Source organism: Chrysemys picta, chromosome 22 (assembly GCF_011386835.1).
Source record: "Chrysemys picta bellii isolate R12L10 chromosome 22, ASM1138683v2, whole genome shotgun sequence".
Taxonomy (NCBI): domain Eukaryota; kingdom Metazoa; phylum Chordata; order Testudines; family Emydidae; genus Chrysemys; species Chrysemys picta.
This window is the reverse complement of record NC_088812.1, coordinates 3,909,546-4,046,106: the sequence shown is the minus strand read 5'-3', so window position 1 is coordinate 4,046,106 and position 136,561 is coordinate 3,909,546. Positions and strand designations below refer to the sequence as shown.

Here is a 136,561-nt window from a genome sequence, read left to right as displayed (position 1 = left end):
AAACCGATGCAATTGACATGAGTTCCCTCTTGGGGATATATCCAGGGTGGAAAGAGTCCTGATACCTCCCGCTCGGCCCAAGATAAACAGCGGCCACGGGGACTGACCCAATTCTGGCAGATGCAGTGAAGGGGAGGGAGCTTTGCACCAGCCAACAGCTGGGGAACAGAGAGGATTGTTGGGGGGGGGGAAGGCCCGCGGTTCCAGCTGTCCTTAACGAGGTCCAGCTGTTAGCGTGGGGCTCATCAGCTGGGAGAAAAGGGAAGGGGGGAAGCTCCCATGGTGCGGAGGTCGGGGATGTGCCCAGCCACGCGCTGCCGTGTGGTTGTGCCAGGTGTTTTCAAGCTAACGTTTGAGGAGCGAGGGAACAGGTACAAAGCAGGGCTGGGTGATTGGATTGATTCCCTCGGCAGGGCACAGCCCCTCACCCTCAAGCCTGGCCGGGGGCACCCCAGGCCCTCGGAAAGGGGCACGTTAATAGACCAGGGTGGCTCGGTACCAAATACCACCTGAGGCATAGGGCAAAGGCCTGCGAGGAAGGCACTGGACTAGGAGTCAGGCTGCCTGGGTTTTAGCGCCAGCTCTGGGAGGGGAGTGGGGTTTAGCGGGTGGAGCAGGGAGGGGCTGGGAGCCAGGACTCCTGGGTTCTAGCCCCGGCTCTGGGAGGAGCGTGGGGTCTAGTGGTTAAAGCAGGGACGGGCTGAATGGTGTTGTGACCATCAATCCCATCACTCACCTGACTTGTGCCTTTAGGGCCCTGGGTTATGACCTCCCCCAACCCCCCTAGTTTACCAGCTCCTGGCCTGACTCCCACATGCAGTAGATGGCTGGGTTGGCCCAGCCCTCCCTGCTCTACCAGAATCCTGTCGGGGCTTGTCCTGGGAGAAAGGAACCAACCTGCAAACGGCTGAGGGCGGAGGTTTGAGACTGGAGCCCTGGCAGTAGCCCCCGGTGGGGCTCAGTGCGGGGAGAGGGCGGGTAAAAGTCCTGCAATGGGATTGGAGCTGGGGGCAGAGGTTGTGTCTCCGCTGTCCCCTGCTGGCTAGGGTATGGGGGGGCACATGTCTGCCTGCAGTTTTGTGTGTGTGCGCCCCCCCGTGCTGGTGTGTGCGTGCGTTCACCATATGCGGCCGTCCCTGGCGTACTTGTGCACCCAGCCCCAGGGCAGCTGCTGCGATGCGCTGGATATTAATTTCCTGCTTGTTTTTCTCATTGTGTAACTCACTGGCTCTGAACAGAAACAGTCACTTCCCAGCCTGGCGGGCGGCCAGGCCTGGAGGGAGGCTACAGCGCCGGGCGGGGGCAAAGGGGACACTTCAGCCTTGTCCCCGGGACATATCTCGCGGCCCGGGGAGCCCAAACCCTACCTGCGCGGCCCTGCTGGAATGCGCCCGCCTCTGGGGTGGGGTAGGCCAGTTGTTTCACAGCCGCACCGCAACGCTGCACGGGGATGGCTCACCCAGCACTGAAATGCAGCCACCTCTGGGGTGGGGCCCGGCAGCTGGTATCAGAGCACAGCGACGCTGCACAGGGGAATAAGCTGGGGTATTTCCCCACCACTCTGTAGGAATGGGAGTTCAAATTGTGCCAGCCGCGTCACAGGGCGACCCCTCGTGATGATCTGCTGAGCCCCCCAGCAGCATGGGGGTCGGGCCTTGTGCCCAGGGGCCTCAACAGAATCTGGCCAACCAGCGGCTCTGGCGGGGAGCGGAGGGGCTGCAGGATGTGTCCTGCCTGGGATGAACTCCCCTGGTAATCTGGATTGTTTGGATCCAGGGAGAGGGTCAGCCCAGGCCGGCCTTCCTGTCTCCCGGGAGAGGGCCTGGGGAGTTGGATTGGTTTACTGCATTTCTGGGTGGTGGAGTCTGTTCCGAGAGGCAGGGCCCCCCTCGCCGGCCCTTTGCATTAACATCGCATGCAAAGTTGTGTCTCGGGGTCACCGGGCGGGGGGGGCGGTGCCAAGAGCCCGGGGCTGCATCTCGGGGTGATCGGGGGTGGGGCAGTGTTCTCACTAGGGGGGCCCACGGTGGAGGGCCAGCAGGGGGCGCTCTCACCGGACAAGTACGGACAGCCCAGAGTGGGGGGGCGGGGTCCCAAGAGGGGGTCGCTCTCACTGGGTGTGGGGGGGAAACGGGCAGCAGACGGGGAAGGGGCCGGTTTGCTTCCCACCTTGCACGGGGCTGTCTTCCTGGCAGGTGGTGGGCACCTGGGTGGGTGGGGGTGGGGCTGTGTGGTGGAATGAAGGGGGATTTGGGCAGGCGTGTTTAGGAGCTGGGGCGGGGGAGCTGTGCCTGGAGGAGGATGGGGTGATTTGCACCTTACCCCCGGCGTGCCCTCACTCAGAGCAGGGCACCCCTGCCGACCACTCAAGGATGGGCCCTTTGCCGCAGCCTGTGGCTATAAATAGGGGTTTTCCCCAGAAGCTGGGAGGCTTCCCAGAACTGAGGCCAGAGCCAGTGATAGGGGGAGGGGCTGATAACACCCCAGCTGCCACATGGGGGGGGGATTGCCCCACCCAGACACTGGTGATGGAGATCCAGTAGGGGGCGCTCTCTCCATGCAGGCAGCGCTCCCCCTAGTGCAACACTAGGGGGCGCTGTGATGCAGGGAGCAAGGTGGGGGCTCAGTAGGGGACGCTTGGCCCACACAGTCAGTACTGACCCCAATGCCCCACTCTGTGCATGTGCGTGCTCCTCACGGCCCTCTGCTGGATGGGCTCAGCATTGCCTGACTGTGTGTCATAGCCCCTGTAGTGCTAGTGTCTAACGGAGATCCTCCCCTACATTCCTCTTCATAGTCAGCATTGGCCAGACCGGGCTGCTGCTCTCCCGGATTGGTGCCCTATGGCTAGGAGCCCCTGCCAGCCTCTTCAACTCCCAACCCCCCTGCGCCCCCCCCAACACCCACATGTAGCTGGGCGACTCCCCTCCCCGCAGGGCCGGACCCGGGTCCCTGAGGTGGCAAGAGCTGGCCGAACCAAATAAGAAGGGAGAGAACTGCGGGGGGGGGGCAGGAAGAGGTCGGGGGGAGGGGCGGTTTACTCTGCAGGCTTTCTGCTAGTGGGAGAGATTAGCAAGGCCTAGAGCACCACCTCCTGGCAGCAAGTGGTATTGCAGAGAGAGAGAGTGTGTGTGTGTGTGTCCCCCCTCCATCTCTGAAAGCCTCTTAACAGCTGAGACTCTCCATATATGAATATCTCCTCCCTCCTCGGCAGCCGAACCCAGCCTCTCCCCCCCGCCCCCTCCCCCAGGAGCCCACCTCACAGCTCCTGCCATCACCCCACTCCCTGGGGCCCTGCTCCCTCCTTCCCCTCCCTCTGGGGGAATCTGGTACCTGCTCTGGAGGTGACGGGGGACAGATCACTGGGCGGGGTGGGGGGGGGGGGTCCTTGGCTCATACCTGTCCTTTGAAAGGCCAGACGGAGATTTGGGCAGGATGGCTCAGCCCTAAAAATACCCCAAAGGGGGCTCAAGTTACCCAGAGAGGGGGGCGGGATATCACCGCTGGCCTTCCTGTGTCAGGGGACAGGGCTGCTGCTTCCTGGTGGAGAACAGACCTACTGTGGCAGTGAGGGGACCCAGGCAGGCACTGCAGTGGTGGGAGCTGGGAGCTGCTGGAGCTGAGGGTCAGGGGTTCTGGACCCCGCCGCTCCCCAGGCAGCTCTGGGGCTTTGGTTTAGATGCTGGGTTCATCCCCCTTGCCAGCTGGGATCTGTTCTGGGCTGGATATAGTCAGTGGGTGACAGGGCATGGGGCAGCCCTGACTGATCGGGGAGAGCCCCCCACTCCCTGCGGCACCGTGCCGGGGTGAGCACAACGCTGGCTGAGAGGGGACAGCACCCCCAGCCTGCGTCGCTCACACCCGTTCAGCAGAAGCCCAGCGGGGGCTGTAAGTGGTTGTGACCCCCATACAACAACAGCTGCCCCTCCCTCCTTGTGGGAATCACACACACACACACACCCCTCGTGGTGTCGGGCCTCCACTTGATACTGCTTCACAAATGCTCTGGGGTCAGACGCATTGAAGAAAGTAGAACCGTCCCCGCCACTAGAGGACCCCATAACACAGCAAATGCAGCTGGCTCCCTGCCCAGAGCTACATGGATAGACAATCATAAAATCACAGGACTGGAAGGGACTGCGAGAAGTCATCTTGTCCAGTCCCCGGCACTCCTGGCAGGACTAAGTATTATCTAGGACCATCCCTGGCAGGTGTCTGTCTAACCTGCTCTTAAAAATCCCCAATGATGGAGATTCCACAACCTCCCTAGGCGATTTATCCCAGTGCTTAACCACCCTGACAGATAGGAAGTTTTTCCTAATGTCCAACCTAAACCCCCCTTGCTGCAATTTAACCCATTGCTTCTTGTCCTATCCTCAGAGGTTAAGAAGAACAATTTTCTCCCTCCTCCTTGTAACAACCTTTTATCTATTTGAAAACTGTTATCCTGTCCCCTCTCAGTCTTCTCTTCTCCAGACTAAACAAACCCAATTTTTTCAATCTTCCCTCATAGCTCATGTTTTCTAGTCCTTTAATCATTTTTGTTGCTCTTCTCTGGACTCTCTCCAATTTGTCCACATCCTTCCTGAAATGTGGCACCCAGAACTGGACCCAATACTCCAGTTGAGGCCAGGGCCGGCCCACAACATGTTGGCACCTGAGGTGGGGAGCTCAAATGACACCCCCATGCCCCCTCGCTTGGGCCAAAACTTTGAAAGGTCTCAATTATGCCTTCTTCCTGTTCTACTCCTCCCATGGTCCCGCTCTGCTACCTACCCCAAGAAAGGAGAACTAACAACTTAAAATGCCTTGTTCAAAAATTTTAAGTGACACTTAACTTTCAAACGCCTGAACAGCAAATGTAACTTTGCTTGTCTGCATAGTAAACACTGGCATTTTTATCTGTTTGAATAAGTGGTGCTTTCCGTGCCTTCTTGGTTGCAAAGATTTGAACTATTTCCTGAAGGTCCAAAGTCTGGGCCAGCTCATGCTCTGTTGCAGGGGTGGGCAAACTTTTTGGCCCGAGGGTCACCTTGGGGTTGCAAAACTGTATGGAGGGCCGGGTAGGGAAAGCTGTGCCTCCCCAAACAGCCTGGCCCCCACCCCCATCCGCCCCCTGACTGACCCCCCTCAGAACTCCTGACCCATCCAACCCCCTCTGCTCCTTGTCCCCTGGCCACCCCTTCCCGGGACCAACCGCTCCTGGGACCCCACCCCTTATCTAACCCCCCTGCTCCCAGTCCCCTGATTGCCCCCTGACACCTACCCACATCCCCTGACAGCCCCCCTGGGATTCCCGTGTCTATCCAACCCCCTGCTCCCTGTCCCCTGACTGGCCCCTATCCACACCCCCACCCCCTGACAGGGACCCTATGCCTATTCAACCCCCCTGTTCCCCATCCCCTGACCCCTATCCACACCCCAGCCCCCTGACAGGCCCCCTGGGACTCCCATGCTTATCCAATCCCCCCCCGTTCCCTGTCCCCTGACTGCCCCCCCGCAACCTCCGCCCCTTATCCAACCCCCCAGCACCGGCCCCCTTACCATGCCGCTCAGAGCAGCACATCTGGCAGCTGCGCCGCCCGACGGGAGCCAGACACACTGCCACGCAGCTTGGCAGAAGCACGCAACCCTGCCGCCCAGAGCGCTGCCCACGCGGTGGCGTGGCTGTGGGGGAGGGGCCGGGGGCTAGCTTCCCTGGCCGGGAGCTCAGGGGCTGGGCAGGATGGGCCCGTGGGTCGTATGTGGCCCACAGACTGTAGTTTGCCCACCTCTGCTCTATTGAGATGGTTGCAAGAGCGACCGGCCTCTCCTGTGTCATTGTGGAGCGTAGATGTGTTTTTAGTAACTTCAGCTTGGAGAAGCTGCATTCTCCACTGGAAACTGTTACAGGAAGTGTTAGAAGTATGCGCCGAGCAACAAAAGCATTTGGAAAGAGGGTGGTCATCTTATTTGTGCACAGATATTCCAGAACAGCCTTTGGAGTTGAGCCTGCTGAAATGTATCTTGAAAGGGTTTCGGTTCATCACCTAAATCACTCGCATCAATATCGCGCACGTCATCATGTGTCAACACTGTCTCCAGTGCCCTGCATTCCTGGCGTAGGTCTTCTTCAGGTATCGTGAGGAGTTTGGGAATATCCTACAACATCCCAAATATACTGCGGTGTTCCTTGAGCTGCATGAAACGTTCTTCAGCTGACTGTATTGCACAATCTCGCACCTCGTTAAAGAATTCAACTTTGAATTGTTGATTGGGGTCTCTTATGGGATTATCCCGTGCCTCGTCATCAAAATGTCTTCTTCTTTGGTGACTCTTGTATTCTTGAATGGGTGGGGAAATAGCTTCAGTGTGAAGTTCCTCTGCCAACTTCTGTGCGCTCTTCAGAACGGTCTGAAATCCCTCATCTGACCAGTAAGACTGTAGGTATGACTTTGCTTTGTCCAGTTGTTCCATTGCTCCAGATAGATCAAGGTCAACACCTTGGAGTCTCTTGCTTACAACATTTATTTCAAACAGCATGTCATGCCACAACACTAAGCCCCACAGAAATGTGAAGTTATGTATGTTTCTGGTAATTCCATTTCCCTCTGCCACTGTTCTCCCACAAACAGTTCCCGTCATACCATTATCCTCCATAATGGCAACTATGGGATCATGTATCTTCCCAATTTGGTGTTTGATAGGCTTTATCGCCTCCACTCGACTTTCCCATCATGTGGCACTCAGTGGTTTCAGTGTCAGAGAGGATGTTCCCAGATCTTGCTTCAAAATTTGCCATCGATGAGTTGATGCAGAGAAAAATACATAGATGCTTTGAATTACATTAAAAAATTCGGCAGCCTCACTAGAAGCTGATGCTGCATCACTGACCACCAAGTTCAATGAAGGAGAACCACAGGGGACAAAAAAAACCCCTCTCGGATCCGTGTCTGCACTCCTCTGTTCTTTCCTCTCATGTTGGCACCATTATCATAGCCCTGACCTCTCATGGCAGCTATCGCAATTCCCATATCTTCCAGCTTTTTAAGAAGCACATTTGTCACACCAGCTCCTGTAGTATCATCAATGGCAAGAAATTCTAGAAAATGCTCTTGTGACATTGCACTCTATATGATTTTATGAAAGTATACTGATGAGCGTGAATATCATGTCACTGGAACATGCTTCATGCAAAAGGTCTCTTGGAAGGTATCATTACAAAGCTTGTAATCTACGTGTGGTCATCCTATTTGTATGAAAAGAAAAGAAAGAAAAGAAAATTAATGGAGATATCCCATCTCCTAGAACTGGAAGGGACCTTGAAAGGTCATCGAGGCCAGCCCCCTGCCTTCACTAGCAGGACCAAGTACTGATTTTGCCCCAGATCCCCAAGTGGCCCCCTCAAGGATTGAACTCACAACCCTGGGTTTAGCAGGCCAATGCTCAAACCACTGAGCTATCCCTCCCCCCTATGTACCACTCTTGTATCTGAAACTAGAAATATGAAATATCACTCTGAGGCCTATTGTAATTATGCAAAGTGTGGGCCATTAATGGTGGTTTGGAATCTTGAGGGCTCCCATCAACCAGGACGATTGAGTGTGGTCGGCTCTGTTTGCAGGCAGGCCTTCCTGTGAGTCAGGCTGGGAGGAATGGAGGCTTGGGGTCTTACAGTGACATGTGATCATGTCACCTGAACTGGAATCCATCTTTAACCTGGTGCTTTTCCATTGAGAAGGAGGGGTGGGAACCCAGAGGGACAAAGGATTCCGGAAAAGATATATAAGTGGGTGGAACAGAACAAAGGGGGGACAGCCATCATGAAAAATCCCCTAGCTACCACCTGAGCTGGAACAAGGGCTGTACCAGGGGAAAGCATTGTGCCCAGACTAGGAAAGCGTCCAGTCTGTTAATAAGTTGTTGTTTAAAAAAAAAAAAAATCTCTGAGGGTGAGATTTTATCTGTATTCAGTTTTATTACTGTACTAGGCTAAAACTTGCGTGTTCTATTTTATTTTGCTTGGCAATTCACTTTGTTCTGTCTGCTACTACTTGGAACCACTTAAATCCTACCTTATGTATTTAATAAAAACACTTTTTACTTATTAATTAATCCAAAGTGTGTATTAATACCTGGGGGACAAACAGCTGTGCATCTCTCTCTCTATCAGTGTTATAAACGGCAAACAATATATGAATTTACCCTGTATAAGCTTTATACAGGGTAAAACAAATTTATTTGGGGCTTCGACCCCATTGGGAGTTAAGCATCTGAGTGTTAAAAACAGAAACACTTCTTAAGTTGCTTTCAGTTAAGTCTGCAGCTCTGGGGCACATGATTCAGACCCTGGGTCAGTGTAGAAGCAGACTGACATGTCTGACTCAACAAAACAGGGTGCTGGAGTCCCAAGCTGGCAAAAAAAGCGGGGGCAAAAGTAATCTTGGCACATCAGTTGGCAGCCCCAAGGGGGTTTCTGTGATCCAACCCGTCACAGCTCTCTGACAGGCACCATTGCAGGGACATTTTCACTAGGTTCTGTTGTTGTTACAAAACGCACCATAAAGTAATTTGTTCCGTATGGCTGATGTCAGGTGTGCAGTCCAGAATAACAGAGTCATATCTTGCTGACTTCAGATCCGCCACAATCCTCTGTTTGACTTTTATGGCCAGTAACTGTATGATCTCATTTTGAGTTGTTTTTCCAAGGTAGTGCTGCGTGTACATTTCTTGGGTGGTGACTCTTCTTAGCTGCTCCTGGAGTACAGCATCAAACTCGGCCATCAGCTCCACAATTTTAAGGAAGTTTCCATTGTTTGGCACGTACGGCTGATCTGAAGTGCCACGCAGTGCTAGGTTTTGGGTAGCAAGCATTCTCACAATGGTAATGAGCCTTTTCAGAACATTTTGCCAGTAAAGAGACTCTGATGCAATCTTCTCTTGATGCTGATCATCTATGGTGGCCTTTAACCTTAGTCTCATCTCAAGCTCTTTCCACCTGTGGAATGCTCTCTGGTGATTTGCTGCCTTCTCATGGCATGCCAGATTTCTAGCCAGATTTTTCCAGTCCTTTGTTCCCGTAGAACCCAATGTGGCTGGAACATTAGACTGGAAGAGTTTGCAACAAAAACAGTATGCAGCATTCTGGGTTTTTGAGTACATAACCCATGGCCTCTCCACTTTGTCACCATTGGGGATTTCACGCCAGTAATGTGTTGGATGGAAACTTCTATTTTCATTGTCTTTGGGGAACATGACGTTTTTCACTTGCTGTGGCCCATGCAGTGCAAGGAAGTCCCTCGGGCTACTGCTCAAATGGGTCCACAGTCTTGGATCATCTAGACTTAAAGAACTAAACTCAGCAGCAGCTGTTTCTTGTGCCTCCACCACACTCTTCTCTGAGCGACGCTTTTCTTCAGGAATGTGCCTGGTTCCATCCATTTGAGATGGAGATATGGATGCTGCAGTAGCTGCCAGGTCACCTGCACTCTGACTAACGGGAAGATCAGGCATCTCCTCACCACTCACATCCTCACTGGGGCCGGAAGGTTCACCGTGAACATTTGTGTCTATGTAGCTCAGGAGAGCTCCTTCCTGCTTAGATAGAAAAGCGTCCTTTGCTTGCTTGCTTCTTCTGAATGCTGCCCCAGAGGGGCGTTTTCTTCTTTCACTCATGACTGCTGTTCAGTGCCAGCTAGAGTGGCTCTCAACACTCAGTTGAAGGGGACAAATAAGCAGGCTGGTAGCAGAGTCTAAGTGAGGGAAGATATCAGCGTCTTAAGGGCCTAACTGGCTCCTACTACTTCAGTTGTCTGCCTGTTCTTCTCAAGTGGGTTCAGGGAAGCAGCAGGAAACAGGAAGCTCCCTGAGAAGCTGGTGTTAATCAGTCCAGGCTCCTGGGGGTGCTGGAGAGGTACATAAGAGGCTTCTCCTCCTCTCTCTCCCCGCAGCTCCTGCTGCTTTCTGTTCTTCCCTCTTATCTTTTCTCCTGCCCACCTGTTGTCTCTTGTGCCCTCCTTCCTCCAGCACAGCACTCCACTCCACCATCTCTGTGCATCGAGAGCAGAGAGAATACATATCACCAGCAGCAGACACGATTTTCTACGCTCTGGGTCCTAGTGGTGCCCCTCCACAGTCTGGCACCTGAGGGTAAGGCCAGCCCTGGTTGAGGCCTAATGAGCGCAGAGTAGAGCGGAAGAATGACTTCTCGTGTCGTGCTCACAACACTCCTGCTAATACAGCCCAGAATGATGTTTGCTTTTTTTGCAACAGCCGTTACACTGTTGACTCATATTTAGCTTGTGATCCACTATGACCCCAGATCCATTTCTGCCGTACTCCTTCCTAGGCAGTCATTGCCCAGTTTGTGCGTGTGCAACTGATTATTCCTTCCTAAGTGGAGTTCTTTGCATTTGTCCGTATTGAATTTCATCCTATTTACTTCAGACCATTTCTCCAGTTTGTCCAGATCATTTTGAACTTTAATCCGATCCTCCAAAGCAGTTGTAGCCCCTCCCAGCTTGGTATCGTCTGCAAACTTTATAAGTGTCCTCTCTATGCCACTAACTAAATCATTGATGAAGATATTGAACAGAACCGGACCCAGAACCGATCTCTGCGAGACCCCACTCGTTATGTCCTTCCGGCATGACTGTGAACCACTGATAACTACTCTCTGGGAACGGTTTTCCAACCAGTTTTGCACCCACCATATTGTAGCTCTATCTCGGTTGTATTTCCCTGGTTTGTTTAGGAGAAGGTCATGCGAGATAGTGTCAAAAGCTTTACTAAAGTCAAGATATACCACGTCTACCGCTTCCCCCATCTACAAGGCTTGTTACCGGGGTGAAAGTAACTTACAGGACTTACCGGTACTGCCAGAGTCCTGAGGGGGCGTGGCCTCATCCGGAAGAGGCGGGGCCTCAGAAGATTTAAAGGCCCTGGGGCACCGGGTGTGGCTGGGAGCCCCAGGGCCTTTAAATCAACCCGGGGCTCCCAGCTGCAGAGGTAGCCGGGAGCCCCCCGGGGCTTGGGGCAAATTTAAGAGCCTGGGGCTCCAGCCGCCGCGGAGCTCCGGGCCCCTTAAATCCTGGCTCCAGCTTGGCTGCCGGAGCTGCAGGGGGGATTTAAAGGGCTCTGGGCTCCCCGGCGGGGAGCCCAGAGCCCTTTAAATCCCTGTCATGGAAGCTGGTGCAGTCCGGCACGGCATACTAGCTCTTGCCGGTACGCCGGACTGGACCAGACCGTCTTACTTTCACCTCTGCTTGTTACACTATCTATCTATCCCTATACATCTTCATCCATCCATCTCTATACACACCCATCTATCTACCTACGTATCCCTATATACACGTATATATATATACGTATCCCTAGCTAGTAGATATCCTCATAGACTTCTACCTATCCATCATGCTGTTTGTAGTGCCTGGGGAGAGGGGGCCTCGCTAATTACTATTAATACTCCATTCATCAACGGGAATTAATACTAATTAATCGTGAATTATCCCAGAGAATCTCCCATCTTAATAAGTGACCCAGGCCTTGAAAAAGTCCTGGCTCACCCCGGGGTGTCGCAACAGCTCGATGCCCACTAGGCGGCGCGAGGTCCCTAGCCAAAGTTAACCCCTGAGCCAGAGGTGGAACCGTGGCTCTTAGAGCAGGTGCTAAGGGCTGAGCAAGGGGCCCATTGGACGCAAAGCAACCGGACAGTGCTGTGCATCGGTCACTGGCACCAGGGAGACACCGGCACGCCCCGGGCAGGGATGGGCTGTCACTGTGTCTGGGCAGCGCCCGGTGCAACAGGCGGGGGCGCCTTACCCCAGCTGGCATCTATAGTTCCCTGGCTGGACCTGTTGAGGTGGGAGGAGAGAGGCCAGGATGTCCCCTCCGTGCCTGGGGAGGCCTCAAGGACAGCCCGTCAAAACGTACTATCTGGGAGCAGAACGCCACCTCCAGGCCCAAGCAGAGAGCAAAGGTAGATTGTGTCCCAGGCCCTGAGACAATTGGGGGCGGGGGAAATGCAGCCAACATCTTCCCCTGTGCCCCCTCCTCACAAAAAACCCCAGGGAGCCCCTCCCATCCCTGCCCATCCCTCTCCATGCCCCCAGCCTCATCATGGACGGCTCATCATGTAACCTGCAGCGTGAGCTCTTCGAGCCAGCTTTCCAGTTAGCATGACCAAGTGCAAAGGAGACTGGGGAGAGGGCCAAGGGATGGGGGGCAGGGGACGGGGGTGTAAAAGAGGGGGAGTGGAGGAAGGAGCAAGAAAGGTCAACAAGGAGGGTGAAGGCAGAATGGACAGGAACAAGAGAGGAGCACGTGACTAGGGGAGGGGCTGGAGAAAGCAGGGGATGGGGGGGAAAGGGGGTGGTAGGCGAGGGAACTGGGCTAAGCTCCTGGGCTCCCAGCCCCCTTCTGCCCTACCCCAGCGGCAGGGGGCATCTTGCCAGTCATGGCAGCCCCATGGAGAACCCGCACACAGCTGACGGGCGGGGTCCCAGGCAGGAGGCTGACCCTCTGCCGCTCAGCAAGGTCCCCTCTGGGAGGTGGGGTGTGTGAGCAGGAGCAGAGAGAACTGAGGGTGGGCTGGGGCAGAAGGGACCATTTGGGGCAGGGCTGTCCCGGTATTACCAGATTTGCCCGTTACTTTGGGGGACGCTCATTTATTCAGGTTACTGTTCTGGGGGGGGGGTCCTGTAATTCTATCAATGTGCTGCTTGTGTTTTCATGTGGAGCTCTACTTCTCGCTGCTGCAAGTCCCCTCCCAAGGGAGCTACCCTGCAGGACCTAGGCTGGGGTTTCTCCAGCCCCAGAACTGGACGAACACCTACACACCCACACGTACATTAACAGAGCAAGGCTGAGCAGACCGGGTCAATCAGCACTGTCAAGCTGACCCCTTATATGTCTTTGGACTGATAGGGCTGGAGGAAGCAGCGGCCTCTCCTTATATGCCCCTGGGCTCCATGGACTGGGTCAAGCAGCACTTTCAAGCTGTTACTCATCTGCAACCCAGATTCAGCACGTCCCTATCCCCCCCTCTCACCTCACAATTGTCCTGGCAGTAACCTACCTGATGAGCAAACCCCACAGGATTTTGGGCGCTGCAGGGATAAATTAATGGAGATATCCCATCTCCTAGAACTGGAAGGGACCCTGAAAGGGCATCGAGTCCAGCCCCCTGCCTTCACTAGCAGGACCAAGTACTGATTTTGCCCCCAGATCCCTCAGTGGCCCCCTCAAGGATTGACCTCACAACCCTGGGTTTAGCAGGCCAATGCTCAAACCACTGAGCGATCCCTCCCCTCCTCTTTTAGCGTAGGTAAAAGAAGCGTTGCTGTGGAGTGAATGGGGGAAGCTAAAAACACAAAAGAGTAAAGTTCAGCAAGAGAGAGAGAGATGCAATCAACTTAACCATAAAAGTTATTTATTGAATAATAGTGATAACTACACAAGGAGAGCTAAACCACCATAACATACATTATTAAAGGTTGATACCTAAGGTAGAAAGGAAAACAGAGAAGGGGGGAGGGGATCTCACTGCTCCCTGAAGCTTGAACTGGTCGGGGTTCCCAGGTGATGGTGGTCGCTCAGGGTCCTGAGGGCAGGAGACAGGCAGAGCCCCCAGCACGGTCAGTCAGGAGAAGATGGAGTCCCAGTGGAACTGATGCCTAGTTTGGATCTAAGCATCAGAACCCTGACTGGAGGGTAAGTAGGGATTTTTGTTGAGAAGATACAATGGTTCAAGGGAGAACACTAGATTTGTTTATAGGTAAACTGAGGACTCAAGGGTTTTCTTTAGGCTAGACAATAGGAGCTGAACACTCTTGGCTATGGGTGGTGTTTTCTTCCAGGGAGCTCACAATGCAACTAGGCAGCTTCAGTATTTTGGATATCAATCAAGGATTCCTTACTAGAATTGGTCTGATCACTGCTGAGCTGGGTGTGGGCAGGCGTACGGTCATTAACATCTGGAGCAGAGATTCCCAGGATGCAGTGCTTCCCTGCTTTTCTGGTCCCAGAGTTCAGTGTGGTTCTCTGTTCTCCATTCTGTGTGCAAATTGAGATGTCTCCCTGTCCCATCTTTCATGCAGATGAGGCAAGGGATGTGGTCTCTGCTCTCCATTCTGTATGCTAATGGAGATGTCTTCATCTTGTCACCCTTGTCAGGAGGGGTCTAGGTGTGTCTCCCAATGCCCTTCATTGCTCTCTGCAAGTCTTTTCTCCGATTGGTTTTGGTTCAAGCAGAGGTGGGGAGGGGGGTGTCCTTCATGAGTCAGGCTGGATACTGCGCCCTGGTTCCCCAAGAACACAGAGCTGACTGGTATCACCGGGTGGTTGGGGCAGGTGGGATAGTTTGGGGTGGGTCAGAGGCAGCTGCCCCAGGTGGTTGGGACAGATGTGGGGGAGGGGGGCTGTCCTGGGTGGTTGGGGCAGGAGGGATAGTTTGGGGCAGGTTTGGGGGGGGGGGCTCTCCCAGGTTGTTTGGATCAGGTGGGATAGTTTGGGGCAGGTCGGAGGCAGCTGTCCCGGGTGGTTGGGGCAGATGTGGGGGGCGGAGGGCTGGTTTGGGGTAGGTGAGGGGACTGTCCTGAGGGGCCTTAGTGCTAAGATTCCAATCCAGCTGCCTTTCTCCATCCAGCCCAAATAAGCCTAGAGGCCCTGGCCCCATGTACAGCAGCCAGGAGGGGCTGTGAGAAACCAAGGCCTGCAACACCTGCACTGCACATCCCCTCACAGCTGCCCTCGCCAGCCGGTCCAGTAGCCCCCACCCCACCCCAGAACACCGGCTGCCCCGTTGGTTTCAGCACCCTGGATACAGTGGGCTCTGTGCATTGTGGTATGAGAGATTCCCAGCATGCACTTGGAGTCCCAGAATGCACTGGAGTGAACAGGCTGTAAGGGTACCAGGCTCTATGGGGTGGGCAATTCCCAGCATGCACAGGGGTGAATGTGACTAGAGGGGGCACCATGCACTGTGGGGTGGCCAGTTCCCAGCATGTACTTGGGTGAATAGGACTAGAGGGGGCACCACGCACTGGGGGTGGCCAGTTCCCAGCATGCACTAGACTGGCAGCAGGGGGTGCTAACCTTGGAGATGCCCACAGGAGCCTGCCATGAACAGTCTCCTGGGCAGGGAACAGGCCCCAGGAGCAATGAAGGGACAGGCTACTTCATGGGGCAAGTTCTGCCTCCTCCATGACAGGGGCTTGGCCTGGGCAGGGGGGTAGCCTGGGGATCCTACAGGGATCAGAAGACCCCATTTCTGGTGAATCGGTGTCCCATTACCCAGGGTATGATTTGGATTGTTGGGTTCTCTCAATTCTCCAGTCTGGGGGGTCTTTTACACGGCTTCGCTGCCACTCCTGGTCTGCTCACACCCAGCCGCCAGCATGTAAATCACTCCCCGCGATTCTGTGTGAGTGCTCGAGCCAACCACTTGTGAGTTACACAGCAAGGCAACGCCAGCAAACTCCCAGGCCCAGCCTTTCCCCCAGAAATGTGTGTCTTGCACTGCCCAGCACCCTCCAGGACAACACGAGCTCATAGAAAATCCATCATTTATCAATAGAAAAAGACATGCCCAAATCCTGTTCTCCCAAATGGCCTTTCCCCAAACACTTCAATCCAAACGCACTGGTTTAGATAACACAGCAAAGCAAATGCATTGACTACAGAGAGAGAGAGAGATTTTAAGGGATTACAAGCAATGAGGCATGGAAGTCAGGATCGGTTACAAAGAAATTACAAATATCTTTTTGCGGATACAGACTAACACGGCTGCTACTCTGAAAGAAATAAAAGGTGCAATGCAGCTAATACCAAACTTAACCAAGCAAAGAACTCTCTCACGGTCCGTTACAACAGCTGTACTCAAACTGGCTGACTCTTTCGGGCAGGATCTCCCCCAGTCCAGTACCCCCTTTTCTACACCACTGGTAAACAGATCATTTGGGCAGATTGCTTTCTCCTCTTAACGTCCTCTCAAGAAACACCTTCAGCTGGGGTTGATGACACAGAAAGCCTGAGTGGAGGGGAACTCCCAGCTGTTTCTTTGTCCAGATGTAGATTTTGGTGCTCACACCCTCTTTCCTGCCAAAGAACGGCCACTTAACTAGGTGATGGTCCGCTGGATTTCATTGACACCAGGCTGAGGCCTGGGCCAGTTTTTGTCTCTAGGCAACTGCTTTGTCCTTGCTTGGAACCTGTCTTAGGCCACGTCTACACTAGCACTTATGTCGGCAAAACTTTTTTCGCTCAGGGTTGTGAAAAAACCACCCCCCTGAGTGACATAAATTTTGCCGGCATAAGGGCTCATGTGCACAGTGCTATGTCGGCGGGAGACGCTCTCCCACTCGTTGAGTTGTATTTATGATGTCAATGGGAGAGCTCTCTCCCATGGGCATAACACGGCTACACGATACAGCTGTGCCACCGGAAGCTTGTTAGTGTAGACATGGCCTCAGTAGTCTCCTACAGTGGAACTCTACATCTTTATACCCAATGCTGCCACACATATTTCATCAATACAATAATGTTCAGCAAATTATGAGTTTTCAGGTGATACCTCATGAGGCATACTTTGTACAAAATTCATCACCTGTCTATGAAAGGGGTGAACATAGGGGTACAGACTGTCACAACTAGTACCCTCAGAACTGAGAAGGCACAGAGCAATTCCAATGCTGCCATATTGGTCTGGTTTTTATACTGTCACTCAACTATGTTTTCTGAGGCTTCCACTTGGGGTGCGCAGGGTAATCAAGAGGGGAAACTCCCACAATTTAACACCCAGAGGCAAAGCAAGGGCTCGTTTGTAGCAACAAGGCCGAGGATGGCGCTGGAGTACAGCTGTAATCATTTGGAGCTGTGTGGTTTAGCCTTTAATTTCCATCCACATAAAGGCATGAGAGGCCTTCCCCTCTAGGGGGCACTGGCTCAGCTCCAGCCCCGGGTTGGGGGGATTGGCTGGTGGGGGATGGGATCTGGGGGTCTTTCCCCTGTAGGGGACACTGGCTCTGATCTAGATTCTGGGCAGGGGATTGGTTGACTCAGGGGGATTGGGAATGGAATCTGGGGCCTTTCCCCTACAGGGGGCACCAGCTCTGATCTAGATTCTGGGTGGGGGACTGGCTGGCTCAGGGGGGCTGGGAATGGGCTCTGGGGCCTTTCTCCTATAAGGTTTCAGAGTGGTAGCGTGTTAGTCTGTGTCAGCAAAAACAACGAGGAGTCCTTGTGGCACCTTAGAGACTAACACATTTATTTGGGCATAAGCTTTCATGGGCTAGAACCCACTTCATCGGATGCATGGGGTGGAAAATACAGTAGGAAGATATATACCACAGTATATGAAAAGATTCAGACCTGAATAAAGACTGGCAGTGGATGGGTCACTACAAGAACTTAAAAAAACCTAATTTCTCCATGCTAATTTGCCCCTACTGGTACTCACACCTTCTTGTTAACTGTTTGAAATGAGCCACCCTGATTACCACTTCAAAAGTGATTTTTTCCTCCTGTTGATAATCGCCCACTTTAATTAATTTGTCTCAACCCCCCACTGGGTAAGGCAACTCCCATCTTTTCATGTACTGCTATAGATACATCTTCCTACTGTATTTTCCACTCCATGCATCCGATGAAGTGGGTTCTAGCCCACAAAAGTTTATGCCCAAATAAATTTGTTAGTCTCTAAGGTGCCACAAAGACTCCTCGTTGTTTCTCCTCTAAGGGGCACCAGTTCCTCTCCCCCACACAGGTGAGGCTGATCTAAATGAACCTATCCCCTATTCTGGAGCAACAGGTGGCCAGGTACTGGCCTAGATGGGCCCCTTCCTGGTCTGATCTACCTGGCAACGCTAACGGTGAAGGAGCGAGGTCATCAGCACTCCCTAGCGGGCAGGATACATCCAGTCCCAGCACTTGGGCTGTTCCCCTGGGACGTATCACTTCCCTCCAGAGCGCAGTACTCAGGGAAACCTGGTACTTTTGGCCTACTTTCCCTGTGCTCCACCCTGGTCTGTTACTCTAGAGTACCCCATCTTTCCTGCTTGGCACCCCCTGCACCCTGTTTTCTATCTCAGCCTTATAGGAGCTCCCCCACTTTTTTCCACCTCTCTTCCCCCTCACACCGCAGACCCCCACCCCCCTCAGTAAATCCCAAGGAAAACTTAATAAACCCCACATTCATCTGGGGGGTAAGCAGAGCACAGCTTTCTTCCAGGATGGCTGGAGTCTTGGGTGAGCCCAGGCCAGGGATGCAGAGTGCATGGGGTTATTGGGTGTGGGGTGCAGGTGGTGCTGAAGTTGAGGGTATGGAGAATTTGGGGGGCAAGGTGCAGCAGGCTGGGAGAGTCTGCAGACCATGCATGGGGGTGCAGGTGAGAGTGCAGACGCTGAGTGCTGGGGCAGTTTGGGGTGCCGAAGACAGGGCCTGGGAACTCAGAAGCTATTAGGGACACAGGATGCATGGAGAGGAATGCAGGGCAAAGGAGTTGCAGGAGCACGGGGGGGGCCCGATGCACGCGTGGGTGCAGGGCGCATGAGGGACAGTCACAGGAGCAGGGGTACGCAGGCTGCATGGAGCGGGGCTGCGGGGCGCTTTTGGGGGGAGAAGTAACCGGGGTGCATCCGTGGGGGGCGCGCTGCATGGAGCGGGGCTGCAGGGCGCTTTTGGGGGGAGAAGTAACCGGGGTGCATCCGTGGGGGGCGCGCTGCATGGAGCGGGGCTGCAGGGCGCTTTTGGGGGGAGAAGTAACCGGGGTGCATCCGTGGGGGGCGCGCTGCATGGAGCGGGGCTGCGGGGCGCTTTTGGGGGGAGAAGTCGCCGGGGTGCATCCGTGGGGGGGCGCGCCGGATGGAGAGGGGCTCCGGGGCGCACTGGAGCCGGGGTGCAGCTCCGGGCGCGCACAGCGAGGTGTATCACGCGTGGGGGGAGCAGCCAGGCAGCTCCGGCCCATGCGCAAATTGCGCATCGGCTCCGGCTGTCCCGCCCCTCCCCGTCTCCCCCGGGCTCCATTTAAAGGCGCATGCGAGTCCGCTGAAGGATTAAGGGGAGAGCCGCAGACGGAGCGAGACCATGCGGGAGATCGTGCACCTACAGGCCGGGCAATGCGGCAACCAGATCGGGGCCAAGGTCAGGGCGGGGCCCTGGGGGTGGGGGCATGAAGGCCGCTGGGGATCGGGACCCCTAGGGGGGAGCTGGGGTAGTGGGTCCGCAGGATCTCAGCCCTGACCCTGCTGGGGCGGGTAGGGGCTCTGGGACACCCCCTTTGCCCCCTGGTTTGGATTTCCCTGCCAGGGTCCCAAGCCCAGTGCGACCCCCACCTCTGTCAGTGCCCTGCTGATTGGGGGGCCCCTTACTAGGCGCTTGAGTGTGGGGACTGGTAACCTGATCGGACAGCTTGTAATTCTGTGCTTAATCTGGAGGGGTGGGTCTGGCTGGGGTACCCCCCCTTGCCCACCCCGAGTCCTTTCTGTGCCCCGATCCCGCCTGCCTGGAGAAGGACACACCGAGCAGCTGTTTGCTGCAGTGTGGGGAGTGAGCAGAAGGGCTGGCTCCCAGCCCCCCAATTTCCCCCCCCCCTCCCTGAAATAGCCGCAGATCCACAGGGCGGGCAGCTTTTCCCCCCACTGCAGGCGAAGATCCGTGGGATGGGGGGCGTTGGGGGAGAAATCTGCCATTGCCGCATGACTGCGGCTGGGTGGAAAGGCTGCCCTGTATACATTCACAATGGCTCCCTTCAGGGGAAGCTGCCCTTGCAGGGAGCGCCTGTGGGGACGGGGGGGAGCCTTGACCTGTCTCTTCTTCCGTGGCATCAGTCCAGAGGCTCTCTAGCCTCTTAAAATAGCCCCTGGCTTCCCCCTCTGTTTGCCCCATGCAGGGGCGGCTGGGCAGGGTGGGTCTCTCTCCGTGGCATGAGACCAGCGATGAACATGGCTTCTCCGGCTGCTGGGCCCCGGATCTGTGCGGCTGGTTCTTCCTACACGCAGCCGGTGATTCACCAGAGAACAGGGTGAATTAGTCACCGCCGGGGCAGGAGTGGGGCGCAGGATCGGGTGGCAGTGAGATTCCAGGCCAGGCAGGCAGGGATGTGCCGGCCCATCTGCTCAGCTGCCAGGCAGGGGAAAGAGATCTGAGCAATGCGGGAGTAATGCCCAGCCTTTCCCTTGGGGAAGCTGCTCCTCTCAAATGCCTGAGCGACCCACCCATCCCAGAGGGGCTAGAAACAAGGATGCGGCTCCCTGCGGCTCTGGCCCCAGCCTCCCCTGCCAGACCTCGTAAAGGAAAGCCTGACAGGTACGGTTTGATGCTAGACAACATATGGCGGCTTCCCCCCCCTCCTCCCAGTCGCTGCACACGTTGGCAGAAAGGCCCATTTCTCTTTATTGGCCCGGTCGCCGCATGCTGGAGTGGCAAGGGGCTGGGATGGCAAAGCACCGAACCTGTACCAGGTCCCTCTCTCCGTGGAGAGGTGCCACCTGGGTATAAATGTGGAGTGAATCTGAAAGAATTGGTGTGGCTGTCTCTGATCAGGAGCGTGGCTGTATTGCCGGTTGCACCTGTTAAATGGGCTCCATTCCAGCCCATAGCCCCTGTCTAGGTTGGAGTCCTGGTCCACTTGTCTCTCTCAACATCCTCCAGGTGGGGTATTAAAACCCTGCGATCTTCCCACCATCGTCTCCGGCTGTCCGAATAGAAGCCAGGTCCCCTGGCGTGGCCAGCCCGGGGCACCTTGGATCAAAATGCCGAGCTCTGGTTGGAGCTTGTTGGCAGCCAGTGCCACCCTGGGGGAATCTTGCCAGTTCTGGCACAGTGCTGTCCCCGTGGCGTCTGGCATGTCAAGATGTGGCTGGTTTTGGGGTGGGAGCTGAGGGTATAAAGTTGTGAGCATTGGGGAGCAAACAGCCCAGCTGAGCCTCGAAGAGGAGGCAACGGGTCACCATGGGGGAGAGCCCCTCCCAGCCCTAGTCAGCAATGAATCTCCTCTCAAAGGCAGGACTGCTGGGAGCTGGTTCACTCCTTGCCTGATGCTGCATGACCGATCCAGAAGCGGCACTTTCACTTAAGGCGGGAGCCTTCCCAGCATGCACTTGGGGGGCCTTATCGGCCGAGCTGGTACCTCGCCTGCCTGGCATTGCATCAGCATCGTAAATCCTTTGTTACGGGGGCGGGGGGAAAAAATATATCTCAGAACCAGAGTAATTAACCTGCCATGGCCTAGCTCAAAGGGCGGCTTCCCGGGCCGGGTGGGGATTGCAGAGCGCTGAGTTCATGGGACAAAGGTCAAAAGTGGGACCCTGGAGCCCTGGTTGGAGAGGGCGGATCTGGCCCTACAAGGCAGCTGTGGGCTGGTGACGCCCTCGAACAGGGAGTTCTCCCAGGCGTTCAGAACAGTGGCTGGCCTCGGCCCTGAGTTTCTCTATCTGCCCTGCCAGGCCCTGTGCGGGGATGGCCTGGTGGCTAGGCCGGACGCTGGCCGGCGTTGGCTCATAGGTGGCGGGGGCCGGCCCAGAGCATCAGGCCAAGTCACCAGGTGGAGTGGACTTGTCCTGCTGCCAGTGGAAGTGGGGCGCGTCCTGATGCAGGCCATGTCACCTCTCCTTCAGGTGGGGACGTTGGCAATGGGGCACAGTGGCTGGGGCGTCTGGCTGCTCCATCTGCACTGGGGGGCAGGAAGGAGGTGTCCTAGGATCGCCCCTGTTCTCCTAATAGTTGATCTGCAGGGTCAACCTAAAAGCCCCTGGCAGCCCTGCTTGCCTGATGTCCCCCACACACACCACCCCCAGCTAAGGCTGCTGGCGGGTGTTGCTAGGATGGCTTTGGGGGTGCAGATCCAGCCCTCTCTGATTGCATTTTCCCCAAACATCTGTCCACCCCTGGGATCCGAAGGCTTTTAACCAAAACCGGGAAAGAGACACCCAGTGGTGGTGCTAGCCCTTTGGGGGGGGGGGCATAAGCAGGAATATTTTGGGGCCCCCCAACACTAAAACAGACATGTTCTTATGAAAATAATAATAGCAAATGGGGGCCCCCCCTTGAGCTGCTCGGGGCCCTAAGCAATCGCTTTGTCTGTTCACACGGTGACACCCCAATTCCAGCCTTCCCTGTAGGCTGGGGGTGGGGGGAGTTGCCTTGCCTGTTGTTGGCTCACCCATAGCAAGGCCATGGTGCAGGGGGGACAGCTGATGTGTATGGGGCGGGGGGGATTCTGCCCAGTGTGGCTATGGGAAGCCTGGCCCTGGGTGGTAATGCACACAGGGCTCGTGTTCCCACTGCCTCCTGCAGACTGACCAAAGCTCAGGCCCCTTGGGTTACAGGCCCCTCTGCAAAGGGGGCTGGCGCTGCCCCTCCCCTGCCTCTTTTCGGTTGCCTGTCCCTTTAAAAAGCCGAACCTGCCGGTGCAGGGTGGAGGAATCTGCATGGGGATGGGGGGGGGGGGGGGGGGGGTTGGTGGATTATTTTTGGATCCGTGCTGGTGGGGGGAGGGGTGTTCAGTGGAATCTGGATGGGAGGGGGGCTGTCCCCTGCAGGGAGGCTCAAACTAGCTGAATGGCTTGTTTCACCCCTTGTTTTTAGGGGTTCAGTTCCTCCCGTGCAACCCCCCTCCCCGCCCAAGATACCAATTCTCCTTCCCAGCCCTGTCCACCAGCAGGGAACGGAACCCCGGAAATTGAGGGGTGAAGCCAGGCACCAGAACAGCTCCCTCCCTTTTTGTTGCATCCTTGGCCCCCCCAAAATGCTCCCCAATTCTGGCCAGCTGGGATCCAACCCTCAATTCGAGGGAAGGGCCCTGCTGCCTCCTCACACCCCAATTTCAGCCAGCCAGGTTGTCAGACCCCGGAAATATAGGGGAGACTTGCAGTCTTCTCAAATCTGAAGCACGGAGGGGGGGAATTGTAGAGACCCCCAGATCTTCATCCCTATCCCTCCTGGGTTCTAGCCTCCGCTCCAGTGTGGGGTCTAGTGCCTGGGGGAGGGTAGGATGCCTGGGTTCTATTCCTGGATCTAGGGGTGCTGGCGGGGGGGGGGCACCCCTTCCTGTAGCATGTGGGGGCGGGGCAGAGGGGTAAGTGACAGCGCTGCGGCCAGGCAGAGGAAGGGAGGGGGTGCCTGCTGGCCTTGGGGTTTTTTAAGGGGTGTGTGTGGGGGGTCTGCTTCTTTGCTTTACTCTTCTCCCCCCCCCCCCCCCCCCGGGTTCTGCCTTTGCGGATTCCTTGCTGCCCACCCCCACTTCCTCCCATGTAGCCAGCCCCGGGTATAAATAGAACCTACTGCAGCCGCATCAGAGTGGCGAGATCGAAAGAGGCAGCTCCATTTTAGCGCCATGCTGCAGAATGACAGGGAGGGATTGCTGGGCGGGTGCCAGCCGGGGGGGGGGTGAATGTGCTGGACAATAGACGGGTGTTAAATCCATGCCGATTTCTCTTGACTTGAATGTTGCAATGTCTTCTCTCTCCCCCGCCACATACACAGACCTGATTGTCTGGGGGGGCAGCTGGGAGGCAGGACTCCTGGGTTCTAGCCCCCGCCCCCTCTGCGGAGAGGAGTGTGGGGTCTAGTGACTAGAAGGAGGGGGGAAAGTGTGGTCGGATGCCTGGGTTCTATTCCTGGCTCCGGGAGGGGAGCTGGAGAAGGGGGCGGGGCTGAGAATCCGGATTCCTGGGTTCTGCTCTCCTAACTGGGAGGAAACTGGGTTTCATGGCTAGAGACTGGGACTGGGAGTTGGACTCCTGGATTCTTGAGCGGGGACTATTCTAGTGGTGAGAGACGCGGGGCAGCCAGAACAGAGTCCTGGGTCCTCCACCCTCCCTCCAGTTCTGCCGGGGAGTGCAGGTGGGTTGATCCCTTTATTGTAGCGGGGGTGTCAGCCAATTGAAAACTGCTGTATTTTAAGCTGATGCCACAAAAGCGGGGCTTGTACCTTCCAGGAGGCCCCGGACAGCTGCGTGGTAATAGAGAGTGGCACCAATGCAATCTGTTGCCCTAGTCTGCGGGATGTCCCAGTACCCTGCAAATTCCCCTGGGTTCACAGGCGCTTAACCCAAGCACCCAACTGTACGTTAGACCAACACTTCCAGGGGCCCTGTTCCACGACTGACCACATCCCAAGAACCCAGGGGAGCGTGCTCGCAAACCATCTTCCAGAGATGGCCTGAAACCGACCAGCTCAGACAGTCTCGCATCCCTCCCTGGCAATGAAAAGGCAGAGATGGCTCCGTGGTGGGCTGGGATGAGAGAGAACTGGCTTCAGTTCCCGTCTGAGTTCTCAAAACCCAGCCGTGATGGGCGGTGAATTCTCCTGACAGTCTGGATTTTAAGCACCCTAAATGGGGGAGCAGAGCCCTTGGAAAATCTAGCTCTAAACTCCCTTGAAAACATGGCCCTTAATCTCGCTCTCTGCCTCAGTTTCCCCATCTGTATGTAAGGGAGATAACCCTTTCTCTGCAGTGTCTGTTCTAGCTTGTGTGTGTGTGTGCGCGCAGACCCTAGCCCAGTTGGAGCCCCGATTTCCTTGGGTTCGAGGTCGTTAGTACTTCTGGAATTTTAAAAAAGTCAGACGCTTGTCCTGGGGAGATGGGGTAAGCCAATTTCTCCACCCCATCCCCTTTCCCCCCCAGCAAGCCGGTTCTGAGTGAAGTACTAACCCAGCTTGTGGAAAGTGACAGATAAAACCACCTTGTAACTGGTGCAAATGCCACCTGTGGTTAGCCTAGCTAGGATGACAGCTTGATAAATAAATTACACTCTCCTCTCCCCGACTGAGGTGCAGAGCCCATTGAAAGCAAATACAATACGCTCCTTACAATGAAGGTGCCATAGACCCAGGCATTCGATCCGTTTTCCTAAAAGGATCTGAGGCAGGCAGATGCTAATAACTCTGCGGGCGGGGGAGGGGAGAAGGGGATGATCTGACCGGTATCTAGTTTCTCCCCCTCACAGAGGAGGGGGGCTGCTGCAGCAGCTATCCAGCTGAGGCAGACCTGGCTAGAGCAGGTTTAATGATCATGCTTCAGGGCACAATCCAGTCACCAGCTGGTGGTCAGGAAGGAATTCGTCTCTCTTGTGGCGGGTTAATGTTGCATAAGCTTGGGTGGGCTTCTCTGCAGCCAGCCCCGCTGCCAGGCTAGATCCAGGCTGCAACTGCTTGCGGAAGGGTTTGATTATGTAACTTTTTTAACCCCTTCCTCCCCACCCCTCCCCGCAGTTCTGGGAAGTCATCAGCGATGAGCATGGCATAGACCCCACTGGTACCTACCATGGAGACAGCGACCTGCAGCTGGAGAGGATCAACGTTTATTACAATGAGGCTTCAGGTACAGAGTCCAGAGGGGTGGGTGGAATTGCAGGGGTGGGGGTCTCTAAACGCAACCTGTCTGTGAATGGTGGGTCTAGAGGGATCTCCCCTATTAACATACTGCTTCCCGGTGGGTGCTTAAAGCTTCCTGACTAGTTCCTTTGTTAATGTCCCGCTGGGAGGGAGGTGGCCTGGTGGGAGTGCACCCTAGTGGGTGGAACATGGGACCAGGGAGTCAGGACTCCTGGGTCCTATCCCCAGCTCTGGGAGGGGAGTGGGGTCCAGTGGTCACAGCAGGGGGCTGGGAAGCTGGACTCCTGGGTTCTCTCCCCTGCTATGACCTGTCAGATCACTCGAGTGCTTCGTTTCCTCTCCTCGTCAAATAGCTGGTGCCCAGGTTTTGTGGGGGTGGATACGAGGCCAAATGATCTTTCCTCGTGTGCTTTGAGTCTCTGACACACAGCGATGTTTGCAAAGTGAGAAGCAAATCGCTGGCGGCACCCGCCCGCAGTGGAGAGTTTGGGGGGTTGGGGGGGTCTCAGCAGCTGCTCTGGCTGCATCTGTAGCAATCCATTGCTTGGGGAGGAGAGGAACCACCCCCCCAATACACACACCTTGGTCTCTGGCCTACTGAGGCAATCCCGGAACTCGGGGCTTGGCCCCACCCGCCAGCTAGAAGCTCCCAGGGCAGATGGGTGACACAACCCGGCCTCCTGAAAGCGTCTTCTCTCTCTCTCTCTCTCTCTCTCTTCCCCACCCTAGGTGGGAAGTACGTGCCCAGGGCAGTCCTGGTGGACCTGGAACCCGGGACCATGGACTCTGTCCGATCTGGTCCTTTTGGGCAGATCTTCAGGCCTGACAACTTCGTTTTCGGTAAGGTGGGCAGCACTGAGGAGCTGGGGTCTTGGGCGGGGGGGTGGGTGGTTAGGGTCCAGGGTCCCCATCAGTGCAGGAAGAGCTGAGGTCCCCTGCATGTTTCTTCCCAAAATAGCTCCATCTAGAATTGGCTAGTTCCTCCACCGCTTGGCAGGGGGGTCCCTCTCGGTGGGACCTGTGTTTCAGGGACAATGGGAGCCCCTAGAGGGTAGCTTAATGAACCTGACCCCACGAGCTGCCCATGGAGGAGACTGACTTCCCCCCATAAGGCGGGATGGGGCGGCCAGTCTATTCCCAGCTCAGCCTCTTTTTTTCCCAGGTGGTGGGTGATGGCTGCTGTCCCTGCGCTCCCTGTCCCCACCAAGAAGGGGCGACAATGAGATGGTTAGGAAAAGTGGGGCTTGGATTATAGGTGGGGCTTGGGGTACCACCCTCCTGTCCCTCTCCCGCTTGACCCCTTGAGTTCTTGTGCTGGTTCTGGACAGCAGCGTGGCCTAGTGGTGAGAGCAGTGGCTTGGGGCAGGGGGGAGCTAGGACTCCCGGGTTCTCAGAAAACCGACTTCCTCCCCAGAGAAGAAGACCATCTCTCTGAAGGGACCTGGGTGGGGTAGAACTTGCTGAAGAAGCTCAGAGCATGTGTGAATTGCTTTTAATTACTGGGCAAGGCACTTTAATTAAACAACCTCCACCTGCATCTTCAGGAAGGAATTGTAGAGCCCCAAGGCGTTGGCTGATTCATTCAACTATGGATTTTTGCCAGTGTCTGGATCCCATCCATGCGGGAGCAGATGGTGCAGGATCTGAAAGCTGTAGGGTTACCCCAGGCTCTCCAGTGACATGTCCAGGCTTCTGAGCAGGGGATGGGGCCCAGATGGGGCTAGCGAGAGGCTGGGCTACCCCGACCCAGCTAAGAAGCTGAAGTCCTGGGAAAGGGGCAGTATCTTAAACTTGGGTACTTTTTCGGCAGGCCCAACCTTTGTGGCACCCTGAAGGGGCTGGAGCTCCAGCGGGTGGGTGCTTGGTGCTGTCTGAATTGGGCCTCTTTGGGGTGCCCAAGTTGAAACACCAGAGCCAGTCTTGGCTGGAGAAGTTAGTGCGCAGTTGTGAGTGAATGTAACTAGACCCCCCCCCCCCCCCCACCTTCCTTGCTGCCTAGGTCAGAGCGGCGCTGGTAACAACTGGGCCAAGGGGCACTACACGGAGGGGGCCGAGCTGGTAGATTCGGTGCTGGACGTGGTGAGGAAGGAGGCAGAGAGCTGTGACTGCCTGCAGGGCTTCCAGTTGACCCACTCGCTGGGCGGCGGCACCGGCTCGGGTATGGGCACGCTGCTGATTAGCAAGATCCGGGAGGAGTACCCCGACCGCATCATGAACACCTTCAGCGTGGTGCCGTCGCCCAAGGTCTCGGACACGGTGGTGGAGCCCTACAACGCCACCCTGTCCGTCCACCAGTTGGTGGAGAACACGGACGAGACCTACTGCATCGACAACGAGGCCCTGTACGACATCTGCTTCCGCACCCTCAAGCTCACCACCCCCACCTACGGCGATCTCAACCACCTGGTCTCGGCCACCATGAGCGGCGTCACCACCTGCCTCCGTTTCCCCGGGCAGCTCAACGCTGACCTCCGCAAACTGGCCGTCAACATGGTGCCCTTCCCTCGCCTCCACTTCTTCATGCCCGGCTTTGCCCCCTTGACCAGCCGTGGCAGCCAGCAGTACCGGGCCTTGACCGTGCCGGAGCTGACCCAGCAGATGTTTGACGCCAAGAACATGATGGCCGCCTGCGACCCCCGCCACGGGCGCTACCTGACGGTGGCGGCCGTCTTCCGCGGCCGCATGTCCATGAAGGAGGTGGACGAGCAGATGCTGAACGTGCAGAACAAGAACAGCAGCTACTTCGTGGAGTGGATCCCCAACAACGTCAAGACGGCCGTGTGCGACATCCCGCCCCGCGGGCTCAAGATGGCCGCCACCTTCATTGGCAACAGCACGGCCATCCAGGAGCTCTTCAAGCGCATCTCGGAGCAGTTCACCGCCATGTTCCGCCGCAAGGCTTTCCTCCACTGGTACACGGGCGAGGGCATGGACGAGATGGAGTTCACCGAGGCGGAGAGCAACATGAACGACCTGGTTTCCGAGTACCAGCAGTACCAGGACGCCACGGCTGAGGAAGGCGAGTTCGAAGAGGAAGCAGAGGAAGAAGTGGCATAGACCTTCCCGTTCCCTCTGTCCCCCGACACGCGCACCTTGTGCCCACCAGTCCTACTGAACCAATGGACCACGTTGCCCCTGCTGGCATAGGCTTGAACGTTCTCCACCCAGCTAGAAACCGATAAGAGCTTGGTGCAAACCCTGCCCCCTACTGGTAGGTTGGGGAAGTTCAAGGTGTCGGTGTAGCGGTGGGAGGGTTTGTCGGCCTTGTTTGGGAATGGCAGCAAGTGGTAATAGGTCTAGGTAAAAACACTGTCGGTCTCTTCCCTTTTCATCCACCGCATCTCACCCTCCAGAAACACAGCTCTCCTGCAGTGAAGTCTGTCTTCATGTCATGTGATTTCTCTCTTTCTTTCCAGAGATGAGTATGCACTAACTCATCGCCTGCTCTGTTCTTTTTTTGTTTGTTGTTGTGCTGGGCTTAAAATAAAACTAGAGGATCATGGAACTCATGGGGAGGGGGGGGTTGTGGGAAGGGGCAGGGTGAGGAATTGATCTCCAGGGTGGGAATCCCCCCCCCCCAATCCTAATCCCCCGCCTGAGATCTTTCTGCTTTCGAAACAGTTTGTCTGTATGTTTCCACAATAAAATATTGAATAATATTAAAGTGCAAGCGTGCTGGCCTCTTTCTCGCAAAGATCACCCACAAATGGGCACATTACAGGATGCCTGGGGGCTGTGGGGGGCCTAGATTCTATTCAAGGATCACAGCACTTATGGATTGATAGAATGCAATTAATAAATACCCAGAGGTGGTGGGGAAGGTTTGGACTTCCATTTTTGGTTGGAATATGCTGATTTGTCCATATCAAGACCTTCAAGAGATCCTAGTGGGTAGTGCACTCCCCAGAGACGCGGGTGAGACAGGACCAAGCTATGGACTTTTCGGGGTGGGGGGTTCTTTGGGGAGGTTTTTTTGCAGAAAACATCAAAGGTCCTGATTTTTTCCTCCTGCCGTGCAATGGGAATCTTTTTAATCCCCAAAATTCCTATGGGGTGGGAAAGCCAATTTTCACCTCCCTCTATGCATAATGGTCATGTCTGGCCTTCTTGGCTTCAGTCAACAACATGTGCCCCCGTTCTGTAGGGTGGGAGGTGGATGGAAACAAGGCTGTGGACTCAAATCCACTTTCACTTGCCCAGAGTCTGGGTTGTTGTCCCTAATAGACTTACTCATGCTGCGGCACTAACCACGGGACCACGTTCTCTTAGGTGCTTCAATACCATCATAATGGGGGGCCAAATAGCACCCATGGGTGCTCTGAAGCTATCACTATGGTGTATATGGAGATACACCTAGAGCTGGAAGGGACCCTGAAAGATCATTGAGTCAAGTCCAGCCCCCTGCCTTATGACCAAGTACTGATTTTTGCCCCAGATCCCTAAATGGTCCCCTCAAGGATTGAACTCACAACCCTGGGTTTAGCAGGCCAATGCTCAAACCACTGAGCTATCCCTCTCCCCCTTGGTGGATGGAGGATGGTTCAAGATCACACGGAGTCTGGTAGAGCAGGCAACTGACCTGTCTTGCAGGCTCCAGGGGACCCCCCACCCCCTGTGGTCATGGTAGAGCCCCACTGGTATGGGGTGCAGAAGGCTGGGTTAGGGTAGCCCCAGGACTGCGGCACACCTGTTCCAGGCTCTGCAGCAGGCGGAGAGGGGCAGGGAGAACCATGGGGCTTAGGAGGGGAGGGACAGGTTCTGTCCCCTAGGGGATAGGCTATGGGGTCAGTGACACAGCCTAGATTGGGGAAAAGAACAAGGTGGCCCCAGCTGAGATCAGGGCCCCGTTGTGCCAGGCGCTGCACGGACAAGAGTTTACAGTCTAAATAAACTCAGGGTGCCGGGGGAAACTGATGCCCAGAAGGGTGAAGTAACTCGCCTCAGGTCAGTGGGGCTGGAACCCAGGTGACCTTAACACAGTTCAACCCCCTACCCACTGGACCATGTTGCCTTCCAGCCAAGCTGCGCATCGCAGCGGAAGGAGAAGAAAGGTGACAGTTTCTAGGAGTGAGCTAGCAGCTGTCCAGAACCAGGGCTGAATAGGGCCCTGCTCAAACAGTCAGGACACCTGGGTTCTGGGCCTGCCTTGTGACCTGGGGCACAGCACGTCCCTCCTCTGTCGTTCAGGCTCCCCTGGCAGCCTGAGTCTAGTTAGACTGTACATTGTTGGGGCAGGGATCGTGTAGCAACAAGGAACGGGGCGGTATCCCTTTAAATAGGCGGTGAGCTCTAGGGCACGGCTCACTGCGTCCTAAGTCATCAAAAGCCACCCAGAGCAGCGGGCTATAAGCACCTAGGCCGTGTGTGTGTGTGTTTAATGAACGCAAACAGACTCTCTCGCTGTGTCTGTACAGCACCTGGCACAACGAGGCCCTGATCTCACCTGGGGCAGGGACTGTCTCTCACTGTGTCTGCGCAGCACTTGGCAGAACGAGGCCCTGATCTCACCTGGGGCAGGGACTGTCTCTCGCTGTGTCTGTGCAGCGCTCGGCACAACAGGGCCCTGATCTCAGCGGAGGCAGGGACTCTCTCTCGCTGTGTGTCTGCTCAGCTGGGGCCTCGCCCTGGTTGAAAGTTTTCTGACGAGAAGAGCCATGAGAATGACGAAAGGATTGGAAAACAGACGGGAGCAGGATCTATTCAGTTTAACACCGAGAAGGTTAAGGGGCGACAATCTCAGACAAATCCCAACTGGAAATAAGGCCTCTATTTTAACAGGCAGGGAATTAACTATGGGAACAACCTAAAAGGGCCGGGGCAAAATCTCCATTCCTGGCAATTTTTGAATGAAGACTGGAGGTTTTTCTAAGAGCTCTGCTCCGGTTCACTCAGGAACGAATGCAGGCCTGCGTTTCGGATCTAGAAATGGTCCATTCCCAAAGGAAATTTGGCAGGAAACAGCCCATTCGGGAGGAAAGCTGCTGGAATTTCTCACCCAGCAGAAAACTCCCGAGTTTCCCCCAGCTCTAACGGGACCTTTCAACGCTGTTGTAATTCACCAGCCAAGGCTGGGTCTTAGCCCAGAAACGCCAGGCCACACGGTCTTCACCCAGATTCTCCTCCTTTCTAGCACCCGTTTGCTCTGCGCTGGTCCAGCACCTCATGCGATGGGCACCTTGATCTTTGCCTGAGGCCCCCAGGCGCCCCCACAATACCAATAAATAACAATAGTAATTGTTGGAGCCAGGAGAGGGGATTTTGGCTCAAAGCCTCAAATGTATTTAGGTGCCTAACTCCCAGTGAGACCCAGGGGACTTAGACACCTAACTAGTGTTGAGGATGAAGGCCTTTGTTCCTAGACGCATGTGAGAACGAAACGCCCAGCTTGGAGCGTGTTGCATGACTCTGTTTCCGCCTGCCACGTCGCTAATCAGGCGGGGATTGTGCAACCAGCCACAAACTCTCCCAGGTCCTGATGTTCAGCCAATGTTCCCATGACCTGCACTCCCCTTTGGAGCTCACACACACGTACCGAGTTTAGATGCTTTGTGCTGTTGCCGGGCATTGACTAGTGTCCACGGCCCCCCAATAGGTGTCCCCAGCCCCGTCACAGCTTTGTAGCCGCTGACTCTCTTTGAAGGCCGCCTCTGGAAAGTTAGCTGTGTAGTGATTAAACTAGTGGACGGGGAGTCAGGACTCCTGGGTTTTGTTCCCAACTCTGGGAGGGGAGTGGGGTCTAGTGGTTAGAGCAGGGGGGGCTGGGAGCCAGGACTCCTGGGTTCTATCCCCAGCTCTGGGAGGGGCATGAGGCCTAGAGCAATGGTTTTCAATCTTTTTTCATTTACAGACCCCTACAAAATGTTGGATGGAGGTGCAGACCCCTTTGGAAATCTTAGACATAGTCTGCGGACCCACAGGTTGATAGGGATTAGAGCAGGGGGGCTGGGAGTCAGGACTCCTGGGTTCTGTCCCCAACTCTGGCAGGGGAGTGGGGTCTAGTGGTTAGAGCGGGTGGGACGGGGCTGGGAATCGGGACTCCTCAGTTCCATTCCTAGCTCTGAGAGGGGAGTGATGTCTAGTGGTTAGAGCAAAGGGGCTGGGCGTCAGGTCTCCTGGGTTCTAACCCAGCTGAGGGGTGTGAAAGGGGTCTGGCAGTTGGTGGGAGGGATTGGGATTCCTGAACTGCTGTGTTCTAATCCCAGCTCTGGAAGGGAAGTGGCGTCTAGTGATTCGAGAAAGGGGGACACACATACCCCACCAACCTGCTCACACACACACACACACAGAAAGAGTCACACATATACACCACCGACACACACTCACACCCTACACCCATCACCAAAACAGCGCTCAGACACAACCCCCCTCTCAGGCCCCGGTACTAAACACACACCACATACAGGTACCATCTGGACACACAATGCCCATCACACACAAATGCGATGCACAAACACACCCGTCACACGCACAGAGAAAGCACATGCTCCGATCCCCCACACGGGCACAACAGCCGTACCCCACATGATACTGACATGTATGCCCCAGACACACCGCTCTGGCCCAAAACACGTCTCACACACACAGCGCCTGGGTGCCACGCACAGACACGGGTGCATGTCTCACACCGATCACCAGGCGAGGTACATCACACACAGGTGCAGCGTGGGCACCGGAGGCATCTCTCTCCAGGCAGCTGGCTCGGGCATGGAAGGGGCGGGGGTGTGAATGGCGCTGGTAGATCAATCTAGGTCAGTGTCATATTGAGGGGGGAGGGGAGTGCTGCAGGGAGCCAGCTCTCCCCCCCCCCACCCACGCCAGCCGCAGCGAATGAGGTCAGCGCCAGGCCTCGCCCAGCCGCAGAACAAAGTGGCATTTGTCTCCATGGCAGGGTCTCCATGCAATCAGCCATGCGCGCAGGATCTGGCTGATTGCAAAGGCACCCCCCTCATACCCTGGGGGGGGGGAGGGCACGTGACCCACCTGCAGCACAGATCCCCCCCTCCCCCACTGCTATGCGATTCAGTGCAAAGGGGCCCAGGCGCGGGTGGGCTGATCCTCAGGGGTCGTTTCAGGACAACCAGGAAGAGGGTGGTGGTGGAATGACTGGTTCTCTGCAGCTGGGAGACGGCCCATAGCTGGGGGTTTGGTGGGGGTGAGAATCAGGACTCCTGGGTTCAGTTCTCAGCTCGGAGAGAGGAGTGGGGGGTAGTGGGTTAGAGCAGGGTGGGCTGGGACTCCAAGTTCTAGTCCTGGCTTTGGGAGGGGAGTTGGGTTTAGTGGTTAGTGGATGATCAGGACTCCTGGGTTCTATTCCTGGTGCCGGGAGGGGTACGGGGGCAGCGCAGGGAGTCAGGACCCCTGGGTTCTATTCCCGGTGCCGGGAGGGGTACGGGGGCAGCGCAGGGAGTCAGGACCCCTGGGTTCTATTCCCGGTGCCGGGAGGGGTACGGGGGCAGCGCAGGGAGTCAGGACCCCTGGGTTCTATTCCCGGTGCCGGGAAGGGTACGGGGGCAGCGCAGGGAGTCAGGACCCCTGGGTTCTATTCCCGGTGCCGGGAGGGGTACGGGGGCAGCGCAGGGAGTCAGGACCCCTGGGTTCTATTCCCGGTGCTGGGAGGGGTACGGGGGCAGCGCAGGGAGTCAGGACCCCTGGGTTCTATTCCCGATGCCTTTTGTTTTATTTAGGTCATACTCAAGTGGCATTTGAAAACTTTTCTCAATGAGTGAGAGGGCTAGAAATGTACTTTTCCCCACATTCACATGACTCCTGGAGCTGGGGCTTTAAGAAAAAACAGCATTTCTTGCCAGAGTTCGCAACACTGGAAAAATCCCATTTCTGCATGTGTCAAATGATCTAATGTGGGGGTTCTTCTCCCAGATTTTGCAACCCACCCCCTAGATCCCAGCTAAAAGGGGCTAGGGTGTCCTTCAGAGAGGGATCCTGCATGCTATGGTGAAGGTTGAGGATCCCTCGTCTGCTGTCTTGTCAGCACTGGGAGTGCAGCCACTTGTGCCGACCCCTCTACACCACGACAGCCTGACTTCCCCATTGCAGCTCACCAGGTTTGACGCCCAGGACTCCTGGGTTCCAGTCTCGGCACAAGGGCTCCCGGCTAAGCTGCGTCAGCGCAAACTGCGATAGAGCATCGTAAACTGTGTCCGCATGAGGGGACTGTAACGGTCCAGCAACAGCTTTGGCTCAAGCCCAGGGTGCACCAGGCCTCAGGCCCCAGTGAACTCCACACAGGCCGGGGTCCCATTTAAGTCAATAGGGCCTGGGTGGACTGGGGCCTGCATATTGCCCTGTAAATGCCTCGAACCCCGGAGTCCTGATTCTCTTACCTCACCACTAGACCCTGTTCCTCACCCAGAGCTGGGGAGAGAACCCTGGAGTCCTGACTCCCAGCACCCCCGCCATGCTCTAACCACTAGACCCACCTCTCCTTCCAGAGCTGGAAATAAAACACAGGAGTCCTGATTCCCCGTCTCCCTGCTCTAACCATGAGACACCACCCCCAGCTCCTCTGCTCTAACCACCCTCTCCCCACCCAGAGCTGGGGAGAGAACCCAGGAGTCCTGACTCCCAGGCCCCCCGCTCTAACCACTAGGCGACAAATAATCCAGGAAATGAATTTGCTGTCTAGGCACAGAAAGTGAAACTGACCGGGCTAGTGTCCCAAGCAGAAGTAGGTATAAAAGGTAGTGTCCCTTTAAATTAACCCCGAGTTGCCTGCAGGATTGTTTGTGGGGGCCCTACCAGGGGCCTAGGGACTGAGCTGTGGGGGGCTAAGCTATGGTTGAGGGGAACTCCTCTGTTCCCACATGCTCTGAGCAGGATCGGGCTCCCATACACTGTATGGTCAGCTCGCCCCAGATGTCCGTCCAGACCTGCATGTCATACCAGCCGCCTGCTGACCTGCAGACGGGGAAGGGAGGGGTTCCTCCGGCTGTACGCCCGCCTCTGGGCGGAGAGACTGGCACAGTTCCATCCTGGAGTCAGTGCCGCTTTCAATGTGTTTCGAGGCCATACGGCCTAGTGGCTAGAGCATCCGACGGGGACTCAGGAGGCCTGGGTTGGATTCCTGTCTCTGCCCCTGGCCCGCTGGACGACCTTGGGCATCCACCACTTTGTGCCTCAGTTTCCCCACCTGTCAGACAGGTGTGATGATACTGACCTGACGTCCTTTGAGAGCTACGGAGGGAAAGAGCTAGGTGGTGTTATTCACCGGCACGACGAGCGACAGGACCCCCTGCGCCCCTTCCCACCCCACCTGGGGGCTGATCCCAGTGGAGACCCACTCGTTTTCACCTGGATGTAGCGGGGCGCAGTCAGCCTCGGAGGAGGGTGGAGTGTAGGGCTGACCCTGCCTCGCTACATGGAGGTAAAAATTACCTGCTCCCTTCTCTCCATGAGGATTTGACAGTGAGCGAGGGGTCATTGGGGTCATCATTGCTCGGAGGGGAGAGCGCCCCCTGCAGAGCCCCCCACTCCATTCCCTGCAGCACAGCGCCCCCTAGTGCCCCCCTGGCATTGCCGTCAGCACTGATTGAGAGGGGAGATCGCCTCCTATGGAGCCCCACACACTGTTTCCTGCAGCACAGCGCCCCCTAGTGCTGGGAACCGGAGTTGGCACTAAGGGGGAAAGAACCCCCTACTGAACCCCACCACCCTGCAGCACAGCGCCCCCTAGTGCTGGGAACCGGAGTCGGCACTAAGGGGGAAAGAACCCCCTACTGAACCCCACCACCCTGCAGCACAGCGCCCCCTAGTGCTGGGAACCGGAGTCGGCACTAAGGGGGAAAGAACCCCCTACTGAACCCCACCACCCTGCAGCACAGCGCCCCCTAGTGCTGGGACACCGGAGTCGGCACTAAGGGGGAAAGAACCCCCTACAGACCCCCCACACCCTGCAGCACAGCGCCCCCTAGTGCTGGGAACCGGAGTCGGCACTAAGGGGGAAAGAACCCCCTACTGACCCACCCCCACCCTGCAGCACAGCGCCCCCTAGTGCCACACTGGGGCATTGGGGTCTGCGCTGACTGCCAGAGGAGACAGCCCTCCACTGAGTTCCCCACCACACTCCCAGGAGCACAGCGCCCCCTAGTGCCAGCATTGACTAGAGCGGTGGCGAGTGCCCCCTGCAATGCCCCGGCCTGCTCAGCACGTGGGATCTGCTGCGATCTGCGGCCGGGCCTTCGGAGAGCAGGGCGACGTATCAGAGACCCCTCCTACAACGAGGGCAAACCCGGACCTCCCTGCCTCCCCATCAGGCGACACAATGCACCCTCCCCCCAGCCGCCCCAGCCTGCCGGGCCCCCATTGGGTGTCACGGCGCTTAGACTTCCTCTAATGAAAAGCCACACAGGAAACTCTGAAGCAACAGGAGAGCGATTTTTTCATATTTTTGTAGATGCACCGTAAAAAAAAAAAAAGGAGAGAGAGGTTTTTTCTTGTTTTTTTTTTTAATACCCAACCCGGCCTTGAAATCTACCCTCCAGAGGTGCCGCGGGCACCACCCCCGTGGGAGGCAGCCCGCCTGGGATGAGACCGTGACGGGGAATGAGCAGTGACAATCATGGGCTCGCGGATAAAGTAAGACCCCTTTGATTTTCTCTGGGCGCTGACCTCACGCGGGGCCTGGGCTTTAGCGGAAGGGATTTTCAGCCCCTCAGAGGAGCCCCCCCCACAGCCTCTCACCTGCTGGATTGTTACCTGATCAGTGGAGAAAGTGAAATTGACCTTTGATCCTGAGCGGACACCGAGGGGGGCAGACGGGACCCTTTAAGACACCCCGTCTTCGCTGGGTTCAATGCCTCAGGCCCCCACGAAGGGAGTGAGACTGAGGGGATGGAAGATTTCTCCCTTCGGTCGGGCGGGTGGACGCCATGGAGAACTGGCCGCTGCAAAGGGGTGGCAGGGTCAGGGATCCCTAGGCTGGCAGGGTGCTGGCCCCGCTGTAGGCTGGGCTGTGCCAGCTTTGGGGTCCATCTCTTTCCAGCGCTGTTCAGCAGCTGGGCAACCGTGCCCAGGTTTGAGCTAGCCAGGCAGGTGAGCAGCCCAGGGTTCTCCTGGGCAGGACTGCGGGAGCCAGGGGTGGGGGGCGTCCGCAGTTGGGAGGGGAGTTCTCCTCCATCCTCTAGGCAGGATTATGGGGCGCCTCAGGGGTGGTTTTTTAGCCCACTGGTGGAGCTGTGTCGGCTAATCCTGTTGCTGTCCTTTGGCATCTTCTAGCCAAAGATTCATCCTGGCTTACGGATGAATTCAGCCTAACCTCAGAGAGGCGGGTCAGCGTTAACGGCCCCCTCTTACGGGGGGGGGGGGGAAACTGAGGCACAGAGAAAGGGACAGTCGGGGCAGAGCAGGAGTGAATTAGAACACAAGAGTCCAGAATCCCAACCCCTCCCACCCTCACCCCCACCACTACACCCAACTCCCCTCCCAGAGCTGGGCCTAGAAGCCAGCGGTCCCAGCTCTCAGTAATGTGCCTTATCTCCATATGAGGGGTTCCCATTCCATGTGGAGTCTGGATCCGTCGCCGGGGTCCTTAGCCAGGTCCTCCTAAGAGGTGCCCAACCCCCAGCTGTGCCTGGCCTGTGCATTAAAAGTCGTGTGTGTCCCCCCCCAGGAGACAAGAAGTCTGAGCAGCCTAAATTGGGCCCTTCCTGAAAGGGTTTTCCCCCCAGCGCCTCAGGGCATACAGGCCTAAACTTGCTGAGCAAATGGGCACAGTCCTGTGACAGCCACCTGTGCACTGAGCTGTGTCCGTTCTCAGTCATTAGCCTGGCCAGTGGCTATAGGTTCCTTTCTTCTCCCCCCACCAGGGAAAATCCCCAGAAGACATTTGATTTGTTCTTCGAGGCAGCCTGCCCCACATCTGCAGATGACGGTAAGTCCCTGAGCCCAGAGGCCAGCGCCGGGGCGGGCGGGTTGTGTGCGGTTTATCTGTGTTCATGGGGGTGGGGATGCAAAGGGAAGGGCTGAGGCAAATGGACACCGGAGTCTTAACTTCAGGTTGTTGGTTCAAATCCAGCCTACCTTCCCTGGGGCTAAAAGTGGATCTCTGGTCTGGCAGTCAGGACTCCTGGGTTCTATCCCCAGGGGCTCATGGTTAGAGCAGGGGGGCTGGGAGTCAAAATTCCTGGGCTCTATCCCCAGCTCTGGGAGGGGAATTGAACGGGGTGGTGCTCAGAGCCAGGACTCCTGGGTTCTATTTCCAACTCCAGGAGGGGCGTGATGTCTAATGGTTAGAGCAGAGGGTGGCTGTGGGAGTCAGGACGCCAGGGGATTTCTAGCTCTGGGAGGGTTCTGGAGTGTAGCTGTCTAAGTGGGAGCAGGGGAGGGGACTGAGAGTCAGGACTCCTGGGTTCTTTCCTAGGAGTGGGGTCTAGTGGTTAGAGCAGTTGTGGCTGTGTGTCTCTTCCATTGCTCTGTGAGCCTAAAGACCCCTGGAAATAAGGGCCGTCCCATGGTGTTTATGGTGGGTTGTCTTCACGAAGGACAGCATTTGGGATGGGCTTGGCATCTGCAGTTCAGGGGAGACACAAAGAGCCTCCAGATGTCTGACCTCGGGTTGGGATTTCCTCCGAGCCAAGCAGAGTCCAGCAAAGCCCATGGTAGGATGAGAGTCCGGTGGGTGCTGCCTGGTGGCAGGGGAACAGTGGGGGGGGGCGTACGTCCCTTGGAGTCACTATGACCCCAATACCCCAGCATGGTGCTTGGGGGCAGGATGCTGCAGGAATTGGGTGGGGGGCTCAGTAGGGGGCACCCTCCCCTTGCAGTCCCTGTGGGCCCCGCTGCCCCAGCGTGGTGATAGAGTTGATAGTTTCCCTAGCACTGTGTGTGTGTGTGTGTGTTGTGGGTGCAAGAGCTGAGGTGTGTATCCCACATCCTGTCTGTAGATTATTCTGTTCTGCCTCCCTAAATACTCCTGCAGTTTTCTTGCCCTGGAAACTGCTATTCACTTCCTGTCCTAAACTGCTATCGCTGGCTGTTCAACAGCCCTTGCATCCTACCCCAGAAATGGCTGCCCCTCAGCCGGGCGAAGGATCCCTGTGTAAACAGCCCCCTGCGTCCCACCCCAGCGGCAGCTGCATCTCAGCGCCGGGTGAGAGATCCTTGTATAAACAGCCCCCTGCGTCCCACCCCCAAAGTGGCTGTATCTCAGCACCGGGCAGGGATCCCTGTATAAAAAGCCCCCGCACCCTCCCCCCCAGAGGTGACTGCATCTCAGCACCAGGCAAGGGTTCCCTAGGTAAACAGCTGCCACACGGTACCCCAGAGGTGGTTGCATCTTGGCACTGGGTGAAGAATTGCTGTATAAACCGCCTGTCAGGCATTACAGCCCGGCTCACAGTGGGGGTTCCTGTGAGGTCCTGGGAAATCAGAAACCCCTTCCCCATCCTCCTGCGGGGGGAGGGAGCCGGCTTCATGGCCAGGGCAAGGCCGGGGTTCAGAGGTGCGCCCCCCACCCCCACGCAGAGCCGAAGGGCCCTTCTGTCTGGGCCGCTCTCAGCAGCCGCAGGAAGTGGCGAGGCGGGAGGTGGAGGCAGCTAGCGTGTCTGGTGCGGAGCAGCTGAGGGGTGGGGGGGCATCCTGCCCTGCATGGGGGTAGTGGGAACCCACGGTCCCGAGCGCTAGCTGCGGGGGCGGGGGCGGGGGGGGCGGAGGTGTACCAGTGGGAGGCTGCCCTGGGGGTGGGGGATGATGGTCCACTAAAGAATCCAGGTGTAGAGACCGACGTCCCCCGAGTCCCCCGAGCCCACGGCTCCCCCAGGGACCTGTGTGCATCGTGCGCCTCCTTGGATCTTCACAACCAAACAGACCCCCAGCTGCTGGGGCGGCCGCTCCCAGCCTGAGTCCCCTCCAGTGTCCTACCCCCATGGCCCAAGCAGCTCCGAGCAGTGGGCCCCCCCAGCCTGGTATCCGGCCCCCCGTTAGCCCAGTCAGACCCATGGGCCCCCCCAGCCTGGTATCCGGCCCCCCGTTAGCCCAGTCAGACCCATGGGCCCACCCAGCCTGGTATCCGGCCCCCCGTTAGCCCAGTCAGACCCATGGGCCCCCCCAGCCTGGTATCCGGCCCCCCGTTAGCCCAGTCAGACCCATGGGCCCACCCAGCCTGGTACCCGGCCCCCCGTTAGCCCAGTCAGACCCATGGGCCCCCCCAGCCTGGTATCCCGCCCCCCGTTAGCCCAGTCAGACCCATGGCCCCCCCCAGCCTGGTATCCCTGACCTCCCTGGTACCCCAGTCAGACCCATGGGCCCATCCAGCCTGGTATCCGGCCCCCCGGTACCCCAGTCAGACCCATGGGCCCCCCCCAGCCTGGTATCCCGCCCCCCTGTTACCCCAGTCAGACCCATGGGCCCCCCCAGCCTGGTATCCCTGACCTCCCTGGTACCCCAGTCAGACCCATGGGCCCATCCAGCCTGGTATCCGGCCCCCCTGTTACCCCAGTCAGACCCATGGGCCCACCCAGCCTGGTACCCGGCCCCCCCATTAGCCCAGTCAGACCCATGGCCCCCCCCAGCCTGGTATCCGGCCCCCTGTTACCCCAGTCAGACCCATGGGCCCACCCAGCCTGGTATCCGGCCCCCTGTTACCCCAGTCAGACCCATGGGCCCACCCAGCCTGGTATCTGGCCCCCTGTTACCCCAGTCAGACCCATGGGCCCACCCAGCCTGGTATCCGGCCCCCTGTTACCCCAGTCAGACCCATGGGCCCACCCAGCCTGGTATCCGGCCCCCTGTTACCCCAGTCAGACCCATGGGCCCCCCCAGCCTGGTATCCCTGACCTCCCTGCTACCCAGGAGCGCCGCCAGCTTTTTTGCCGCCCTAGGCGGTGGAAGGTCCCGCCCCCGAAATACCGATGACAACCGGGGCAGCCGAAGATCCGGCCGCCGCGGTCGCCGCCCCCCAAATGTTAGCGCCCTAGGCGGCCGCATAGGTCGCCTAATGGGTTGCGCCGACCCTGCTGCTACCCCATGGGCCCACCCAGCCTGGTTTCCCACCCCCCTGATACCCCAGTCAGACCCATGGACCCACCTAGCCTGATATCCCGCCCCCCTGTTACTCCAGTCAGACCCATGGGCCCACCTAGCCTGGTATCCTGCCCCCCTGATACCCCAGTCAGACCCATGGGCCCATCTAGCCTGGTTTCCCACCCCCCTGTTGCACTAGATACAGGGCCTTTCTTCTCCAGGGTGCTGATTCTGGAGGCCTGGTTGGCTCCAGGAGGTTGGGGAATGGCATAGGGGACCTTTCCCCGCTCTTAGCTGGTGGGACTGGTTGGGTGCAGGGGCGGGATGAGATGTGGAGCTGCTCTCCTCTAGGGGGTGCCAGCTCTGCTCTGTTCCCTGGGCAGGGAGACTGGCAGGGAGACGGGGCATTTCCCCTCTGGGTTACAAGTTCAAATCCAGGCCACTCTAGTAGTATCCTAAAGTCATTACCATCCAGTGGTGCTGATTGGCGGCCTTTATGAAATGGTTGGGGGGTTGGGGGAGCTGAGAGCCAAGACTCCTGGGTTCTATTCCTGGCTCTGGGAGGGGAGTGGGATCTAGTGGTTAGAGTGGGGGAGCCAGGACTCCCTGGCTCTGGGAGGGGAGTGGGGTCTAGTGGTTAGAGTGGGGGAGCCAGGACTCCCTGGTTCTATTCCTGGCTCTGCCACTGTCTTTGGACAAGTCACTTCCTCTCCCTACTCCCCACTGGTGAGGGAGGTTGTGGGGCTCAGGGAGCGTTGGCAGGGGCTTGGGGGACTGGGGGGAAGGGGTGTCATTGTGGTTCTATCTCTGCTTTCCCCACAGACCCCCAGGTGCTGAGGCAGTTCCCGGAGGAGTTCGATGACCAGGTCTGTGCCTCGCTTCTGCTCCCCTCTGCCAAGCGCCATGTTTCCCCTGTGCCAGTGGAGGCCAGTTGAGCATCAGCCGCTCACCCCCACCGTGCGTTGGGGTCAGGCTGGTGTGTGGGCCCGGAGCCATGGATCTGGGCTTAATCTGCCCAATGTCCATCTAACCCAGGATCCCCCCTGCCCAGAGATCATAGCCTGCTCTCTCCCCCTCCCTGCCCCCTTGCTCAGACCCACGGGCCCATGTAGCCCTGCCATCCCAGATCATGGGCCTGTCTGCGGATTAAACCAGCAAGAACCGCAGGGGCTGTCTGCGTCCAGTAGCCTGGGTCAAAAGAATCCCCCTTAAATTTCTCGCAGCTCAGTCCTGGCTTCTCGTCTGTTGCAAGGGCTGGGGTGTTTGATGCGGCTTTTTGGCCCTAGGGGATTTTCCCTCCAGGCGGGGGCAAAGAGCAGACAGGAAATAAAGACCATCTGACCTTCACCCCCACCCTGGTGTGCTGGGTCTCTGTGATCTCTGCACTCAGGGGGGTATGTGTAATTTTCACCTTGCCTTCTCCAGGAATCCATCCAGATGCTGCCCAAATTCTGCTTCCCCTTCGACATAGAGAGGTACACGGCTGCGCGGGTGCACGTCGGTTTGTATGTGTGTGCACGGGGGGTGAGATCTGTCCTGGGGTCTCCTCCACCCAATAAATAAGGCATGGTCCCAGCTGAAAGCCATCCCACGAGGCCCAATTGCCCCTGTCCAATCTGGCTGTGGCCAGTGGCTCATGGCTCTCGGGGGAATGTAGCCAGGGGTCAGGTCATAGGCGTCCCTGGGCCGTGTCTAATGCAGGAAGCAGTGAGGGCTGGGGGCCAGCCTCCCCCCCTCTCCCCCTCGGGAGGAGGATGAAAGGGAGAGGAAGGTGCTGAGCACCTGGCAGGATCGGGTCCAGTGAGCCCAGTGCACCATGGTTGGGCCCAGCAGTGGTATTCGAACCACTAGACCCCCACTCCCCTCCCAGAGCTGGGGAGAGAACCCAGGAGTCCTGGCTCCCAGCCCCCCACCGCTCTGGGTGTTGTCCTGGGAAAGTTCCTGTCACCAATGCCCGATGCACTGGTCCTGCTCTGAGCAGGGGGTTGGACTAGATGATCTCCTGAGGTCCCTTCCAACCCTGATATTCTATGACTCTATGACTCTATGCTTCGGCCCAGGCCGGATGGCAGGGGGCTGGGGTCAGCCATTAGCTTCCTCCTCTCCCGTCGGTCTCACCGGGTGCCCCTCCTGCCCCCACAGGGTAAAGGAGAGCTCTGTGGTGCAGAACTTCACCTTCGCCCTGACCGACCTGGAGGGGAACCAGCGCTTTGGGTTCTGCCGCCTGGCCGGGGGCTTCCGGACCTGCCTCTGTATCCTCAGGTACCGCGCCGTGTGGCTGGGCGTGGGGTGGGGGCTCCGCCAGGGGGCGCGCTCCCCTCCCTGTTAGTGTAGGCGCACTAGGGGGCGCCAGGCTGCGTGTTTCAGAGCAGATATAAAACTACGATCCCGGCCAATGTATCAGCCCCCAAATTCCTGCTCCGTCAATTGCTTCTATTCCAGTGGAACCCTGGATTTAGGGTTCTTCTTCACTCAGCACCGGGCGAAGGATCCCTGTATAAACAGCCCCCGTGCCCCACCCCAGAGGCGGCCGCATCTCAGTACTGAGCAAAGGATCCCTGTATAAACAGCCCTCGCGCCCCACCCCAGAAGCAGCTGCATCTCAGTCACTTCATCGCTCTGTACCTCAGGGGGAACGGCCCTTCCTTTGTCTCTTCAGACCCTGAGCTCTTTGGGGCACAGACTCTCTCTCACTTGGGGTCTGTTCAGCGCCCGTCAGGATGAGTCCCCTAGTGGCTACCATAACACAGACAATAAACGGCCCCCCGGCTTCTCCTTTTTTTAGTTACCTGCCGTGGTTTGAAGTTTTCTACAAGATCCTCAACAACATTGCCGACCATTTAGCCAAGCAGCAGGTGAGCCTAGGACTCGTGGGTCCTTTTCGGTGGCTACCTCCACCCCCCAGTCTCGCTACGTCCTGATCATCTTGTCACTCCCTCGACCCCAGCTCCATTTGGACAGATCCGTTTCATCTTTCCTCTCTCCCCATCAGCTGAATGAACTGACCGAGCTCCTCTCCGCCCTCTATTGCCACCCGGTGCCCCAGCTGAACAGCCCCGTGAACCTAGAATTTGTAAGTATCAGCTCTGTCTCTCTCACTAGGGGCGCTGCCTTCCCTCCCGGTCCATGATCCATCTGGTAAATTCGCTACCAAATTCATGATCCATTTTGGTAAATTTCACGGTCGCAGGATTAAAAAAATCGTCAATGTCACGGTTTCCGATATGTAAATCTGAAATTTCGTGGTGTTAAAACCGTGGGGGTCCCGACCCAGAAGTGGTGGGGGTGGGGGTCGCAAGGCTATTGTAGGGGGTGGCCACCCTCACTTCTGAGCTGCTGCTGGGGGCAGCCGCGGAGCTTCCTACAGTCAGGGGCAGGGGAGGAGATCCCATAGGTGGATCTGAGCTGGCCCCGGGAGTGATCCATGCAGGGGAAGAGGAAGTCTGGTCCTTCCCCAGCCAGGCCAGGACTAGCAACTGGAGACTAGTGCACGGTAGGAGCCCTCACCTGGGGTACCCCCAACCCTGGCCCTCCCTGGCTCCGGGGCCAATGCTCAAGGGTTAAAGGGACCTTGGACTGGCTCTGTGTGTGTGTTGGGGGGGGTATAGTGCCCCTCCATCCCCAATCATGATGCCCTGGATGGTCACCCACTTGTAGACCAGCCCGTCCCCCTCAATTCTGTGCTGCTGATGGTGGGGCGCACCCAGCTCTGAAGGCAGCGCAGAAGCAAGGGTGGCAATACCGCGACCCCCCTACAATAGCCAGATTTCTTGGGGGAGACCAGATTTCACGGTCCGTGACGCATTTTTCACGGCTGTGAATTTGGGAGGGCCCTACGTCTGTGGTACTGAGGCGGTGCTGAGATGAGCTGTGAAGAGAGAGGCACCTACGGGGAGGATGGTGATTTTGAACCAGATCCCCTGGGGGAGAATATGGACTGGGGGGATGAGATCTGGCCCATGCCAAACTCTGGAGAGGTGGGAATTGAACACCCAGATTCTGGGATTCCCACCTTCTGTTTGGCTAAGCTTTGGAGCAGGGTAAAACTTGCAGCTACTTGGAAAGTAAGTTGCTGATTCCCCCCACCCCACCCCACCCCACCCCACCCTTAGCAAAATTTTACCAATCGAAAATTTTTAGCTTTTCCTCTAATGTTTTCTGCCGAAAATATTCCACTTTTTGGCCGAAAACCAAAATATTTCAATTCAAACTAGTGCTGAGGGGCCTCGTGGGAGTTGTAGTTCAAGTGCCTCATGCACCCATTCTCTATGGGCCAGCTCCCTGGTTGGACTACATCTCCCAGGAAGCACCACCTTCCCCCCTCGTAGTGAAGGGCAGGGGTGTGACCTAGGAGTCCCTGGCTGTGGTGCATCCTGGGAGATATAGTCAAACCATAGAGTCCTTCCTACAGTGGAGAACGGTAGCACGAGATACCCAAACTACAACTCCCACGAGACACCAAGGTGCCGTTTTGAGTTGACATATTTTGATTTGGGACCAAAATATTTCAGTTTGGGGTATTTTGACAAGATAGCGACACTTTCCAGGGGAAGCAGATGCTTTCTGGGGGGGGAGCGGGGAATCCATTTAGTCGAAAACCCACTTTTCCATTGAAAAATCATGGCTCTTCAATCTAGGGGCGAAAGGGCTAACAAGACCCAGTGCCCGTGAGTTGAGGCTAGCCCGGTTCAGCCTGGAAATCAGGCGTACATGTGTGGAAACAAGTGAATGGAGAACTGATATTTAGCTTTTCCCACAATACAAAAACCAGGGGTCACGCGATGAAATGAACAGGCAGCAGATTTAGTCCAAGCAAGAGGAAGTATTTTTTCCAGGCAACGCACAATTAACCAGTGGAACTCACTGCCTTGGGATGTTGTGGTGGCCACAAGCATAACTGGGTTTCAAAAAGAACTAGAGAAGTTCATGGAGGATAGGTCCATCAACGACTATTAGCCAAGGTCAGGGATGGGAGGGATAGCTTAGTGGTTTATGCCTTGGCCTGCTAAATTCAGGGTTGTGAGTTCAATCCTTGAGGGGGCCACTTAGGGATTGGGGGCAAAAATCTGTCTGGGGATTGGCCCTGCTTTGAGCAGTGGGTTAGACTAGATGACCTCCTGAGGTCCCTTCTAACCCTGATATTCTGACTCCCAGAAATCAGGAGGGGACAACAGGGGTGTATTTCTCCAAAATTGTCCTGTTTTGTACACCCCCCCTGAATCTCTGGCCACTGTCGGAGACAGGATACTGGGCTAGATGGACCATGGCTCATGTTCTTACTGGTTGTTTTTCTAAAAGGTCTGATCTGGGAATTATTTGGGGGAAGTTTTATGGCATTTTGGCATTAAAATCTCTTAATCCTCCGGACCCCACCAACCAAGCCCGCTCATCACGCTAAGGTGCACGGCTGTCCTGCTGGTGATGCGCACGCGCGTCTCTATATTTTTATCCCCTCGTTGTCCCGCAAGGACCAGAAGTTGAACAAACTGAGAATAAGCACCGGCAGCTTTCTGAATGGCCGACACAGAGACCGGAGCCGGGATCCGGCGGGCGGGACCGAGTCGGTGAGTCGGAAAACTCCGCCCGATTTTAACCAGCCGGAGTGTGCCGACTAACCGAGCGATCCCTGACAGTGCATGGTCCCCCCCCCCCCGCCGGGCGGTATGATCACCCCTAACTGGTGGCACCTGGGGAGGAGGGGCAAACTGTGCACCTGGAAGAAGAGGACCCCCGAATCTTCTCCCCTCTCTAACCAGGGGAGCAAACTCAGCCGCCAACTAATTACGAGCTTAACGATGATTAACCCTGTGTGGCTTGGGTGAACAGCACTAACTCCGCAGCACGGCCGCCCCGGTGGCGGGGGCCGTGCTAATGCCACCCCCCTTCTCCATTACAGCCCTCCTACTTCATTGCCCCGGACCTCGGCAGCCTGCCTACCATCCCGGAGAGCGTAAGTCCCTGCGCCCCCTCCCGGGATGGGCGGGTTTGGGGGCTGATTCAGGGGTGCGAAGAGCAGAGGCAGTGGAATGAGGAGGTGCCCTGGTACTGAGTGGGGTTGGGGGGAGAACACTGCAGGGAGACTGCATGTGAGCAGTGCAGGGAGAGGAGGGGGTGCACTATGCTGCGCGGCAGGGTGGGCTGGGCAGGGGGCCGAGGGGGAGAGCACAGTGTGCTGCAGAGTGGGGGAGGGGAGAGCACACTACACTGCAGGAGGGGGAGAGCTCACTGCACTGCAGAATGGTGGGAGTGGAAGAGCACACTACACTGCAGGAGGGGGAGAGCTCACTGCACTGCAGAATGGTGGGAGTGGAAGAGCACACTACACTGCAGGAGCGGGAGAGTGCACTGCGCTGCAGGAGGGGGAGCGGCTGCTCACTTCACTGCAGAGACGGGAGGGGGAAAGCGCAGTGCACTGCAGGAGGGAGAGAGCACACTTCACTGCAGAATGGCGGGAGTGGAAGAGCGCACTGCGCTGCAGGAGGGGGAGAGTGCACTGCACTGCAGAATGGGGGGAGTGGCAGAGCACACTACACTGCAGGAGGGGGAGAGTGCATTGTGCTGCAGGAGGGGGAGTGGCTGCTCAGTGCGCTGCAGGGGGGGAGGAAAGCACAGCACACTGCAGAGTGGGGGAGGGGAGAGCACACAGCACTGCAGGAGGGGGAGAGCTCACTGCACTGCAGAATGAGGGGAGTGGCAGAGCACACTACACTGCAGGAGGGGGAGCGGGTGCTCACTGCGCTGCAGAGGGGGGATGGGAAAGCGCAGCACACTGCAGAGTGGGTGAGGGGAGAGCACACGGCACTGCAGGAGGGGGAGAGCTCACTGCACTGCAGGAGCAGGAGAGTGCACTGCGCTGCAGGGGGGGTAAGCGTAGCACACTGCAGAGTGGGGGAGGGGAGAGCACACGGCACTGCAGGAGGGGGAGGGGCACGCATTGTGTTGAAGGGGGGAGTGCACTGTGGCGGGAAGGAGAGAGGGGGAGATGGGATGAAGGGGTAGCCGGGGAAGAGCGGGGAGCCTGGCATCTCTAACTTCTGCCCCGGCCTCCGCCCGCAGAGGAACCTGACGGAGTTCGTGGTGGCCGTGGATGTGCCCAACATGCTGCAGCTGTACGGGAGCATGTTGTACGAGCGGCGCATCCTGCTCACCTCCAGCAAGCTCAGCACGGTGAGGGGGACCGGGGGGGCACTCAGCTGTGCACGGGCACACGCCCACTGGGGGGGGCGCAGGGATGTGCCCTGGCACATGCATGCAGTGGGGGTGCGGGGACATGCCTTGGCAGGGGCCCTGGGGGTGTTGGTCAGGGGGAGGTGCCCTGGCCTACGCACACAGCCCGCTACGGCCCAGGGCCAGGACTTGTGACCCCCCCGCCCCAGCCACCAACACGGGGCATCTCTTCAGGCTCCTGCCTCCCCCAGATCTCTCCGTTCCCCCCCCCCGGCTCGGTGCCCCCTCTCCCCCCACTGGAGCAGAGTCTAAGGCTGTGTCTGTGTCTGTCCCCAGCTCACGGCCTGCGTCCAGGCCTCCTCCGCCATGCTCTACCCCATGTACTGGCAGCACATCTACATCCCCACGCTGCCCCCACACCTGCTCGACTACTGCTGGTAAGGGCACGGGCAGCCTCTGGTGGGCTGAGCAGGAGCGGGCCAGGTCGGCTCTTGGAGGGGGGACCACCAGCATGCTTCAGGGAGGTGGGAGGGGGCACTCTCCCCTTGTGGTCAGTGTTGGCCCCAGTACCCCAGACTGGCACTAGGGGGCGCTGTGCTGCAGGGAGCAGAGTGGGGACTCTGTAGGGGGCGCTCTCCCCTCATGGTCAGTGTTGGCCCCAGTACCCCAGAATGGCACTAGGGGGCGCTGTGCTGCAGGGAGCAGGGTGGGGGCTCAGCAGGGGGCGCTCTCCCCTGGCAGGCAGGGCTGGCCCCAGGGGGCACTAGGGGGCGCTGTGCTGCAGGGAGCAGAGTGGGGGCTCTGTAGGGGGCGCTCTCCCCTGGCGGTCAGTGCTGGCTCTAGTGCCCTAGACTGGCACTAGGGGGCGCTGTGCTGCAGGGAGCGGGGTGGGGGCTCTGTAGGGGGCGCTCTCCCCTGGCGGTCAGTGCTGGCTCCAGTACCCCAGACTGGCACTATGGGGCGCTGTGCTGCAGGGAGCAGAGTGGGGGCTCTGTAGGGGGCGCTCTCCCCTCATGGTCAGTGTTGGCCCCAGTACCCCAGAATGGCACTAGGGGGCGCTGTGCTGCAGGGAGCAGAGTGGGGACTCTGTAGGGGGCGCGCTCCCCTCATGGTCAGTGTTGGCCCCAGTACCCCAGACTGGCACTAGGGGGCGCTGTGCTGCAGGGAGCGGGGTGGGGGCTCTGTAGGGGGCGCTCTCCCCTGGCGGTCAGTGCTGGCTCCAGTACCCTAGACTGGCACTAGAGGGCGCTGTGCTGCAGGGAGCGGGGTGGGGGCTCTGTAGGGAGCGCTCTCCCCTCATGGTCTGTGCCGGCCCCAGTGTTCCGGGGTGGCGCTTGGGGGCACTGTGCTATAGGGAGCGCGTTTTGGGGGGCTGATCTCGTCCATTGATCCCTATAGTCTCTGCTTTGAGGCAAAGGTGCTACCGGGGCTGGGCAGTTTATGCTTCATTTGTCTGCGCCTCATCAGCCTCCCTCCCTTCCCGCAGCGCCCCTATGCCCTACCTCATCGGTGTCCACTCCAGCCTCATGGAGGTGAGTCCTGCCCCGCCCCGGCGCCCCCTGGGGAGGGCAGCCTGCACTGCAGGCTGGGAAGGGGGGTGAGTCCCAGTGCAAGCTGGGGCTGCGGGAGGCCTGAATGCGGGCGAACCCCCAGGATGCGGGGGGGGGCTCCATCCGTTCCCAGGAGGAGATCGGGGACTGGGGGAGGGGGGGCGGGGTTGTGTGGAGAAAGGGGTCCCACCGCTTCCTGGGGGGGATTTACTCAGCCTTTGCACAGGGGGTGGGTCCGATCCCCTGGATGTTTAATTTGGATCTCGTGTCAAAGCTGCCATCTGCAAGGAGCGGCTGGGGGTCCCGGAGCTGGAGCGAAGCCGGGTGCCCCTTGTGGGTTGCCTGCCGGAGCGGGTTTCCCTGGGGGAAGGGCCGTCCTGGTGGCCTGAGGTGGCCGGTGGACGGCGCGCCTGGCTGCCTGGTGGGGAGGTGCTGAGTGCCGAGGCCGGCTCCAGCTCCAGCCCCTTCCCCTCTGGATGTGTCCTCTCCTGGCAGAGGGTGCGGGACAAGGCCCTGGAGGACGTGGTGATCCTCAACATCGACACCAACACGCTGGAGTCACCCTTCCAGGACCTGGAGAATCTCCCGAGCGACGTGGTCAGTCCCCACCCGTCCCCTGCTCCGTCCCCTGTCTCCAGCACAAACAGCTGGGTGAAACCCTCCCCCTGCTCCCGCCCTGAAGGGAACCCCCACATTCAACCTCCATGATCCTTGGCAGGCCCCACGCTGGGCTGCATCCAAAGCTGTCACCCTGTGGCCTGGATCTCCCCAGAGCCCCCTTCTCTCCTGTTCTATGCCTCCTCCTAACACCCTGGGTATGGGGGGGTCTCTCCACTCCCCCCGGCATCTCGTGGCTTGGCAGCCCGGAGATCTCAGCCCCAGTGCAGACGACGCCCTTTGGCTGCGTGAGGAAGGAGGTTCCCCAGCCAGAGATGGAAGTCGACTTCCTTCTCTAGTGGCAACGTGATCTCTGGAGATCCCATGGACAGATCCTTCCGTCCCTTTCCAGAGGGACCCCAGGAGATGGGAGGAGCGTGATCTGCCGGACGCTGGGGGATCTCCCTCCCTCCCCGCTCTCATGGACTCTCCCATCTAATCCAGGGGTCCATCTCGGCCTGAGTGTACCCCAAAGCCCCCTGGGGTCTAGGGCCTGGATCACACAGCTGCCCCTCCCCAACCTCGCTCATGTGGGTCCCTCTTCTCCCAGGTGTCTCTGCTGAAGCTCCAACTGAAGAAGCAGTCGGCCACCACTGGCGACGGGGTGGCCCGAGCCTTCCTCCGAGCCCAGGCGCTGCTCTTCGGCGGCTACCGCGACGCGCTGCTTTGCACCCCGGTGAGGCTGGCTTCCCTCCCTGCCCATTGAGGGTAGCTCGCAGGGCGGGAGAGCGTGAAGCGTAAGATAGGATAGAGTCGGGGGCTCAATGTCTCCCCCTTGTGGCTAGACATTTATTATTGGTATCTGGTACCCCCAATCCTGGGCCAGGACCCTGTTGTGCTAGTTACTGTATATTATTTATTGGGTGTATCACGGTAGCACCAGGAAATTCCAGCCAAGGGCAGGACCCCATTGTGCCAGGCACTGTACAGACACCGAACAAGAAGATGGTCCGTGCCCCATGTGTTCCCCTCCAAGGGTTCCCCCTTCTCTGTATGGCAGCCCATGCGTTCCCCCTTTTTTCCAGGCCCCACCCTGCGAGTGTCTGCACCCCCGTAAGCAGTCGTGCTGCCATGGGCGGGGAGGCCGGCAGAGTAGCATAGAGCAATCATCCTTCTAAGTGTCTGTCTTCTCCCCGTTGGGGGGTTTCCTTGCTCAGGGATCCCCAGGATCGGTAGGGGAAACCCCCAAACCCTCCCCACTCTGTGTCCCTCTAATGCCCCCCTCCCAGGGAGGATTCCCTGGAAATCCAGTGGCCGCTGTGGGTTTCTCTGTGCAGGGGGAGGTGCTAGCCCTGAGTGACCCCCAAGGATTTTATGTTGCAAAGCAGCTGCCCTGGGGGTGGGGGGAGGGTTGAGTTCTCCAGAAAAGCTGAGGAACCATCCAGGGCAGTTGGAGCGCCCGGCTGGCCCAGTAACTACCCCATGGTCATTGCCCTTAGGTGCTTTGGGCTAGCTGCCAATCCCCGGTGCCTAGAGCAACCTGGCTTTCCCGATCTGGGGCCCCACTCCAGACCTCCCTCCCCCACCCCGAGCAGGGCACAGAGCCGGTGTCTCTGAGCTGGGCCCCAACCTCCCCCCTCCCATTCACCCTCTTTGTGCCCTCCTCCCCCAGGGCCAGCCCATCTCGTTCTGCCAAGAGTCCTTCCTCAACCACAAGTCCAGCACCATGCGGGAGTTCCTGCACAACGCCGTGCACCTGCAGCTCTTCAAACAGGTAAAGGGGGGAGCCTCGGCCTGGGGGTGGGGGGCCAGGAATTCTGAGGCCTGGACCTGAGACCCCCAGGTACATTGGCAGCCCCCGTCCAGTGGAAATGATGTGACCAGCCCCCTCCCCATGTGTGTGACCTCTCTCCTGGAGGGGTGAGGGGTAAATCTAGGAGAGTTTGGGGGGCGGAGGGGGCCTGGATGGGGGGGTGGTTGGGCCACCCCATCCCGGGTCATATTTTCTAGGGCTTTAAGGTGTCACATCACCACAAAAGCCATTAACGAATGGCGGCTCTCTCCCCCCATGGCCCCCATAATAATTTATGCTCCCACTGTATCATGTGCTCTCCCTGTAATGTCCCCTCTAATGGTCCCCCCTCTCCATCTGCCCCCCCATGCTCCTCTCTAATGGTTCCCCCCTCTCCATCTGCCCCCCCATGCTCCTCTCTAATGGTTCCCACCTCTCCATCTGCCCCCCCATGCTCCTCTCTAATGGTTCCCCCTCTCCATCTGCCCCCCCATGCTCGCCTCTAATGGTTCCCCCTTCTCCATCTGCCCCCCCATGCTCGCCTCTAATGGTTCCCCCCTCTCCATCTGCCCCTCATGCTCCCCTCTAATGGTTCCCCCTTCTCCATCTGCCCCCCCATGCTCGCTTCTAATGGTTCCCCCTTCTCCATCTGCCCCTCATGCTCCTCTCTAATGGTTCCCCCCTCTCCATCTGCCCCCCCATGCTCCTCTCTAATGGTTCCCCCCTCTCCATCTGCCCCCCCATGCTCCCCTCTAATGGTTCCCCCCTCTCCATCTGCCCCCCCCATGCTCGCCTCTAATGGTTCCCCTTCTCCATCTGCCGCCGTGCTCCCCTCTAATGGTTCCACCTTCTCTATCTGCCCTCCGTACTCCCATCTAATGGTCCTCCCACTGCCCCTGCCATGTGCTCTCCTCTAATGGTTCTCCCCTCCATCTGGCCCCCTTGCTCCTTTCTAATGGTTCCCCCCTCTCCATCTGCCCCACATGCTCCCCTCTAATGGTTCCCCCCTCTCCATCTGCCCCCCCCATGCTCGCCTCTAATGGTTCCCCTTCTCCATCTGCCGCCGTGCTCCCCTCTAATGGTTCCCACCTCTCCATCTGCCCCCCCATACTCCCCTCTAATGGTTCCCCCATCTGCCCCTGCCGTGTGCTCTCTCTAATGGTTCCCCTTCTCTATCTGCCCCCCGTACTCCCATCTAATGGTCCCCCCACTGTCCCTGCCATGTGCTCTCCTCTAATGGTTCTCCCCTCCATCTGGCCCCCTTGCTCCTTTCTAATGGTTCCCCCCTCTCCATCTGCCCCACATGCTCCCCTCTAATGGTTCCCCCTTCTCCATGTGCTCTGTGCGCTCTCCCCGACTCCCCTGGCACCCGCGTCTCCCCCGCGCCACCCACTTTTCAGTTCATCGACGAGCGCCTGGAGAAGCTGAACGCCGGCGTGGGCTTTTCGGATGTGTTTGAGCAGGAAATCACCAACAGCGGGTTGGCGGCGGGTAAGGAGGGTGCAGCCACTGACCGCACCTCCCCCAGGGAGCAATAGAGGTGCAGTGCCCCCAGTGCGTATACAGCGACCGTCAGCGGGTGGGATCGAACCAGGGATCTCTGGAGCTTCGTGCATGAGCCTCTACCTCAGGGGGTCTCAAACCTTTTTACTGGCGACCCATTTCACACAGCAAACCTCTGAGTGCGGCCCCCCCCCAATAAATTACACACTTTTTAATATATTTAACACATTATAACTGCTGGAGGCAAGCGGGTTTGGGGTGGAGGTTGACAGCTCACAACCCCCCCCATGTAATAAACTCATGACCCCCTGAGGGGTCCCGACCCCCAGTTTGAGAACCCCTGCTCTACCGCGTGAGCTAAAAGCCCACTGGCTGTTAGCTAAGGCTGTAGCAGACTCATTTTCTCTCTCTAAGTGGTCTCGGTGCCACTAGATGGGACAGAACACCACACCCAGGAGGTGTGTGGGTTACACCCACAGATGTGACCCTTTAACGGTGATGCCACCCAGGGTTCCCCCATAATTCACCGGGGGTTGGCAGTGATGGTAGGGCCGGCCTGGCAATATTCACCTCCTCACCAGGGCGGGGGTCAGGCTCGGGGCCGGGTGGGGGTGGGTAAGGACCCCACCTAGGGCCCTGAGTCACTAATGCCCTGGGAATTTACATCTGTCCCTTTCGTGTCCCCGTGCAGGTAACCTGAGGTCGTATCAGCTGTGGGTGGAGAGCCTCAAGGTATGGAGCTGCCTGCTTGATCCGTGTACGGGGTAGCGAGGCCTGGTAGCAGCTTGTGGGGTCCACTGGAGAGGCTTGTGAAGTGGTGTGAGTGCAGGACTGAGACCCAGGACTCCTGGGTTCTAGCCCCAGCTCTGGGAGGGGAGTGGGGTGTAGTGGTTAGAGCAGAGGGGCTGGGATTTAGTGCTCCTGAGTTCCATTCCCAACTCTGGGAGGGGAGTGGGAGCCCGGACACCTGGGTTCTATTCAGCCCTGCCACTAACTTGCAATATAACCTGGGGTATGAGTCACTGGGGGGGGTCTGGATTTGGGCCTCAGTTTACCCCCTCTGTAAAATGGTGATGATGCCAACCTAGCTGCATTAAGTATTACCTGTAGCTTCTCGTTCGCCGGCTAGCGGCAAAGGGCCAAATTATTCCGAGGCAACATGTTAAGTTCCCTGTCAGTAAATGGGTCAAACTGGGCCCAAATCCAGACCCCCCTGGAAATCAAGGGGAATTTTGCAATTGATGTCAGGGGGAATTAGATTTGAGGTTCAACTGATGCATTGTACACCGTGAAAGGACGGACCCATTGACAAGAGAGGGGCCAAGATCGAACCCCCGCGACCCTGCGGGCTGGAAAAGAGCAGGTGAATAAGTCACAGAAGAGGTGAACGAGAGTAGCTGCTGCCCTGCTTGAATTTACTGCGCGCTGTGTAAATTAACTCCCCGGGCCGTGTAACTTACACGTGCTTCCTGACACACCACCTCCCAGTTAGTAGCGTGATTCTGATCCCATTCGTGTTAACTCAGGAGCGGCTCCACAGAAGTCATTGGAGTGTCCATAGTGGATTGAGAAGCTGTGACGAAGTGGGATAGAGATGTGACGAAGTGGGAATGTTCTTAATGCTTTCCCTGAGGGCTGTGTGGGTGCCTCAGTTTCCCCTATGCATTTCTCGAGTGTCTAGGGGTGTGTGATTGTTGCAGAGCCCTAGGGGGCCAGAGAGTGTCTGTACAGAGAATGGCCGACACCCTGTCTCCTGGCAACTAATGGGTCCCTCCCCTGCAAAGGTGCCAACTAAAGGTGTTGAAGAACAAAGAGATCAGGTGACCTCCTGGCCTGGGAAAGAGACAAACGGAGAGGAGGGGCTGGAGAGTTTCAGTTTGGCTGGGAAAATGGAGGGGAGGCCAGACAGACCTCCTGGCCTCCCCTGGCCCCCCAAGATGGACCTGACTGAGGGGCTCCTGTTGTCTGTACCTGCAAGACCTGTCTTGGACTGTGTTCCTGTCATCTAATAAACCTTCTGTTTTACTGCCTGGCTGTGAATCCAGGAAGCCGGGGGTGTCTCCCCCAACTCCGTGACAGAAGGTCAAGCCCTAAGTTCTTCCTTTCTCCTTAGGGGCCATCAGTGGCTTAGATGCACTGACAATATTATGTTCTACGGTTGCCTCTCTCTTGAGAGGTAGCAGATGCCGAACACCTGACATGCCAGCTTCCAATTGGAGGAGAAATCAGTGATATGGCATCTGGGCATATTTGCAACTAGTTTATTTACACTCTATACCACCAGTCTTGGAACAGAGGTGTCACCAGCTGCACGCAGGCCGATCCCCTCAATCAGGAATCCCAGCCCCTTGCAAAACTCCCTGCCCGGGGTGCAACACTGCCTCAAGAATCGATGCCAGTCAGAGATCAAGATGGAGCAAACTGTCCAGCTGCTGTCCCAGCTCCTGCTCCCCGGGCCTTAGCACGACCCCCAAATTAACTGCCATGTGCAGTGTGGGTCTTCCCATGACGGACCGTTCGCTCGCCTGCTGAGACCACATGTCACAGCACCGGCCTCCAGCTGATTCTAGTTAGCAGGACCATGGAAGAGAGCAACCCCCCACTGCTTGCAACAGCTCCCACCGGAGAAAACACCATTGCAAAACTAGCAACAAGGTGGCGTGTCTTGAACGCGGCTAAGAGAAAGATTGTGTGCGACAGCGCCACCTGGTGACTCCTGCCGCAACTGTAGTCACCCACAGGCTCCCTCTAGTGGCAGGAAGGTCAGGTTACTTGTGTCAGGGGGAAAGACAAAGCTAAGGACTGCAGGAGGCACCAGGGGCCTACAGAGGTCGCTCCAAAGCAATGTCTCTGTGCTTTGTCTTGCCAGAAAGGCGGAGGAGCCCTGATCCACACTGTGAAGAGCAAGACAAACCCAGCCGTCAAGAACATGTACAAATACGTAAGGTCACCAACTGGCTACACAGTCTTCCCCGTTCACTGGGCTCTGATAGCAGGGGGATCTTATCCGTGTGGGGGGGAGTTCCCGGGGGCAGAGGTATCGCAGGGGGATGCAGTCGTGGCTCGGTGCGGGGGATTCCCGGGGCTGGTGTATCGCAGGGGGATGCAGTCGTGTGTCTGTGCGGGGAGTTCCCAGGGGGACGCAGTCGTGTGTCTGTGCCAGGATCTCTGAGTGGACAGTTGTATAACACCATAAAGAGCCAGGAATGGCCTCCTGCCTGGTCACCCCTCTTTCTTCTCTCCTCTAGGCCAAGAGCCATGCCCGAGACAGGCTGAAGGAGATGCGAAGTCGCTTGAGGTACAGGGTAAGATTCCTACTGCAACAATCCTCTTTGGGCTGGGGGATCCTGCCCAGCCTCCCCACCCCCAACCCCCAACTCGGAGCCAGGGATTCCCCCTTGCTGAGGAAATTCCCCCTCCCCCTAGCTCCACTCTGATCAGCTGCTTCCTGGGGGATTGGATGGGGCAGGAGCTAGGAGTGGCAGTCATAAGGAGGGTTAAGGGTAGTAGATTGTGAATGGGGTTCAGGTCTGAGGTAGTAGATGAGAAAGGGTTAGGAGACAACAGGGGGGCTAAGGGTTCGGATCAGCAGTAATAAGAGATCCTAAGCTGGCCAAAGAAACTTTCTAGTCTTCTGCCAGGGCAGATTCTACCTGGAGTCTCCATGACGCTCTGCTTGGAGATCCCCCTTGAGGATCTGCAGAAGAAGACCTCTTGGTCCAAGGGGGTTAGAGCCAGCAACTCCTGGCAGCGGGACTCCCTTGGGCTGAGGCTCCGGAGATGATCGGGGAGGTGCTGGGATGGGGGCCTTGCGTAGCCCGTCTACTTCCTGCCCTCGTCCCACAGGGATAGGGTGATGCCCCCCCCCCGAGATGCATTGAGCTCCAGATGTGCCCCCACCCCAGTGACCTTTGCCCTCACCTGCCGGGCTAGCTGGCCGATTTAAATGTCATGAAGCCCCTATTAATAGCACTGGGGTTTGGAGCTCCAAAGCCACAGGTTCGAATCCCGCCCCATCTCCCATGTCAGCCGTGGCCAAGAGCACCTCGCCATGTGGGGGCATTTACTGCCACCCAGTTGCCAGTGGGCTGGGCCTCCATGTCACCCCCAGACCAGCCCCCCCTTGTTGGCCACTGAGACCGAGCTCCTCTAGGGCGGCGCTCTCTAGATCAGATGGAGGAAGCGGGCCCTGGCTCTTCTCCGTCACTCTTCGGCTGTGAAAAAAGCTAATGCGGTCTTGGGATGCATCAGGCGAGGTCTTTCCAGTAAAGATAAGGAGGTGTTAGTACCATTATACCAGGCACTGGTGAGACCTCATCTGGAATACTGTGTGCAGTTCTGGTCTGCCATGTTTAAGAAGGATGAATTCAAACTGGATTCAAACAGGTACAGAGAAGAGCTACTAGGATGATCCGAGGAATGGAAAACCTGTCTTATGAAAGGAGACTCAAAGAGTTCGGCTTGTTTAGCGTAACCAAAAGAAGGCTGAGGGGAGATATGATTGCTCTCTATAAATACATCAGAGGGATAAATACCAGGGAGGGAGAGGAATTATTTAAGCTCAGTACCAATGTGGACACAAGAACAAGTGGATATAAACTGGCCATCAGGAAGTTTAGTCTTGAAATTAGACGAAGGTTTCTAACCATCAGAGGAGTGAAGTTCTGGAACAGCCTCCCAAGGGGAGCAGTGGGGGCAAAAGACATATCTGGCTTCAAGACTAAGCTTGATAAGTTTATGGAGGGGATGGGATGATGGGATAGCCTCATTTTGGCAATTAATTGATCTTTGATTATTAGCAGGTAAATATGTCCAATGGCCTGTGATGGGATGTTAGATGGGGGGGGATCTGAGTTACTACAGAGAATTCTTTCCTGGGTGTCTGGCTTGGTAAGTCTTGCCCACATGCTCAGGGTTTAGCTGATGGCCATATTTGGGGTCGGGAAGGAATTTTCTTCCAGGGCAGATTGGCAGCGGCCCTGGGGGGTTTTCACCTTCCTCTGCAGCGTGGGGCACTGATCACTTGCTGGAGGATTCTCTGCACCTTGAAGTCTTTAAATCACAAGTTGAGGACTTCAATAGCTCAGGGATTTGTTACAGGGGTGGGTGGGTGAGATTCTGTGGCCTGCGTTGTGCAGGAGGTCAGCCTAGAAGATCATAATGGTCCCTTCTGACCTTAAAGTCTATAAGTCTATGAGCCTTGCATGGGAGTCTGCTCACCGTCCTCCTGCCCGGCCCTCCTTCCCCCCTCCAGGACTTGGGCCAGGCTTCAGCCCTGCAGCGAGGCGGCTCCCTGAAGTGCGACCAGCTCTCAGGCCCCATCCTGCCCCGGAGCACCCAGTCCGAGTGCCTGCAAAGCCGGCTGCCCATCACCCAGCACTTCGGGAAGGTCAGAGACTGCGAAACCTCTGTAGGGGGTGGGGCCGGGGGGGGCATCTGGACGGGGGTGGGGACGCACAGATGGTCCTCCCACAGATGTGGAACATCGGGAAGGAAATAACGGTGGGGTCTGGATCCCGGTGCAGATGTGCAACTTCTGGTGGGAATCACAGCATGCGGGTAATCCTCATGCAAGTGTGAAGCATCTGGAAGGGAATAAACAGGGTACGCAGTTAATGCAGATGTGGTACATCTGGAGGGAATAATGGGAGTATGCAATTAATGCAGATGTGGAACATCTGGAAGGGAATAAAGAGGGTATGCAGTTAATGCAGATGTGACACATCTGGAGGGAAGAATGGGGGTATGCAGATAATCCTCACCTGGATGTGGAACCTCCGGCATGGGTAACATGCACAAATAGTCCAGCTCCCCAGATGTGGAACATCTGGTGGGAATAACGGCAGCATGCGGGTAATCCTCATGCAGATGTGAAACATCTGGAACCCGTAGCAGGTAGTTTGGGAAGTGAATCGCTCCCCCCGCCCCACCCAGATACCCCTTACTCATCTGAGTAGCATCTGGGGGAAGGCGCAAGGTGAGCTCTGCCTAGCTGTGGGCCTTTCCTCCCCTTTCCACCCCACCTCCTTCACCCGTGGCCCTGGATAACGACCCTAGCCCAGCGTGGGGGGAGGCTGGCACAGATCAGGGAGCGGTGGGCAGGGAAAGGCCTGGGGGGCAGGGAGGTCCTGGCCCCAGCGACACCCTCATGCTGGAGGGGCTTGGTGTCACACTGCCCAGGGGTGAGCAGGGGGATCTTTGACCCGTGTTTCCTTGCAGTCCCGACCCCTGCGACCCAATAAACGCTGCAGCGGGATGGAGCTGGAGGCCCAGAGGTAACGGGGGGGCGGGGCGGGCTCTGGCTGGGGAGGAGTGCAGATATTGGGGGGATTGGAGAGATGGCCTGGGGTGTGGGCTGCAGGGCATGCGTGTTTACACGCGTGCTGGCACGTGCGGTCAGCGTCACGCCTGCCACTTTCCGTGGGGCTTTTGACGCAGACAGCCGCGTGGGTGGCCAGCTTTAATACCTGAGCATGTGTGTCGCGTGTGTGGGTGGGCCTGGGTGTTGGCACGTGGGCCACGCATGACGGCTGACATGCCTATTCCACGTATTCGTTTGCATGTGCACTGGCACAGGCTGAGAGTGTGACGTGACGCTGTGTTCCCATGGTGGTTGACATGCGTGTTGCCACATGTGAGGTCACGTTCGTGCACGAGCTTGTTGCCATGTTTTCTGTATGTCAGTTTCCACACCTGGCTGTAACATGAATGCCCAGCCCCCCCCTTCCCCCATGTCTCTCAGGGCTGCCCCGGCAGAAGGCCACAAGGCTCCCCCAGACCCCGATGCCATCCCTGATGGGGGGGAGATGGACAAGAGCTTCCTGGAGACGGGCGAGATCGACCTGCTGGGCGAGATCTTCGAGACGCTGAGCCTGGTGGCGCCCAGTGGACGGGGGCTGCTCTACGGGACCCGCAGCCTGGACTTCTGCAACCTGGAGGAGGGCAGCTGCTACACCAGGGTGAGCTCCCCGCCCCCCCGTGCACCTCCCTGTGTCGCCCCGCGCGCTGCCCCTCCCCTGTGCACCTCCCTGTGTCGCCCCGGGCGCCGCCCTGTGCTGCCCCTCCCCCCCAGGCATCTCCCTGGGCTGCCCCTCCCCCATGGACACGTCCCTGTGCACCTGCATGCCACCCCACCTCTCTCCACCCAAGTCTTTCTCTTGGCCCCCCCTCCCTCCTGATTCTGCCCCATCCCTCTCTGACCCTGCCGCTTGAGTCCACCGCCTCCCCAACTTTTCCTCTCCTAGCCCCTCCCCTAACTCCGCCCCTCTTCTCTAGCCCCTCCCTCTCCAGCCTCGGTCTCTCTCCCTGCCCCTTGCTGCACCAACCCTGGCTCCTTGTCCCTTCCAGCTGAGGCACACGAACCCCAGTGAGGAGAACCTGAGCGGGCGCCAGGCCCGGGACCACGAGTGCTGGCTGCTGGCCGAGGAGGACGACTCGTCCCTGGAGTTCGCCCCCCCCTCTTCGGAGGAGGCCTCCCTGGCCGAGGAGGAGGCTGGGGACTCCCAGCATGCTTTGCTGCTGCCCGCCAAGGCCACGCGCCCGGCCAGCGGGATGTGGGACCGTGGGATCAATGAGGATGAGGAGGGCCCTCCCCAGCCAGCTGAGAGGGTAGCAACGCTCAGGGTGCCCTGGCACAAGCCCTTCCAGCTCGGGGAGAAGGAGCTGGGGGGCGGAGGGGCTGGGGCAGAGCTGACACCAACCACTGGCTCTCTGGGGCCCCCTGAAGAAGTGGGGACAGGAGGCCACCCTGAAGCAGCCACTACAGGGCCAGAGTCTGGGCAGGGGGTGTGCAGAGCAGAGCCCCTCCCGAAACAGGATAGCCCCGCCCCTGAGGCAGAGCCCCTCCCCAAACAGGATAGCCCCGCCCCTGAGGTAGAGCCCCACCCCAAACAGGATAGCCCCACCCCTGAGGCAGAGCCCCTCCCCAAACAGGATAGCCCCGCCCCTGAGGTAGAGCCCCACCCCCAACAGGATAGCCACGCCCCTGGGGCAGAGCCCCACCTCCCACTGGATAGCCCCTCCTCCCCTAGGGTCCAGTCAGCTGTGGCTCTGTTCCAGGCCAAGGCCTGTAGGCAAACTGACATCAGGGGCGGGGTCCCCCCGCTGGGGGCAGGGGCCACCCTGCCCAGCTCATCCTGGCCGGAGCTGGACCAAGCCTCCCAGCCCCCGGCCCTGCCCAAGGTATCGGAGCTGAAGAAGAGGTTTGAGTCCTAGAAGGCTGGCGGCGTGGAGAGCTGCACCCGGGGGCCCATGCTGAGCTACTGACATTGCTGGACCAGGGGCCCCCCAGGCAGAACTGCACCAGGACGCCCAAAAGCTGCACTGCCCCGCTCGGCTCAGGACAATGGGGAGACGCTGGCCTGGCTCCGGCCTGCTCCACAAAGCCCGCGCGGGGGGGGGGGCTCTGAATAAATGCTTATGGTGGAACCACCAGCGGGTTGCTATTCAATCAGCCGTCCCACAGTGGGGCTGAACGCTCCCCAGAGCCAGCCTCCTGCTGCCTCCCACTTCCCCGCCTTGGGGCTCCGTACTCGAGGACATCTGCAGCTTCCCCTCCCTTGGCTGACCGGATCCCGCCCCCTGCAAAAATGCATCATCAGCAAGGGCGAGAGGGCCTGGGCCCCGCTCCCCCCCCTTTTTTTTTTTTAATTGATCCCAAAATTAGTTTATTTTACAAAAAAATAAAAGTTACATTTGCACAGAGGAGGGAAAAACACAACACTGTATAAACCCAACTTAAAAAGCTGCCATGCCAGCACCCAGAGGGGCAGGTAACCCTGCCTCCTGCTCCTCGCTGGCTCTGTAGGACCGGCTTCCTACAGCTAGGGAAACTGAGGCACGAGAGGTGACGTGACTTGTCCAAGGTCACCCAGCGGGTCTGAGGCAGGGCCTTCCTGGCAGGACCAGCCTCCCTTTCTAGGCGAGCGTCGGGGGACAGCTTCAACTACATTGCTGCATATTTGGGTGCAGAAAAGGGGGAAGATTAGCAACAGGGGCACCTAAACCCCCTGGGTCAGAGGCCCGGCTCCTCAAAGGGCTGGAGGTGCCTAACGCTCCTCGATTCCCATGGCAGCCTAAATCCTACATGGCTCCCAGCCCTGCTTCAGCCGTCACAGCTGAAGAAGAGATTTGAGGGCTAGAAGGCTGTGAACAGCTAGTCCCATGTCAGGGCCCCAGCCCTGCTGCACTTATTTGTATTATCACAGGGCAGCGACCAGCCCCCCTGCTGCTGGGTGAACAGGGAGGTTGAAAGGGGCAGCCTCTGGCCCATGCAAAACTGGGTAGAGTGACCCCCGTGGCGGGGGGAGAGGGTGCGAAACTGACCAGTGGGCGGGCATGGGGCCGGGAGATCCCAACTCCGGCCGTTTCAAAGGGCAAGGGCCAAACTCTGGGGACGTTTGCTCCCGGCTCTCACAGCTCCGTTAATTTCGGGTCTTCCCGGGAGGACTGAAAGGAGAGAAGAGGTGACGGAGGCGGAGAACACGCAGCACCAGGTGACGGCTGGCCCAGCAGGGGAAGCTTTCAGCCAGCCACTGAGCAAGGTTGGCATGCCCCGGAGGCGCCGGCGGCAGGCACGGGTGCAGAGCCAAGACACAGCCTACAGTGAGGAAGCAGGGGCTGTAAAGATGACCCAAGCAGCCGGCTGGGGAACTGGGGTCTTAGCAACCCCTGATGCTGGATGGCCCACTGGGCAAACAGCTCCCCCCGCATCTTCCTCCCTTGGGAGCTGGGGAACTCACTGCCACTGTATCAAAATTAGAGTCAACAGAGGCTGAGATGGTCAGAGCAACCCCCCACGGCACCATGGGCTGGCCTGTTTAAAACCTGTGTGTGTTCCCCGTAACTCAAATGGCCAAGGCACGGGTGGGAGAAAAGTCCTTCGAGTTAAAGATCCACAAACCAAGCCCTAGGCTCTAGGAACCGCGGCTGGTACGAGTGGCTAATGGGGCGAGGAAATCGGCCCACAAGCTGCTTCTCCTGCAGACGGGTCTGGAAGCCTGAGGCAGGGGGATGGCTGCTGCTGCTCCAGCCTTGCCGATGGGGGGGCCCCCTGGTTGCTTTACCCCAGGCTGCCCCATGCAGGGAAATAACCTTAGCCCTGGTGCCGGCCGGGGGAGCAGCAATGGGGCAGGGTTGTGCTGTGGGACACTGCGGCTTGGGGGAAAAGACCACCGGCACCTGCTCCGGGGGGGGATGCCGCACATGGGAGAAGATTCCAGCAAGTTTTGGTTTAAGGGGGGGATGAACCACGGCCCTGCCGGAGGACGAAGATTTGGCTCGTTAAGTTGGGTGCAGTTTGGTTACATTCCCCATAGACAGGACAGCAAAAAAGGCCACCCAGTTGCTTTCTGAGTTATTAGTGTATTTCACCCCTCCCCCCACCATGAGAAATGACCCCATCAGCAGCCCCCGGTTTGAGTCCAGTAACCCCAGCCCAGCCCAAGGAGCGGCTCCATCCGCTGACAGCCGCAGGAGGCTATTATCCTCTGCATTCACCAGCCGCTAGAGAGCGATGTGGCACCTTCCACATGCACCCAAGAAGGCTGCTGGTTTTGTAGCCGGGACAGCACCAGGAAGAGGGGGAGTGATAGATGGGGAAACTGAGGCACAACAGTGAAGGGACTTAAACCTCTCTACCGCTACCTTCCGTCTGCACCTCAGGCTACAGGAGGGCTGATGTGTATTAACTAACCCGGGGGGTCGGTTTTTTAAACACGGCTGTTTCCCTTCAGCGATTTTTTTTTTTTTTTTAAAAAGCCAAACCCTTCTCCGGCGGCTCAGGCAGGAGTTTCTAGCTTCCCCTTCCTTTGCTGCTGCACCAGCCTCGCTTTCACCAGCCCGGGTGCCAATGCAGAGTCACTCCCCATCTGCAGCCTGCAATGCGAGCTGAGGGCCGGCTTGCTGACCCCCCTGCAGCCGGCCCCAGGCCAGACAGACGCAGACCGAGGTAGGGGAGATTACAGGACACGTGTGAGACGCAGACGGGGGTGGAGGGGATAAAGCGTTCAGCCAGGTGGAAACACGCGCAAGGTGTGAGCGTTCTGCCAATATCCCAGCGCAGCAGCAGAGGTTCCCGCCGCTTCTGCCACCAGGGGGCGATGTCGCGCAGCACCAGCACGGCCAGCCGTTTCACCGGGCAGCACCCCTCCAACCCGCAGGAGGAGAGCGCAGGTGGAAATCCAATGCATCCAGCGACGAAGACCTCGGCTCCTTCCAGCCAGCGGAGAGCAAGGAGCCGCCCCCCCCCTTCCAGATGTGCAACCACAGGGTCCAGCCGGTACAGAGTCTGCCAGTCCGGGGAGGGGGTGTGTGTGACCCCCCCCCCTCCGCCCGGGTCAGATCAGCCGCTCCTCGGGGGGCAGTTGGAGGTTAGCGTTCGTCACCACCCGAGCACCCACCTGCTCCTCGTTGCTGGGCCGGTAGGTGCCCTCCGTCTGCCGCCTCTCCCGCACCTTGAGCGCCCCAAAGATCACAAGTCCAATAAGCAGGAGACCCCCGACTAGGGAGGGGACAATGATGGCCGCCAGCCGCTCCGACTCCTGCCGGGGGGGAGGGGGGAAAAGAGTGAGACGGAACCAGAATCATGCCCTGCTCAGCTCCCCATGGGCGTGGGGGGCAGAGAGCTGCTGTGTGTGTGTGGGGGGGGGTGTTACACCAGGAGCCAACCAAGAGTGTGGGAGGTAAAGACAGGGGCTTCCCAGAGGAGGTGGTAGGCAGGGGTGGGGAGCTAGGCCTCCTGCCCCAGACCCCCCCCCTTCCCAAATTGGACCCCCCCACACACACACACACACCCTGAACAATATCTCCAAGCTTCCGGCCCAGTTCCACTCAAGTCTCTCTCCCCAGTGCATGCTGGGATAACTCCCCCCCCCCAAACACACACAGCTGATCCGCCCCCCCACGCCTACTTACCGTGAGCCCCGATACGGATGTGGGTGTCACGGTGCTCCTGTTCGTGGCTTGATTTAAAAGAGGAATAAAGAGAGCGGAGCTTAGTGTGGGGAGGGGTACAGCAAGGGGGTGCGATAGGAGGCTTAGCTGTTAGGAGGCCTCTGCTGGAGTTCCCCCCCCCCCCCGCCATCAGAGAGCTCAACCATGGCACTGATGCTACGCAGGCACCAGAACCAACATGCAGCCACCTCTGGGGTGGGGTGTGGCAGCTGGTTAGCCACCGCAGAGCAAGACAATAGTTTAGGACAGGAAGTGAAGGAGATTCCCAGTTTCAAGTGCACCAGGGCAGGGGGAAGGTTATTTAGGGAGGCAGCAGCCTGGGGTTATCCAAGTGCGCTCTCACATCCTCCCTAAATTATCACCACCGCAATTCTTGGAAAAGTGCCATATGGAGTGACCTTTAATGACCTCAACGGGACAGCGCCCCCTACCGAGCCCAGCCCCTGCGCCCTGTAACACAGCGCCCCCTAGTGCCACAGTGGGGCATTGGGGTCAGCACTGACAACGCCCCCTGGCCCACTCCCTGCAGCACAGCGCCCCCCTAGCACCACCCCGGGGGGGGGCCCTGATTCTGCCTTCTGGGGGCCCTTCACCTCCAGCAGAAACCACAGTTCGCCTGCTACCCCGACAGCAACCTGGCCTGACGCTGCCCCCCAGGAGCTCAGCTCAGCAAGAGAAAACCATCAACCACCAGCCCACGCTACCACCTGGGGAGCTGTGCACACAAGCCAGCCCCTACTATGCTCATGCAACCCAACTTCCCCCGCCCCCAGCTCTAACCACTAGACCCCCCCACACACCCCTGCCAGGACAGGGGACAGAACCCAGGTGTCCTGACTCCCAGCCCACCCTGCTCTAACCACTCATCCCCACTTCCCTGCCGGGACAGAACCCAGCTGTCCTGACTCCCAGCCCACCCTGCTCTAACCACTCATCCCCACTTCCCTGCCAGGACTGGGGACAGAACCCAGAAGCCCCGATTCCCAGCTCTAACCACTAGCCCTGCTCCCAGCAGGTCCACCCAATATTGATGGTACAACTCAACTGCCCCCCTGGGCTCATCCCCGCTCCCCCATGCACCATCCAGCCTCCCAGGGCCCGGGACTCTGCTTCCAGTCTGTAAGCAACACGCCAGCCGCTCCCTTCCCCTGCCTTGCCATTACGCAGGAAGGGAACTACAACTCCCAGGGTGCCCCTCTCCGCTCCATCCTGCCCTGCCCAGCCCCCAGCCTGGCCTTCAGCCCATGCTCCCAGCCCCAGGGCGGTTGTGCATTGCAACCTAGAGAGCAGGTCAGGCCTGAACAGGCTGGAGCCCTTCCCAGGACCGGGGTGCGACTCAGAGCTCTGGGATCCAGCAGGGGGGAGGGGGGGGGTGGTATGCACAGGACTCTCCCCGCACAAGGCAGTACAGCTGGTCCCAAGTCACACCCCCCACCCCGCTTTGCTAGTCAATGGCAGAACTGGGGATAGAACCCAGGAGTCCTGGCTCTCCGCACCCCCCCTTCTAAATCCCACTCCCCTCCCAGAGCTGGGGATAGAACCCAGGAGTCCTGGCTCTCAGCACCCTCCCCCTTCTAAATCCCACTCTCCTCCCAGAGCTGGGGATAGATCCCAGGAGCCCCAGTATACACACCGCTCTAACCACTAGACCCCACTCTCCTCTCAGTGCTGGGGATACAACCCAGGAGTCCTGGCTCCCACTTCTTGCTCTAACCACTCCCCTCCCAGGGCTGAGAATCCAGCAGCCCCTACTCCTACCCCACCCCCACCTCCCAAGCCCTAGATCCTGCCAGGGTTGGGAATGGAACCCAGGAGCCCTGGCTCCCAGCCCCCCGCTCCAACCACTAGGCCTTACTGTGCAGCCTGGATACAGTTTGCAAGGCAGGCGGAGTGTCCTTGATAAGGAATTTGGACCCTCCCCCCCTTTGCCCAGAGCAGTAAGTTACATGCTTGGGGGGGGGGGGTTGAAACTGTTTGTTTGATGCATGGGGGGGTCTTAAAACTCTTGTAGGTGACTCCACCTGTAAACAGAGACACACGGGGGTGGGGTGCTAACAGATCAGCCAGTCCCAGGGACATTCCCCCAGCAGAGGTGACTCACCCCCCCTGTTCCAGCCTCTCCCTCCCTCCACCCCCTCCAGGGTGTGGATCCACCCGTGTCAGGCTCCGAAACCCAGCGCCGGGACAACTGAAACCACCTTGCCCCACCGCGCCCGCTCCCCCGGCTCTCCGCCAGGGCTGGCTCGGGGCCCGGGACAGGACGGGATCAAGCCGTAACAGGGAAGGGGCCTTCCACAAACACACCTGCGGTTTGCCCTGGGGGGAAGGGGGCAGCAGCAACCTCTTGCTGGGTTGACCCCGGTGCTGCGTCCCTGGTGACCAGAATCTAAAGCCTCCTTCCGGCTGTCCCAGCTAACAACAGCCCAACAGCAACTTTAGTCAAGTTAAGCTGTAGCCTCCTGCCAGGGTGACTTGCCCGCAGTAGATCTTGCTAGCACCGGGCTCCAGTGAACGATTCTATCCACTTTATTGCAGGGGGGGCACCGCTGCCCTCTGCTGCATGGAATCAGAAGTGCTTGGATGTGTGTCATAGGGCCTATACTACCTATAGGGAGGGGGATTCTCCTTCCGGTCCTGGGCCATTGGAGCAGCAGATAAGATTTCTGTCCCTACCAACCAGAAGGAGAAGGGGTGAGCATAAGGGAAAAATCACTCGCTCAATCAGTGGTGGAGTTAAGAGAACTCCAGGCTGTTTAACCACTAGACCCCACTCCCCACCCAAGAGTTCTGGCTCCCAGCCCCCCTCCCCCCTGGTGTGGAAGCAGATGCACTTAACAACCCACCACCTACTTTGGCCCAGGGCCGGCTGTAACAGGGACTGCAGGGCCACGGCCAGGAGCAAGGAGTGACTGTAGCCCGCCATCGCTCCCCCGGGTGTCTGGGAGGGAGGGGGAGACATGGGGGGGGGTCACTCCCCCTTTCCCTGGAGAGATCACAATCCTGCTGGTGCAACTGTCACACAACCTCCTGCTTCCCGGCGTCCTCAGGCCGTTGGGGGGCGTGGGGGGCCCTTGGAGATGGGGATGACCGGGAACCGGGCAGCCCCCAGGGTTTCACCACCTGGGAGAGGGACAGAGAGAAAGGGGTCAGAACCACTCGTAACCCCCTGCCCCCAGCTCTGCATCCATTAGACCCACAGACCACCAAGCCTACCCCTCCATCAGGTCGGCTCTTCTGGGCGCTCTACGATCCGTCCACTTACTCGGATTGGCGTGAAATTTGCTGTGCCTCATAGGGGAGCGGGGTAGGGTCCGTGGTGCGAATTTGGGGTCGTTTGAGCAAGGGATTCAGGAGCCCCCCCCCCCCCCCCAGCGTTTACAACCTCTTGTGGAGGTTGGTTGGTTTCTTCCGCGCACCTCCGGGGCTCCAAGCCTGGCTGGGATCCTCCCCGGACTGAACTCGGTTGCTCAGGATTTCTCTCAGCCAGTTCCTGGTGCCCACTGCCCCTTTGGCAGGGGGCGGGGTTGTACTGAAGTCACTAAAGGGTTACGTTAGGAACTCCGGAGCGCCAGGAGTTGGAGTCAGAGAGAACGGAACTGGGCATGTGCAGAAATAATTCTAGGCTCTTATCCAGCCAATCCCAAAGCACTTTACAAGGGAGGTCACAATCATTCCCCCCATGCTACAGATGGGGAAACTGAGGCAGGGAAGTGGCTTGCCCAAGGTCACCCAGCAGGCAGAGCTGGGCCTAGAACCCAGGTGTCCCAACCCAAGGCTCTGTCCGCTAGGCCATACTGCCTCCTCTAGCAAGCCTAGGCCTCAGCCGATGCAGCTCTCAGCACCGCGGTACGCAAGCGTGACGCTGCTCCTCGTGGGGCTGCCTCCGGGATAGAATCCAGCCCCAACGCAGCTGGAAGAGACATCACCATGTCAGCCTAGCAGACAGAGCCCTGGGCTCTATCCCCAGTTCTGACCCTCTGGGCAAATCAGTGCCCCGCTCCGTGCCTCAGTTTCCCCATCTGTACAATAAGAGAAAACGAGACCGCCCTGTCTCCCAGCAGGGGTGGAGAGAGTCTGTTTAGACAAGCATTTCGGGGCAGGGACCGTCTCTTATTCTGTCTTTGTCCAGCATCTCGCCCGCTGCGGATCCCACCTCATTCTCGGTCGGACCCCACCGAGATAAAGTAGAGGGCTACCGACCCGGCCCACCCAACGAGAGTGCACCCACCTCACTAAGCGGCTTCCTGGGACCAGCTACCACCAGGGAGATTCCTCCATCGGCAGCAGCAACTGGGCAAATTCTGTAATCATGGGGCTAAATCTATGAAAGCTTGTGAAGACCCTGGATTGTAGCGAGATGGGGGCCGTGCAAAGTATCTAGAAAGCCACCCATTAGTGGCCAAGCTCAGGAGTCCATAAGACCTACTTGGTGGCCCTTCTACGTTGTCCGAAACGCAATAACTTCGCAATGCCCTGTCCGGTCGCTTCCAAACTTCCAGGGAAGTTTCGGGGCAGCACCCTGTTGATTTGGGGGATGATCAGAAAAACTGCAGGGGTGTGGGGGGGGAGAACAGCAGACACATGGAGCCCCCAACATCTGGTGGGTAGATCCCTGAGCTTTGACCAGGGCTCCAGATCAAAGATCCCGCTGAAGGCATGAAAAGAAAGTCCAAGAGATAATGGTGAGGAATGGGGCACACAGAGCCCCTGGCAGGGGGTGGATAGGGGGATGAAAGGAATGGGGAACCCTGAAATGGGGTGCACAGAGTCCCTGACAGAGGGGAGGAGGGGATAGTAGAAGGAACCTCCTTGGTGTGTGGAATGAAGTTTCTAGTGATTCAGCCCTTTGGAGATGCAAATGTCTTCAGCAGGAGGAGGATTTCAGGCCCTAGGCCGTTCCTGTCACCCAAGACTCCCCAAATTAGGCAGGACAAAGCTCAAAGGGGTGGGGTGAGGGGTAGCAAACCTGCCATGGCCCCTGCTCAGGGAGCCTTCTCCACAGAACAGACCCTTTCCCCCCACATCCCTGCTGCTCTCAGCGGATCCTCATCCTAGTCACATTTGAGGAGCTGCTGCATCTTCCGTGCAAGCGGCCAGGGTACCGAAGCACCGCGCAGCCCTTGGCCGAATCCAGCCTCACAGCGACCCGGGAGGAAGGCAAGTATTGTAGATGGGGAAACTGAGGCACCAAGCAGGGAAGGGATTTGCCCAAGCGAGAGGGCGGCAGAGTGCTGGGCCAGTGCACAGCCAGGTACAGAAACCAGGAGTCCACATGACGAGTCACTGGCAGAGCTGAGAATAGAACCCAGGAGTCCTGGCTTCATCCCAGCCCTCCCTGCTCTACCCACTGCTCCATACTCCTTGTGGTTCCCATCCCAGGAAAACCCCGGCCCATTTCCCCACCCCCAGCCCCATCATCCAATCACTCTAATAGCAGGCGCGGCTAGAGAGCGACTCGTGTTAATAAAATGGCCTAACAAACCAAACCCAAATTTCTTCCAGTTGCCATCAGAAACGCTGCTCTCCGGTATTTCAGATAAGCCACAGGCCTCTGCATACAGCCATGTCATCTGAACCAGTCCCGAGCGCTTAGCGAGGTCTACAAAGAACCCGGCAGGCAGCGTGGCCTAGTGGCTAGGGCTCTGGGTTGGGAACCAGGAGAGTCGAGTTCCCTTCCCAGTGTGGTCATGGGCAACTCACTGTGCCTCAGTTTCCCCTCCCACCTATTTAGACGGCAAGCTCTTTGGGGCGAGGGCTGCCTCTTTCCAGGAGCTATTTATCAAGGGGGGCGGCTTAGAAGCCGCACACCCTTGCTTAGGGAGCACGGTTTAGTGGCTAAGACACAGGCCTGTGAATCAGACCCGGGATCCACGCCCAGTTCTGCCCTTGAGCCTCCTCGAGCCAGTCACTCTCCCATGCCTCAGTTTCCCCTGCTGCCCTGTGAAAACTCTTTTTCCCCCCCTCGTCTAGTTTGATTCCCTGCCCTCACAGAGCTTACATGGCAAGAGACAGTGTCTCCACCACACTCAACGCAACAGGGCCGTGCTCGCCTTTGGGGGCACTAGAGGAACCCAGATAATAAGGTAACACCCACAGGGCCACTCTCCATCTCCCTCCTCCTGGCCAGGGGGATGAAGAGCTGGGGGCTGCTGGGCAGGTGAACATGGGGTGCAGGTCCCAGCGGGCCACGAGGGGGCTTCCACACCACATTTCTCTGGTGTGGACACACATCTGGGGCAGGGCCCACCTTTCTACTGAGGCTCCCGGGCGCGTGCAGAGCGGGAGGAAGGGGCTGTTGGGGACCTGGGTATGAAGCGGGGCAATGGGGGGGGCACACAGAACCCCCTTGGGAAGGGGGGGCCCTGGGATGGGGGAGGGGGAAATCATTCAGTCCCCAGCCGGACTCCTGCCCTCCTAAGCACAAGCCCAGGTCACAGATCACGGACCTTGTTTCTGGCCCTCAGCAGCGGGAGCCACCAGCCCCCACAAAGGGCAAATCTCCAGCCCCCCCCCCCCAAGACCCTGAAGCAACATCAGGGCTAGTGATGACCACTCAGGGCTAGTGATGGCCCCCCACCCTAGCCCACTCCATCTCCCACCCATGCAAGCCCTGCCGGGTCCATTTCAGGGCACGGAGATGGTTTTAAAGAAACGGGGGTGCCCCTGGGTGCCCCCCTATATCGACTCCCTCTGTGGGTTTCAGCTCAGCCGGGCCTCGCTGGTCAATTTTTAACCCAGCTGATTAAACACAAACCCAGTGAAAGTCACCCAGAGCTCATTAACCCTGCGTGTGCCACCCCCGCCCAGAGCGACCCCCTCCCCAGCCCCTCCAGCCGGGGCTAGTCCCGAAACGGGGGGGTGGGGTGGGGGCTCCCCCGAAGGAGGAAGCACCCGGAGAGACCAGGAAGCCCGGTCTCCAACATGAATCAACTCCAGGCACCCGATCGCCTGGGTTCTCAGGGACGGCCAGGCCTCTCGCCGCCTTTGCCCTGGGCTGGGGCAGGAACTGGCCTGAGTCACCGCTCCCAGGCCACGGCGGGCCTAGGCTGGGGGTGGGTGTAGGTAACCCCAGGAGGGGGCATCTCCCCCCCCCGGATCTGTGGCACCAGAGAAGCCAGACCCAAGGCACAGGTGGCGGGGGGAGGCATAGACCGGCCTCCACCAGCAGCAGCCAAATTCCAAGTAGGGGAAGGGGCAGATGCCCTCTTCCCTGGGGGGGGCAGATCCCCCTCCCCGGAGGGTCCCCTGGCATTAAGTGGAACGGGGGGAAGTCCAGGCTCTCTTAAAGGGGCGGGGTTCTTTAGCCCTGCCTGCTCCCTGGGTGGGGGCTGCCCCATAGAACCCCAAACCCCTTCCCCGCACTCACCGGCCCTGTCCGTCTGTCCGCTCCCTCCCAGGGCTGCGATCTGGCCAGCTCCGCCTTCCCTCTCGCTCATGTGACCCCGGGGAAGGCAGGTGCCTCCCTCCTCCCGCACCTGAGGCAGGCAGGCAGGTCCCGCCCCCTTCTCACCTGGGCGGAGCTCACCTGAGCGCCGGGCCCAGAGCCCCAGCGGCATCAACAAGACTCAAGGGGCTCCCTCTGACCCTCCTGACCCAGGGGAACCGGCCCAGGATGCCCCAGAGAGCTGGGGATCTCCTGGGCCTATCTGTAGCCTAGGGGATCTTGCCCCCAAAGTCCCTGCCCAAGGTAAGGGGAGATCTGCCACACCTGCCCCACCGGAAGAGGATGGAGCCTCTCTTTTCCACATGCACCTGCAGCCATCAGGTGCCTTGACCCCAACTGAGATCAGGGCCCCCATTGTGCCAGGCGCTGCACAGACATAGAGCGAGAGAAAATCCCTACCCCAAAGAGCTCAGATGCTAAATATACAAAAGGTGGGAGGGGAAACTGAGGCACGGTGTGGGGGGGGGGGAAGCGAGTTGCCCAAGGTCAATGGCGGAGCAGGGAGTCGAATTAAGCTGACACCTAGCCTCGTGCCTGATTCCACTCGATCCCATGGGCAGCTTTGCTCACGTACGTAGCCCATTGGCTTCAATGCAGGTTACTCACCTGAGTAAAGCCGGTCACGCTGGCAGCAGTTAGCCAGAAAGGCTGGTTTTGTGGTTGAGGCCGTAGCCTGGAGAGCTGGCTAGCGCCTCTGTGTGTGTGTCCGTCCCTTTATCCGAGCATGTCTCCGGTTCCCTCTTGTAACACAGCCTCTCCACTCCAGGAATTGCCTGCTACTCTGTTCATCGATTCTAAGCCCAGGCGGGACCTCTGGGATCTAGACCTCAGGCTCCCGGTATCACAGGCCACAGGGGGGGAACTTCCCGTGTGAGCTCCGTGAAACACCACTAATAATTACCATGTCCTTACACAGCTCCTTCCAGCTCAAAGCGCATTGCCAGCCTTAAAGAGTGGAGCCTCGACCCCCACCTCTGAGTGGAGGGCACTGGTATCCCCATTTTATAGAGAGGGAAACTGAGGCACAGAACAAGGAAGTGACTTGCCCAAGGTAATTCAGCAGCAGAGATGAGAATAAAACCCAGGTGTCCTGAGAGCTAGCCCACCCGCCCGCCTGCCTGCCTGATTCTGGGATAGAACCTACAAGTTTCAGAGGGGTAGCCGTGTTAGTCTGAATCTGTAAAAAGCAACAGAGGGTCCTGTGGCACCTTTGAGACTAACAGAAGTACTGGGAGCATAAGCTTTCGTGGGTAAGAACCTCACTTCTTCAGATGCAACCTTACCAGATGAGGTTCTTACCCACGAAAGCTTATGCTCCCAGTACTTCTGTTAGTCTCAAAGGTGCCACAGGACCCTCTGTTGCTTTTTACAACCTACAAGTTCTAATTCACTGTCCCTGCAGCTCTAACCACTAGCCCACACTCTGTCCTAGAACTGGAGATAGAACCCAGGAGTCCTAATTCCCAGCCCCCCTGCTCTAACCACTAGGCCCCACTCCCAGATCTGGGAGTAGAACCCAGGAGCCTTGACTTTCTCTACCTCTTGCTTCCCCCCCCTAACCTGCCTCCCCCTAGACCCCTGCTGCCCCCCCAGTGTCTGACTCAGGTTCCCGCAGGCTCGCAGTCCGGGCTGGGATTCCTAATGGAAGCTCGCCCCCTGCTGGGGGAGGTTCCATTAACCCCAGCAACCAGGCCAGAGGGGAGCCAGCCGTGCCAGGCAGCGGGCAAAGGGCCCCTGCAAACCGACTTGGCGCTCGGAGGCAGCCGCTTTGCCAAGAAGCCCCTGGCCGCTCCCCCCCCCGCGACATTCCTGGGCGAGAAAGCTGCTGTTGTCCTGGCCAGAATGGAATTTAAATAAGCTAGAGTTATAAGCCTCTTGAACCCACCTGAGGTCAGGGCTGGGCCTAGATCGGATCTCCCCTTGGGGCTGGGCTTGGGCGCTTCCTGGAGTGCAGGGGGCCGGATCCTGCTCTCGCCTCCAATGGTAAAAACCCAGATCAGCCGCCCCTCGCAGCCCCCGGATTAGGGCTCTTCTTATGGGGAACTCGACCCATAGAGCCGGAGGGGGTAATCGTTCTGCTGAGGCTAGATCAATTTCCCAGCCCTTCAGTCTGGTATTTTTTATCACTGGACGGCAGCATAGGCACAACGGAGGGATGCAGGAGACCAAGAGTCAGTTCCTTGCTTGGGCACGGATGCTCCGTGCCTCGGTTTCCCTGTTTGTGTGTGTGTCATGTAATAGCACTTCTCTGAGACTGTCAGATACTTGGGGGGGGGAGAAGGGGGTCATCTGAGCACATTAGACAGAGAGCAGCTGGTGCAAAACATGTTAAAGACGATGGCTTCCCTTGGACTACCGGGATGTTTGGTTGAGAGGCCGCAGCATGGCCTAATGGGTGAGCAACTGGGGTCTTTAGGGCTGGATTTGGTTCTCAGCCCTGGGAGGGGAGGGCGATCTAGTTAAAGTGGGGGGGGGGATTAGAAGCCAGGACTCCTGGGTTCTATTCCTAGCTCTAGAAGGAGAGTGGGGTCTAGTGCTTAAAGCCGGGAGCTAGGACACATGGGTTCTATTCCCGGCTCTAGGAGTGGAGTGTGGTCTAGTAGGTTAGAGTAACGGGGAGGCACTGGGGGGAGCCAGGACACCTGGGTTTTAATCCTGGGTGGGGGGGAGCATGGGTCTAGTGGCTAAAGTAGGGGAGAATATGAGTCAGGGCACCTAGGTTCTATGCTACTGATTTTCTTTGTGCAAGTGACTTTCCCTGTCTGTGCCTCAGTTTCCCCATCTTACACCAGTGCTGACGACCTTCCTTTGCAAAATGCTTTGAGATCCATGGAGGATGCGGGACACTATAAGAGTGGAGTCTGATCATGCCCCCGGTTTGCCCCGTCAATGTTTCTCTGCTAGGACTCAGAAAGTCCAGGCTAAGGGGCCAATCACTCTCCGGCCCCGATTCTGATCTGAGCACAAACCCAGAGTAAACCCATTTACTTCAGTGAGGTTACTCCAGATTTACACCAACGTCAGTGAGTCCAGCATTAGGCCTTTCCTCTGGAACCCTCCTGGTGCAAGTGCCGTGAACGGAAGCCAGTTGTGCTATATGCCACATTTTCCTTGTGGTCTGTGGCCAGGCAAACAGCCCGTCAGACCGTGCTGGCTGCTAGCCAGGGCTGGATCAGACAAGCCATGAAAGGCTCTGTCCCTCCTTCCCAGCAGCAGCCCGTTATCCTGACCCTCACTACTCCTCATTCACTCCTCTTGAGGTCCCCGTGTGCTGTGATCTGCAGAGAGCTGGCTGCTCACGAGGGGCTGGCTCACGTCTTGATTTCCACTTGCTGACTTGCAGGAAGAGAGAGCTCGGGGAGGAAGAGGAAGCGGAAGCCTGGTTTGGGGGATAAGGCTAGCCCTCAAGAGGGCTGGTTTCCATTCCCAGCTCTTCTGCAGGGGTGAGTCATGTCATTGCACCATGCCTCAGTTTCCCCATAATCCTTCCTTGGTCTCATGCGATTGTCAGTTCTTGGGGGAGGGGACACTGACTGTCTCCCTGTGGGTGCATTTTCACTTGGAATAAGGGTAGTGTCAGCTAACAGGAGGTCAGATCCATGGCAGTTTGTAATTTTCACGTGAGTGAGACTATGGGGGTTTCCCAGGGTTTCCCTTGCCCTGATAACTCGTGTGAAAACTACAAACCCTGGCTTTGCCCTGTGTTAGCCAATAATAATCCTTAGCTCTCCTCGTCAGAAGAGCTCAAGGTGCTTTACAAAGGAAAGCCGGAGCATTATCCTCATTTTACAGATGGGGAAACTGAGGCACGGAGCAGACCTGACCCAGGGTCCCCCACAGGGCCAGAACCCACACCTCAGAAGTCCCACTCTAGTACGCCATCCACTACGCCACACTGCCTCTCCAAGAACACACCTTTCTTCCGAGTGAAGACAAGGCCTATATGAATGTGCAGCCCCCTGCACCGTGAAGCCCTGATCGCAGCTGGGTTCTGGAGGTGAAATTTAATGCACATAATTAACAACATTCAAGGAAATACCTGCCCACTGTTATCTTTCTATGCCACAAGGAACTGCCACCATAATCTGTATTATTACCCCAGTCACGGCCCAGGACGCCATGGTGCCAGGCGCTGTACATTATTTATTAGGTGTATTACGGTAGCTCCTAGGAGCCCCAGTCATGGCCCAGCACTCCGTTGTGCCAGGCGCTGTACATTATTTACTAGGTGTATTACGGTAGCTCCTAGGAGCCTCAGTCATGGCCCAGCACTCCGTTGTGCCAGGCGCTGTACATTATTTACTAGGTGTATTACGGTAGCTCCTAGGAGCCTCAGTCATGGCCCAGCACTCCGTTGTGCCAGGCGCTGTACATTATTTACTAGGTGTATTACGGTAGCTCCTAGGAGCCCCAGTCATGGCCCAGCACTTCGTTGTGCCAGGTGCTGTACATTATTTACTAGGTGTATTACAGTAGCTCCTAGGAGCCTCAGTCATGGCCCAGCACCCCATTGTGCCAGGCACTGTACATTATTTATTAGGTGTATTACGGTAGCTCCTAGGAGCCCCAGTCATGGCCCAGCACTCCGTTGTGCCAGGTGCTGTACATTATTTACTAGGTGTATTACGGTAGCTCCTAGGAGCCCCAGTCATGGCCCAGCACCCCGTTGTGCCAGGCACTGTACATTATTTACTAGGTGTATTACAGTAGCTCCGAGGAGCACCAGCCCTGGCTCAGTGCTCCGCTGTGCTAGGCGCTGTACAAACACAGAACTCAAAGACAGTCCCTGCCCCCCAGAGCTGCCAATCTCTCTATAAGACAAGAGATAACACATGGAGACAGACAGACAGACAGTGGGAGCACAAGGAAACAATTCAGTACCGGTCAGCGGACACACGGTGGTCTCAGCATGCCCGCAGCCTGACCTTTGTCCGGATTTCTGGAGGCATCCCAGGTGGGAGTTTGAAGTCGAACAATGTGGTAGCTTGGCAGATGTTTACGGGGAGCGGCTCCCAAGCGCGAGGGGAAGCTGAGGAACCGGCATGAAGGCCCAGAGCCTTGAAAATATTTAACTGCCCTGGGCATTCGGTGCCTAAATCCCCGTGAGGATCTGGGCCTCCGGGGCAGGTTGAAAACGATTGTAGCCAGTAGGTGACGGAGGCTGGCGTCACGGGCTGATCGGAGGCGGGAGCCGGCCGAAGGAGATGGCCAGAAAATAATCGGTGTAATAAGATGTGGTGCACGCGCTGGGAAAATCAGAGAGCTGCGGCTCTAAGCCCATGCTTGCTGCCTGGAAAAGCCAAGAGGCCAGGGTAATCCGTGCCCCTGGGGGGGACTGCTCTCGGCTAAGACCTGCTGAGGAAGTGGCGCTAATAGGGAACATTGGCTACAGGGTAAAACCATTTGCAAAGGAAGGTAAATACTGAGAGTCAGGTAACAACCAGACCAGCCACCAGCATTTCCTGCCTTCCTTCAGCTGATGCACAAAGCTAGAGCCAGGGCATTGTGGAAAACAGGCGGGTAGCAAGGCCACCCGGGGGGGGGGGGGTAAGTGGGACAATCTGCCCCGGCCCCACAGGGGCCCCCACAAGAATATAGTATTCTATAGTATTGCAACTTTTTTTTCTGGAAGGGGTCCCCGAAATTGCCTTGCCCCAGGCCCCCTGAATCCTCTGGGCGGCCCTGGGGGAGTAGTGTGGTTAAAAGTCAGGACTCCTGGGTTCTCTTTCCAGCTGTGAGTGTGGAGTGGGGTCTCAGAGCGAGGGGGTGGGCATCAGGACTCCTGGGTTCTATTCCCGGGTCAGGGGAGCGGGAGCTAGTGGTTCGAGTAGGGAGGGGGGCTGGGAGTCAGAACCCCTTGGTTCCTTTCCCTGCTCAGGGATGGGAATAGGGGCTAGTGGTTAGAGCAGGCTGCAGGGATGGGCGCCAGGACTCCTGGCTGCAACTCTGCCAACACCTCTATGCATGACGGTAGGCACGTCCCCCCCCCCGCCTCAGTTTCCCCACCTGTAGAACGAGGACAGTCAAGCTGCTTCAGGAAGGTTTGCCATGCGCGTGGGATCGTGGTGCTAGGGGGCTGCAAGCCCCCCCACCCCTCCGGTTTCTGGAGGAGAGGGGGAGACCTACATGAGTGCCGCTGCCGCTTTAAGACCCAGTCTGCGTCATTCTGGCCCCGGCTGTTATCCCCGCCCGGCGGCCGAAGGGTTAACAGCGGCTCGCCGGCCGCCGGGCTCTTTAGGGGAGCGAACAGCTGGGAGGGGGGCAGGAGGCGACTCCACCAATCAGGAGCTGGAAGGAAGCAACCCGGGGGGGTGATATTTGGTTTCACGTCTGCCTTCTGCGCCCGAATTGAGGCGGGAGGGTCCACATGCATTATTCCTGTCTGCTTTCCCCTTCTACTCCGTGGGTCCTGCCAAACCGCCCCGCAGGGGGAACAAAACAGCCCATTCAGGGCATTGCCAGGGGACTTGCGACAGCAGGGATTAGACCCATTTATGAAATCGTGGCATCAGCAGCGGGCATGAAACTTTAAAGCCCCCGTGACCGGCTAATGCACTACGCAGGGATTAGCTTGGGCGTCAGCAACCGGGGTGCAGGGAGGTGGGCTGGGCGAGCAGCACGCAGGCTGGCTCCCTCGCTGGTGTCAGGCGGGTGACGGGGGTCCTACCTGCCTCGTGGCTTCCACGGGAGTTTGGGCCTTGGCAAGTGAGGCCTAGATGTGTTCCCAAGGCAGGTGGAGCCCTGTAGCGATGAAGCCTTTAGCCTTGCATTTCAGCACAGTTGTTGTGCCCGACCCCAGAGGTGGCTGCATTTCAGTGCTGAGTGAGTGATCTCTGTGCAGCGTCGCTGTGCAGCTATTAAATAGCTGCTGTGCCCCACCCCAGAGATGGCTGCGTTTCAGCGTAGAGCAAGCGATCCTCATGGGTCCTCTTTGCTGTGCACCTGCTAATTAGCTGTCGTGTCCCACCCCAGAACAGGCTGCATTTCCGTGCTAAGCAAGCAATCTCTGTGCAGTGTCACTGTTTGACTGTTAAGCAGCTGCCACATCCCACCCGTGAAGTGGCTGCATTTCAGAACTGAGCAAGTGACCCCCTATCCTGTCCCCGCGCCTCACCCCACAAGAGGCTGTATTTCAGCTTTGGCAAGTTCTCTCTACGTAGTTCTGCTATGCAGCTGTTAAACCGCAGTCGTGTCCCACCCCAGAGGTGGCTGCATTGCGTGTGATGCTCCTGGTGACTCATTTTGCTTGTGCGAAGTGTTTTGGGATGGGAAGTGTGACAGTTCCAGTGCAAGGAACTTGGCACAAAGTTGCATTTCAAGAGAGACCGGAATCAGGGCTGCGGCCCACCCTGCTAGCTGTGACAGTTGGGCTGTTTTTGACCGAGATTTCAGAACCACCAACAAAGACGTCGTGTCTCTTCCGGGATTTGCCGGGAGCCCAGCACCTGCTGGCCCCAGGACTTTAGGGGTTTAGTCTGTGCTGGGTGGATACCCGTGCAGTGTGGATCGGACCCATACAGCTCTTTGTTATGGGCCCCATGCTGGCGACAGCAGGTGGTTTAAGGAGTGTCACGGAGTATTGGGGGACTCAGGGCCCGGCACCCCCGGCTTCCTGCGATTCACCAGGACTCTCAGCCAGCCAGTAAAGCAGAAGGTTTATTTAGACAACAGGAACACAGTCCAAGACAGGTCTAGCAGGCACAGACAACAGGATCCCCCCCAGTTAGGTCCATCTTGGGGTCCCAGGGCACCACAGCCCCCTTGGGGGGTCAGAGCCCTGTCTGCCTCCCAGCCATTCCACCAGCCAGCTCCCGAAACTCTCCCTTCAGCGACCCCTCCCACAGCCTTTGTTCAGTGTCACCTGGCCTCTAACCCCTTCCTGGGTTCTCATGTTACATGCTCAGGTGTCTTCCCTCAAGGCCAGTCTCCCATCCCCCAATGCAGACCGTCCTAGCCAACCTCCCCTGCCTTCCCAGCCAACACTCCCCACTCAGCATTCAAAGACCACATTAAGAACAGTCCCAGTTCGTCACAAGGAGCTCCCAGTTTGGGGAGATTCTTGCTCCATTTTCCCGGCCTTTGAAATGCAAAAATAACTGGGGACAAGGTCCAGGGTTAAGACAGGCGGCCACATGCACGAAGTGGGCCACATCCCTCGCTGGTGTCAATGGGCGTCGCTCCCTTGGCGTCAATAAGGCCAGATCCCCCGCTGGTGTCGATGGGCGTCACTCCCTTGGCGTCAATGGGGCCAGATCCCCCGCTGGTGTCGATGGGCGTCGCTCCCTTGGCGTCAATGGGGCCAGAGCCCCCGCTGGTGTCGATGGGCGTCGCTCCCTTGGCGTCAATGGGGCCAGATCCCCCGCTGGTGTCAATGGGCGTCGCTCCCTTGGCGTCAATGGGGCCAGATCCCCCGCTGGTGTCAATGGGCGTTGCTCCATTGGCGTCAATAGGGCCAGATCCCCCGCTGGTGTCAATGGGCATCGCTCCCTTGGCGTCAATGGGGCCAGATCCCCTGCTGGTGTCAATGGGCGTTGCTCCCTTGGCGTCAATGGGGCCAGATCCCCCGCTGGTGTCAATGGGCGTCGCTCCCTTGGCGTCAATGGGGCCAGATCCCCCGCTGGTGTCAATGGGCGTCGCTCCCTTGGCGTCCATGGGGCCAGATCCCCTGCTGGTGTCAATGGGCGTGGCTCTGTTCTCAATGAAGCTTGGCTGACTTGCACCCACTGAGGATCTGGGCTAGCATCTCACGCTCCGTTCACCCTGGGGTGCCAAAGGAGTTAGCTGAGCAGGGACGACCCCATGAGCGGTAACTGGCCAAGCCCTACACGCCCATCCCCGCTGGGCCTCCACGCTCCTGCTCACAGGGGACCCTTTCTCCAGGTAAGCCGGGCCTCTGGTGTCCCTGACCCATCAGGGCCATGGCCTCTCCGCTGTGGCTGCCAGCACAGGGGCTGGCTAGCACCGATCACAGGGGGGACAAGCTGAGGCCCCCCCCAGGTTTGTTCCACATGCAGGCTGTCAAGCAGCCCTGGGCTCGGAACAATCCCGTATCCCCTATTAGCAGCCCAGCGTGAACGGCTCCACAACGCGCTCTTGATCCAAAGGGCATGTGCCCTGGGCACATAGGGAGACAGTGGCAGAGCCAGGAATGGAACCCAGGAGTCCTGGTTCCCAGGCCTACCCTGCTGTAACCACTAGACCCCACTCTCCTCCTGGAGCTGAGGATAGGACCCAGGAGTCCTGGCTCCTAGGCCCACCCCCCCGCTCTAATCACTAGTCGTCCCTCCCGACCCAGGAGTCCTGACTCCCAGCCCCCTGCTCTAACCACTAGCCCCCATTCCCCTCCCAGAGCTGGGGATAGGACCCAGGAGTCCTGGCTCCTAGCCCCTCCCCGCTCTAACCACTACCGCCCCCCCAAACTGGGGATAGGACCCAGGAATCCTGTCTCCCAGCCCCCCTGCTCTAACCACTAGTCCCCCCTCCCCTCCCCTCCCAGAGCTGGGGATAGGACCCAGGAGTCCTGGCTCCTAGCCCCTCCCCGCTCTAACCACTACCGCCCCCCCAAACTGGGGATAGGACCCAGGAATCCTGTCTCCCAGCCCCCCTGCTCTAACCACTAGTCCCCACTCCCCTCCCCTCCCAGAGCTGGGGATAGGACCCAGGAGTCCTGGCTCCCGTTCCTTTGTTAACTGTCCCTGGCAGCGGAGAGCTCCTAGCAGAATGGGAAAGGCTGCAGCCTCTCAGAGGGGCCCAGGACTCCTGGGTTCCACATGCCCCCCCCCCCCCCCCCCGAAGAGCCGTACGCCAGCGGGTGCAGAGGGGAGAAGCGGCGGGGGCGGAGGGAAGGTGTTTGGGGGCGGAGGGAACAATCTCCGTGGGAGGCGACGGCAACCAGCGCATTGTGACATGCCCTTGTGCTGGCGGCGTTGCTTTTCCCGGAGCCTGGCAGGCAGGGATCGCGCTGTCCCAGGCGGGAGCGGAGCCCCGGGGTGCCCGCGGGCCATGCAGCGCCGGGCCGCGCCGCCCAGCCCCAGCGCCCGGGGAGGGGCCCGGAGCCGCTGAGACCCCAGCGCTGGAGCCTGGCATGCGGGGTCCCCCCAGCCCCGGGGCTTAGCGGGGGGCACCGCCATGCGGGGGGCCCGGGATGGGGGGCCGGCGCCGTGGGGGGCGCTGTGCCAGGACAGCCGAGACCCCGAGCGCCAGAAGCACTGGGCCGAGCTCTTCGACCAGCTGGACACCAACAAGGACGGGCGGGTGGACATCAACGAGCTGCGGGAGGGCCTGGCGCGGATGGGCATGAATGCCAGCTCCCAAGCTGAACAGGTGAGCTGGGGAGGGGCCCCCGCCGCTGGGGGAGCCAGGGGGCTGAGGGGGCCTCCTCGCTGGCCGGGAGTGTCACAGCTTCACTGTCCAGCGGGGAAACTGAGGCACGGAGTAAGGGGACTTGCCCAGGGTCGTGCAGTGAATCAGTGGCAGAGCTGGGAATAGAACCCAGGAGTTCTGGCTCCCAGCCCCCATTGCTCTAACCCACCACACCCCCACCCCGTCTCCAAACTGAGAATAGAACCCAGGAGTTCTGGCTCCCAGCCCCCATTGCGCTAACCCACCAGACCCCCACTCCCGCTCCAAACTGAGAATAGAACCCAGGAGTTCTGGCTCCCAGCCCCCATTGCGCTAACCCACCAGACCCCCACTCCCGCTCCAAACTGAGAATAGAACCCAGGAGTTCTGGCTCCCAGCCCCCATTGCTCTAACCCACCACACCCCCACTCCCTCTCCAAACTGAGAATAGAACCCAGGAGTTCTGGCTCCCAGCCCCCATTGCTCTAACCCACCGCACCCCCACTCCCCCTCCAAACTGAGAATAGAACCCAGGAGTTCTGGCTCCCAGCCCCCATTGCGCTAACCCACCAGACCCCCACTCCCGCTCCAAACTGAGAATAGAACCCAGGAGTTCTGACTCCCAGCCCCCATTGCTCTAACCCACCAGACCCCCACTCCCTCTCCAAACTGAGAATAGAACCCAGGAGTTCTGACTCCCAGCCCCCACTGCGCTAACCCACCGCACCCCCACTCCCCCTCCAAACTGAGAATAGAACCCAGGAGTTCTGACTCCCAGCCCCCACTGCGCTAACCCACCGCACCCCCACTCCCCCTCCAAACTGAGAATAGAACCCAGGAGTTCTGACTCCCAGCCCCCACTGCGCTAACCCACCAGACCCCCACCCCCTCTCCAAACTGAGAATAGAACCCAGGAGTTCTGACTCCCAGCCCCCACTGCGCTAACCCACCAGACCCCCACCCCCTCTCCAAACTGAGAATAGAACCCAGGAGTTCTGACTCCCAGCCCCCACTGCGCTAACCCACCGCACCCCCACTCCCTCTCCAAACTGAGAATAGAACCCAGGAGTTCTGACTCCCAGCCCCCACTGCGCTAACCCACCAGACCCCCACCCCCTCTCCAAACTGAGAATAGAACCCAGGAGTTCTGACTCCCAGCCCCCACTGCGCTAACCCACCGCACCCCCACTCCCCCTCCAAACTGAGAATAGAACCCAGGAGTTCTGGCTCCCAGCCCCCATTGCGCTAACCCACCAGACCCCCACTCCCCCTCCAAACTGAGACTAGAACCCAGGAGTTCTGGCTCCCAGCTCCCTCCTGCTCTAACCACTAGACCCCACTACTTCCCATTTTGGGTACCTCCTGACCCAGATGCTTTGCCTGGGAAGTGATGGGTCTCCAGTGTGGGGCTGGAAAGTCCTTCCCTCCCCACTCCCGCGCCCCCGGGCAGCAGGAGCAAGAGGCAGAGCTGGGGATGGACGGTGACATGGGGAGCTACTCCCCTCTCCTCCCAGCTCCCTTCCTGAGATGGGGCAAGGCAGGAACCCCGCCCGCTCTGTCCCACTGATATTCAGGGGGCCCCAGCATCTCCCAGCCCCAGGCCCGGGCTCTCCAGCTGGGAGACGTCGCTTTGGCCTCCACGTGCCAGTGCATCCAGGAGTGGATGGGCATTGGGGTCCTGGGGTGCAAGGGGAGGATCCCCTCTCCCCCAGCCCCCAAGACTTTGACCCCATTTGTGCCCTTTCCCAAGGAAGAGTCCCCTCCGGAGAGCGCCCGCCTCTGGGGAGGGACACCTGGGGCTCCGTGAGTGGAAAGATGGATCCTCCATCTTGCACACAAGCAGGGACGTGCTTGGCGAGGGCACACGGGCGTCCACGCACCCCAGCCTGCGTGGCGGGCACAAGCACACACACACACGTACGTGCACGTGACCACACGCGTGATGGCATGCACCTACGCAGCTGTCTGCATGTGAACACACATGGGGCGTCTGAGCACGTAGGCGAGCTGTACATGGACCTGGGCACCCGTGTGTGAGGGACACTAGGGTGACCAGACAGCAAGTGTGAAAAATCAGGACGGGGGTGGGGGGTAATAGGAGCCTATATATGAAAAAGGCCCAAAAATCATGACTGTCCCTATAAAATCAGGACATCTGTTTCACCCAATGGGACACGCACAGGTGTTTTCATGGGGGAGGACATGAGCCCACACCCACTTGTATATGGCTTCCTGTCTCCCCTGCTCTTACCCACCAGCTGCCCCTCCCCTCCCCGAGGTGGGCATGGAACCCAGGAGTCCTGGAGGCCTCCCAATCCCCTTGCTAGACATTTGTCATGAAAGTGCTCCCTTCTATTCAGGGTATTTTGGTCTTTGCTTGGGGTCCCCCTAGCTTTACCCATGGGGGAGGGGGGCATTCTACTATCCCACAAACCACAGTGGGGGGGGGGTGCAAATACCTATAACTATCTATCTCATAGAGCTGGAAGGGACCTCGAAAGGTCATCAAGTCCAGCCCCCTGCCTTCACTAACAGGACATTTTGCCCCAGATCCCTAAGTGGCCCCCTTAAGGATTGAACTCACAACCCTGGGTTTAGCAGGCCAATGCTCCAAACCACTGAGCTCCCCCTCCCTAATGCCCATGTGTGCACATCTGTTCCTGTGTGAGCTGCCCCATGTGTGGCTGCAACCCATAGGTGTGTCTGCCTGTTTCTCCACGTGCAAGCCCATGTCTGTGCATACATGTGCCCTCGTGCAGACATGTGCCCTCGTGCATGTGCTGCTGTGTCCTCTTGCACATGTGCTTTATGGCCCTGCCTGGGGGTGCCCTCATGCCTGCGTGTGCCCACGTGTCCTCGGGCATGCCTGGGCATGGTCACATGCAAGCGTGTGCGTGCTCACATGCCCCCGTGCAGCCTCGTGTGCGTGTCTGCGTGTTCATAAACAAGTGCGCGTGCGCTCACGTGCCCCCGTGCACACACTTCTGTGCCGCTAGACGGCCCAATCTGCCAGGCCCACCCTGCAGCAGCTGGGGGTGGGGAGCAGGACTCGGCAGGGCTTTTCCAGCTTGGATTGACCCTCTGGCTGGCTGGGTCCATTCTGCGCCCCCAGTTCTGCCCCCCGGCTCCAGCCAATGGGGTCGGCGGGAGTGCCCGGGGACCCCTCTGCTTAGGAAGCCCAGTGTCAGGGGAAACGGAGCTGGGGGGGTTCCGAATGAAACATACAAACATGGGGAGGTATAAATAGGCCCCGACTCATGTCTCCAGCCTTATTTTTAGCCCATTGCTCGTGGCCTCTACTATCACAGAACCAGCGGATTCCCCCCACCCCAATCTATCGCCTGTCCCCAAACCCTGAGCTCACAGAGAATTCTGCCAAAGTCACACGGGGAGCCGGTGGCAGTGGTAGGAATAGAACCCATGCGTCCTGATTCCCAGCCCCCCTGCTCTGACCACTAGACTCTACTCCCCTCTCAAAGCTGGGACTAGAACCCAGGAGTTCTGACTCCCCATCCCCTTACTCCAAGCCCTGGATTACCTAATTTCCAGCCTGTCGTGATTGCACGTGCCTGGGAATGCCTCACCGAACAAGTGCCCAAGATGTGCCTGCACATCCGCCCCCGCCCCGCTGCCCGTCTCCTCCTCCTCCTCTCACATGAGCGGCTGGGACGTGCAAGTGAGCCGGACCGGCATGTGGAATGTAAACAGAACAAGCCGAAAATAGCTGGGCCCGATCCAGGCCTGAACCGTGCCCTAATAACGAGGGACACGTGGCAAAGCCAGAGAGGCCAGCGTGGGGCTGTTGGTTCCGGTCACCTGGGCCATGGACCCCTGCCCCACCACAAGGGCCCGGTGGGGTGTGGGAAGAGCACAGAGGGCTGTTATCCACCCCCCGTTTCGGACACTGGTGCTTGAGGCCCGGTGGAATCCAGATCCAAACCAAACCCAGTTCTGGAGTTCTGGGCAAGGGGCAGTATGGGTCAGCGGTTAGGGCACAGGAGTGTCTCAGGACCATTGGCTGGAGGAGGGGCGCCTGGGAGGCGGGACTTCTGGGTTCTATTCCCAGCTCTGGGAGGGGACTGCGGTCTGGTGATTAGAGTGCAGTTTGGGGGTGGGGGTGTCTGCGAGTCAGGACTCCTGGGTTCTCTTCCTGGGCCAAGTCCCTGCCCCCCTTTGTGCCTCAGTTTCCCTTGGTGGAAGTGGGGATTCTGGCACTTTGTAGAGCTGGGTTTTGCGTGGTGATGGAGACCTCCCCTGTGACGCTGGGAACATTTGGGTTGGCCAGGGGCCAGGTGTGTAAGAGGTGGCATCAGCTCAGGTACAATAACCGCTCCGTCATTGTCAGGGGAGACATTCCCAGGGGCACACACAGAGGATGTCCCCTTTCCCCTCTATCCACTAGACCCCACTCCCCTCCCCAAGCTGGGGATAGAACCCAGGCGTCCTGCTCCCAGCCCCTTGCTCTAACCACTAGACCCCACTTCCCTCCCAGAGCCAGGGATAGAACCCAGGCGTCCTGCTCCCAGTCTCTCTCAGCAGTGGAGGTGGGATGTTGGGCAGCAGGTCCGAAGGTGTGCGGGGCCATCCCATCCTCACGGCCGCTCTCCCCCCAGGAGATCCTGCGCGAGGGCGACACGGACCGGGACGGCGAGCTGGACTTCGAGGAGTTCGTGTCTTACCTGCAGGAGCGAGAGCGCAAACTGCGACTCATGTTCCACAGCCTGGATCGCAACAACGATGGTACGGCCCCCCCCCCCCCCCGCCGCCTCTGCCCAACCCCCGCTGCCTCCCTTTCCTGTGTCCCCTCCCCCCACTCCCCTACCCCTCTGCCGCCTCCCTTCCCTCCATCCCCTACCCCTACCCCGCCTGCCCCCCCCGCCGCCTCCCTTCCCTGCATCCCCTACCCCTACCCTGCCTGCCCCCCCCGCCGCCTCCCTTCCCTGCATCCCCAACCTCCCCTTCCTTCCCCATTGCCTCCGCTACCTCCCTTCTCTTTCCCTCCATCCGCCACCCCACTGCTCCCCCAACCACCCCTCCCTTCCCCTGACCCCCGCCACCTCCCTTCCCTCCGTCCCGCTCCCCACTGCTCCCCCAACGGCCCTTCCATCCCTCTCTCCACGCCCACTCCCCTGCCACCTCCCTTCCCTGCGTCACCCTCCCCCGCCATCTCCCTTCCCTCTGTCCCCTCCCCTCCCTCCCCCATCCATCCCCCTCCCCACTGCTCCCCCAATGGCCCCTCTCTTCCCCTACGATCCCTCACTCCACACCCCCTGCCACCTCCCTTCCCTCCCCCCCTCCCCACTGCTCCCCCAGCCTCCCTTCCCCTCCCCCATTGCCTCTGTTACCTTCCTTCTCCCTTCCCTCCGTCCCCCACCCCACCATTCCCCCAACAGCCCCCCTCCCCCTTCCATCCCTCCCTCCATCCCCCACCCCACCATTCCCCCGACAGCCCCTCCCCTCCTCCTTCCATCCCCCACTCCACTGCTCCCCCAACCTCCCCTCCCTTCCCCCTTCCATCCCTCCCTCCATCCCCCACGCCACCGCTCCCTCTCCCCCTTCAGTCCCTCCCTCCCGTCAGCCCTCCTCTCTCTCTCCCCCCTTCCTTCTTTCCTCTGTTTCTTCCTCCAAACCCTGCCTCCCCCCCGCCCCCCTTCTCTCTCTTTCTGGCCCAGGTCGCCCCAGGCCCTACGCTCAGTGGGGGGGCCCAAGATGGCTGGGAGCTTGGGGATCTGGGCTTGGGATCCTTGCGTCTGCTCCCCGCAGCCCCTGCGGGGCAGAGAATAGCCAGGGCGCAGAGGAACCCGGTCCCACCCCTCCCCGCTCCCCAGGGCCACCTAGTCATGCCCCCATCCAGTCCCTGACGCTCCCCCATCTGTCCCCTGGGCATGGGGCTCAGATCCACCGCCTGTGCCAGGGGGCTGGGAGCAGGGCCCATGCGCCAGCTCCACACCAGCCGGGGGGACCCCCCCCTTGAGCTGGGGGGACTCTTCGGGGTCCCCTTTGCACTGCTGGAGGGGCCCGAGTGACGGAGAATCGGGCCTGTCTCAGTCACCAGCCGAATCTGGCTCCCACGAGCCCCCGGGTTGCTTCCTCAAGCAGCCTATTGTGTTTGAAGGGACGATCCTGAATGGGACGGGCCCGGTGCCAGGCTCAGCACTGCCTGGGGCTGCTCCCGTCCCTGTTCTCCTGCTGACAGGTGCTGAGCCCCTGACGTCAGCGCCTCGATCTTTGCTCATTGTGTCTCGAACAGGAGAGAGTCTAGTGGTTGGAGCTGGGAGCCAGGACTCTTGGCTTCTATCCCCAGCTCTGGGAGGGGAGTGGGGTCTAGTGGTTAGAGTGTGGGGCTGAGAGCCAGGACTCCTGGGTTCTATCCCTGGTTCTGGGAGGGGAGTGGAATCTAGTGGTTAGAGCAGGGGGGAGCTGGGAGCCAGGACTCCTGGGTTCTGTCCCTGGTTCTGGAAGGGGAGTGGTGTCTAGTGGTTAGAGCAGGGGGAGCTGGGAGCCAGGACTCCTGGGTTCTGTTCCTGGTTCTGGAAGGGGAGTGGTGTCTAGTGGTTAGAGCAGGGGGAGCTGGGAGCCAGGACTCCTGGGTTCTGTCCCTGGTTCTGGAAGGGGAGTGGTGTCTAGTGGTTAGAGCAGGGGGAGCTGGGAACCAGGGCTCCTGGGTTCTAGCCCCAGCTTGGGAGAGGATCTGTCTGTCCGTCTGTCTAGCAGCTTCTTCCCCTCTCGGTTGCAGACCGGTTTCCTGTTGCGTCTGGCTGCTCAGGTGGTTAGAGCAGGGAGGTTCTCGACTCTGGGAGCCAGGACTCCTGGGTTCCCTGGGAGCCAGGGCTCCCGTTTCTGGCACCACGGGCCCCAATCTCAGTTGAAGGCTTCTGGGCACTACCATAATAACACACCCCGTGCCCCTGGCTTAGACGGTCTCGTCACCCCCCTCTCGTCCATGGCCTCCTTGCTGGGACTGCCAGCACATGGGTCCTGTCGATGGAGCCCTGGGGTCAGGAGCTGGACTGAGACCCAACCAACTCGGTCCACATGGCGAAGTGGTGGGCGGGGGCGCAGGGCGTTAGATTGGAAGCAGCTTCCAGCCTGAGACAGGGCTGGATCCGGGCTGGTGCCAGGGAATTAAACGACTCCCAGCCACTTGATCCCCACCCCCACCTGCCTCTTTTTAACCCCCCCTTCCCAGCCAGGAGCTTGTGTGCGTGTGTGTGGGGGGGAGTTTGTCCGTCCCTCCCCCCAGCCCCTATCAAGGATGAAGCTGGAGCCCTCGCTCCCCGCTCTGGCCCTTGGGATCGCTCCCCGGGGGTGGGCGCCGGCCCGTGATGGGAAAAGGGGCAGGGATGCCATGCGGTGTGTGGGCAGCGGGGAGATGAGAAGCAGGCGCAGCTGGCGTCATGCCCTGGCAATTTTTAGCCTGGAGGGTGGGTGGCTTTTCAGCCCTCCCTATGCTGGTGCTGTCAGCTCGGAGAGACACCTGTGGGGGGATAGCCCAGCCTCCCACCCACCCAGCCAGCGCCCGCAGGGCAAGTCGGCTGCCACCGTGCCTGTGCCAAGCAGGGCTAGACAGGGTCAGGGCTTGGATGGGAGACCCCCAAGTAGCAGCAGTGATGCTGGGGGCTCCCGAGGGGCTGCTTCTCCTCCTGGGTCAGGAATGAGCTCACTAGGGGGCGCTCTCCCCTGGCACTCAGTGCAAACCCCCGTGTGGCGCTAGGGGGCGCTGTGCTTCAGGGTGGGGGCGGCTCTCCCCTCCCAGTTAAGGTCTGGGCAGCGACTGCTGATTCTGTAGCATTTTTGCAAGTGACGTGGGTATTACTGGCCGCGTTCCCTGATTAAATTCCTCTGACCTCGGCTCCCCCCTGCAGTTTCTTCTTGGCTCAGGATAATCCTTCGCAGCCCGGCCCGTGCTGCAATGCAGCGCTGGCGTGTGCCGGCAGTCGGCCGCCGCGTCCCACCCCAGAGGTGGCCGCCTCTCCAGAGCAGGTTGGAAACGATCCCTGCGTCCCCCGTGTGCAGAAGCACTTGGAGTCGAACGTCGCTTGAAGATTTCATCTCCCGCTTAGCTACTATGGGAACAGGGATATTAGAACTGCTGAGAGACCGAGATCTCGCGTCGGTACTAATTATCGGTCTCGTTATCATGGCGTCTGAGCGCCTCACAAGCCCCCTCTTCCTGATCGGGGAAACTGAGGCACACAGCACTACGGGAATCTATAGCAGAGCACTGAATTGAACTCAGCTCTGCCAAATCCCAGACTAGTGCTCTAACCCCTGGGCCATCCTTCCCGCCCACCTAGGGGGTGGGGGATGGATGGGGATAGGTTAGCTCTCGTCTCTCTGGTTCAGGGGTTACTGGGATAGTAGTGGATGGATGAATGATCTTGGGATGGGAGTGGCACAGGATGGGTGGATGGGGCTGGCAGAGGGTGGGGGTGGATGGGAGTGGCACAGGATGGGTGCATGGGGCTGGCAGAGGGTGGGGGTGGATGGGGCTGGCACAGGATGGATGGATGGGGCTGGCAGAGGGTGGGGGTGGATGGGGCTGGCAGAGGGTGTGTGGATGGAAGGATGGGGCTGGCACAGGATGGGTGGATGGGGCTGGCAGAGGGTGTGTGGATGGAAGGATGGGGCTGGCACAGGATGGGTGGATGGTGCTGGCAGAGGGTGGGGGGTGGATGGGACTGCGGAGGGTGTGTGGATGGAAGGATGGGGTTGGCAGAGGGTGTGTGGATGGAAGGATGGGGCTGGCACAGGATGGATGGATGGGGCTGGCAGAGGGTGGGGGGTGGATGGGACTGCGGAGGGTGTGTGGATGGAAGGATGAGGCTGGCACAGGATGGGTGGATGGGGCTGGCGGGGGGGTGGATGGGACTGCGGAGGGAGTGTGGATGGAAGGATGGGGCTGGCAGAGGGTGGGCGGGTGGATGATACCACAGCAAAGCAGACAGCTCCGAGCCCTCTCTCTGTGCCTCGTGCCGTGCAGACCGAGAACTTCCTAGGGCCGGATCCCACGCCGTCCCCTCCCTGCGCTCTGCCCCGGCTGCTCCATGCGCCTGGGATCTCAGCCCGGCCCCCGCTGGGCTCCTTGCCGCTGGCCAGGAAATCAGCTGGGGATTAATGCTAAGGACCTTAGTTCTCCGAACTGAACTGAGCCCCTTATGTAAGAGCCCCACGGAGGTCCCTCGTGGCCAGCACGTGGGGGCTGCTCACGGAGGCCTGTGGCTGTTTGATCTTGGGGATCCCTGCCCAGGTGGGGGTGAGGGCCCCTGAACCGAAGCCTGCGGGGGCCCTGGGCCCCTCCGAGCATGTGCACGGGGTGACTGGCTCCTGTTGTTAGCCCGGGCGGGGGAGTGGGTGTAAACATGCCAGACCCATCAGCTGCCCCTCCGCCTCGCCTGGCAGAGCACCGCCTTGGCACAGCTGGCCGCTGCAAGGGCTGGTCCCCCTGTGGGCATGGGCTGCGCTCAGCTGGGACCCAGCATCTGGCCGCCCCTGTGGGCGGCTTGGGGAGGCGCCGGCTGGTCGATCGGGGTGGCTTTAATCTCTTCACCAGGGTGGCCAGTGAATTGCTGAACCCAGATAAATACATTTCTCTCCACTTCCCCCTCTGTTCCCTTTTTCCTTCTCTTCCTCCGTTTTCCCGTTCCCTTTTTCCTCCTCCGCCTTTCCCTAGGGAGGATGTTTTCTCAATTATTCTCCAGCCCCCTCTCCCCTCGCACGCTTTCATTTTCTTTTTCTCTCACTCTTTTCTTCCAGACAGGATTTACTTTGATTTGCCCTCCCCTCCATCCCAGTCCCTCTCTCCTCCCCTCCGTCCCAGTCCCTCTCTCCTCTCCTCCGTCCCAGTCCCCCTCTCCTCCGTCCCAGTCCCTCTTTCCTCCCCTCCGTCCCAGTCCCTCTCCCCTCTCCTCCGTCCCAGTCCCTCTCCCCTCTCCTCCGTCCCAGTCCCTCTCTCCTCTGTCCCAGTCCCTCTTTCCTCCCCTCCGTCCCAGTCCCTCTCTCCTCTCCTCCGTCCCAGTCCCTCTCTCCTCCCCTCTGTCCCTCTCTCCTCTCCTCCGTCCCAGTCCCCCTCTCCTCTCCTCCGTCCCAGTCCTGCTTTGACCTCCCCTCCCCTCTCTGGGTTGACCCTCCACCTTTGACGCTCTTCCACCCCGCACAGAGTGGTGCTCGCCGGGCGGGAAGCAGCCCACCGATCCACGTGCGGGTCCGCACAGATGTCTCACCGTGCAGGGCCAGAGACACACGCGTGTTCACGCTCCTTGTGCGCACACACGCCCGTGCCCCACCCGCCCGCACGGCCCCACGCGCCCGCCCGCAGATGCCCTCCCACCCGGAGCCCAGCTGCCCCTCCCTCCCTCCCCCCATTGGCGCTCCCACCCGCTCGGGACCCCCTAAAGACGCCAGCGGCGGAGCCCAGGGCAGACTGGGGCTGGGGCTCTGGGGTGAGCCCCCCCAGCCCCGTTCCTCCCCCTCTGGGCAGACCTGGGGCTTTAAGGAGCTCCCAGCCCCTGGTGAGTTCACTGGCTGCAGCCTGGATTGGCCCCTCCCCGGCTGGCCCCCCCACCCAGCCCCCCACCCCTCCCCACCCCTCTTCCAGCCTTCTGGGGAGGCTCATTGCCAGAACCTAAGTGTCAGGTCGGCAGATCTCCCTCCCCCCTCCCTATTACAGCATGCACGCCCAACCCCCCCCCCCATGCCCCAGCCATCCCAGCCCCAGCTCTGCCCGCTGATCTCCCTGGGCATGCAACGTGGGGGGCGTAGAGACACCCCCACACACACCTTGTCACCCCCCCCGCCCGCTGTTCTGTTGATCCCCCCCCTGTGTGCAGCTCTATAGCCCAATAGGATCCCCCCTCCCAGTCCCACCCCCGAATCCACCCCCCCACGGTCCCTGCTGACCTGCATGGTCCCTGTGCTTGCGCCCCAGGCCAGATCGACGTGTCCGAGATCCAGCAGACATTCCACGGCCTCGGAGTCTACATCTCTCTGCAGCAGGCAGAGAAAATCCTCCAAAGGTGAGACCAGGGGCCCCAATTCCCCCCCCCCCCCGGGCTGTACGCCCCCAAACCCTGCCCCCGCTGTCTGCTCGCAACCCCCATGTGCCAAACAAGCTCCATTCGTTACTGCTGCAATCTAGCGGGGTAGAGCAGAGGGGCTGGGAGCCAGGACTCCTGGGTTCTATTCCCAGCTCCAGGAGGGGAGTGGCGTCTAGTGGGTAGAGCATGGGGGCTGGGCTCCCGGACTCCTGGTTTCTATTCCCAGCTCCGGGAAGGGAGTGGGGTCTAGCGGGGTAGAGCAGAGGGGCTGGGAGCCAGGACTCCTGGGTTCTCTCCCCAGCTCTGGGAGGGGAGTGGGGTCTAGTGGGTAGAGCATAGGGGCTGGGCTCCCGGACTCCTGGGTTCTATTCCCAGCTCTGGGAGGGGAGTGGGGTCTAGTGGGTAGAGCATAGGGGCTGGGCTCCCGGACTCCTGGGTTCTCTCCCCAGCTCTGGGAGGGGAGTGGGGTCTAGTGGGTAGAGCATAGGGGCTGGGCTCCCGGACTCCTGGGTTCTATTCCCAGCTCCGGGAGGGGAGTGGCGTCTAGTGGGTAGAGCATGGGGGCTGGGCTCCCGGACTCCTGGGTTCTATTCCCAGCTCCGGGAAGGGAGTGGGGTCTAGTGGGTAGAGCATGGGGGCTGGGCTCCCGGACTCCTGGGTTCTATTCCCAGCTCCGGGAAGGGAGTGGGGTCTAGTGGGTAGAGCATGGGGGCTGGGCTCCCGGACTCCTGGGTTCTATTCCCAGCTCTACCATTGATTCACAGGGGGGAGTAGTTCTGTGCTAGAGCTGCCCCTGCCTGTAACTTGGGGATAATAAAACCTGCTTCCCCCCCGGTGGGGGTCTCGGTGTCTGAGCGTCTGCACAGCCAGCTGTGTCCCTGGGCTGGTGGGGGCTGGCGCAGGCCAGCGATGGGGGTGGGGGGGCAGGGCATGTGAACCCACCCTCACCCTGGGCGCGGCTGTTGTCTGCTCGGCAGCATGGACAAGGACGGCACCATGACCATCGACTGGCACGAGTGGAGAGACCACTTCATCCTCAACCCGCTGGAGAACATGGAGGAGGTCGTCCACTACTGGAAGCACTCCACGGTGAGGAGGGGCTAGAGCCAGTCCCTGGCCGGGAGCCCAGACTCTGCTCCCCAGCTGGGAGCTCCCGGCCGGTCCCTGGAGACCCCCAGGTACCCCTCACCGCCCACCAGGGGCTCTCACTGCCCAGCCAATGCGCTCCAGCAATGGGCCGGATCCTATCTCCACCGGGCACTAGGCCGAGACCCACCCGCTCGTGTCACCAACCCGAGGGCGCCTGGCTGGGCTGGAATAGGACCAGCAACCCGGATCCCAGCAGTTGGAGGGACAGGAGAGGGGCTAGGAATCCGGACTGCTGGGTTCTCTCCCCAGCTCTGGGAGGGGAGTGGGGTCTAGTGGTTAGGGCAGGGGGCTGGGAGCCAGGACTCCTGGGTTCTCTCCCCAGCTCTGGGAGGGGAGTGGGGTCTAGTGGTTAGAGCAGGGGGCTGGGAGCCGGGACTCCTGGGTTCCCTCCCCAGCTCTGGGAGGGGAGTGGGGTCTTGTGGTTAGAGCAGGGGGCTGGGCGCCGGGACTCCTGGGTTCCCTCCCCAGCCCTGGGAGGGGAGTGGGGTCTTGTGGTTAGGGCAGGGGGCTGGGAGCAGGACTCCTGGGTTCTCTCCCCAGCTCTGGGAGGGGTGTGATGTCTAGTGGCTAGAGCGGGGAGCCGGGAATGGGGACTTATGGGTTCCGTTTGCGGATCTGTGATGGGCATGCGGTCTAGTGGGTTAGGGCAAGGTGGGGTGGAGGGGCCGGTGGCAGTCAGGACTCCTGGGTTCTATTCCTGCCACCAAGGTGCGGAGCGACTAGTCTCCTTGCTCTGGGTTCTGTCCGCGGCAGAGGGGACCACAAAGCAGCTCAGTGATTCAGACCGAGCAGCCCCCCTACCCCCACCTCCTCCCCCGGGGACCTAACCCGTCCCTTTGCCCGATCCCAGGGAAAAGGGGGCAACAGCCCCCTTCTTAGCAGGTGCCCGGAGGCCAGGGCAGCTGGGAGGAGGCCAGGGCCGTTTCTCTGCTGGGCTAATCTCAGCTGGTGATCAGCAAACAGGCTGAGATATATTTAACCCTGATTTATGAGCTGTGGAGAGGAGGGGATCGCTCCAGCGTTGGAGCTGAAGGCTGGGAGTCAGGACTCCTGGGTTCTATCTCCAGCTCCAGGAGAGGAGTGGAGTTACAGCGGGGGGCTGGGAGTCAGGACTCCTGGATTCTATCTCCAGCTCCAGGAGAGGAGTGGAGTTACAGCGGGGGGGCTGGGAGTCAGGACTCCTGGGTTCTATCTCCAGCTCCAGGAGAGGAGTGGAGTTACAGCGGGGGGGCTGGGAGTCAGGACTCCTGGGTTCTATCTCCAGCTCCAGGAGAGGAGTGGAGTTACAGCGGGGGGGCTGGGAGTCAGGACTCCTGGGTTCTATCTCCAGCTCCAGGAGAGGAGTGGAGTTACAGCGGGGGGCTGGGAGTCAGGACTCCTGGGTTCTATCTCAGCTCCAGGAGAGGAGTGGAGTTACAGTGGGGGGCTGGGAGTCAGGACTCCTGGGTTCTATCTCAGCTCCAGGAGAGGAGTGGAGTTACAGCGAGGGTCTGGGAGTCAGGACTCCTGGATTCTATCTCCAGTTCCAGGAGAGGAGTGGAGTTACAACGGGGGGCTGGGAGTCAGGACTCCTGGGTTTTTTTTCTTGAGCTCGGGCAAGTCCCTGCCCCGCCCCGTGCCTCAGTTTCCCCCACCCCATAAAGGCAAGCGGCGGGATGAGCTAGAGGGCAAAGCTCTGTCCAAGTCCCTCCCCCACTGCAGAGCCCCCTAATCTCATTAGAGGGATTTCTAGGAGGCTTTATTGCCTGCCCTGCCCTCCACATCCACTCTCACCTTCCTCCGCTCGCCCTGCCATGGAGGAACCTTCCTCAGCTGCAGGGGATCCGGCTGGTGCGTGCCGCACCGTGATCCACAGGGCCGCTCTCGGGGGGCTCCCGGTGCTGGCCGGGCTGTGGGAGGCTGAGCAGAGACGCCCCCGGGGCTTGGAGTCTATCCTGGGGGATCCCCAACGGGTAGGACATTCACCCGCAACTCGTCCATCCCCCACTTCCTGCCAGCTGGACTCATTAAACAGCACCAGTGTGCTGGGAGGCAGGACTCCTGGGTTCCCAGCTCTAGGAGGGGAGTGGGTCTAGTGGTTAGAGCAGGGGGAGGGAGGAGGCGGGGGCTGAGAGCCAGGACTCCTGGGTTCCATCCCTGGCTCTGGGAGGGGAGTGGGGTCTAGTGGTTAGAGCAGGGGGACTGGGAGCCAGGACTCCTGGGTTCTATCCCTGGCTCTGGGAGGGGAGTGGGGTCTAGTGGTTAGAGCAGGGGGACTGGGAGCCAGGACTCCTGGGTTCTATCCCTGGCTCTGGGAGGGGAGTGGGGTCTAGGGGGTTAGAGCAGGGAGAGGTTAGAATTCAGGATTCTATTCCCAGCTCCGCCACTGTCTCCATGTGTGACGCTGGCCAGGTCCCTTCCCTGCTCCGTGCCTCAGTTTCCCCATATATAATGGCGACGATCCCCTACCTTGGCGAGGCGCTTGGCAATCCGCCTGAGCACAGGACTCAGTCAATAGGAAGCCGTGTTATTCGGGCTCCAGGCTGCCACAGGGGCGTCTCAGGGGCTTTGCGCACCTGAATTTTTAATGCTACCGGAGGCGTGCTCCGGACCCGTTGCTGCATGGCTCTCGGCGTTCGTGGGCTCCCTCGGCATGTGGGCCCAACGGGTGGTGCCTGAAGGAGACTCCTGGCCCGCGGCAATAGAAATGGCTTAAATCCTAATTCTGGCTCCCCCAAGAGGGGAGCAACCTGGCTCTGTATGTAGGCTACTAGTCAGTGCCTGGTTTTGGGGTCCAGTAGCCTGGGGGAGGGAGCCAAGGGCCATTTCCTGCTGCTCAGAGGTGCCAAGCCCCTGTAACTCAGCCGGAGCTCAGATTCCCTGGCCCCCCCGGACCCCCCAGCTGCAGGTGGCTTCCCGTTGGCAGTGAGTTGGCTCCCAAAGGGCCTGTGGGTGGCTGCAAGGGGGAGCTGACTCAGAGCCAGGGCAAGGAGGTGATTCCCCCTTGGGGGGGGCCAGTAACTGCCCGCGGAAGGGGGAGAGCCAGGGTGGGGACGGGCTCTGGGGGTCCGTCAATACCGGCCTGGCAGCCCCTGTTATCAGAGCGCCCCCGCCCCGCTCGCTCGCCTCCCTGGGGGTGTGAGGCGTGACGACCGGCCGAGCTAAATTAAACCTGACCTTGGCCAAGCCGCAAGGCTAGCGTGAGGCCGGATTAGGTGATGGTGTCGGGGGTGGGGAGAGAATTTCCCTCTAGGGGGCCGGGTGCTGATCCAGCCCCAGGGCCGGAGGGTGGGGGACTGGCTGGCTCACGGGGGGCAAGGAATGGGCCATGGGGCGTTTCCCCTCTAGGGGGCGCTGGCTCCAGGCTGTGGTACCCAAACACCATCACCTGCCGTTGGCCTGCCCGTAAGGAGGTGCTTGGTTCTCAGCCCATTCCCCAGCTGAGGGAACGTGTCGCCCTCACATGGCATCAGCCCAGCGCCAGCTGCCGTGCCGGGGACCAGCCTGCTGCTCCCCCGCGGGCACCTCCGTGCTGAATTGTACACGGCCTGACAGCTAGAGCCCTGGGCAGGAACTCGGGACACCTGGGTTCCGTTCCTGGCTCACCCTACTTGAGCAAATCACTTCCCCCAACCTCTGTGCCTCAGTTTCCCCATCTGTCAAAGGGGGGTAAATGTTACTGGTTTCCCTTGTGAAGCACTTTGAGGTTGGCTGCTAACAGCCAGGGGGAACTGTTCTTCGGGTGTTTCCTTCCAGGGCTTTGCACGGCCCTTGGGGTTCTGGTTCTGATCCGCTCGTCTCTCCCGGCAGGTCCTGGACATCGGCGAGTGCCTTACGGTCCCTGACGAATTCTCCGAGAAGGAGAAGAGGACGGGGATGTGGTGGAAGCAGCTGCTCGCGGGCGCCATGGCTGGGGCCGTCTCCAGAACGGGAACCGCCCCGCTGGACCGGCTTAAAGTTTTCATGCAGGTCAGTAAAAAAAGGCTCCCAACTCATTGTTCGGGCCGTGGCTATAGGGAAGTGGGCGTTATGCACCTGAATCACCTGGCCCTGCAGTGACACCCATGGGCATGGGCAGGGGTGGAATGTAGCAGCCGCTGGGCACTGGTACAGCACGGCACACCTGATGGCTGCCCCCCCCAGGGGTGCCACAAATGCACCCCATAATTCTGCATGCAGTTCTGGGGCACCCCATCTCCAAAAGGACATTGCAGAAGGAGAGGGGGTTTGGAGATGGGCAGTGAGACCGATCGAGGGCCTCACCCCAGAGGTGGCTGCATTTCAGCACTGAATGTGCAGGCTCAGTGCAACATTGCTGTGCAGGTGTTCACCAGCTGCCGGGCGCCACCCCAGAGGTGGCTGCATTCCGCAAGGCCGGGGTTCCTAACCAGGCTGGGCATCCAGCCCCTCCAAGGCAGGCCACCCTCCCCGGGCACTCATGCTGCGGCATCTCCGGCGCAGGTTCACGCCTCCAAGACCAACAACATGAACGTGTTTGGGGGGCTGAAGGGCATGATCCAGGAGGGGGGCGTCCGCTCGCTCTGGCGTGGCAACGGCATCAATGTGCTGAAGATCGCACCTGAGTCTGCCATCAAGTTCATGGCCTATGAGCAGGTGGGTGCCGGGGGCACAGAGCCCCGGGGGGGGGAGCAAGGGGGAGGAGTACAGATACAGGGATGTCAGTGTGTCTCCACTCCCCTCCTCGAGCTAGGGAGAGAACCCAGGAGTCCTGAGTCCCAACCCCCCTAGTCTAACCCACTAGACCCCACTCCTCTCCCAGAGCTGGGGACAGAACCCAGGAGTCCTGGCTCACGGTCCTATCCCCAAATGCAGACCGCTTCCCCCCTCCCCCAGAATATCTTTCCTGTGGGACTACAGCCTGGGACCCCATGGTACGACCCAGCCTCTGCCTTTGCCCACTAAAAGGTGGGGCGGGGATCGCAAACTGGAAAATGCCTTCTGGGCACAGGCGATTGATCTGCAGTTTCTATCCCAGATCAAGCGGGCGATTCGTGGGCAGCAGGAGACGCTGCGGGTGCAAGAAAGATTTGTGGCCGGCTCGCTGGCCGGTGCCACTGCTCAGACAATCATCTACCCCATGGAGGTAAGCCCCCCCCCCCCCGCCCCCCCGGACACTGAGCCACCTCTAGGGGGCACCAATCCAGGGTTTGCATCCAGTGCGGGAGCTACAGCCCGGCCTCCTTGAAAGCTCCCCTGTCCTGTATGAAAGCAGGGACTTTGGGGTGTTATCGAAGTTAAGGCCTGGGCCTGCCATTCAAGAGACCTGAATTCAGGTCCCAGCTCTGCTACTGACTGGCTGTGTGACCTTGGGCATGTCCCTCAGCCTCCTTGCCTCGGTTTCCCTAGCGGTACAATGGGGATAATAGCAGCAGGAACAATGAGGGCACTGAAGATTGGGAAAGGTCAGAGACTGCAGTAAGGGGATAAGTACCCGCTCGCTGTGAGGGACTCGGCAGGGGGCGCTCTCTCTCGGACTAGGCACTCGAGAGTTCTGTACTGCGGGGGAGCGGGAGCTCTGAGCCAGTGCCGATCCAGATGTGGCTATTGCTCAGTAGGGGGCGCTCTCTCCTCACAGTCAGTGCAGCACTAGGGGGCGCTGTGCTGCAGGGTGGGGGGCTCAGGAGGGGGCACTCTCCCCTTGCAATCAGGGCTGGTCCCAACGCCCAGCGTGACGCTCGGGGGAAATGTGCCTTTCACATGAGCTGAACGACCTCAGGCTTGCGTGCTCATGGTCATTAAAGAGATCTTATAGGAATGGCTATTGGGACATTAGCACCAGCGCCCAGGCCAAATCCCAACTCGAGAAACGTCGTTCTCTCTCCCTCAGTCCTTCCGGTGATTCCTTATTTCAGTCCTAAGCTGCTCTGTCAAACAGTTTTTCTGCCCCACCCCAGAGGTAGCTGCATTTCAGTATTGGGTGCGCCCGTGCTATGTGGTTGCTAGTCAGTGGTCGTGCCCCACCCCAGAGTTGGCTGCTTTTCAGTATTGGCTGAGCCATTGCTACGCTGCTAGCCCGTGGCTCTGCCCCACCCCACAGGCAGCTGCATTTGAGTGGCGGGCAAGGGCCCCTTGCCATTCTCACGGTCCTGAATGAATCTGTTCCCCCAGGTGCTGAAGACCCGGCTGACCCTGCGGAAGACGGGTCAGTACTCGGGGGTGGCCGACTGCGCTAAGAAGATCCTGCAGAAGGAGGGAATCCGGGCCTTTTACAAGGGCTACCTGCCCAACGTGCTGGGCATCATCCCATACGCTGGCATCGACCTGGCTATCTATGAGGTCAGGGCCTGCGGGGGCACAGGCCTGCAAATGAGGTGGAGGGGGTGGAGCCTGTTTGCCGATAGGCTCCTCCCCCACCATTGGGAGTAGGAGTCTGAGAGCTGAGAATGGGCGCACTTGTCACATGCTGGAGTCCTGACTTCCAGCCCCCACCCCCCCCACTCTAACCACTAGACCCCACTCCCCTCCCAGAGCTAGGGGTGGAACCCAGGAGTCCTGGCTCCCAGGCCCCTGCCACTCTAACCACTAGACCCCACTCCCCTCCCAGAGCTAGGGGTGGAACCCAGGAGTCCTGGCTCCCAGGCCCCCCTGCTCTAACCACTAGACCCCACTCCCCTCCCTGAGCCACGGAGAGAACCCAGGAGTCCTGGCTCCCAGGCCCCCCTGCTCTAACCACTAGACCCCACTCCCCTCCCAGAGCTAGGGGTGGAACCCAGGAGTCCTGACACCCAGCCCTCCCGCTCTAACCACTAGACCCCACTCCCCTCCCAGAGCTAGGGGTGGAACCCAGGAGTCCTGGCACCCAGCCCCCCTGCTCTAACCACTATCCCCCATTCTCTTCCTAGAGCTGGGGGTGGAACCCAGGAGTCCTCACTTCCAATCCCCCTGCAGCCCCCCATCCCTGGCAACTCCCATCCCTCTGCTGTAGTCCCTCCCCGCCCCCCCGGCATCCATCCACCCCCTCATCAGCTCTCCTCTCCTCCCCCTCCATGCAGACGCTGAAGAACATGTGGCTTCAGAAATACAGCAGGAACACAGCGGACCCTGGCATCCTGGTGCTCCTGGCCTGCGGGACGATGTCCAGCACCTGCGGGCAGATCGCCAGCTACCCCCTCGCCTTGGTGAGGACCCGGATGCAAGCCCAAGGTGAGATCGGGGGACATGCACTTCCGTGGGGCAAGGGGCAAGTGGGAGTTTAGTGCAGGTCAGCTGCAACACTAGGACGAGCCGTCCCAATGCTGCATGGCTGTGCCCAGGTGCCTCACCCCAGAGGCAGCTGCATTTCCATGCGGGGCAAGCCATCCCTTTGCTGCGTGGCTGGGTCCCAGCTGCTGCGCAATGCATTCACCATATTTGGGGCCCTCTGCCTGGCTCCCTGTGTCAACAAGAGCAGCCTTGGGGCTGCTCTAACTTCTGCTTCGCCCCGTGGGCCCTGGGGAGCAGAGAATAGCTGTAGCACGGCATACTCTGGCAATGCCCCCGAGCCCCCGCTGCATGGGGGGCTGGGAGCACGGCTGGGGCAAGGCTCCCTAAAAGCTGGGAGGGGTAAGGTGGAGGTGACAGTGAGTGGCAGGACCTGACCGGGACCCCTTCTCCCCCCAGCCTCCATCGAGGGCGCCCCGCAGCCAACCATGCTGGGCCTCTTCAAGCACATCCTGTCGCGGGAGGGGGTGCTGGGCCTGTACCGGGGCATCGCCCCCAACTTCATGAAAGTGATCCCGGCCGTCAGCATCAGCTACGTCGTCTACGAGAACATGAAGCAGGTGCTGGGTGTGACGTCCAGATGAACCCGCCGGGGCCCGGATGCCCCTGCCCCACCGCTTGCCCCCCGCCCCCTCGCTGCGCTTTGGAGGCTGATGGAGCAGGATCGGGGCCGGGATGCGCGGCGGCTCCGGATCCAGGAGCGTTAAGAGGGACGCTGAGAGATCTCAGCTGGACCCCCCACACACACGCACCTGCTCCGATGCAGGAGGTCTGAGCCAGTCCAGAGGACCAAACCCTGGGATCTTGCCTCCGAGCATGACCAGAAAGGAGAACCCCTCGCCCCAACTCTGCCACTCAGAGCATGTCTGCTGGGGGCCCCCTTTGCCAGGGGGTGGGAGCTAGGAGCAAACCCAGGGCGTTTGGGGGCGGGATTAATACAGGTTTTGATTAATATTAGTTTGAGACGTGACAAGCTCCCCACCCCCAGCTCTGCGGCGGGGGGCGTTGCTCCTGGAAGCGCATGTACAACTGCATGCTACGGCCTGCGGCATGGCGTGTTTCCTGCACTGGGGCCTTTGCTGCCCCCCAAGCGCTCGCTGACACAGCCCTGTCAGTGGATTCCGGGGGAGACTCCTCCAATCAGCAGCCCCGACTCAGCACTGACACTGGATCCCACGGGAGAATCCCTCCAATCTGCACCAACACTGGATCCCAACAGAGTCCTCCACTAGCCACTCCCCCTCCCCCCCCCCACAATGATACAGGACTCTAGGGGACTCACCGCCACAGTGATGCCACTGGATCCCACGGGGGGTCCCCTCCTGTAGAGAGGGTCACCCCCCAAGGAGCATTACCAGAGCCCGGCTGGAACCGCTGCCGCTCCCCCCAGCCCAGGCCCTGCACCGGGTCCCCCAAGGGGCTGCAGCCTGAAACCCACGTGCTTGTGCACGGGCCTTGCGAGACGAGGAGGCCACGTGTGACTTGCCTGGGGGGCTACCTTGAAATCAGGGCTAGCGCCAGCTCTTCCTCCCTTGCCACCCACTGTCTCTCCGCCCCTGCCTAGGCAGGGGAGACCTGGCACTGGTCGCCTCTTCCCCTCAGAGGTCTCCCCCCCCCACACCGAGCAGATCTCCCCCTGCGCCCTGGGGCCGTGGTTGGGGCAGGGCGCGGCCCTGCTGGGGGGCAGGATGCAGGGTGAGCCACACAACGCCCGCTGGCCAGAGGGGGTGGGATGCTGCGAGGGCTCGTGGCCCCAGTGTTGCCAAGGCCAGCCCGTGGGTTACCCCAGGGTAACGTTGCCTGGGCCGATGGGGTGAAATTCCATCCAGCAGGGGGCAGTGCTGGGCATGCACAGACCAGCTGCTCTGACAGATCCCATCCAACAGGGGGCAGCATGACATGCACACGGCAGCCCCCCTACACCCACCCCTCTCTCCACACACACACACACACACACACACACACACACACGAGCCGCTCTGACGTATCCCATCCAGCAGAGGGCAGCATTATCCAGCCCCAGTGGGTCCCCCGCCCCTCCCAGCACGTAGGAGTGACAGTCCATCCAGCAGGGGGCAGTGTTACACACACACACACACTGCTCCCTCCCCCTCCCCCAACCTTGGTGCCATTCTAACCTGCAGGGGGCAGCCTCACCCAGCTGCATGCGCACTGCCCCCACGTAGACATACTTGAGCACGTGAAATCCCATCCACTAGGGGGCAGCACCCACCCCACCCCTCTCTTCAGCTCCCCTAGTGGGTGCCCTGGGCCAGACACTACGGAAAGCGTCGGCCTCTTTTGCACAGGGACGGTTTTAACTCGGGCCCGTTACAGACTCTGCCCCACCCCTCAGGTCCCGAGGCAGGGGATTACCCCCCCCCCCCCGCATGCTGGGGAGGGTGGATCCCCGAGCCAGAAGCAGCGAGGGCTAATGTTCTTGTATGAGGAGTGTGCGTCGGGGTTTTGTTAGGTCGCCCCCCTGGGGGCTCCCCGGCCGTTTCTTTGCAACGGCTCATTAGGATCCGCCTGGATCCTTTCCCCAGGTTCCGGGCCACAATCTCTTCCCAGCGCCACCCCGTCACTCCGGCCGCATCAGTCACCATCTCGGCCCCCCTCCCCCCCCCCGACCTTGGACGCAGACATTTTTCCACATCGATCCTTGGCCGGCTGGCCCCGCTGCCAGCTCCGAGCCAAGGCCATGGGGGGTGACGGACCACTTTCGTCTGGCGAGGGTGTCCTGGACTCCCTGGTGGAAGGGGGACCCTGGAGAAGACCAGAAGAACGGCCAGACTGGGTCAGCCCTGTGGTCCAGCCAGCCCGGGGTCCTGTCTTCCGACAGTGGCTGGTGCCAGGCGCTTCAGAGGGATGAACAGAACCGAGTGATTAGCGAGTGATCCAGCTCCTGGCCTCAGGACTTAATTTGTGATGAAAGAGGGGCCGGCACTCAAGACATTTTATTTTTTTTTACTTTCATAACGGATGCAGCAAGCCCAGAGGTGCCCGGGCTATGAACTGCCAGACCCAGAGGTGCCCAGGCTCTGAACGGCCAGGCCCAGAGGTGCCAGGGCTCTGAACGGCCAGGCCCAGAGGTGCTGGGCTATGAACGGCCGAGTCCAGAGGTGCCGAGGCTCTGAACGGCCAGGCCCAGAGGTGCCGGGGCTATGAACTGCCAGGCCCAGAGGTGCCGGGGCTCTGAACGACCAGGCCCAGAGGTGCCAGGGCTACGAACTGCCAGACACAGAGGTGCCGGGGCTATGAACAACCAGGCCCAGAGGTGCCGGGGCTCTGAACAGCCGAGCCCAGAGGTGCCGGGGCTCTGAACTGCCGAGCCCAGAGGTGCCGGGGCTCTGAACGGCCAGGCTCAGAGGTGCTGGGCTATGAACGACCAGACCCAGAGGTGCCGGGGCTCTGAACTGCCGAGCCCAGAGGTGCCGGGGCTCTGAACGGCCAGGCTCAGAGGTGCTGGGCTATGAACGACCAGGCTCAGAGGTGCTGGGCTATGAACGACCAGACCCAGAGGTCCCGGGGCTATGAACGGCCAGGCCCAGAGGTGCCGGGGCTCTGAACGGCCGAGCCCAGAGGTCCCGGGGCTCTGAACGGCCAGGCTCAGAGGTGCTGAGCTATGAACGGCCGAGCCCAGAGGTCCCGGGGCTCTGAACGGCCGAGCCCAGAGGTCCCGGGGCTCTGAACGGCCAGGCTCAGAGGTGCTGGGCTATGAACGGCCGAGCCCAGAGGTCCCGGGGCTCTGAACGGCCGAGCCCAGAGGTCCCAGGGCTCTGAACGGCCAGGCTCAGAGGTGCTGGGCTATGAACGGCCAAGCCCTGGCACAAATTGAGCACTGTCTATTGTCCAGTGTCCACTTCTGGCAGCCAGAGGCCCAGGGACTGAGTGGGGTGTGGGATTGATTTCTGTTTGGGCGGGGGAGGGATCAGTGTGGTGAGCTCCCCCAGTAAAACCAGAGTGGACTCTGGGTGGAAACCTCCTCCCCCCCCGCCCCCCGTCAGCTGGGTCATTGGCTGGGACCAAACCTGGGACCTATGGGTTCAAAAAGCAGGCGCCTCTGCTAATTAAGCCAAAGGACCAGACTCTATAGCTCGCTCAGTAGCTAATCCTGAGCCGCCATACAAAGTCTGACCACTAGAGGGCAAGAGAGAGACTTTTCACTTGGGGGCACCCCTGGGCAATATTTGCAGAGCCCAGGGGTGCGGAGCGCTGGGGGGCAGGAAGGATCCCCCCTCCCTCCACTGAGAGCAAGGGGCTGTGTATGGGCAGGCTGCGGGGAGGGGGCCTGGTCCCAGAAGGTAAGAGCAGGTGCTGAGGACTGGGGAAGTTGTGACACGGGTGGGGAAGGAGCCCGTGGGGGTGGGGCGAGACACTGCAAACTCCTGGCAGTGTTTAAAGTTGATTATTATTGTTTTAATCTTATTTAATTCTCCCCTCGAGGGTCGCGTGATGAGAGGCACAAAGGGTTAAGGAGACAGTAGGGGGCAGAGGCAGGTTCTTGGAGGGGGGGGGCAGAAACAGCCCCTCCCAGTATGGGGCAGAAGAATAACAGCCCTCCCCCAGTGTGGGGCGAACAGGCTTCCCAAGGGGCAATCGGTCCCTCTCCAGCAGGGGGCGCTGTGAGCACCCCGGCCCTGTGGAAGGGCAGAGTTCGAGTATCGCCGTCCTAGCATTTCCCCTTGGAGCCGAGGACGCCTGACCCCAAGACGGAGCTCCGTGGTGCCTTGCATGGTGGCCAGTACCCGGTGGGAAGAGCACGACGCTCGCCCCATCTCAACAGGGCCTGGCGCTGCCCCCCACCCCCACCCCCCCACCGATGGGCTGGCTGCAGGGCTGGCTGGCAGGCCCGACTCTGCGCCCACAGGGGCTGCCACTTCAAAGGGAAAAAAGAGCTAATAAAGTTTTCTAAACTTTCCTGCTTGTTCTGTTGCTGGGGGGGTTTTAATGGGGGCAGGGGGGCTGGGATAGCTCCATGCAGGGGCAGGAGCCGCAGCCACCAGGGGAACCCGAGCCTCTGGGCCTCTCCCAGGTCCCAGGGCAGAGCATTGCAGCCACCTAGCCGTGAAACAACCGGCTCCATTAGCCTCCGCGGCCTTGGTTTGAGTCCCGGCTCTGCCCCCAGATTCCCTACCAGCCCTTGACCTCGTCAGGCCAGCTAGGCCTCAGTTTCCTCAGAGCAACCCCTCTTTTTGCCCCCCCCCCCTTGTTTCGCTGGGTAGCGCTGCCATGCAGGGGCTGTGTCTCTAGGGGTGTATCCTGCGCCGAGGCCTTGTCACAGGTAGCAGAGCTGGATTCCTGCCAGTAGGGGGCAGTGTGACGCCCAGGGGTATTCCAGCCCGCTACACACAGTTTCATGCACCGGGGAGCGAGCCGGAGCGCTGGCTTCTGTGTCAGTTCAGCTATTGGGGGGTTGATCCTTAGGGTGCCTGGGTGAGGTTCAGATAACCATGGCAACAAGAGATCCCTGGCCCCCAAGATCATGTTGAATCCTATAGGGCACAGGGTAACTCCCACCTGGCTCAGCCTCGCTCCTGTCTAAGACCGAGAAGGATGCAAGTTGAGGGTTCAAGTCCTGCCTCTAGCACAGACTTCTTGGGTTGCATTGCTTTAATCGCTCCGTGCCTCAGTTTCCCCCAGTCTGCAAAATAGTGGAGAATGACCCTGACCTGCCTTGGGGGAGGTTCATTCTGAGGCACTACGAGGATGGGGTGCCACATAAGGGCCAGCCTGGAGCTCCGGGGCCTGCAGGAGCCAGCGCCTGTGGGCGAGTGGGCAACTCCCTCCTCTCCGGCACACGGGGGCAAATCGCTAGAGCTCTGCATGCGCATCTCTGCAGCAGTATGGCTGGAACCAGACCATCACCCTCATAAAGCAGGGGCCCCTATTGCTGGAGCTATCAGGGACTCTCCCTCAGCTGTTGGCTCTATAGGGACTATGACACACAGTGGTCCAGGTCATCACTTCACCACAACAACCAGGCTACAACTCAGTTCTGACAGCGCAAACCCCTATGGATTCAAGGGGGGGGGGGGTCTCTATTAGTCGTATGGGGTCTATGACCCACAGTGGGCACCCAAAGCCTCACTCTTGACACACCAAGCTCCCCAAGCCCCAGTGCCCCCAGTGCCCAACTTACCAAAGCGTCTCCCCGAGGCACAACCAGGGCCACAGAGTGACACCCCCCCATCACCCTGGCGAAGGTGCCATTGGTGTATATATCAGTGCAAAGCAGACCCCAGGGGGAGGGTGTGACCCCACCCCCGAGGTCAGAGTTGACACGGTGCCACAATGCCACCATCAGCTTAGCGTCCCTTCCCAGCAGTCCAGTGGGTGGCCAGCAGGGGGCATCCCGCTGGATCTATGCAATGGGGCGACCGTCCCCCATGGCATCTTGGACCCTGTTGCGACGCCGAGTGGCAACCAAAGCCCCCACGGCTGGCTCACAGCAAAGCCCTTACCGGGACGGCACAGATGCCCCATGGGGAGCCAATGCTGGCGGCAGAGGGACCCTTTTGCAGGTCTGAGCAGGGGCCGGATTTAGCAGAGAAACCTGAATGGGTCGGAGCGGAGCCAGGGGCACGCGGGGCACTGGATCGTGGGTCAAACAGCTGGCCCAGATTGGCACAAACCAGCCCACGTTGGCTCAGATCTTGCCACCAGCCCGCTAGCTTGTGACTACAAACTGCCTAATACCACCTAGTGGTCAGTCCCAGGATATCACGGAAGACCAACAGCAGTTGGGCCAATAAAAGATGACAGACGGCAGGGCCGGAAACGAAGTTGACATTTTTCACTGGTAACAGATTGTGTGGGGTTTGGTTTGGTTTATTTTAAAAGAGAACATGGGATCTACTCCCACCAAAACAGGGGGACGGGGGAGGAGGGAGGGAGAATGGGGCGTGTGCTTGCCTGCGTGCGTCTGTCCGTCTGTCCACCACAAACATTCGTATTTGTGATCATAAAATAAAGTCCCTCTAACTTTTCGGTTTCTGGCTGTTGGAAACTGGAAAATTTTGCCCCCAAACTCAGTTTTCAGGGGGAAATTTGATTGGTGGAACCTTTAAAAGGAAGAAAAGGAACAGGGGAGGGGTGTTTTGAGGGTGTTTTTGATAAAGACTTTAGAGGAAAAGATTCAGTGAACAGGAGAGAAGTTTAGGTGAAGTATTTCCACATGGACAAAAAAAAACGTACTGGTGGCAGAATTCTCCTCTATAGGCCAGGCTCCTTCGTCAGACTACATCTCCCATGATGCACCCTGGTCTCCCCTTATAGTGGGAGACGGCAGCCTGACTGCAGTGCCTCCTGGGAGTTGTAGTGCGGTTTCCTCACAGCCCTCATTCCCCTGTAGGGGCTGGCGTTCGCATGCAGCCCACAACTCCCCTGTTTTCAGACTTGCTGCTGTGGATGTAGTATTCCCACCTCCGCCATTGGCTGGCTGGATGACTATGGGCAAGTGACCACCCCACTGTGTGCCTCAGTTTCCCTATTTTACAGACGGGGTTAATAACACAAACTTTTTGGGGTTTTGTTAAAGCAATTTGAGAGTCAGTGACGTAAAGCCATGAAAAGCCCTAGAGAAGAGCAAGTGATTATTATGATTGATTCAAAACCACCCGGGTTTGGTGGCCTTCCCGGCACACAGCAAAAGAGGGTTTTCTGGGTGGAGGGTGCTCCCAGAGCGATGGAGGGTTGGAAAGGCGTTTGGCTGAGTTATTAACTCCTGTGGCACTCACACCTCAGAGCCCTGGTCACGGGCTAGGAACCTGCTGAGCTGGGTCCGCACCACACCCAGAACAACAGGACAGTCGCTGTCCCTGGACACCGGCACAGCCGTGGATACGGTTACGGTGCAGGGTAATGGAGACGAAGCCAGTGGCCCCCCAGTATGGCAAATACCCCCCCAATGGCAGCATTCCAGACACTTTTCTTTAGGACACATGGGGTTTCTCATTCCCTGAATTCAAGCCAGTTCAAATTACATCAGACCCTTTCCCCCCAGGCCAGCTGTGGGTCTCCCTGGTCTCCAGGCGTCCGTACCCATCTCCCAACCCCCAGACATCACGCCACTACTTCCTCCTAGAGACCCATCCTGCAGCTAACCTTCCCCTGCCCCAGCTGGGAGCCTTTTATACTCCCTGGCTGGCAGTCACATGACTCAATCTCCTGGCCCTGCCCATTTCCAGCTGGGTCTGATGACGCTCCCCCTGTTCTTAAAGGGGCCACCTCTCAGAACTAGCCTGGGTGGTAGCAGGCCCCCCACAGCCCTAAAAGAGGGCACGGCGCCTGGTTAAAGTAGGGTGACCAGATGTCCCGATTTTATAGGGACAGTCCCGATTTTGGGGTCTTTTTCTTATATAGGCTCCTATTACCCGTCACCCCCCTCCCCCACCCCGGCCCGATTTTTCACACTTGCTGTCTGGTCGCCCTACCTGGTTAAAGGCAGGCGCTGATCCTCTCCCTCCAGCTGTTTTGCTGTTGTGGCGGGCGGGGGGAATTGATCCGGACAGGTCCCCGGGAGAGGCGCGTTCTCCAAAGCGAAGCGTTGCAATGGCCCGAGCCCCACCCGCCTCCGCCACTCCAGCCAGGTGCAATCTCCACCCAGGGCTGCGGACCCCAACGCTCTAGCTCCGGAAACCTCGGCAAGGGCCCAGCGCCCCCAGGCGCTGCAGGGAGCGTCGCCGATTTCCGCCAGCTGGAGGCGCGCTAGGCCCGTCTCTTGCTCTCCCTAGAACGCCCATAGGAGAGAGCGTTTTGATGCAAGCAGCGCTAAGACCCTTTGCTTTGGGGGCCGCTGGGAGTTTTTTAAGGACTCAGCTCTCTAGGCCGTGCTCCGAGCTGGAAGTTTAACACCCCCTGGGAATGACAGCGAGGGAAGGGCCTGGGGGCCCGCGCCCGAAAGAGGCCTGCAGGCTAAGTGGTGGGCTGGCTGTTGGTCATGGTATTAAGGGGGGGATTGACTAATAACATGGCAGGGTAATCCCAGCACAAGACTGTTCATCCCGCTGTGGGCTACTGGTTAGTCCTTGGTGCAGCTCGGCCACTTAACTTGGGGGTCACCCTGCGCAAGTCATTGTTCCTCTCTGTGCCTGCTTCCCCTTCCACTCTCGGGCGGGGTCTGGGCAGCGCCTGGCACAAGGGGGGCCCTGATCTCGGGCGGGGTCTGGGCAGCGCCTGGCACAAGGGGGGCCCTGATCTCGGGCGGGGTCTGGGCAGCACCTGGCACAAGGGGGGCCCTGATCTCGGGCGGGGTCTGTGCAGCACCTGGCACAAGGGGGGCCCTGATCTCGGGCGGGGTCTGGGCAGCGCCTGGCACAAGGGGGGCCCTGATCTCAGGCAAGGTCTGGGCAGTGCCTGGCATGAGGTGGCCTGCTCTTGGTCAGGGCCTTTAGATGCAGTGGTAATATAAATAATGACCCTCGTCCAGATTTACTTTCCTGCCCCAGGCTTTCAATGCGGACCGTGCTTCTGTCACCAGCTGTGCAATTAGAGCACCACATCTGGGCTGTGGCACCACAGCTGCATTTGACAAGTTGATTGACAGCAGGAGCCAGGCCCCTCAAGGGCCTCCTGCTTGGGATATTGACAAGACGCCAAGCACCAGAAATAAAAGCTCCCCGCTGCGTGCAGCGTCCTCGTGGGCCAGATCCCCACTTGGTGTAAAACAGCGTCTCTCCACGAGGCCCATCTCCGCGACTGGCGGATCTGGCCTACGCTTCGGCCGACCCCTGTCTGCTTCGCCCGTCACCCAGCTGGCACCGGCGTAGCTGCGCCAGGGAGCTCCAAGAGCAGCCGTCGCGTTCGCAGAGCGGCGCTGGCGGGGGGATTTGTCTGGAGGTTTTGCGGCGGCGCCACGGACAGGTGGCTGCCAGGCACAAAACGGTGCCAATTATGCACAGCGCCGGCTTGTAAATATTTCATGCCCCTCCCTCTTCGCGGCTCATCGTTGCAAACCGGGGGGGGGGGGGGGCACAGCTCCCAAGAACGCGACGCTGTTGAATTCATATTGCTGCCACGGCCAGGTTCATTCCGCAGGAAATGATACCGACGGGCACTGGGGCCAATGGGTTCCCCCCCCCCCAACTAGGAAAGCGGCCAAGTCGATTCACCGTAAATGATTAGTTGACCCCCCCAGCTTTGCTGAGTGACGGCACCGTCTGCACCAAGCCGGGGATGTGAGGGGCAGGCTGGGACGTGGGGAAGTTTATTCTGTCGAGATGAAGGCCCTGTCTCGTAGGAGGCTGGACAATGCACAGACCCTGACCAAAATCAGGGCCCCCATCGTGCCAGGCGCTGCCCAGACCCCGACCGGGATCAGGGCCCCCTTGTGCCAGGCGCTGCATAGTTACCTAGTAGAGGACAGTTCCTGCCACAAAGCGTTTGCAATCGAGCTGGTTGAAATGTTTGGGCTGAAATGTTTTTTCAAGAAAAAATGCAGATTCGGTGACACCGAAACCTTTCTCTCGAACATGCTGCTTCTCGCTGGTTGTTTGTGTCGGAAAAATAAGTCAGTAAATGTCGCAAGGTTCCAACTTTTTCTTGCGCTATTTCCTTCCATTTGATTTTCTTTAAATATAAAAACGAAAACCCCACTTGTAACCTAAGCAAAACGTTCTGTTCAAGCCGAAACAATCCCCGCCGCAACTTTTCCATTTGCTGAGAACTTCGAAAAGGTTCGGTAATTTTGAAGGGGTTGATTTTTCAGACTTGTCAGGAAACCAAAAAACCGCCATTATCGGTCCAGCTCTCGTTCCCAGCCGAAATAGACAAGACAAAAGGAAGGGTTATAAGCCTTGGTTTGCAGTGGGGGAAACTGAGGCACGGAGTGGCAGGCATTGAATACAGGTCTCAGGCCAGGGCTTTTACCACGAGCCCACCCTTCCTGCCGGGCTTCATTTCCCCAACGCTTGCTAAAGGAAAGGTTTGGCTTTGCTTTTTTCACCCACATCCTTTGTGTCCCCCAGCCATTTGCCATTAGCAAGAAGCACAAAAAGCCACCAGCCACTGGAAAGGTGCCCATCTTTAATTAGCCTTCCCCTAATGACAGATCACCTCGCTCGTTTAACCCCACCCCTGTCCCTTAGCAATAAACGCAAAGAACTCATTAGCCAGGCACATGGCAGACAGCAGCCATTTCCCCAGGCGCCATTAACATCACCACAAAACTGCAGACGCTTTGGTAGATTTTCCTCTGATTGCCCCCAGACCCTCCCCGGAAGAAGAAGATTTGGAAGCAGTTTGTTGGGTGAAACTGACAAGCGAGCGGAAAGAGGGAATTAAAAGGCATTAGGGTCTGTATTTCCCCTCCCTACATTCTCTTGCTTTTGAAGGGGGGGGGGGGCGGGGGGAAGACGGCTGGGAAAATGAACACGGGTGCTATTTGTGTGGAAGGCATCTGGGGCAGATGCCACCATCCTGAATTATTAAGGACACACCTTCTCAATTCAACCACATTTTATCCAGCTGCAGCGAATATCTTTCCACATCATTTGCACAACATCGCACCAGGCCTGTGGCCGCAAATTGGGCCACACCCAGGCGGTTGTTTTATGTAATTCTAAGATGTTTTGGGGGGGACTTTTGCCAGATTTTTAACAACAAAAAAAGGTCATTTCTAGAAAAGGCCGTGATTATATGGAGCTACGAACAGCTATTAATTCATGATCATTCCGTGCTAGCCAGCGAAAGCCCCCACCGGTAGATTCAGCAATACATGCATGTTAGCTAGGCTGGGTTCGCTTTTCATCGGGAAGGGCCGTTAAACGTCGATTTCACCAGACACCCACAAAGGGGGCAAAACTATTTCCGTTGATCATTGAAATCGACAGGCGGGCAAAGTATGCTTGAGAATTTATTAGCGTTCGATTGAAGGGTGACATTTTGACGCGGGATGTTGACAGCTCGTGCGTTGATGGCTCTCAAGCGGTCCGTGTTGAATCCCAAGGTTGAGTGGCATTGTCCGATCCCCTCCCCGTGTCTGATCCCCCCCCATATTTACCCACAACGGTGAAAATGTAAATGCATAGAAAAAATGCTTTAAAGCCCATCATTTTGTGCAACGGTGAACATGTAAATTGGTTCCAAAAAATCAAAAATATGCTTAAATTAAACATCGCTCGTATCCATCGAAATGACAGAAAAATCAAAATTGAATTCTGCCAAAGCTAAACTTGGGGTTCCTTCAGGTCCCAGAGAGGGACTGCCTGGCGCTCGAAAGCTTGTCTCCTTCCCCAACAGAGCTTGGGCCAATAAAAGCCATTACCTCCCCCCTTGTCTCTCATATTCTGAGACGGAGACGCCTTCACCACCACCTAACTCTATCCTCTAGCCACCCGAGGGGGCCCAAGACCCGCCTGTGTACAAATCAGTCAGTCAGTTCCGTTGTGATTTTCAAAGGCATTCTTATTCTTTATTAGGCATATTATGGTAGCGCTCAGAAGCCCGGTCATGGCCCAGTGTGCCAGGCCCTGTACAAACACAGAACAAAAAGACCAGCCCCCCGCCCCAGTCATACCTAAATCCCACTTTGGTCGGGTTTAAATTTCATTAGGTCTATTTTTGGGGGTGGATCCCCCCGTTTCAATGTTCACATGCTACATCAGTTATACCCCCCACCCCCGTTACAGAGATCTGACCGAAGGGATTTGAAAGACCAATGCCAGCGTATCTATCTTTGGCTCAAGACAGGGGTAACTGGATGAAATTTCACAGCCTCTGATGCACAGCAGGTCAGAGGAGATGAGTGAATGATCCCTTCTGGCCTTGAACTCTGTGCATCTCTCTCTTAAATAATTCTGGGAAGGGGGGGGGGGCATAGATCTGGCTAAGAAGAAAAGAGCATGAGGTTAAACAAGGCATTTACCGCTGGGCTACAGTTTAGCTGGGAGCGTGGATATCTACACGTGACCGATCAATAGTTTGGCTTTTGCTAAAGGCACTTTTGTTTTTGTAAAGTAAGCCACTGGCCTCTCCTCCATTTTTAAAGATTGCACATCCCCTGGGAATCTGAGCAACACGATGCCCCCCCCGCCACGTCCAAAACACTCTGCACGGCTGGGGCACGAAGCATGGAAGCATCGCATTGTGACCTGAGAGACGGCGCAGTAGGGTGACCAGATGTCCCGATTATATAGGGACAATCCCGATATTTGGGGCTTTGTCTTATATAGGTGTCTATTACCCCCCACCCCCATCCCAATTTTTCACCCTTACTGTCTGGTCACCCCAGTGCACCGGTCCCTGCAACCGAGCCCTGAGCGCTTGCCTCACGGAAAGCCGCGAGATCGGACTCCGGGAGAGCCCGGGTGTCGCACCAAAGCTTGCTCCAGCGAGAAGCTAATCGATAACCGCGGAGGGGCGGAAATGATCTGTGCCATGTGGGTCAGGAATGGACTGTGGTACCTTTTCCAGCCAAGACTCGCCGTGTTCCAGCAGGGCTGGGACATCAAGGAGCGTTTCACGTCGACCTAGAATGCGCTTGACTCCTTTTTAAAGGAGCTGAGTCCCGGTACAGTATGGGGCAGCTGACACACAGAGTCCAGATTCCAGAGGCTGATTCTCAGTTAAGGCTGAATAAAGTGGGCGGAGACAGCCTCACCTGAGAATCCTGCCTCCCCCACCCCCACCCCCACTGTGAAGGGGCAGGGCCTACCCCAGCCAATGGGAAGCTGGTATAAGGGCACTGAACCTAGTGTATGGGGGTGTGTGTGTGACTGGAACACATTGCATTATGGGTACTCCATGCTTCAGCGGGGGCTCTTGGGAAACAGAGTATGAATTAGAGCAGCCCAGTGGCTGCTCTAACTGACACCAGGGACTAGGCACAACCCCAGCAGTAGGGGAGCAACCGAGTCTCATGCCCTGGTCCAGGTCCAAGCATAGCCATCCCCTGACGGGGAATCCAGTGATTTTCCTCCCTCGGGGGCATCACAAAGGGAGTCAGATGTCCTCAAATCCCTGGGAACTGCAAGAGGATCAGGGCCCCAGGCCCTGCGAAGCTTGGCTCTAGGGCAGCCCTGCCTCAACTTCCCCACAGCGCACCAGCCCCTCACAGCGTAGGACGCCGAATCAACTACTGATGGATCCCGAGGCCTCAAGCCTGGGGCGAGCTCTCACGTCGTCTGCATGATTAGGGTCTCAGTCACTGTCAAGCCGGGCTCCGGCCTGGAACCAACACCCCAAAAAGGGGGAAAGTCTCTCTACCCGTTGGCCCTTCCTGCCCCACTGGTCCAATTCCCCAGTGCCCTGCACCACTAGTGCAACCCCCCTGCAACCCCTCCCCCCATGCACCACTAGTGCAAATCAGCTGAGATTGATTTTAACCCCTCACATCCTCGTGTAAATAAATCACCGTACAAGGCTCAGTGCAACGGGAAAATCAGGCCCAGGATTTTTTGGTTTTACAAGACTCCCAGCCCTGCAGGGGTTGGTTCAAACTGATCCGCTACATTGAAGGTATTCTACATTTTCCCCAGTCTCTGGTCTGGTCTCTCCCCTGGCCCTTTTCTACAGTAAGGCCCAGATCCCCAGCTGGTGCAAGCCAGCGTCACGCCATTGGCGTCAGAGGGGCCAGACGCCCATTCACACCAGCTGAGGGTCGGCGCGTAAGCGGAGTCTCTCTGGATTTACCCCTCTCCCCCCACACAAACGACTAGTGATTTTTGGTGCCTCCAGAATTGGGGTGCTCAACCGGAGGCTGCTTAAAGGGACCCAACAGTCAGGAAGTGCCAGGCACTTTTAAGGTGGCTCCCTCTAGGCAAGTCCCCAAACCGAGGACCCCAAAAGCAAGAGACGCTTTGAGGAAAGAAAAAAAAAAAACAGAGGCCCAACTCTCGGGTGCCTTGTGTTGTTATTTTCACTGCAACCCCGCCATGGGAGCATTCGACACTAGTGCAAACAAATGCACCAGGGTGGGGGAGCGCACTAGGGGCCCTTGGCCATTTACAGGGTGCGTGACTCTATGGGAAGCAGTCACTTGGGGTTGAGTTGCTCTGGAAAATAAATGCTGCTGTGGTGCCTCATGGGAGTTGTAGTGCAGTGGCCCCAAGCTTCCGTTCTCCCCTATGAACCGGGTTCCTTAGTTGGACTACGTCTCCCATGATGCACCATGGCCAGGGACCCCCATGATGCAACCCCTCCTCTCCCAGCAGGGAGAGTGGTGCATCGTGGGAAATGTAGTCTGACCAAGAAGCCCACTCTACAGAAGAGAACAGGAGCACAAGGCACCCGGACTACCACACCCAGGAGGCATTTCAGAATAAGTCGCTCCGGCTTTTGGTCAAAGATGTTCAGGACACGAATTTTCACTGGGAAAAAACTTGAAATGTTCAGAGGAAAATTGAGATGAAAATGGATCTCCCCCCTCCCCCAACACCTGTTTTCCAGCATGCGGATTAACGTCCCTCACACCAACCTGCAGCAAGCCCAGCGCAAGAAACCTCCTCACATCTCCCGCTGGGCACCCCTCTCTGTCCTCTTACAAACGCAGAGCGGTTGTCACAGATCTACGCGGGGGTTCAATTTGCGTCAGCTGTGGGGGGCCTGGGCCTGCCCCACCACCTCTGAGGTCCGGTGGATGGGCTCACGTTCCTCATCCCTCAGCTGGCCGTGGTTGCCGGGACGGAAGAACCCTGGGTCGGGGATAAGGAAAGGGAGGGCGGATCCGTTGCATTGTTGTCATAGGCAAATACAAAAACACTGGGGCAGTGGCCCAAGAGATCTGCCTCTCCCCATAATCTCCCATCCTATTTATCTATGACATCAATGTGACCGCTGGGGGGGCGGGGGGGGGGGGCAGAGAGGAGCCATAGGTGGGCGGAGTCTGTTATCTAGCAAGAGCAGCTGCTGGACTGCGGGGGCGGAGTCTCGGTCAGGGCCCCGTTCTTGCTGTTGCTGACGAGGGTGGAGTTGGTGTCCAGGCTCTCGTTCATCTTCTCGCAGATAATGTCCACCAGGCGTTCAAAGACCTGCTTGACGTTGATGTTGTCCTTGGCGCTGGCTTCGAAGAATTCAAACCCTGGGGGGAGGGCAGGGGAAGAAGGGGGAGAAAGGAGGGAATGAGAAAGAACAGAAGGAGGAGGAAAAATCGTGTGTTGGTGACTGAAAGTACACACAATGCACAGTCAACCTGTGGAACTCCTTGCCAGAGGATGTTGTGAAGGCCAAGACTATAACAGGGTTCAAAAAAGAACTAAAGTTCATGGAGGATAGATCCATCAATGTCTATCAGCCAGGATGGGCAGAGATGGTGTCCCTAGCCTCTGTTTCCCAGAAACTGGGAATGGGCAACAGGGGATGGATCACTTGATTACCTGTTCTGTTCATTCCCTCTGGGGCACCTGGCATCAGAAGACAGGGTGGGCTAGATGGACCCTTGGTCTGACCCAGTATGGCCATTCTTATGGTGGCTCCAGCAGGAGGATTTGAACCCTTAGCCTTCAGCATGAAAACCCCAGTTCCTTAACACCTGAGTTAACGGAGCAATAACTGATCACCCTCTATAACTACCTACAGTTCTCTGGCCTGTGTGATGCGAGAGGTCCCTTCTACCCTTGGAATCTAGGACTATATGTCCCAGCAGTAGTAGAGCTTTTATCTGTTGACATTGACCACTAGGGGGCGAGGTGGCACAAAAAACAAGAGTTTTAAGGGCGGAGAGATGATTGTGAGAGGCCCCTTCTGTTCATGGAGAAGTTTGTGATTGCAAATAAACCGTTAGCCAAGCGCCTGAGGCCTCAAGCCTTATTTAGGTACCTACCAACTGCTCATTTTAATGGGAATTTGTTCTGCCAAATTGTTGCAGTTGGAGGGGAAGAAAACCCAAATCAAAAAACCAACAAAAAACCTCCAACAAAACAAAAGAAAGAATTTTTTTTTAAATCAACACATTTTAGTTTTTCGTCTCAACATTTCCTTCAATTGTGTTCTTTAAAATTAAACAAAAGAGGTTAAAAATGCTCAAAACTTCTGCCTCAAGTCGAAACAAAATAGGTTTCAACTTGCTGAACGTTTTGAAAAACGTCCACCCCCCGCCCCCACGAAAGTTCAGTCCTGGGGTTTTTGGAATTGTCGACAAACGGAAAAATCCGTTCCAGGTTCTCCAGCCGCTGCGGGGCTGGAGGGCACCTACCTAGCTCATCAGCCAGCCGCTTGCCGTCCTCCGTGGCCACCACTCGGTCGTCCTCGAGGTCACACTTGTTCCCCACCAGGATCACCTGGGCGTTATCCCACGAGTAGGTCTTGATCTGGGTCGCCCTACGGAGCGGGGGTGGGAATTGAACTCGGGTCTTGCTTACAAGCCGTGCCCATGCAGCTGTCAATCACCTTCACCTCACCCCACTCTGACTCCTCCCCCCCTTATAAAAGAGCACAGTTACAAATCCAATGTGTCTTTTATCGCCGGGGTCCCTGCTCCACCCCATCTTAAAGGAACATGAGCCCCACACCAGCCAGGAATTTTGCACTATATATAGGTTCTTCCATGGGAGGGATTGAACGCATCCTTCCCCCCTCCTCCCTACCCTCCCAACTCACATTGTTTACTATCCTTTTGAGGTCAGGACTCTGGGTTCTATCCCCAGCTCTGGGAGGGCTTTGGGGTCTAGTGGTTCGAGCTGTGGGGCTGGGAGCGAGGACTCCGAGGTTCTATCTATGCCCAGGCTTAGGAGGGGAGAGGGGCCTAGTGGGTAGAGCGGAGGGGGTGGAAAAGATGACAACTTTGGGTGTCTCTGCTACCTTGTGCCTTCACTACCTTGTGCCTCAGTTTCCCCTTCTGCGAAAGAGGGATAATAATAAATACCGACCCCTGTGTGTAAAGCACCTGGCGATCTTTGGAGGTGCTCAGCGGCGTTAAACTCAGTCCCCGGAAGAAATGGCATCCAGTGGGCTTTGTGTGAGTGAGAGCAGCCGTCCGAGGGCTCCCCTCCCAGAACAGAATCTCGGAGTCCTGACTCCCAATCCTCTACTCTAACCACTAGACCCCACCCTCCTTCCAGAGCCAGGGAGAGGACCCAGGAGGCCTGGCTTCCACTATATCCCCGGGCTAAACCCCTTCCCTGTTCAGCCTGGCCCAAGGCAGCTCAGGGCCTCCGAGCTCACTCCTCCTCCCTAAACCCGGTGACTCGCTGTCAATCTGCCTCATGGGTGGCCCCAGGAGATTTGAGCCTCTCCCTGCGGGAGGCTGCAGCTGGGTGCGGGGGTGATGACAAACAGCCCCCAGAGAAGGGTGAAGCCAGGAATAGGGAGCAGTGAAAAGGGGGGGGGCAGAGCCCCATCTCCGAGGTCCTCCCCGACTCCGCCCCGGTTTTCCCCATAGTTCAGTGCAGTGACCTGCCTCTTCCACCCCCGCCACTGCCCCGCCCCCCATAAAAGATCTTAAAAATCCAATGAGTCTTTACGGATGGGCCCCCACCCCACCACGCCGTGTCTTTAAGGAACATGAGCGCTGCAACCTTATCAGGAGTTTCCAACGGCGGCAGGGCCTTCCCCGGGGCGGGAGAGATTGAGGGGGCCATATCCCCTCCCCCACTCACACACGGTTTGCTTTCTGCAGACGCATCAGTTACACGCAGCGCAGCTGCCCTCTCTCAGGCGGACGGGCTCAGGCTCTCGGCAGACTCAGGCAGGGTCGCCGCGTCAGGCAACTCCACCCTCTTTTGAGCTATCAGCTCAGGCTCTCGGCAGACTCAGGCAGACGTCCGTTTTGCTCGGTTCAAGCTTTTCTTCACCACCAGCTCCAGTCAGAGAGCTGATTTCCCCCCACGGAGATCTTGACCTCAATCCCCAGGGAGCCAGGAGCCCTAAACAGGGGCCCCCTAGTGCCTGTATCTTCACTCAGCCCTGGACACGACTGGCTCTCCTGGTACAACGCAAGGGAACGTGGGGTCTCTTACCAGTCCTGCACGGCGTTGAAGGAATCCTGGTTGGCGATGTCGTACATCAGCAGAAAGCCCATGGCTCCTCGGTAATAAGCCGTCGTGATCGTCCTGTATCTCTCCTGCCCTGCGGTGTCCTTTAAACAATCCCGTCCCCCCAACACATACAAATAAGAACCGCTTCTTTGCAAGAGCTCCAGGTGTGCAGGGGCAGATTTCAACCCGGAGGCTTGGGGGTAAATGCTCCCCCTCACTTCCTGCCAGAGACTCCCTCCCCCTGTGCCTCAGTTTCCCCATCTGTAAAACAAGGGATAACCCCAAGCTCCCTGGGGCAGGGCCCCTCTCTCCCCAGGCGTCCACAGGGCTGCTTCAGTTCGGGGCCGTGACTCAAGTGAAGCGGTGCATTGTGGGAGGGTGAGAAATGTCAGCTGGTCCCTATCTGCTTGGCCTTGTACGGCTCTTATCTACTCTCCGGAGCGCGCAGAGACCAGCGATGGGCCTGTTACTGTGGAGACCAGGGAGCGCACAGAGGGCCGTGACAGAAGGATCTTTTCATTAAAAGGCCTGGAAGCGTCAGGCTGGTACCAGGAACTGGGGTTAGTTGTTTCCATGACAGCTCAGATGTACGTAAGACGCACTGTTTGCATGTAATTAAAAAAAAAAATTGATTAATAAGGGGGCGGAATGGAAATTTTAACGGGCTGCTGTTAAAAATAAAACCCTGGCGAGCCGGACGATCCCATTTCTGCCGTATGGAGAGCTGGGGGCTTGTCTGGATGGGGTGGTCAAGGAGGGGACGCGTGGAGGGGTGCGGGATAGGGAAGAGACAGGGTGGGATTCTAGTCAGCCCGCTGCAGAAGGCAGGATGGGTAGGAAAGGGAGCAGATCGAGGCCCGATCTCTCTGCAGAGTGCTTTGCCGGCGAAGCTACAGCCATACACACAGGGCTTCTCGCGGGGACCCGGCTTATCCCAGTAAAGCCGCGCGCTCCACCAGGATCGCTCATTCCACCCCACCCGAGCGAAATCAACGAGCCCGGCAAAAGCAACGTCGCGTCTCCGTTAGGGTTTCTGCTGGGTCAGCCAGACGTCACCCGTCCACAGGGCACGGACGAGCAGAGCTCTGCCGGCGGACGTCCGGAATGGAGAGCTGGCTTTAGAGCTGATGGGACATCGGAGGTTTTAGCCTGTGGAACTCACTGCTAGGTGATGGGATCAACGCTAGGCCTTAAACTAATCTCAGTTAAATTAGTCGAATTTAGAGGATCAGCGCCCTGGGGCAGGGACCGTCTTTTTGTTCTGTGTTCGTGCAGCGCCCAGCGCAACGGGATTATGGGCCACAGGACTGGGGCTCCTAGGTGCTACCGTAATACATCTAATAAATAATGTATAGTGCTCGGCCCTATGGGGTCTTGGGCCATGGCTGGGGCTGCTAGGTGCTATCATAATACACCTATTTATTGACCTCTCTCTTTTTTGGAGGGTCAGGCAGAGTCTGCAGAGAGGCGGAGACACTTCCACTGATCCTTTTGGGAGGTGGCAGGAAGGCATCTGTCCATCCTCATTTCAATGAACCCCTCTCCATTCAGCTGTGTCCCCTTAAAGCAAAGCACAGGCTTAAATTCTTATTTATAAGGCGGAATGTGGTAGTGGCTCAGCGTCGCGGCCCAGGAACCCATGCGCCAGGTGCTGTACATCTGCAGAACAAACAGATGGACCCTGCCCCAAAGAGCTTCAGATCTAATTAAGCAGGGGAGTGACTCCAACAAAGCCAAGCCAAAGGGTTAACCACGTGCTACCGTAATGTCGCTCCTACACATGTTCCTGATCTAAATCGCCCATCCCTCCTAGTGGTTAGGTCAGGGCCCAGAGAGGGCTTCCATTCGCTAATGCTGCTGCTCTGGGTCTCTCCCACCCACCACAGTGGGGCAAGAGGTTGCAGTGGAAAAAAAATACACTGCGCCAAATTCCCTGCTGGCTGGAGTCTGTGGATTTCCGGCCTGCAAAGATTCAAGCCACAGCATGTGCAGAGACCGCTCAGCCTTATAGAAATCCCCAGAGCAGGGCTCCAGCTGGCCAGGCAGCCTTTCTCCAAAAGTGGCATCTTGTGGCAGTGAGTTCCACAGGCTAACTGCATTGACAGAGGGTAAATGAGGAGGCAGACATAGTTCAGGGGTGGCATTAGGAGGCCGGTGAAGTTCCCATCATGGAAAAATCAGTGGCAAGGAGTTCCACAGTCCAAAACAGAATAAAAAAAGGGGGACAGATTGGGTGTCTCGGTCCCCAGGCTGGTGGGGGAGACCCTAGAGGATTTGGGGGCAGGGGGAAACGAATCTTTTTTGAGTGGAGAGTTTGCATGATGGTGCCCAGTGGCATTTACCGGCGTCAAGGTAACGCCAGCTGCTGCCCGAGCCAAAGCGCACGCAGGCTGGTGCCATTACCATGGTGACTGCCAGAGGCCTTCAGGAGACTCTGACCCCCCTCCCTCCCCGCGAAAGCCAGTGACAGCTGCAGCTGCCGCGTGGGGAGGGGAGGGATGTTTACCCTCAGCACCGGGGGATCCGGCTGCACTTAGGGACTTCGCCACAGCTGCCGGCCATGGAGATAACAGGCAAAGAACGCGCGGATCCGGTCCGGCCAGCTGGGACCGTGGGACAGGGGGGCCACTGGGGCCCGATCCCCACTCGGCCATAGAGCCAGTGGCGTCAACGGGCCAGATCCCCGGCCGGTGTGAAGTGACCTAATGCCACTGACTCCACTAGAGCGAGGCTGAGTCACACCACCTGGGGGCCAGGGCCACGTTGCATTCGAGAAATAGAGTCTTAAAAAGGGTCACTCTCCACAGAATGGGGCACGGGGCCTTTCCCCTCTAGGGGGCGCCAGTTCTGGGCTGGGCCCAGGGCAGGGGACTGGCTGGTTCAGGGGGGCTGGGAATGGGGCACGGGGCCTTTCCCCTCTAGGGGGTGTTGGCTCTGATCCGGCCCCAGGGGAATGGGGGGACTGGCTGGTTCAGGGGGGCCTTTCCCCTCTAGGGGGTGTTGGCTCTGATCCAGCCCCAGGGGAATGGGGGAACTGGCTGGCTCAGGGGGGTGGGAAATGGGGCACAGGGCCTTTTCCCCTCCAGGGGGTGCCGGCTCTGATCTAACCCCAGGGCAGGGGACTGGCTGGCTCAGGGGGGTGGGAAATGGGGCATAGGGCCTTTTCCCTCCAGGGGGCACCAGTTCCGATCCAGCCCCAGGGCAGGGGACTGGCTGGCTCAGGGTGGGGCCTCTTCTCTATATGGCCGCAGCACTGCACAGAATGGCTTCCTCCAACAGAACGAAGTTTTAAAAAGGAAGCGTTGCAGTACTCCAGTGATTACGGTAACAGCCCCCTCCCTGTGGGTAGGAAGCGTGCCTATTTCACGCCCATTTGCTACACACAAGTGCTGGGAGCCGCCAAGTTCTGATCCACTCCCTGCGGGGGAGCTGGCCCAACACCCCACCACGCAGGGCAGAGCCTCTCCCACTGCCAGGCCTCCAAACCGCCGCCTCCTGGGCAGTGGGGGCTCAGGGCTGGGGGCTGGCTGCAGGGGGGCTGTACAGAACAGGGTGCTGGGGGAAGGAGTACACCCCACATGGGGCCAGAAGTCCCAGGAATCTGGTACTGAAGGGTCGGCACCTGGCGAGGATTGAAAGGAAAAGGGCCGTCAACCCTCATGCTTCAGGGCACAGGCCGATCCCCAGCTCGGGGTCAGGAGGAATTCACCTGCGGTATAGTATTGCCTTGCTAGGGGCAAAAGGGTGGATTGGACGCCTCTCTCTCTCTCTCTCTCTCTCCAGCGTCTAGGGCTGACGCCAGAACATACAGGGTGCTGGATCTCTTCTGGCCTGAGGCCCCTGATCGATAAGCGCGGGGCCGCCTGGGCCATAACTTATCCTCATCAGCTACTATCAGTATTACGGTAACATTGGGCATCCCAGCCGTGGCCCAGGACCCCATTGCGCTAGATGCTGTACAAAACACAGCACAAAGAGACAGTCCCGCCCCCCCCCCCCCCCAAGAGATAAACTGTCCCGCTGGGCTCCCCCAGGCCTCCATCCCTCCCCCCCCCAGGGTCCCACTTCCCTCCCCTCCTAGGCGCTCACCCAGATCTGCAGTTTGACCCTCTTCTCGTTCCTATAGACTGTCTTGACCTTGAAGTCGATGCCCACGGTGCTGACGAAGGCCGAGGTGAAGGAGTCGTCGGCGTAGCGGAACAGGAAGGATGTCTTCCCCACGCTGCTGTTCCCGATGATCAGCAGTTTGAACATGTAGTCGAAGTTCTGGTCGGCGGCATCTTTCTGGGCCTGCCGGGTGTCGTTGGCGGAGGCCATCTGGGGGGCAGAGAGGGGGGCGTCAGCATCAGCGAGGCAGAGGGGTTCTACTCCCAGGTCCGGGTGGGGAGTGGGGGTCTAGTGGTTGGGGCAGGCTGGGAGCCAGGACTCCTGGGTTCTCTCCTGGCTCTGGGAGGGGAGTGGGGGCTAGTGGTTAGAGTTGAGGGGGCTGGGAGCCAGGACTGCTGGGTCTCATTCCCAGCGTTGCCAAGGACTTTACTCTGTGTCTTTGAACAAGCCATTCTGCCTTGCTTTCCAGCAAAGAAAAACCCCACAAGCATTCCTCTCCCAGGCCGGCTGGACATGCAGCGTTTGTGAGGTTTCCAAAAGCGAGGATGTGACCCCGATTATGGGTGTTTGAGGGGATCCCAGTTCCTTCTCCTTTGGAGAGCCCTTTCTGGGAGCAGCCAATCCCCGGCGATCGGCAGAGATCCCAGCCCAGAAGAGTCATTTACCACCAGTAACACACAGATCATCACCGGATCTTTGGAGGAGTAGATTGTCAAGCCCTTGGGGCGGGGCCAGTCTCTCTGTTCTGGGTTTGTACAGCGCCGAGGGCAACGGGGTCCTGGCCTCTGACCGAGGCGCTACCATAATACACCTAATAAATAACGACTCCCAGGTTCTAGTCCCAGCTCAGACCTGCTGAGTGACCTTGGGCAAGTCACTGCCCTCCTCCGTGCCTCAGTTTCCCCTCACACCCGTTGTCTCATATGTCGAGTGCTCTCACGATGCAAATAAGAGCCCAGCCATGGCCCAGGACCCGCACTGTGCCAGGTGCTGTACGTTATTTATTAGGTGTTTTGCAGTAGCACCCAAGAACCCCAGCCATGGTCCAGGACCCCATTGTGCCAGGCGCTGTACATTGTTTATTAGGTGTATTACGGTAGTACCCAAGAGCCCCAGTGTCTCAGGTCCTGCACAAAGACATAAGAGGCTAATTAGCTCGCTATGGGGTTGTATTCCTGGAACAACCGGCACAATAGGACCCTGATCTTGCTTGGCGGCTTCTAAGGCCTACTGTAGGAGGATGCGAATGCAGCTCTCCCAAGCTAGCACCCTAACCACTGAGCCATCCTGCCTCCCATTGCAGCGACCTTGTCCGAGCTCTGGCATAGCCTAGGCCAGAGAATTTCACCCAGCTGCTCGGGGACTTGCTCGGATGCCCTTCTCCTCTGGCAGAGACAATCCTTCTGTACCGGGCGGGATTGGGCTGGGCTGTGTCACACCTGACCAGGGCCAGGTGTGCGTAGGAGGCTGAGCTCAAACACGGCTGTTTGCTAACTGGGAAGTGGCAGGAACTGGGGCTTTTGTTTCTCACCCCTACTTCAAACCAAAACCAAAACCAGAACCTGTTTACCTAGAGGGAGAAGGGAAGAAATCCACTCCCGGAGGCAGAGGCGGGGCGGGCTCTGAGAGAAGAACGGCGGGCGTGGGGTGAAGGTACTGGGCTGCAGGAGATCTGGGTTCGAATCCTGCTTCTGCCACTGGGTGAGACCAGGGGCGAGTTGCTGGTATTTTTCAGAGCTGGCCAAGGCGGGGACTGAGTGGGGCTGGTTGAATATTATCCACCCAAGCTGTTTTCTGAGGGGAAATGGAGTTTTTCGACTAAATCATAGAATCATAGACTATCAGGGTTGGAAGGGACCTCAGGAGGTCATCTAGTCCAACCCCCTGCTCAAAGCAGGACCAATCCCCAACTAAATCATCCCAGCCAGGGCTTTGTCAAGCCGGGCCTTAAAAACCTCTAAGGAAGGAGATTCCACCACCTCCCTAGGTAACCCATTCCAGTGCTTCACCACCCTCCTAGTGAAATAGTGTTTCCTAATATCCAACCTAAACCTCCCCCACTGCAACTTGAGACCATTGCTCCTTGTTCTGTCATCTGCCACCACTGAGAACAGCCGAGTTCCATCCTCTTTGGAACCCCCCTTCAGGTAGTTGAAGGCTGCTATCAAATCCCCCCTCATTCTTCTCTTCTGCAGACTAAACAATCCCAGTTCCCTCAGCCTCTCCTCATAAGTCATGTGCTCCAGACCCCTAATCATTTTTGTTGCCCTCCGTTGGACTCTTTCCAATTTTTCCACATCCTTCTTGTAATGCGGGGCCCAAAACTGGACACAGGACTCCAGATGAGGCCTCACCAATGTCGAATAGAGGGGAACGATCACGTTCCTCGATCTGCTGGCAATGCCCCTACTTATACAGCCCAAAATGCCGTTAGCCTTCTTGGCAACAAGGGCACACTGTTGACTCATATCCAGCTTCTCGTCCACTGTGACCCCCAGGTCCTTTTCTGCAGGCCTGCTGCCTAGCCGCTCAGTCCCTAGTCTGTAACAGTGAATGGGATTCTTCCGTCCTAAGTGCAGGACTCTGCACTTGTCCTTTTTGAACCTCATCAGGTTTTTTTTGGCCCAATCCTCTAATTTGTCTAAATGAAATCTGTCCAGAAAAGCCTCTGCTTCCGGCAGAAAAACTGGATTTTTCCACCGCAAACCAGGAGGCCCGAAGCCCAAGAGACGTCTGTTGACAAACGCCATCGCGGTGCCTCAGGGGAGCTGTAGGGCAGATGCCTCCTGCCCCAGTTCTACCCCGGGGCCCAGGTCATCACTTGGACGACGTCCCCCATGATGCACCAGGACCGGGCACTCCCATGATGCACCACCTCTGCTTGCTAAGAGGGTTACCGGGCTGCTTCATGGGAGTTGTAATCCTCTGACGACCAGGCAATGGAGTTAAGTTCACGGCTCCCACAGCAGACGCCTGTTCAGCCCCCAGCATGTGCTGGGGGGCCCGATCCCAGCTGGGGGGCCTGATCCCAGCTGGGGGGCCGCACGGCCCCCACGCTCAGTTAGGGTCTCTCAGTGCTACCGCAATGCTTAGGATTCTCATTCGGCCGCAGCGCTCTGGCAGTGGCCTCACCCGACGCACGGAGGGAAGCGAAATGCCCCAGGCCTGCCAGAGCTTGCAGACGGGGTTAAAAGCTGCCAGGCGGGAGCCAGCAGGACTGGCTTTGTAACGGCTCTTGCCAGGGTTGAGTGAGTCACGCTTCCCGCCCCCGCCCCAGCAGGCTAGAACAGCTGCCTCTTCGCCAGGGCCTCCAACCCAACCAGCCCGACCAGTTCGGATGCCTGCCAGGCAAGCCAAGTAACCGCTCCGGTTCCCCAGATTGTGCTCACAGCCGCTGGGCTCTGCCCTCCGAGAGCTGCCGCATGGTGCCATGGAGAGGACACCAGGCTGAGGCCCAGGGCAGCTGGGCTCTATTCCCAGCTCTGCCAAGGACCTGGGGCGAGGCACGTCCCCTTTTCATGCCTCAGTTTCTCCTCTTGTCCTTTGCTTGTTTAGACAGCGAACTCTTTGGGACAAGGACTGTCTGGCTAAGTGTCTGTGCAGCGCCTGGCACCAGGGGTGCTGATTTTGCTCACGGTCTATATAGTGCCCAGGACAATAATTTGCCCTTGAAGTTGGGATCCGACTCTCTTCATATGAAAAAAATCCAGCGTATCTTCCCTAAACCAGGGCCACCCAGAGGGGGAGGCAAGTGGGGCAATTTGCCCCAGGCCCCGCAGCGGCCCCCACGAGAATATAGTATGCTATAGTACTGCAACTTTTTTTTATGGAAGGGGCCCCCGAAATTGCTTTGCCCCAGACCCCCTGAATCCTCTGGGCGGCCCTGCCCTAAACCTACAGCCCTCACTCTCCCAGGGCAGAGCGAACGGGCTGAGAATTCACAAGGAAATTGATTAACTAATTTAGGAGCTAGACTTAATCTAAAACTGGGTCCTCTGTGATCTTAACCCCTGGATAACGCAGAGCCCTCGAACTTCCCACCATCCCTGAAGCAATTAGGTTGCAATTAAGCAACGTTGTTAATCGTGGCATGTAATAACGCTCATCACAACAGGCTCAGCAGGGACGTTATGACGTCAGAGGTAGCTTAACCAATCCCCGCCCTTCTTCCCCCGCTAATTTGCATGCCACCGTGTCACGGGTTGGAGGGAGATTGGCGGCAAGAGTTCTCATTGGTAGATTGCTTGCCCAATCACTGCCGTTTAAAGACCCTGGCTGCATGCTAGTGGGGCATCATGGGACGGTTGTCTCCATCCTGCTGTGCGTGGAGGCAATGCTGCCGGGGAAACTGAGGCAGGGGGCGCCCTGAGATCATAGAGCCACCGGGACTCACCACCGAGCTCTTTCCATCTGGAGCGATGAAATATCCCACAGGAGCGCTCTCCTCGGGGTTCTGTCGGGGGTGGGATCTGGCATGGAAGGGTGGAGGGAGGAGGGATGCAGGAGGGAGTGGAGGGGTATCGGGTGGATGGGCAGGGCAGATGGGCACTGGCATGGAGCAGCCCACGGAGGGGTATGTGCTGGATGGGTGGATGGGCAGGGCAGATGGGCACTGGCATGGAGCAGCCCACGGAGGGGTATGTGCTGGATGGGTGGATGGGCAGGGCAGATGGGCACTGGCATGGAGCAGCCCACGGAGGGGTATGTGCTGGATGGGCACTGGCACGCAGCAGTGCAAGGGAGGGACGGCATTGCTTAGGGGCTGGCAGGCAGCAGTGACTGGCGGGGTGGCATTGCCGGGAGCTGGCACGCAGCCATCCAACGCCAAGGCATGGGCACGGCCAGGGCAGACGCAAGCCAGGAATCTTGTGCCGACGACCCGAGCAAACCGGCCTCGGTGCAGGGCCCTGACTCACAGCCTGGGCTCTCTGCCCTGCCGGGTGGAGATTCTGGGGCAAGAACTAACAGGGAGGGGATCGGCGGGGGGGGGCACTCAGCCCTAGGAGAGCTGCACAGTCCCTCTCTCCCCTCCCCCACCCCCCCGCCCAGTCTCACATCAGGCCATGCAGCCTCTAGGCCAGACCCCCAGCTGGTGTAGACCAGCGTTGCGCCACTGGAGTCAGCACAGCTGGGCCCGTTTACACCAGCCGGGATCTGGCCCTTTATAAATGTTGATTTTGCAAAGCGAAGGGCTTGTTTGTTTACGGCGCTAATAGGGGCCACTCCCTGCAATTTACAGCCAGAGGGAGCCCAGGCAGAGCGAAGACAGCTGCTGGGGCCAGCCGCCCCACTGGCATAACCTGGCATCAGCCGGTGACTCCAGGGGAAGGGGCCGATTCCCCTTTAAGGCCCTGCCTGGCCGATCCTTGCCTGAAGTACCACCGCTTACGCGTGATCGAGTCACCCGGTGGAGCTGGCCGGCCTCGGTCCAACGCACCGTTGTGCACGGCGCAGATTCTCTGCAGGCCGCCCCACGATCCTGCTTCCCGCTCCCCTCGCACTATTAGGTGTATTACGGTAACAGTGAGACACACCCTGCCCCCAGACAGAGATCGAGGGCCCTATCGGCGTGGACTCAGAGAAGCAGCCCCTGGGAGGGGGCAGGATCCCTGTACGAACAGCCCCAACACACCACCCCAGAGGCGGCTGCATCTCCATACCAGGTGAGGGACCCCTCTGCCACCACAGAAGGGGTGGAGGGCAATGGCAGATGTTTATACAGAGATCCTTCACCCGGCGACGAGATGCAGCCACTTCTGGGGTGAGGCACGGGGGCTGCTTCACCCAGAGTCCCTGCGCGAAGGGGTGATTCTAGCAGGGGCTTTTCCCTCCCCCTCTGCACAGCCTAGAAGAGCCAGAACATGACTGAGAATAGGAGAGAGCAGCTTGAAGGGGTTAAAGTGGCAGGGCCCGGGATGCTGGAGGCAACAGAACACGGCAGGGCAGCTCTGGGGTGGGCACAGCGGCTGGGAAATGAAGCCCAAGCCAGACAAGCTGAAAACCCAAAAACCCAACCAACCAAAACCCAGCCGCGGAGGCACAACACAGACAGGAAGGGGCTGGGGGCGATCACAGCTCGAATTAGCCACCTGCCGCCAGGGGCAGGGTTGTCATGACAGCTGGTAGTAAGAGGGTGTGACTGGAAGGTACCATGTAGGCCCAAAGACCTTAGCCATACCTTGTTGATGATAGACAAGGATCTCACCTGGTGCTGAAATGCAGCTGCCTCTGGGGTGGGGTGTGGCAGCTGTTTATATAGGTATCCCTCACCTAGAGCCACCATGCAGCCGCCTTGGGGTAGGGCACAGTGGCTGTTTATACAGGGATGCCTCACCCTGCACTGAGATGCAGCTGCCTCTGGGGTGGGGCGCGGCAGCTGTTTAGACAGGGATCCTACACCCAGGACTGAGTGACTGGGTCTGGGGCGTGGTGTGGGGCACAGCGACTGTTTATCCAGGGTTCCCACACCTGGAGCTGAGATGCAGCAGCCTCTGGGGTGGAGCACGGTGGCTGTTTCACAACGCACAGCAACACCGCACGAGAAGCGAGGATACCGTATCCAATCGAAGCGCTGTGTGCGCGGGGCGGGGGGGGGCATTTTAAAGGGGCACCAGCAGCTGGTGGGGCCCCCCCACTCTGGGAAGGAGGCACTTGCTAGGCACCAGACATTTGCGGATCAGCCCAGGCCGATACATCGACCAATGCCCGTGATTATCCCACATCAGCTCAACTCCCCTCTGTGGAGACACGCCAGAGACTAGAACTGGCCCTGGGCCACAAAACCTACAAGAGCCTCCCAGCTCGGGGGAGCCCTGGGGGGGGGTTCAGCCTCCGACACAGACCCTCTTTAGCATCCGTTCTGCTGTTGCCACCAAGGAAACACTCGGCCCGTTTCCTAGCCAGACACGCAGCACCAGCGAGAGAAGGCCTCAGACATACACTCCGTGCAGCATCTGGGTGACCAGACAGCAAGTGTGAAAAAATCGGGACAGGGGGTGGGGGGGTAATAGGAGCCTATATAAGAAAAAGACCCAAAAATCGGGGCATCTGGTCACCCTAGCTCAGGATCTCAGCTCCCTGCGTCGCTACCCACGATGCTACCCCGAGCGTAGGCAGGATTTGCACCCAGGAAGCAGCAGCCACCTGCCCCTGTGATCTCTCCGCTGCCCCAGTGCCTCTCTGGGGCTGCTGGGTCCTTCCCCGGGATCTCGGCTTTCACTGATAGGAACAAGCCCCTGGCCAGCTGCGCGGAATCCCTCGCAGGGGCGAGTCTGGCAGGAGCGTGCACGGGGTGCGAAGGGTGCCGTTGGCTCGGATGCCCCCGCGATGGCTGGCTGACGGCCGCCATCGGTAACGTCCCTCCTGTGAGGACGGGGGCTGGGAAGTGCACGGAGGCAGGACGGCTCAGTAGTTAGTGCACTAGCCTGTCTTGGGAAAGCCGAGGTCACTTCCCTGCTCTGTCACAGACGGCCAGGGTGACCTTGGGCAAGTCACCGCTCTGTGCCTCAGTTTCCCCATCTGGAACATGAGGACAGTAGCGCTGCCCTGCCTCACAGAGCGGGCTGGGAAGATACATACAGTAAAGATTGGGAGGCGCCCAGATACCGCAGTGATGGGGGCCAGGTAATCACCTTGACTAGCTAGACCTGTGCAAGCCACGGTTCACATTGATGCCACACGGGGATGGAGTTTGGGAGGGGCCACCCCTTAATTTCCCCGCCCCCAATCAAAGGACTGAGCCCATGGGCCATGCTGCTCATGCCACCCTGAACGGATCATGGCCCCAGAGACCCAGAGGGCAACGGGATCAAACCCGGAACCACAGCGCCATCCACTGTGGGTGGCCGCTCATGTGGGCGGGACTTGGTTTGTGGGCGGGGCATGGAAAGGCCCCTCCCTCCAGTCTGACACTGGTGGAAGTGGGCATCTGGCTGCAGGTGCAGATATCACCCAGCTGTGAGGGCGGCGTGATCTGTGCCCCGTCACCATGAGGGGCAGACAGCTACCCCGCCGGGAGAAATCCCCGGCAAGGGAAGGCCTCAATTCTGCGAGAGATTGGAGCCGCTCTGCCAGGCCAATGCCCTGGCCATTATCAACATCCTGTCCCCGCCCCTTTCCTTCTCCAAATGGCTCCTGTTTAGTGACCGGGAATCCTCGCCCCCGCCCCCACAAGTGAACGGTGCACGTGGACCATGCGTTCCCTGGGGCTCTACGCTCCCTTTGCCAGGATTCTGGGCCCTGCCCCTGGTGTCAGTGAACGTGCTGCTCCGCCCCTGGGAAGTGGAGAACAGCGTAGGGCATGCTGGCCATGCCCCCATCGGCCCCCTACACCAGAAGCAGGGTCGGTCCAGGGTCCTTAGGGGTCAGAGACACCCCTCCTGCAATGGGGGAGCGGAAGGGGGAAGCTTGTGGGGTCCCTTAAAGGAATCCGAGTGGAGAACCAGACCCCATCGCTTTCCACTTGCCCCAGAGGCCGTGGGTGAACGAGAACCCAGCCAGGCCCACAGATCCAGGCTGGTCACCCAGAGATCCGGAAATGCCCTGGAGACACACAGCCGCCCCTGAGGTGTACCCAGGAACTGGGGGTGCCCCTGGCTCGGGGAACCTCCTGAATCAAGTCTCAGCAGAGCAGCCATTCCCCTCTGGTTCCCCTGCTGCTGATCCCTGACTGGAAAGCGGGCGACTGCTTCCTGCCAGCCTCCGAGCTGGCACCCGGGCTGCTTTATTGCTAGCTTCCTGCAGTCTTATCAATCGAAACTGACTTGGCAAAGTCCCTGGACTCAGCCAGGCATCTTCCGAATCAGAATTCGGTTCAGTGCCCCCCCACACACACACGCCCCGCAGCACCCCCTCAGGGCCAGGAGTTTCCACAAGCGCTCAGCGGTGGGTGGAACGGCCCCAGGAACAGCTGAGTGACCCCAATTTACGCCCACGGAGGATCTAGCCCGTTATCATTTCTCTGACAGTAGCACCTGGAAGTCTCAACGGAGATCGGGGCCCTCTCATGCCAGAAGGAGAAGCTGCCCAGACCCCGACCGGGATCGGGGCCCCCGTCCTGCCGGGCGCTACCCAGACCCCGACCGGGATCGGGGCCCCCCATTGTGCCAGGCGCTGCCCAGACCCCGACCGGGATCGGGGCCCCCGTCCTGCCGGGCGCTGCCCAGACCCCAACCGGGATCAGGCCCCCCATCCTGCCGGGCGCTGCCCAGACCCCAACCGGGATCAGGCCCCCCATCCTGCCGGGCGCTGCCCAGACCTCAACTGGGATCAGGCCCCCTGTCCTGCCGGGCGCTGCCCAGACCCCGACCGGGATCGGGGCCCCCCCGTCCTGCCGGGCGCTGCCCAGACCCCGACCGGGATCGGGGCCCCCCATCCTGCCGGGCGCTGCCCAGACCCCGACCGGGATCGGGGCCCCCCCATCCTGCCGGGCGCTGTCCAGACCTTACCCGGGGCCCCCGTGGTGCCGAGCAGGGAGTTGCTGGTCCCTGACCCCGCCCGGCTAATCACCCCCCCGCCCCCGAACACGCAGAGCCCCGGGGAATCCGCCCCCCCAACCCGGCTCCTGCCAAGTTACCTTCCAAGGTGCGCGCGGCTCCCGCACTCGCGCCGCCGGGGGCTGGTTCCCCCTGGTCCGCTGCACCCGGATCTGCGGCGCTGGGGCCGGAGGAAGGTGTGTCTCTCCCAGACCTCAGCAATCGACTTCCCGCATCCGATCGGCCGCCCTGGGCTGATGTGGCTGCACCGGGGGAAGCCTGGCGCAGGCCCCCCCCGCGATCCGGCGTGACGAGCGGGGCGGGGGCGGGTTTGCAAACAGGAGTCACCGGCCCCACCTGCGGGCGCTCCGGGGCGCCGGGCCCGGCGCTGCAGGGGGCGGAGCCGGTGCACGGGGCTGGATCGCGGGGGGCCCGATCCCCCGCTGGTGTCAATCAGCATCGCTCCATTGGAGTCGATGGGGCCCGATCCCCCGCTGGTGTCAATCAGCATCGCTCCATTGGAGTCGATGGGGCCCGATCCCCCGCTGGTGTCAATCAGCATCGCTCCATTGGAGTCGATGGGGCCCGATCCCCCGCTGGTGTCAATCAGCATCGCTCCATTGGAGTCGATGGGGCCCGATCCCCCGCTGGTGTCAATCAGCGTCACTCCATTGGAGTCAATGGGGCCCGATCCCCGCTGGTGTAAATCAGCATCGCTCCATTGGAATCGATGGGGCCAGATCCCCACCGGGTGTAAATCAGCGTCACTCCATTGGAGTCGATGGGGCCAGATCCCCACCGGGTGTAAATCAGCGTCGCTCCATTGGAGTCGATGGGGCCCGATCCCCGCTGGTGTAAATCAGCGTCGCTCCATTGGAGTGAGGTCTATTTACTCCACCTGAGGATCTAGCCCATTGTCACAGGAGCCGCTCAACACCTGTCAGAGCTGGAGGCTCCCTTCGTGCCCAACCACAGTGCGGGACAGTTTTCGCTCCGTTAGGTTTGTTTGTTTTAATCTCATTCCCACTTGGGACAGCTGGAAATTTCAAAA

The 136,561-nt window shown here is 58.8% G+C and overlaps 6 protein-coding genes across 30 annotated transcripts; 3 read left to right on the top strand and 3 right to left on the bottom strand.

Moving 5' to 3' along the window:
* Positions 1-18,893: 18,893 nt before the first annotated feature.
* TUBB4A (tubulin beta 4A class IVa) lies at positions 18,894-28,977 on the top strand. Its single transcript, XM_005310153.4, has 4 exons — positions 18,894-19,117; positions 25,191-25,299; positions 26,043-26,153; positions 27,313-28,977. Exons 1-4 carry the CDS (start codon positions 19,061-19,063, stop codon positions 28,368-28,370), a joined length of 1,335 nt encoding a protein of 444 aa, XP_005310210.1. The 5' UTR covers positions 18,894-19,060; the 3' UTR covers positions 28,371-28,977.
* A 7,432-nt stretch (positions 28,978-36,409) lies between these two features.
* Positions 36,410-62,330, top strand: DENND1C (DENN domain containing 1C). Of its 8 annotated transcripts, XM_065575783.1 has the most exons (23): positions 36,410-36,905; positions 38,135-38,199; positions 42,111-42,154; positions 42,714-42,763; positions 43,431-43,550; positions 44,074-44,143; positions 44,281-44,361; positions 46,757-46,852; positions 47,185-47,238; positions 48,345-48,455; positions 48,792-48,892; positions 49,942-49,987; positions 50,501-50,602; positions 51,213-51,338; positions 52,275-52,376; positions 53,795-53,885; positions 54,589-54,629; positions 56,767-56,838; positions 57,146-57,202; positions 59,152-59,286; positions 60,117-60,172; positions 60,640-60,856; positions 61,245-62,330. In XM_065575783.1, exons 1-23 carry the CDS (start codon positions 36,889-36,891, stop codon positions 62,109-62,111), a joined length of 2,721 nt encoding a protein of 906 aa, XP_065431855.1. In that variant the 5' UTR covers positions 36,410-36,888; the 3' UTR covers positions 62,112-62,330. The 8 variants fall into 8 exon arrangements, 6 of the variants coding, with proteins under 6 accessions (XP_065431855.1, XP_065431857.1, XP_065431859.1 ...); XM_065575785.1 differs by lacking the exon at positions 46,757-46,852 and having other exon boundaries at positions 36,411-36,905; XM_065575787.1 differs by lacking the exon at positions 46,757-46,852 and having other exon boundaries at positions 36,413-36,905; positions 49,854-49,987.
* A 202-nt stretch (positions 62,331-62,532) lies between these two features.
* Positions 62,533-73,371, bottom strand: CRB3 (crumbs cell polarity complex component 3). Of its 2 annotated transcripts, XM_005310162.4 has the most exons (5): positions 73,216-73,371; positions 68,700-68,969; positions 65,811-65,857; positions 65,297-65,437; positions 62,533-63,344 (listed from the first exon to the last, which is right to left on the bottom strand). In XM_005310162.4, the coding sequence occupies exons 2-5, from the start codon at positions 68,806-68,808 to the stop codon at positions 63,309-63,311; spliced, it is 333 nt and encodes a 110-aa protein (XP_005310219.2). In that variant the 5' UTR covers positions 68,809-68,969; positions 73,216-73,371; the 3' UTR covers positions 62,533-63,308. The 2 variants fall into 2 exon arrangements, with proteins under 2 accessions (XP_005310219.2, XP_023967083.1); XM_024111315.3 differs by having other exon boundaries at positions 62,533-65,437.
* A 7,540-nt stretch (positions 73,372-80,911) lies between these two features.
* Positions 80,912-87,522, bottom strand: LOC135977051 (keratin, type II cytoskeletal 2 epidermal-like). Its single transcript, XM_065575813.1, has 2 exons — positions 87,173-87,522; positions 80,912-82,053 (listed from the first exon to the last, which is right to left on the bottom strand). The coding sequence occupies exon 2, from the start codon at positions 81,943-81,945 to the stop codon at positions 81,409-81,411; it is 537 nt and encodes a 178-aa protein (XP_065431885.1). The 5' UTR covers positions 81,946-82,053; positions 87,173-87,522; the 3' UTR covers positions 80,912-81,408.
* On the top strand, positions 83,192-107,939 carry SLC25A23 (solute carrier family 25 member 23). Of its 16 annotated transcripts, none has more exons than XM_065575795.1 (12): positions 83,194-83,616; positions 88,248-88,374; positions 94,562-94,649; positions 95,648-95,759; positions 99,609-99,767; positions 100,260-100,412; positions 100,795-100,902; positions 101,928-102,095; positions 102,812-102,962; positions 103,419-106,018; positions 106,050-106,572; positions 106,604-107,939. In XM_065575795.1, the coding sequence occupies exons 1-10, from the start codon at positions 83,422-83,424 to the stop codon at positions 103,601-103,603; spliced, it is 1,446 nt and encodes a 481-aa protein (XP_065431867.1). In that variant the 5' UTR covers positions 83,194-83,421; the 3' UTR covers positions 103,604-106,018; positions 106,050-106,572; positions 106,604-107,939. The 16 variants fall into 16 exon arrangements, with proteins under 16 accessions (XP_042700093.2, XP_065431867.1, XP_065431869.1 ...); XM_065575797.1 differs by having other exon boundaries at positions 103,419-106,111; positions 106,142-106,572; XM_065575799.1 differs by having other exon boundaries at positions 103,419-106,327; positions 106,482-106,511; positions 106,727-107,939.
* A 7,467-nt stretch (positions 107,940-115,406) lies between these two features.
* On the bottom strand, positions 115,407-135,892 carry RAB3D (RAB3D, member RAS oncogene family). Of its 2 annotated transcripts, XM_065575811.1 has the most exons (6): positions 135,612-135,872; positions 127,608-127,831; positions 126,020-126,247; positions 121,913-122,031; positions 120,151-120,275; positions 115,407-119,037 (listed from the first exon to the last, which is right to left on the bottom strand). In XM_065575811.1, exons 3-6 carry the CDS (start codon positions 126,245-126,247, stop codon positions 118,850-118,852), a joined length of 660 nt encoding a protein of 219 aa, XP_065431883.1. In that variant the 5' UTR covers positions 127,608-127,831; positions 135,612-135,872; the 3' UTR covers positions 115,407-118,849. The 2 variants fall into 2 exon arrangements, with proteins under 2 accessions (XP_065431883.1, XP_005310208.1); XM_005310151.4 differs by lacking the exon at positions 127,608-127,831 and having other exon boundaries at positions 135,612-135,892.
* Positions 135,893-136,561: the final 669 nt, after the last annotated feature.

Excerpts from the sequence above, each read along its gene's own strand:
- SLC25A23 (XM_065575795.1), top strand. The coding sequence starts at position 83,422 with ATGCGGGGGGCCCGGGATGGGGGGCCGGCGCCGTGGGGGGCGCTGTGC. Across the intron at positions 94,650-95,647 it reads GCAGAGAAAATCCTCCAAAG|CATGGACAAGGACGGCACCA; the intron begins GTGAGACCAGGG and ends TCTGCTCGGCAG. Across the intron at positions 99,768-100,259 it reads GGCTTAAAGTTTTCATGCAG|GTTCACGCCTCCAAGACCAA; the intron begins GTCAGTAAAAAA and ends TCTCCGGCGCAG.
- RAB3D (XM_005310151.4), bottom strand. The coding sequence starts at position 126,247 with ATGGCCTCCGCCAACGACACCCGGCAGGCCCAGAAAGATGCCGCCGAC. Across the intron at positions 122,032-126,019 it reads GGGTCAAACTGCAGATCTGG|GACACCGCAGGGCAGGAGAG; the intron begins GTGAGCGCCTAG and ends GATTGTTTAAAG. Across the intron at positions 120,276-121,912 it reads TTCAACGCCGTGCAGGACTG|GGCGACCCAGATCAAGACCT; the intron begins GTAAGAGACCCC and ends CCCGCTCCGTAG.
- DENND1C (XM_065575786.1), top strand. The coding sequence starts at position 39,333 with ATGGCTGCCCCTCAGCCGGGCGAAGGATCCCTGTGTAAACAGCCCCCT. Across the intron at positions 43,551-44,073 it reads ACCTGCCTCTGTATCCTCAG|TTACCTGCCGTGGTTTGAAG; the intron begins GTACCGCGCCGT and ends TCCTTTTTTTAG. Across the intron at positions 48,893-49,941 it reads CACCTGCTCGACTACTGCTG|CGCCCCTATGCCCTACCTCA; the intron begins GTAAGGGCACGG and ends CCCTTCCCGCAG.
- LOC135977051 (XM_065575813.1), bottom strand. The coding sequence starts at position 81,945 with ATGGACGCCAAGGGAGCGACGCCCATTGACACCAGCGGGGGATCTGGC.
- TUBB4A (XM_005310153.4), top strand. The coding sequence starts at position 19,061 with ATGCGGGAGATCGTGCACCTACAGGCCGGGCAATGCGGCAACCAGATC. Across the intron at positions 25,300-26,042 it reads TTATTACAATGAGGCTTCAG|GTGGGAAGTACGTGCCCAGG; the intron begins GTACAGAGTCCA and ends TCCCCACCCTAG. Across the intron at positions 26,154-27,312 it reads GCCTGACAACTTCGTTTTCG|GTCAGAGCGGCGCTGGTAAC; the intron begins GTAAGGTGGGCA and ends CTTGCTGCCTAG.
- CRB3 (XM_024111315.3), bottom strand. The coding sequence starts at position 68,808 with ATGTCTCCCCCTCCCTCCCAGACACCCGGGGGAGCGATGGCGGGCTAC. Across the intron at positions 65,858-68,699 it reads ACAGCCGGCCCTGGGCCAAA|CCACGAACAGGAGCACCGTG; the intron begins GTAGGTGGTGGG and ends TTTTAAATCAAG. Across the intron at positions 65,438-65,810 it reads CATCCGTATCGGGGCTCACG|GAGTCGGAGCGGCTGGCGGC; the intron begins GTAAGTAGGCGT and ends CCCCCCCGGCAG.